We start from the raw sequence: 144,179 nt of genomic DNA on the forward strand, positions 1-144,179 counted from the left end.
CTCCAGTCCTCGAGGGCTGATATCCTGCATGTTTTTGAATCACATCATTCACTTAACATTAGGCCTAATGTCACAGATTCACATTATTCCAGTTCAACTTTTCTCAGTTTGTTAACTATGTAGGATTCATAATTTTTCACAGATTCAAATCATTCTACAGTTCAACTTTTTTTCAGTTTTTCATTCATCTTCAAATTCCACAGTTCAACTTTTTTTCAGTTTTTCAACTTGTATTCATATTTCTTCACAGATTCACACCATTCAATCGTTCCACATCATTCCACTTTTCAACTCCCAAACCTTCAACGGTTTCACCTTCACACGCAATTTCTTCAGAAATTGCACATTTTCTAGTTATTTTTTTTTTTATTCCGACCGTTTTTTAGGTACGTTTCAACTCATTCCCAGTTCATCCAATTCATGCCGTTCAAACTTCATATCATTCCACATATTCATGTTTAGTGCGGGTCTATTTTTCAAGTTTCAACTTTTCATCGTTTTCCTACAATTTAAGTTTTTGTACCGTAAAAATGGCCTAATGTTAAGTGAATGGGCTGGTCTTCGTGCTTTATTTTTAAACTTTAACGTTTTCGATATTTCCCATGTCTCCGTAGCTCATGGGATTTGTGTATCGCGTTCGCACTTCATGTTCGTGGGTTCAATCCCAGGCTGCGTCATTTTTTAGTTGTGTGAGTCTTTTTTAGTTAGTGCGGGTCTATTTTTCAAGTTTCAACTTTTCATCGTTTTCCTACAATTTAAGTTTTTGTACCGTAAAAACGGCCTAATGTTAAGTGATTGGAGCGTTCATCCTACTTCCTTTTAAAGCGTTCACGGTTTCGTCATTTCCCGTGGCTCAGACGTTCTGATGACGTATATCTACTACATGTTCGTGCGTTCGATCCCCGCTGTGTCTTTTCACACATGCAGTGTTTTTTTTCAGTTAATTCAGTATTTTTTTTTTGTTTCAATTCCTTCCCAGTTCATCCAATTCATGCCGTTCGAACTTCATATCATTCCACATATTCACGTGAAGTGCTTTTTTATTTTTCAAGGTTCAACTATTCATCGTTTTCCTACAATTTACGTTTTTTATACTATTCATATTTAAAGAATTTAGCCTTTTCAAACTGTTCTTACTTTCATTTCATCTTTTCATTCCACAGTTGAACTTTTTTCAGTTTTTTAACTTTGTATTATTCGTAGTTCTTCATAGATTCACGTTCAAAAATACTTCATTCCCTAGTGTGGTCTTACACTGCCCCCCAGTGGCCCAATGGTAGAGTGGTCATCTTCAACATGTCCGTGTCCCGGTTCGGGCAAATCGCGTTTCACGTTTACAGTTCAACTTTCAGCTACAATTCAAGTTTTTGTACCGTAAAAATTGTCTAATGTTAAGTGAATGGTGTTGTTAAGAAGTTTCTGATTATACTTAACGATTTCGTGTTTGAATCGTTCTGTTATTACTATTTACGTATGGACATGTTTCTCCTGTGGTCATGTGATCTTCCTAGCAACCGCCTAGCAACTAATCACAAGTTATGTTTCATTCCTCCACTACCAATCAGGACTCTGTTTACACTATCATAGGTTGTTTTGCTCTTTCACGGGTCAGTCGGCAGGTATCGTTGTAACGGACAGTCATTTTTTCTGCTTTCTATCATTCTGTGGATTATCTAATTCCTTTCATTATTATTCCGTGCGTCCATGAGAATGTAAGTACAGTTTGAATATGTTGTCCGTTCGTGGTTTTGGATACATGTTTACGTTTGCACTGCTTCACTTTGTCCATTAATGTCTAAGTTGTTATTGCACCTAAGTTTGGTATAATTGCTAAAGGCAGATATACTGTACTTTTCATACTTCACTTTTAGTATTCACGTTAAAGTTTCATCCACAAAATGTGCGTGTTTGTCGCAGGTTTGCCGTGTGTGCCAATGTGATCCTTAAGCCGTAAGGGAGTGACGTCACCGCCCACTCAAATCTATTCGGCTCCATTAACCCTTTCCTACCTAACGCACATTTTGGAACGATTGGGTTGAATTCATTCTTCCTATCATTGTACGGTATGTTTGCCTGTGTTGTTTATGTTATTCTAAGCTAATATAGAGTCATGTGAGCATATGATGTAACATATTGTACAATGTTAGTTATGTTAGTTATCAATGTTTAGTGAATGTTCTCTGCTCTCCTTTGCAGAGACCACACACCCACAATCAAACATAGAACACACACAGAACACACAAACACAGAAACACACACACACCAACCCAGATAAATAAATAGAACATTATATACAAATAAAGAGTGGCATGAGCGTGTGCATCGTCTTTATGTTCTGGCCGGACAACCTGATAAGATTGAGGATCCTCTGAATCAGTCAAGTACAGTCCTTTCAAGGAGGTCACAAGTTTGGACGCTACTCCGACACCTCCATTACAGGTGTGATTCAAAAACATGCAGGATACAAGCCCTCGAGGACTGGAGTTTGACACCTATAGTTTAGTTACACAAAGTAATCCATTTCCCATGTTGCCATCGGGCGGCCATCTTAGACCACTGAAGACTCCAACTCCGATCTGCCCTCATGGGCGGCCATCTTGGATATTTTATTAGACGTCTCATTACCTCTCACTACTGCTTCCACCTAGTACGGCATCTGGCTTGGTTAACTCAGCTTGATTCATACGTTTTAGTTTTTTTCAGTTTTTCAACTCTGTATTATTCACATTTCTTCACTGTTTCACATCAATCCACCTCATTCAATCCACCTCATTCAAATGATAAGCTCATTAGCAGGAGTTTAAAACTCCAGTCCTCGAGGGCTGATATCCTGCATGTTTTTGAATCACATCATTCACTTAACATTAGGCCTAATGTCACAGATTCACATTATTCCAGTTCAACTTTTCTCAGTTTGTTAACTATGTAGGATTCATAATTTTTCACAGATTCAAATCATTCTACAGTTCAACTTTTTTTCAGTTTTTCATTCATCTTCAAATTCCACGGTTCAACTTTTTTTCAGTTTTTCAACTTTGTATTCATATTTCTTCACAGATTCACACCATTCAATCGTTCCACATCATTCCACTTTTCAACTCCCAAACCTTCAACGGTTTCACCTTCACACGCAATTTCTTCAGAAATTGCACATTTTCTAGTTATTATTATTATTTTTTTTTTTATTCCGACCGTTTTTTAGGTACGTTTCAACTCATTCCCAGTTCATCCAATTCATGCCGTTCAAACTTCATATCATTCTACATATTCATGTTTAGTGCGGGTCTATTTTTCAAGTTTCAACTTTTCATCGTTTTCCTACAATTTAAGTTTTTGTACCGTAAAAATGGCCTAATGTTAAGTGAATGGGCTGGTCTTCGTGCTTTATTTTTAAACCTTAACGTTTTCGTTATTTCCTATGTCTCGGTGGCTCATGGGATTTGTGTACTGCATTCGCACTTCATGTTCGTGGGTTCAATCCCAGGCTGCGTCTTTTCGCACATTCAGTGTTTTTTTTTTTCATTTAATTCCGTATTTTCTTTTGCTTTCAACTCCTTCCCAGTTAATCCAATTCATGCCGTTCCAATTTCACATTATTCCAGTTAAGCGCCCGAAGGGCGTTTCCATTTTTGGAATTCCAAGTATTCACAGTTTTCCCAGAATTCCCGGTTTCCCACCCCAAAAAGTCCCATTGACTAACATTGGGTCATTTTTTGTTCCATTATTACAGCTTTCCCTTTTCATATTTTCAATATTTAACTCATTCATCTCGTTTTAGGGATCCTTCCCATCATTCCAGTAATTAATACATTCCAATATTTTCCCATAATTCCATATTTTTCATCCTTCAAATATTCATAATTCATTTCCAATGGGAGGGCTTCCCATTCATTCCCAATGGGAGATTAAACATTTTACATTTTGAGCTTTCCTATTTCATATTCATAACATTTATCTCATACATTTCGCCTTATGGCTCATTCCCACCATTGTAACAGTTAATAATTATTAATATTTTCCCATAATTCAATATTTTTCATTTATAACAATTCATAATTCATTCCCAGTGGTGGATTTAACATTTTTTACTTGAAGCTTCTCCACTTCACACTCACATTAATCAGTCAATACATTCCCCAATATCAATACTACTCATATTCACACCTTCCAGTAATTCATAACTATTTTCATATTTTTACCCATAATTCCTCATTCCCATTTTCCTCACCAAACTTTGTAACCTTCTATCTTGGCCATTCCTGCTCCGATTCCCACCGTTCCAACTTTAATCGATTCCCCCGATGCCCGCCATTTCATTCGTGTATCCATTTACCTCTTCCCAAAAATTAAAAATTTTCCCACAATTCCACACACTGTACCTTTAATGAACCAATTCATTTTCAATGAGGTCATTCATTGTGTGGGCGTTTGGCCTTCAGTGACTACTGTTTAGGTAGACAAAGTACTCCATTTACCATGGGGTCGTCAAGCGGCCATCTTGGACACTTGCCCACATACACTAAGACGCCATTTCCCATCAACCCTCAGGGGCGGCCATCTTGGATATCTGATCAGACAGCTCATGAGCGCTCAGCCCAACTTCCACCCAGTATGGCGGCCATCTTGGTTTACTCAGAACAATAAAAACAACACTCTCCTTATGTTGAACATCAAAACTATTAAATATAATCCCCCAAAATTCAAAATTTGAACTTTAAGTGTACTTTTTTCTTACTTTTTGAAATTTTGTGATACTTTACAAAATTTGAAAAATTATTGTTTTTTCACTTTAATGACTATAGGTGTTTGTCCGATTCAGGCCGATTCAGCGTTTAACCATTCATCTTGACCCTTCCTATGAACTCAAAGTGTCATTTACCCACAATGCATCTGTTTTGCTTAAGTTATAGCCCCCTAAAACTCGTGAAAAATCAGATTTTTTATGTTTCCTCTTGTGATATCTCCATTTGCGTCCGACCTATACTTATTGTTTCAATTTTAGGTGTTTCCCATCATGGGTTAGATTGCCAAGAACACCCCCGCACCAACAATTTATAGTTTTTCCCATTTTTTTACCCATAATTCCTCAGTTAATTGTTCTCGCCAAAACATTGTAACCTTCTGTCTTTGCCATTCTTCATCCGATTCCCACCGTTCCAACTTTATATGATTCCATTCATCCCCGCCAATTCATTGGTGTATTCGTTTACCTCTTACCAGAATTCAAAGTTGCACCACAATTCCACACACTGTACCTTTAATGAACCAATTCATTTTCAATGAGGTCATTCATTGTGTGGGCGTTTGGCCTTTGGTGACTACTGTTGAGGTAGTCAAAGTACTCCATTTCCCATGGGGTTGTCAAGCGGCCATCTTGGACACTTGCCCACATACACTGAGACTCCATTTCCCATCAACCCTCAAGGGCGGCCATCTTGGATATCTGATCAGACATCTCATGAGCGCTCAGCCCAACTTCCACCCAGGATGGCGGCCATCTTGGTTAACTCAGAACAATAAAAACAACACTCTCTTAATGTTGAACATCCAAACTATTAAATATAATCCCCCAAAATTCAGAATTTGAACTTTAAGTGTACTTTTTTCTCACTTTTTGAAATTTTGTGATGTTTCAAAAAATTCAAAAAACTTTTGTTTTTTTTACTTTAATGACTACAGGTGTTTGTCCGATTCAGTTTGACTCAGCGTTTACTGTTCATCTTGACCCTGCCTATGACCTCAGGGTGTCATTTACACACAATGCATCTGTTTTGCATAAGTAATAGCCCCCTAAATCTCGCGAAAAATGCAATTTTTTATGTTTCCTCTTGTGATATCTCCAATTGCGTCCGACCTATACTCATCGTTCCAACTTTAGGTGTTTCCCCTTATGGGTTAGATTGCCAAGAACACCTTGCACCAAACATTTCAGGTTTTTCCCATTTTTTTACCCATAATTCCTCAGTTAACTGTTCTCGCCAAAACATTGTAACCTTCTGTCTTCGCCATTCTTCATCCGATTCCCACCGTTCCAACTTTATATGATTCCATTCATCCCCGCCAATTCATTGGTGTAATTATTTACCTCTTACCAGAATTCAAAGTTTTAACACAATTCCACACACTGTACCTTTAATGAACCAATTCATTTTCAATGAGGTCATTCATTGTGTGGGCGTTTGGCCTTCGGTGACTAATGTTCAGGTCGACAAAGTACTCCATTTCCCATGGGGTCGTCAAGCGGCCATCTTGGACACTTGCCCACATACACTGAGACTCCATTTCCCATCAACCCTCAGGGGCGGCCATCTTGGATATCTGATCAGACATCTCATTCAGTTTTTCCCTTCTATCTTTGCCTGTCTTAGTCCATTTCCGACTGTTCCAATTTTAATCGATTCCCCAGATTCCCGCCATTCCATTTTTACCCACAAATCAAAAATTACCCACAATTCCACTTATTCAGTTTTTCCCTTATATCTTTGCCATTCTTCATCCGATTCCTACCGTTCCAACTTTAAACGATTCTCCTAAGTTTTGCCATTTCATGGTGATATCCATTTTCTTCTTCCCAGAATTAAAAAATTACTCACAATTCCACTTTTTCTGTTTTTCCTCTATATCTTTGCCATTCTTCATCCGATTCCTACCGTTCCCACTTTAAACGATTCCCTCAAGTCCTGCCATTTCTAGGTTATATCCATTTACTTCTTCCCAGTATTAAAGAATTACCCACAATTCCACTTTTTTAGTTTTTCCCTTATATCTTTTCCATTCTTCATCCGATTCCAACCGTTCCAACTTTAATCGATTCCCCCAAGTCCCGCCATTCCTTGGTGGTATCCGCTTTTTTCCCCAGAATTTAAAATTTACCCACAATTCCACTTTTTCAGTTTTTCCCTTATATCTTTGCCATTCTTCATCTGATTTCGACCGTTCCTACTTTAATCGATTCCCCCAATTCCTTCCATTCCACATCATTCAACACCTATCCTTTCAGGTGTTTCACCTTCACACGCAATTTCTTCAGGAATTGCACATATTCTAGTTTGGAATATTATTGAAAGGTTTGGAACTGTTTCGACCTGCATGCAACAATATACATAGACCTGGAATGATTTTTAATTTGTTAAAGTTGAAAAGGTAGGTCAAAGATTTGAAAAGTGCTATGTGAATTTTGGCCATTAAATTTAGATTAGAAATTAAGATTTTATGAATTGGAACAACATATAAGAGAATATTTGAATCTGTCATGCCACGCTCTCTACTAAAAAGTCATAATTTCAGCGTAGAGGTTCTCAACGAGCTTGGCGTAGACGTCGAAATGGTAAAAGTGGTTGTTTTTGTCGCCACTTGGTGTCGCTATTTGTATAACAGAACATTATCATATACAGTACTGTGAATGTATTAAGGCCGTGACTCTTAATACAGTATACGTATATGGGACGTTTAGCCCAAATCTGATGTCATTCAGATTAAACTAGGACAAGTGGTATGACCTCTTTAATCTTATAAAAAATTGTCAGAATTGAACATTCATTCATGAGTCATAGCTCACATTGTAAAGCCTAACATAGAGCTGTAATAAACGTTTTTTTTTTAGGTTTCGTTTTTTTTGTAGATCTAGGAGAAACATATAGACCTAATCTGAAGTCAATCGGATGAACCTTAGGGGTGTCAAACTCATTTTTATTGTGGGCCGCATTGTAGATATAGTTTCTAATAGAGATAAATTGTACGTGTGTTTGTCACACGCGAGCTTTGAAATCAGAGGCTGGTAAAAACTTGAAAAGAGAGTGGGATGAAAAGTTTTTTTTCTTTCCCCCAAAATGTTCAAACTTAAAATCAACTTGCAAGTTCAGAATTTTAGCCAGAAACCTGAAGTCGAATCGGCATTTTGTGGGCCACATAAAATGATGTAGTGGGCCAGATCTGGCCCCCAGGCCTTGAGTTTGACACATGTGGTCTAGGACGAAGGGTAATTACTTCTTTATATATCCAAAAATTTGCCCAAATTGGACTTTCAAAAATGCAGAGCTCACATTCAGTACTATATTCAGTACTATATTAGTGACCCCGACACCCTCGCTGAAGTTTCCGAGGCCGAACATTTTTCTGTCGATTCCGTGATGGCAAGCAACGGCGTCCTCAAGCTACCGGAGTTTTGAGAGTGCGCCGCGGTAACATGGTTCGTGCAGGCGAAGGCTCAGTTCGCGCTCCGTGAGATTACGGACGACGCCATGCGCTACTACCACATCGTGTCGGCGCTCTGCAGCTCCACGGCGACCAGGGCAGTGAGTTTCATCACATCACCTCCCGCGCAGGATTTATGTGAGGGGCTCAAAGCGTACCTCCTCAACATTTTAGAACTCTCCCGGACCGAAAGAGCGAGACGACTTCTGGCGATGCAAGGACTGGGGGACACTAAACCGTCCGAGCTTATGGAGAAGATGTTGAACTTGCTGGGCCCGGAGGAGCCCAACTTTCTCTTTATTGAGCTGTTCCTGCATCAGCTCCCTCCGCACGTGCACAGGTTATCTGCACATATCTTAGCACAAATTTAAAGACTTTTAAGACCTTTTCAAGTCCTCTGAAAGGAAAACTTAAGACCTAATGCCGACAGAAGGAAAAACAAAACATACATGCAGCGAGCACCACAGTGGTGTGGTGAGGCTGAACAGCTCATCAGGGAGCTTAAGACTCGTCAGATGGACACAAATCAGGAGCTGATTTTCCATCCTGACGTGGTTAAGTGGATGTATAAACTGTATATGTACATGTATTTCAGGTAGTTTCTAGATTTTGGGCCCACATCGAATAAAAAAAAAAAAAAGACATAGAATAGCCCTAAAACATGAATCTATCATCCTTTTTCTAAATGATGAATAAATGCAAATGTATTCTATAATCTATGTATAGAGGGTTTTCACTGACGTCACATTGTGGGGAGTCACCCGGATGCGCCGCCATTATGGAGGTACTCGACAAACGGAGTAAAATGCCATCATGTGTATCTTGGACAGTTTCAATAAAATGATCAATGTCGAAAAAAAACCTTAGCAAAGCCTGTCGCCGATCCAAAGGCATACATTGACTCAGAACCCAAGAGAAGGCCCGGTATGTGGAAAAATTACAGTTTATCGGGGGTGTCGATCCATTTGAGTTGGCTGACTCAACCTGGATAAACGACGATCTGGCTATTCTTCCCACAATTACATATCCAGATATAGTCAACTACAGTATTTGTTTTTTTTCACCGAGCCCATACACACAGCCGAAGATCTTAAATCCTACAAAGGTTTGAAGGCTTACAACCAGATAGCGTGTGAATGGGTGAGGGAGACGCAACATTTTCAGAAGAATCAGAGCTTAACTCATTTATGCAACATGTGGTAGCTTGATAATAAGAATTATGCCAATGTTTATTTATGTCATAGTGTCATATGTCAAGTCCCTTACATTAAAATAAGCAAACAGTCAGAAAAACACCACAAATAAACATTTTTACAAGTTACTGTTAAAACGTCATCATTGCATTACAGACTTTGTTATTAGTTGCTTGCAATCAATATTTTCTTAACTGAATAAAAAAAAAAATGAGCGGAACAAATTTGGATGTTGTCCGGATTTTCTCCTCTCAGATCCTGGTTGAGTTTTGCCAACCACAGGCGTCTCCTTTCCTCTGATAATTTCTGGCATTCCTCTCCCTGATTTTTGATCACTTTTGGAAGCCTGTAATAGTATAAATGTTTTTCTCGGTCTGCCCGATTTGTGCAACCCGAAACGCGGCAATAATTGACCATTTTTCCTAACGATATTGCAGATATATGTAGCGCCCATGCAGCGTTATGGTACAGAGTAACTCCAAGATGGCGGCTTCCGGGTTTATGACGCAGTTGATGTCGATCTTGATGTTGATGTTGCTCTATAGACCTACTGGATTAGGACCAAGACAGTTGTTAAAAATACATACTCTTTTATTATTCACCCTGCTTCATGAACGTTTTATACTTTCATCAGCCATTCCCGATACCTCTCATCCTCCAACCGTCACTAAACACACACTTTCCCATCGCGAATCGACTCTCACTCTCGCTGCTTGAAACTAGGCTACGCAAACGTAATGCATTGCATCCCTCTTCAGTCACTAAATGATGCAAGTTGCAAGCACGTAGCTCGAGGTGCTGCCTCCAGATGGTGCGGTGGTTAAAATGAAAATTAAGTATGAGACCAGACGGATCGGAAAGACATGAAATTTAAGACCTTATCTCTAAAATTCAAGACATTTTAAGACCTTGAAAGTCAAAATAAATATTTCAGACTTATTAAGACTTTTTGAGGACCCGCGGGGACCCTGGTGCAAACAGCCCTCGCCAGCACGTCGATTACAGACGCGCGCGCTGGCGGAGGAGGCGGATCGCTTCTTCATGGCCACCCAACGTCCAGCGTTACACTCCTGAGACCGGACATTTGCTCTCTCGGCTGCGACCGCGGCGCCTGGCACGGCTCGCGCAACTCCGGTCAACCGAGAAGCCGCGGGTTGGTGTTACTTTCACGCATGTTTCGGGCCCAAAGCTAAAAGGTGCCACCCCCCTTGCACGTATTCAGCGGTAGAAAACCCCACAGCCTGTGTTCAGTCACAGCCGTGAGTGCAGATAAGGAAGGTAGGCTGCTTTTCGTCAAGGACAAACTGTCAGGGCGCGATTTTCTTTGTGACACCGGCACCCATTGGAGTGTTTTGCCTGCCACGGGGGTAGATGCTGAGGGCGTCCGCCCTTGTCGGCTGCCAACAAAGCCCCCATCTGGACAGATGGCACTAAGACTGTAGATTTGTGCTTTGGGGATCGCCGATTCACATGGAACTTTGTCACGACGGATATCGCTTTCCCGTTGCTTGGTGCTGATTTTTTGTTCGCTCATGGATTGCTCGTGGACCTGAGGAATGGCCACCTGGTGGACGCTGTGACTTTTTTCTCAATCGCATGTATCCACGATACAGGGCGGTACGAGGGTCTTTCTAGCTTGCTCTCCGAGGACGTGTATTTGCAGCTTCTGAGTGAGTTTCCGTCCCTGACCGAACCCACCTTTTTGGCCACCGAGACCAGACACAGAGTCGAGCACCACATCGAGACCAACAGGCCTCCCCTCCACGCCCGAGCCCGTCGGTTTTACCCGGACAAGTTGTCTGCTGCCTAGTCCAAATTCTCCAACATGGAGCACCTTGGCATTATCCGCCGTTCGGACAGCCCCTGGGCCTCTCCTCTTCACATGGTCCCCAAGGCAGATGGTGGTTGGCGCCCATGTGGGGACTGTTGCCGCCTCAACGATGCCACCACCCCCAGCCGTTATCCGGTCCCACACATACAAGATTTTTCCGCCCACCTGGCGGGTAAATGCCTGTTATCCAAGGTGTACTTGGTGAGGGGCTACCACATGGTGCCGGTAAACCCCGCGGACATCCCAAAGACTGCTATGATCACGCCATTTGGATGATTTGAATTCCTCAGGATGCCGTTTGGACTGAAAAATGCAGCTCAATCTTTTCAACGATTGATGGACTCTGTGCTCAGGGACATGCCTTTTGTTTTTGTTTACTTGGATGATGTCCTCGTGGCCAGCTCCTCAGTTGAGGAGCACCTGGTTCACCTGCGGGACCTCTTCACCAGGCTCAGTCGGCATGGCCTGATCATTAATCCATCGAATGTGTTTTTGGCGTGACGGCCATCCAGTTCCTTGGACACCTGATTGATGAGGGTGGAGCTGTCCCTCTTCCGGCAAAGGTGGAAGTGGTTTCCGCCTTTCCTCGACCTCGAACAAACCAGCGTCTTCGCGAGTTCCTTGGGATGGTGACCTTATACCACAGGTTCATCCGCCGGGCTGCGCACGTCATGCACCCCCTGTACGAGGCACTATAAGGTAATTCTGCCAACCGCGACATTGACTGGACTGTGGAGAGGGTCAAGGCATTCGAGGACACGTTGTGCCAGGCCGCCATGCTGGCACATCCACGTCCAGGTGTTCCGATCGCCCTCACGACTGACGCATCCGACGTTGCGGTGGGCTCTGTCCTTGAGCAATTGGTCGATGGCGCTTGGCAACCGCTCGCGTTTTTCAGCTGTCAGCTTGTCCCCAGGAAACGTAAATACAGCACTTTCGACAGGGAACTACTTGCTGGTTGGCTGGCAATCCGTCATTTCCGTTATTTTCTGGAAGGCCATGAGTTCACAGTCTTTGTGGACCACAAGCCGTAACGTTCTCCATGTCTAAGGTGGCCGAGCCGTGGTCGGCCCGCCAGCAGCGCCACCTGTCGTCTGTATCCGAATGCACCACAGACACCGCCACATCTCTGGCAAGTCCAATGTGGTTGCCGACTGCCTTTCTAGGCCCTCCATCTGTACTGTGCATCTGAGTTTTGGACTATGATCAAGATGTGCGGCCGCATGTGCGACTTTCCCACCCCGGCAGGAAGGTGTTCATCTCAACCTTGTGGGCCCTCTTCCTCCTCCTCAGGGTTGCACACATCTCCTGATAATGGTGGACAGGATGACCCGCTGGCCAGAAGCCATGCTCCTCATCTCCACGTACATATCGGACGTGACTCGAGCATTCATAGGGACGTGGGTGGCCCGTTTTGGACCCCCCGATGGACCTCTCTTCGGACAGAGGTGCACAGTTCACCTCTGAGCTCTGGAATATGGTTGCAGAGAGCAATGGAGTCAAGCTGCATCGCACAACCGCGTACCACCCACAAGCTAATGTGTTGTGTGAGAGATTCCACCGCTCGTTGAAAGCCGCCTTGCGTGTGAGTTTAACGGACAATAACTGGGTCGACAGGCTTCCCTGGGTCATGCTGGGCCTCAGGACTGCCCCCAAGGAGGATCTTCAGTGCTCGTGTGCTGACCTTGTCTAGGGCCAGAAGTTGAGGGTTCTTGGCGATTTCATCCCAGCAGCTACACATCCCTGGTCCCCATCCGGACAGAGGTTTTCTCCGTCAGCAGGGTCAGTGTCTGCTGCATAAAGAAATACAAGAATTGATCACACTCCCCTCAGATTAATAAAAAACATTGGCTATAAATGCTGCACATTGACTTCCTCCGGTACATCGCGTTTGTCTCAGTACTTTCTTGCACCTCCGAACGCAGTGGCTCTCCTAGCTCTGTTCGTCCTCGTGCAGCTCTGCTAGCGTAAGTATTTCGCTCGGCTGTACTAAGGTAAGTATGGCTCCGTGCACCTCCACCTCATCTGTCGCTTGCGACACCTGCGTTATTCTCATGGAGAGGCTTTCTCTCCTAGAGGGCCGTGTCCGTCAGCTAGAGCAGAGTAGTCTGATAATCATAGATCAGACGGACACATCTGATAGTGACAATGCGGGCCGTAGCCCTCCCGCAATGCCGCTAGCGTCGGCTAGTGCCTAGCCTACCCGCTAGTCCAGCTAGCATTAGCCCTAAGAAGCCTGCTAGCCGCAGTGAGCCTATTCGGACGCATAATCGTTTTAGCCCCCTCGCTAGGCAAACTCCATCTCAGTCTACTGGCTCCTGCACATTAGTTATAGGGGACTCCACATTAGAGCATGTCGGGTCGCAGGCGAGTAGCGAGCCTGCTAGAATGGGTGTGGAGTCGTTAAGGCTAGAATTAACCGGCACTAGGCTGGACTGCTACAACACACATAGCATATTTAGTCTAGGTCACTGCAATCCACACACTGTTTCAATACCTAATGCTGAATGCCCTAATGATCAGATTTCTGCGGAAGTGGTGTTGATTAAGGAAAATAACCCTGCCTCTTTAATCAGTAAGTCTAGTGACAAAGTGCCTAGGCGGAATATTAATATCAATATGCGCGCTGTAGCCGTCAACAATCGAATTCCTACTTTACTAACATTGCGACGAGGTTTTAATTACTCAAAATACAGAGCAAGCCCCAGCCATAAAAAATCTTGTTGGTATTAGTACTACCAACACGAGGACTCAGAATAGTCCAGGAAAAATTTCCCAGTTTTAATTCGGCTTCATAAATATTAGGTCACTCCCTTCAAAAGCCCTTCTTGTAAATGATCTTATGACAGATCAAAATCTTAACGTGCTTGGTCTCTGCAAAACCTGGCTAAAACCAAATGAATTCTTACCATTAAATGAGGCCTCACCCGCAAACTTTGTGGGCTCACATGTTGCCCGTCCTTGTAAAAAAAGGGGGGGGGGGGGGTGTCGCCCTAATTTCAGAATCAGATTTTAGGCTTAGCACGAGCACGAGTCACACTTTCAAGACATTTGAGGCTCTCGTTATGCGATCGAGCTCCTCACCACCATTCTATGTGGTAGTTATTTACCGTCCTCCCGGTCCATACTCTGGATTCTTAGACGAATTCCCTGAACTTATGGCTGACTTAATAACTCACACAGATAATATATTAATTATGGGTGACTTCAATATTCATATGAACTCCCCATTGGAGCCACTTACTGTAGCTTTTCAAGCAATAATCGATGCATTTGGTTTTACACAAATAATAAAAGCAGCAACAAACCGGAATGGTAATATCTTAGACTTGGTGCTGACCCGTGGCCTAACTGCCTCAAACTTCACAATTCTGCCACATACTAACGTTATGTCTGATCATTATCTTATAACATTTGAAGTCCTAGCTCAGTGTGGTCTTGTTGTCCACAACCAAGGCTTTAAGAGCCGTGATATTAATTCTTCAACCACTGCTGCACTTTCTGAATTACTGCCTTCCGCAACAGCTACCTTTCCGTCTTTCACTGGTTCAGTCGATAAGCTCGCGAATGATTTTAATTCGATTCTTTTTAAATTCCCTAAACTATTGCGCCGCTGAAACTTAAAACTCGTCCGAAGCGGCACACTCCGTGGTTTACAGAGGAAACGCGTACGTGTAAATTGTTAAGTAGACAACTTGAGCGTAAATGGCGAACAACTAAACTTGAGGTTTTCCGTCAGGCCTGGTGCGATAGCTTGCTGAAATATAAAGAGGCTCTTAGGTTAGCAAAAACAAATTACTTTTCCAAAATGATTAGTCTTAATAAAAACAACCCAAAATATTTATTTGAGACGGTAGCGCAGCTAACACAGCAGCAGCAGGTTAATCATAGTTCCTTCCATTCAGCACACAATTTCATGCAATTCTTTACTCAGCGGACTCAGCTAACAAGGGACGAAATAAAAAAGGCAGCGCCGCTTACCCCCTCGACTGTGATTGTTGATGCTAGTTCGGACAATAAGGTTTAAGAAAGTCTGGTTACCCTGTCCCAGTTTGATTTAGTATCCCTGGAGTGTCTTACACACCTGGTCAATGCAGCAAAGCCGACGTCCTGCATGCTCGACCCGCTTCCAGGCAAACTCGTTAAAGATTTATTCCCGGTCTTAGGGTCATCTGTCTTGAATATTATCAACCTGTCACTCTCCTCTGGCATTGTACCTGAAGCTTTTAAGACGGCCGTCATTCAACCATTACTTAAGAAACCTCACCTAGATCCTGAAGATCTCCTTAACTATAAGCCAGTGTCACACCTTCCGCTTATCGCCAAAATTCTTGAGAAAGTTGTAACACAACAGCTTAGCGATTTTATGATAGACAACAATAGATTTGAACTCCTTCAGTCAGGTTTTAGGGCCAACCACTCAACTGAGACAGCCCTAGTAAAAGTGACGAATGATCTTCTCTTAGCCTTGGATTCCAACATCTCATCAATATTATTACTGCTTGATCTTAGTGCCGCATTTGACACTATTGATCATCATATTCTTATAGAACGTCTTAGATCATGTGTTGGTATCTCGGGATCAGCACTTTCTTGGTTCAGATCTTACATCCTGGGAAGGACGCATAGTGTCTCTTACGGCGATGCGATCTCTGAATCTTTCTCCGTCTCGTGTGGTGTCCCGCAGGGGTCAGTACTTGGTCCCTTACTGTTCAAGATCTACATGATTCCTCTTGGCGATATTGTACATAAACATGCTATTAGTTTTCATTGCTATGCTGATGATACCCAACTGTATATGCCTTTAGAAATAACAGATCCATACAAGTGCAGTAAACTGGAGGCCTGCCTTGCCGAGATTAAACAATGCATGTGTTCCAATTTTCTGCTTCTCAACCCTAGTAAAACAGAGATGTTAATTATTGGCCCTGCTCATCATCAGCACTTGATTAAGAATACCACGTTGAACCTGGACAACTGTACTATTTCCCAAAGTAGTTCAGCAAAAAATCTCGGCGTGATGTTTGACTCAACTCTCTCCTTTTGAATACATATTAATAACATGACAGGAACGGCGTTTTTTCACCTTCACAATTATTTGTTTTCCCATGTCCTACATTAAAAGCCAGCAATCTGTACAGAATGCAGCAGCAGGACTATTGACAAGGACGAGAAAGTTCGATCACATTACTGCATTTCCAATAGACATGAGATGTGATTTTAAGGTGCTGTTAATTACTTATAAAATTTTACACGGTTTAGCGCCTTCCTATCTCGTCGACTTAGTATCACCATATGTTCAGTCCCGACAACTTTGATCACAAAATGCCGGTTTGCTATCGACCCCACGGGCTAAAAAGAAGTCTGCGGGATCAAGGGCATTTTCCATTCGCGCGCCAGTACTATGGAATGCCCCACCTATGGAAGTTCACGCAGCCACCTCAGTAGAAATTTTTAAAGCCCGACTAAAAACACATTTATAGTCAAAAGCATTTAGTTGATTGAGCCTGTCTGCAGCTTTCTTCTTTTTTCCTTTTTCCTGCCCCCCTCCTCTCCTGCTCGGAGAGGGGACTAGCTAGATGGTGAGGGTTGACTTGACCGCCTCCATTTGGTCCTGCGCTGATCGACCATTGCGGGTTAGGAGATCAGCCGTCTGCAGTCCAATTGGTTGGAATGTGGGATGGTTCCTGCCCAATGGCTTTGCCTGCTGTCAAGACATCACTGCACTATATAGCACAATATGTTTTCTGTAATCTATATTATTTATGTGTATGTCTGTATTTGGTACATTGTTATGACCCGTGGGTCATATGTAGTTTTTGTTTGGGTTCTGCTGTGTTCTCCTTTGTTTGTGTGTGTGCGTGTGCATGAGTGCCTTTTGGTTGGAGTGTGTCAATTGTGTGCAGGTGGCGTCATCCCATTGGCTGGCTCTCCTGATTTGCCGCCCTATTTAAACAGCCCACGGACCAAACTCTGTCTCTCTCCGGTCATCCCACTGCCAGAAAACGCCGCATCAGGAACTGTTCAGAATAGTGTGATTTAGTGTTTGCTAGGTGTGTTTGTTAGGTGTGCTTGTTAGGTGTGTGTTTGTTAGACTCTGTAGATCGAGCAGTAGTAGGAGGGGGACGCCGTTTTTGTTTAACCCTTTTTCTCCTGTTTTTGCGTTTTGGTAGATAGTGAGCCAACTGTCATTTGTTTCCTTTTTGTTTGGCTAGTTAGTTAGGGATTCAGAAGATCTTTTGTTTATTATTTTGTGTGTTTGCTCTCCCTCCGAAGACAATAAAAGCTGCTGTTTTCTGTTCAACACGTTTAGTTTCACGGGCCTTTTCTGGTGGTGAGGGTACAGACGGGGGAGCACACACATGTTATATCCCAGTTCCCCTAGGCTAGGTGTAACATATTGGGGGCTTGTCCATTTTTTCGGTTTGTCTTTGGGTGAGTATCGTTTGTTTTTGTTATCTCTACTTGTTTGTTGGCAGTTTTTTCTTTTGTGGTGGTGCCGGGTATGGAGTTTAAGGTAGAAGATTTTGTTTCTAATTCAACAATTAGCAAACTTGAGAAATGCAATAAGAATCACTTGATTTTGATTGCTGCTGCTTTTGATGTGCCTGTGCCACCCAACAGCAAGAAGCGGGAGTTAAGAGCTTCTGCACCAGAACCCATATGAAAGGGGTTTGTTCATTGACCCAGCCCCTGAGGAGGGAGCTGAACTGGGTGCTGAGCCTGGTGTTCCTGCCCCACTCCGCACCTCCCCAGTCCAAACTGGCATGACGGCAGAGGAGCTCAGATTGACTCTGCGCATAAAGGAGGTTGAGGTGCGAAATCGGGAGTTGGAGGTGGAAGCCATTATGTTGAGGTTGAAGGCTCTGGAGCTAGAGCGGGGAGCTGCTGCGACGGCTCATCCCTCAACCGCACAGTCACCGTCCACTGGTACGCCCCAGGACAGTTTTGATGTTGGTCGGCACATCGCATTAGTTCCTCCCTTTAGAGAGTCCGAAGTGGACTCGTATTTTAACGCCTTCGAGCGTATTGCAGCTATGTTGAAGTGGCCTAAGAATGTATGGCCTCTTTTGTTGCAGTGTAAACTTGTTGTCAAAGCTCAAGAGGTTTGCAATTCTCTTTCGATTGAGGACAGCCTAAATTATGACACTGTGAAAGCCACCGTCCTCCGTGCATATGAATTAGTGCCGGAAGCATATCGGCAAAATTTTAGAAAATGTAAAAAAAACTGCCACACAAGCATATGTGGAGTTCGCTAGGGAGAAAAGTTTGTTGTTTGATAATTGTTGCCAGGCCAGTAAGGTTCAAACATTTGAGAATTTGCGTGAGCTTATTTTGATTGAGGAATTTAAGAATTGTCTTCCGGAAAGAATTGTAGTGTATTTGAACGAGCAGAAAACTGCTTGCCTCGCAGATGCCGCTGTGTTGGCGGATGAATTCGCTTTGACGCACAAGAACGTGTTCGCCTCTTTCGTTCGTCGTGATTTGGTCTCCACTGACCAGTCCTTAAAAGGAAAGAGCTGATCAAAAGTGGGAAAACCCCATCAATGATCGGCTTGATCCGAACCACAGCACCCTCCACGCAGCGCATGAATTTGGCAAAACCAAAAGCAGAGGTCGATACAGATTTTAGACTGTTCATCTATAATGGCTCTGTTGCGTTGGTGGGAAACAAAGAGCCGGTTCCGATTATTATCCTGCGGGATACAGGCGCAAAACAAACAGTTATCCGCGGGGATGTCCTCCCTTTCTCGGCTGAGTCATATTGTGGCTCAGACGCCTTAGCGTGGGGGGTAAAGCTGAGCGTAGTGCGCGCACCCTTGCATTTTGTTAATTTGAGTTCTCGTTTTGTGTCTGGCAAAGTTAAAGTTGCCGTGAGGTCACAGCTAACAATAGCTGTGGTGGATCTGATACTCGGAAACGATTTGGCGGGCGGAAAAGTTTTTCCTCCACCCGAGGTAATTGAAAATCCGTGCGCGACTGTTTGTAATTCTGACCTGGTTGGGCCAGACGCGTTGCCCCTATTTCCTGTGTGTGCTGCGACTCGTGCTCAGGTGCGAAAATTTGAAGATTTGGTTGATCTTAGCGACTCTTTTATATGTCCCTCAGATCCACCAAAAACACTCAAGGAGTGTAAGTGAAATGAGCCTATTTCTGTTGAGCTCGAGCCTGATGTAAACCTTACTCTGCCTGTAAACAAAGAACAGCTGATATCTGCTCAAAAATCTGATAGTTGCTTTTTCCATTGTTATGCCCTGATTGAAAAACTAAATTGCAAGAAGTCTGTGTTTTACCACCTTGATGATGGTGTCCTCATGCGCCAATGGTCTCCTGAAACTGGTCTTACACATGAGTCAGTGTGTCAAAATGTAGTTCCACAACCATTCCGTTCCCAAGTTCTGAGCTTGGCTCATGAGCATTGTATGTCCGGCCACTTGGGCATTAAGAAAACCTACAATCGTGTGCTCCGTTTTTTCTTCTGGCCAGGTCTCAAGTCCGACGTCGTAAAATACTGTCGCTCGTGCCCAACCTGTCAAATTTCCTGCAAACCCAAGCAAGTGATTCCTTCTGCTCCATTGAAGCCAATCCCTGTCCTAGGCAAACCATTTGAACATGTTCTTATAGATTGTGTTGGTCCGCTTCCAAAGACAAAATCTGGCAATCAGTACATCCTTACCATAATGTGTGCTGCCACACGTTTATGGCGTTATATTTGTGCCACAATTACGCACGCGCGGAAAAAAATTGAGCGTTCAAAATAAAACTGAGCGAGCGAAAACAGATTTTGAGCGCAGAAAAAAGTTCTTGGTTAAGGTTAAGTATCTGCTTGACCATGGTTTGGCTGTCTCAAGTTCCAGCGCTTGGAGTTCATCTTCGTTGCTTGTACCCATACCTGACCAGACACCACGCTTCTGTAATGACTACCGGAAGGTTAATGCGGTCACAAAACCAGACTCATTCCCGCTGCCCCGGATGGATGACTGTGTTGATCGTGTGGGAGCTGCGAAGTTTGTCACCAAATTAGACCTTCTTAAAGGCTATTGGCAGGTGCCTCTAACAAAACGCGCGTCCGAAATTAGTGCCTTCGTCACGCCCGATCAATTCTTACAATACACAGTCATGCCGTTTGGACTGCGTAACGCAGCAGCCACCTTCCAGCAGCTAATGAATATGGTTCTTGGTGATGTCAGTCACTGTGAGGTCTACCTCGATGACATTGTGGCATATTCGTCGGTCGTGGACTGAACATTTGAAAACGCTTCATGAGATCTTTGGCCGTTTGCGCGCAGCCTCGCTAACGCTTAACCTAGCCAAATGTGAATTTGGTAAGGCGGTTGTCACCTATTTGGGGAAGGAAGTCGGTCAGGGCCAAGTTTGCCCTGTAACAGCAAAAGTTCAGGCCATTGTTGATTTCCCGGCTCCCCAAACTCCTCGTGAGCTCCGCCGGTTTTTTGGAATGGCTGGATACTATCGGGCATTTTGTAGAATTTTTCCTGACGTTGTAGCTCCGCTTACAAGTTTCGCAAGCCCCAAATCGCCATACCTGTGGTCGGAACTCTGTCAAACGGCTTTTGAAGCTGCCAAAGCTCTCCTCTGCAACGCCCCTGTGCTCGCGGCTCCAAATTTTGCGCGCCCCTTCAAGCTGGAGGTGGACGCTAGTGCGCTCGGCACTGGTGCGATGCCACTACAGGAAGATGATCATGGCCTTGATCATCCCATCTGTTACTTCTCTAAGAAGTTCAAAAAGCACCAGTTACACTACAGCACCATCGAAAAAGAGGCATTGGCCTTGTTATTGGCTTTACAGCATTTCAAGGTGTACCTTGGTTCCAGCCCAATACCAACCATTGTATTCTCTGACCACAATCCGCTCGTGTTTTTGTCTCGGATGCAGAACAGCAACCAGCGCCTGACACGCTGGTCGCTGTTGCTCCAAAACTTTGATGTGGAGATTCGTTACAAGAAAGGACTTTAGAACGTCATTGCCGATACCTTGTCCCGATCCCATTAATCGCACATTTACTCTAGGGGGTAAATGTCCGATTTTTAGGTAGGGGGGTGTTATGACCCGTGGGTCATATGTAGTTTTTGTTTGGGTTCTGCTGTGTTCTCCTTTGTTTGTGTGTGTGCGTGTGCATGAGTGCCTTTTGGTTGGAGTGTGTCAATTGTGTGCAGGTGGCGTCATCCCATTGGCTGGCTCTCCTGATTTGCCGCCCTATTTAAACAGCCCACGGACCAAACTCTGTCTCTCTCCGGTCATCCCACTGCCAGAAAACGCCGCATCAGGAACTGTTCAGAATAGTGTGATTTAGTGTTTGCTAGGTGTGTTTGTTAGGTGTGCTTGTTAGGTGTGTGTTTGTTAGACTCTGTAGATCAGGGGTGGGCAATTCCAGGCCTCGGGGGCCGGTGTCCTGCATGTTTTCCTCTTTTCTCTCTCAAACACACCTGATTCAAATGATTAGGATTATTCTCAAGGTCCAGCAGAGCTTGTTGATGAGCTAATGGTTTAAATCAGGTGTGTTAGGGAGAGAAAACTGGAAAACACGCAGGACACCGGCCCTCGAGGCCTGGAGTTGCCCACCTCTGCTGTAGATCGAGCAGAAGTAGGAGGGGGATGCCGTTTTTGTTTAACCCTTTTCTCCTGTTTTTTCGTTAGTAGCGCCTCCATTGGGTCCTGCGCTGGTCGACCATCACGGGTTAGGAGTTCGGCCGTCTGCGGTCCACCTGGCTGGAATGTGGGATGGTTCCTGCCCAATGGCTTTGCCTGCTGTCAAGACATCACTGCACTATATAGCTCAATATGTTTTCTGTAATTTATATTGTTTCTGTGTCTGGTACATGCAGCCTCCACTTCGACCTGTGGGCCTGGAAGGGGGCTCCTCCCACCTGTGGTCCCTTCTGGAGGTTTCTGATTTTCCCCAAATTGGGTTTTTGAGTTTTTCCTTCCCCTTCTGGGAGCTTTGACAGGGGATGCTGTTGTGTACCTTATACTGAAAAGATGTCTCTGTACGATCTCTTTTCATCTGTGAAGCCCTTTGAGACTTCGGTGATTTAGGGCTATATAAATAAAATTTGATTGATTGATTGATTGATAAACTTCATACCTGTGGAGCAGATACTTACGTCACAGGAGAAATAGGAACACAGCCACTCATTCGGCTGTGTTGCCGACCCATCTATGTTGCAGACCACACTGGTTTTACTGCACAATGCCACTGAGAGCCTTACAATAAAAATTGTCTAAAATCTAATCCAATACATCAACTGGGCAACGAGATGTAACATACGACGCTGAAGTTGGCTTCACGGGCGCGCTCCCGAGAATCCAGCATTCCATTAGTTAGATCAGGCATGTCCAAAGTCCGGCCCGGGGGCCAAATGCGGCCCATGGTCAATTTCCATCCGGCCAGCAGCCTCCGTCATAAAATCAATAACGTCTGGCATGCATGGAGAATGAATACATTGGGCAGCAGCGCCGTTACGTGCGTGTGCTAATTGCTGCCTTCTATAGGCTCAATTAGGAACATTAAATTAGTATATGAGTAATTGACTTTCTAAACTTGGCTTTCTAAAATGGCGACAATCAACAAAAGGTGGAAAGTTGGCTGGGAGGGCCGACGGTTCAAGGATGAGTGGAAATTGGACTATTTCTTCACTGAAATACGGAACAACTGTGTCTGCTTATTTGTAAAGAGACAGTGGCTGTTTTTAAAGAGTTCAATGTGAAGCGACATTACCAAACAAAACATGACGTATATGGCAAGATCACAGGTAATGAAAGCAGCAAGAAACTGTAACATCTTGAAGCTAGTTTAATCTCACAGCAGCAATATTTTACAACTTTTACCAACAGCTGGATAAGGACAAGCCCGAGAGATTCGAGCATTTGGTAACAAAATGCTAAGCTTGTTCGGGTCGACGTATTTATGTGATAAGACATTCTCGGTTATGAACTTAAATAAGAGCCGTGTGAGGACACAGCTATAACGTACAAGACATCTTGCGCATCCATACTACTGCCATAGAGCCACACCTGGCCTTTGTCCTGCCCTCCAGATCTCAGTTTCACCCATCACACTCATGCGGACAAGTCATTTTTCATTTATGATCAGTCTGAAAACATTTTATTTTTTAAGTTTTCACTCCAGAATAATAACCATTTAAAAATCCAATCAACATGTATAGTTACTAATGTCATATTTTAAATGAGCCCTGCACTTGTTGATATGACTATTACTTGTTCATTTCTCTGTTACTGTGTTTACAATTTTTATAAATATTAAACTGCCATGGTGAGATTTTTTTATGTTTCAAATATAATTTGCACCCAAGAATACAATTACTTTTGTTCAACTGTTACAAAAAAGTTAATTAAAGTGTTAAAAATCAAGTAAAGTTAAGTGAATATTCAATTTCAATATTTAATGTCAATTCAATTTTGATATGCACGTTATGCAACATCAGCATCCACAATGCTAAAGTAAGCGAGAACCAAGCTATTTTAAAAGATCTCATTAATGCCACCTACTTCCTTGCCAAAGAGCAGCTAGTATTTCGTGGAAATGATTAAAGTGCAGACTCCACCAGTCATGGCAACTATATTGAACTTTTACATGCTTTTTCTGGGAAAGATGACAGGCTAGCTTGAAATTTGAAGACATCCAGTGTATTTTCTGGCTTGTCAAACAGAATGGTTTAATTGAAACAATCGCTGGCGTAATTAGAAATGACATTAAGAATGAGATCTGTGCAGCCCCATTTGTTGCTGTAGAAGTTAATGAGACCACAGATGTCACAAATCAAGCACAAATTTGTTATATTGGGCTATGTGGCCAAAATGGAAACAGATTGTGAGGTGAAGGAGGCGTTCTTGGGCTTTGATAATGTGAGCGAGGACAGACGAGCTGCTGCAATTGCTGAGTACATCCTGGGAGTGTTGGAGAAGTACAGTATGACTGTGATGAAAAGCTTGTAGCTCAAACCTATGATGGAGCAGCTGTAATGGCCTCAGACCTTAATGGAGTCCAAGCTAAAATTAAAGAGAAAGTACCCGAAGCCATTTTTACACACTGTTTTGCACACAAGGTGCTATTGCATTCGGCAAAATGCAAGCCCAAGTGTCGCGTGTTTTTTTAAAACAGCTGAAGGACCAGCTCATTTTTCAGCAAAGCGCACTCACTTACTGGATGATGTTGTCAAGCGCCGTTTACGACGAGCAGCTGCAAGTTGGAGCTCCAACTGGTGCATGGAGCTCCAACTCAGGACTGGTGCAGACAATAAGCATGCACTACATTGACCTGCGTGCTTTATTTGGAATCATTTTAGATCATCCAGTGCGTAATATTGACGCACAGATGATGACAGCTGGATACCAACTGTGGTTGTCAAAAGCGTCAACTTTCTCCTGATGGCATAATAAGGACATTTTCAATAAAACTGACGTGCTTTTTAAAGTGCTAGATAACAAAGTGATGGACTTAGAATATTGTCTTTCACACATTCATGACACTGTTGCATCTCTCGATTGCATGACGCATGAGTTTGACAATTTCAATGTCAAATTTGAGAATAAATGTAGCCAACTTGGACTGACAGAATGGAGCCAGAGAGTTGATTAAAACTGACAGAAAACAAGTGTTTTGAAACATTCTGGACAACATTAGCTGTCAAATGAAGGCTAGGTTTGATCATTTTGGTGAGCTACCATTCCTTGGTTTGGTGGGCTGCACAAAATTCTGGGAAATGTCACAATGCTTTGATGACAAAAAAAATGAAAAGCCTTGCTAAATTTGTTAAGTATTTTGACTTCGTGAAACTGAAGGCAGGTCAAGTTGGACTATATAGTTCACAAACAATAAAGGATGAATGCAACTCTCCGGGTCAGCTTCTCGGTTTTTTGGCCCAAAAAGATCTAATTGAAACTGTTTCTGAGGCAGCATAATTTCTCATGCTCGTGCTCACGGGTCCAGTGACTACAGCATATGTGGAGAGTTCATTTTCAGCCCTGAAAAGACAAAAGCGACCAAGGACGACTTTCTTCCCTAGCACTGATCTTCATCGAGACAGAGACAAAAAGGAAGACTTCTAAAGCAGGTCATTGATGCTGACAGGGGGGTTCACACTTTTTCAGCACGTGAGCTCCTTAAAAAATGACTTTGCTTGTCAATAGGGGGTGTCAACCCCCCGCGAAGTCTGAAATCCGCGAAGTAGGGTATCAGTCCCTAGATTTCTATGTACGCCCCAGTACAGCCGCAGTAACCATAAACAATCCTTTTTTTTTTGTATTTTTTTTTTAACTTCACATATATTTTGGCTCATGGATGGTGTATCATGTAGTATCTGTTGAATAATAAATCAACAACAATCTTAAAGTCAGTAAACTAACATAAACATTTGCCAAGCTTAAATCTATGAATTTACTGTATTTTTATACTTAGCCGACATTAGCGGGTTAGCAACAACTAACTACTCACTATAAAGTGCAACCTCTTCACAAACTAACACATAAACAGAATAAACACACATCGCTTACTAAACATAGGCAGTAGCGTGCGTTATCAACATAAACAATAACAAACTATAAACATATTACAAGGGATTGTTGTCATTCACTACGTCACCGTAACGAGCTGAATGACGCACAGAACGTAAAACAGGAAAGGGAAATGCAACGCGAACCGACAAAAGTCTACGTTTTAAAATAAGCTAACAAACGTCACGAACTCTAACGCTTGAAGAATTCTTATCATAGTTAACTAATATTACTTAGTTATTTAATGAACACAGTATTTTATAATGTACTTTTTCGCTTTTTTAATTTTTTTTTTCAATTTTTGCGCATTTTTTAAATTATTTTCTTTATTTCTAAATATTTTTAATTTTCCCTGGAAAACCCCGCGAAGTACTGAAACCGCGAAGTAGAATCACTGTACTAGCGTCTCTTTTCTTGGATTGTCTATGGTAGATAAAAAGACTGGAATAATTGAGGAGGTACAACCTTTGTTCTTTTGTCGCACTACTCTGATGTGACTTGTGATACCTTTTCTATCTCTTGTTCGTCTTTTGAAAGTTTTTCATTTGTCTTTACCATCTGTTTGTCTTTCTTCTCTCTATCCATTTCAACAGCAGAAGCATGTATGCAAACTTCAATAACATTAAGGTCTACTTAAGCATCTACTGATTGTGATAACATCGATATGAAAATTGTGAAAAGGGTCATTGAGGCGATTTCAAAACCATTAACTTTCATCTGTAACTGATCATTCCAAACCGGTAAATTTCCAAACAAAATGAAAATAGCTAAGTTTGTGCCGCTGTATAAAACTGGGGAGAGATACCACTTCACAAATTACAGGCCTGTTTCTTTACTACCACAATTCTCAAATATTCTAGAAAAAATATTCAACAATAGATTAGACAAATTCATAGATAAACATAAATTACTATCTGACAGTCAATATGGGTTCCGATCAAACAGTTCAACTTCACTGGCATTAATGGAACCAATTGAGGAAATCACTAACGCTATAGAACATAAACAGCATGTAATTGGAATTTTCATCAACCGCAAGAAAGCTTTCGACACAATCAATCATGATATAGGAATCAATAAACTGGAATGGTATGGGATCAGGTGGATAGTTTTGCACTGGGTGAAGAGTTATTTAAGGGACAGGAGACAATTTGTCAAGCTGGGAGACTGTTCTTTCTCATGCTTGGACATTGCTTGTGGCGTCCCCCAGGGGTCAGTACTGGGTCCAAAATTATTCATTTTGTACATAAACGACATCTGTAAAGTCTCTATGGTTTTAAAATTAGTTTCATTTGCAAACGACACAAATATTTTTTGTTCAGAGGGGGATTTCAAGATTTTGGGCATGATCACTACAGAAATGTGCAAATTATAGAAGTGGTTTGACAGAAACAAATTATCATTAAATCTAAACAAAACTAAATTTATGTTATTTGGGAATTCTAAGAGGGACATTCAAGCAGTAATACAGGTAGATGGGGTTGACATCTTGAGGCTTCACGAAATAAATTTCTTGGTGTAATTATGGACGATAAAATATCAAATGGAAATCTAACATAAAACGTGCAAAACAAATTATCATGGAGCATCTAAGTACTAAGTAAGGCATAACACTATCTGGACCACAAATCACTCCACATTCTCTACAATGCTCTAATATTGCCATTCCAAGCTTCTGTGCAGAGATCTGGGGCAATACTTATAAATGTACATGACAACCACTGTCTATACTGCAAAAAATAGCCATAAGGATAATTCATTACACTGGTTACAGAGAACAGACAAATAATCTATTCTTAAAATCAGAAACATTGAAATTTACTCATCTGGTTCATTTTCAAACAGCACAAATCATGTATAAAGCATCAAACAATCTACTTCCGGGAAATATTCACAAACTGTTTTTTCAAAGAGAAGGGGGGTATAATCTGAGGGGGGATCTGAATATTAAACATCTCTGTGCTCGTTCAACATTAAAAACATTCTGTATTTCAATATGTGGAGTGAAACTGTGGAACAGGCTGACGGGGGAGCTGAAGCAATGTCCAAGCATGAGCAAGTTCAAGCAGTGGTACAAACACATAATATTAAAAAGGAATAGGGAAGAAGAAGTGTGTCACAACCATTAGTGTTCTCATATATCGTCTGTCTACTTATTTATTTATTTCTTTATTATTTATTTTTTTGTTCCTTATTTTGGAAACATTCGTAATATGAGTATGTGATTAAGTGGGGAAGGGGTAGGATTAAATAAGTTGATGCTTCCTCCTACTCCTTTTCGAGCATGATAAGCCAATGTTGTTTCAACTGTTTTCATTTTTCGTTTGTTTGTTTTTTGTTGTGTTTTGTATAATCGCGTGTTCGAAATAAAGCATTCATTCATTCATTTAGACGTTAAGTGTGCTTTTTGGAATTTCTCACACACCCTCTAGATAAACAACTGTTGGAATTGTGGCCGGACTTAAGACAACCAAAACACAAATTCTCAGACCGTACAGACTTAAATCGTTCTTCTACTGCCTTCTCCATTAGCCTTTTGCATTTATGGAGTGTGTGCCCGGATTTATTCAATCAATCAAATTTTATTTGTATAGCCCTAAAAACTGAAGTCTCAAAGGGCTTCATAGATGAAAAGAGGTCATGTAGAGACCTCTTTCGAAAAAAGAAGTCGTACAGAGACATCTTTTCAGTGTAAGGTACACAATAGCATCCCCTGTCAAAAGCTCCCAGAAGGGGAAGGAAAAACTCAAAAACCCCAATTAGGGGAAAATCAGAAACCTCCTGGTTTCTGATTATCCGTTGACGCACTCTCGTTTGCCCTGTGTTCACCCGAAAAGGGCAAACGAGAGTGCCCTCAACACGGTCTTGGGCTGGAGAATTACTTTTAATATTATTACTGTATTGTATCATTTGACAGAAATACCTTGTTAGTTTTTGTACTTTAATAATATAAGCCCACCCCTCCCGCCCACGTCGATGTGACGCACTCTCGTTTGCTCGTTTCCGGGTGAACACAACAAGCAATCTCATTGGATACCAAGCTGTCAATCAATGTGCTTTTACAAGCTCTGATTGGCTGGTTTTGTGGCACAAACGTAACGCGTGAGCAGAACTGAGCGAGCGCAGAGGACGACTTGAGCAAGCGAGTGCGAGATGTTGAGCAAACGCGATGTTGAGCGAGGGAGGGAGGAGTATCGCGAACAAGAGCGAGATGTTGAGCGCGAGAATGCTATTACGAGCGAGCAAAAAGGAATTTTGAGCGAGAAACTTCTTTTCAAGAACTTTTTTCTGCGCTCAAAATCTGTTTTCGCTCGCTCAGTTTTATTTTGAACGCTCAATTTTTTTCCGCGCGTGCGTAATTGTGGCACAAATATAACGCCATAAACGTGTGGCAGCACACATTATGGTAAGGATGTACTGATTGCCAGATTTTGTCTTTGGAAGCGGACCAACACAATCTATAAGAACATGTTCAAATGGTTTGCCTAGGACAGGGATTGGCTTCAATGGAGCAGAAGGAATCACTTGCTTGGGTTTGCAGGAAATTTGACAGGTTGGGCACGAGCGACAGTATTTTACGACGTCGGACTTGAGACCTGGCCAGAAGAAAAAACGGAGCACACGATTGTAGGTTTTCTTAATGCCCAAGTGGCCGGACATACAATGCTCATGAGCCAAGCTCAGAACTTGGGAACGGAATGGTTGTGGAACTACATTTTGACACACTGACTCATGTGTAAGACCAGTTTCAGGAGACCATTGGCGCATGAGGACACCATCATCAAGGTGGTAAAACACAGACTTCTTGCAATTTAGTTTTTCAATCAGGGCATAACAATGGAAAAAGCAACTATCAGATTTTTGAGCAGATATCAGCTGTTCTTTGTTTACAGGCAGAGTAAGGTTTACATCAGGCTCGAGCTCAACAGAAATAGGCTCATTTCACTTACACTCCTTGAGTGTTTTTGGTGGATCTGAGGGACATATAAAAGAGTCGCTAAGATCAACCAAATCTTCAAATTTTCGCACCTGAGCACGAGTCGCAGCACACACAGGAAATAGGGGCAACGCGTCTGGCCCAACCAGGTCAGAATTACAAACAGTCGCGCACGGATTTTCAATTACCTCGGGTGGAGGAAAAACTTTTCCGCCCGCCAAATCGTTTCCGAGTATCAGATCCACCACAGCTATTGTTAGCTGTGACCTCACGGCAACTTTAACTTTGCCAGACACAAAACGAGAACTCAAATTAACAAAATGCAAGGGTGCGCGCACTACGCTCAGCTTTACCCCCCACGCTAAGGCGTCTGAGCCACAATATGACTCAGCCGAGAAAGGGAGGACATCCCCGCGGATAACTGTTTGTTTTGCGCCTGTATCCCGCAGGATAATAATCGGAACCGGCTCTTTGTTTCCCACCAACGCAACAGAGCCATTATAGATGAACAGTCTAAAATCTGTATCGACCTCTGCTTTTGGTTTTGCCAAATTCATGCGCTGCGTGGAGGGTGCTGTGGTTCGGATCAAGCCGATCATTGATGGGGTTTTCCCACTTTTGATCAGCTCTTTCCTTTTAAGGACTGGTCAGTGGAGACCAAATCACGACGAACGAAAGAGGCGAACACGTTCTTGTGCGTCAAAGCGAATTCATCCGCCAACACAGCGGCATCTGCGAGGCAAGCAGTTTTCTGCTCGTTCAAATACACTACAATTCTTTCCGGAAGACAATTCTTAAATTCCTCAATCAAAATAAGCTCACGCAAATTCTCAAATGTTTGAACCTTACTGGCCTGGCAACAATTATCAAACAACAAACTTTTCTCCCTAGCGAACTCCACATATGCTTGTGTGGCAGTTTTTTTTACATTTTCTAAAATTTTGCCGATATGCTTCCGGCACTAATTCATATGCACGGAGGACGGTGGCTTTCACAGTGTCATAATTTAGGCTGTCCTCAATCGAAAGAGAATTGCAAACCTCTTGAGCTTTGACAACAAGTTTACACTGCAACAAAAGAGGCCATACATTCTTAGGCCACTTCAACATAGCTGCAATACGCTCGAAGGCGTTAAAATACGAGTCCACTTCGGACTCTCTAAAGGGAGGAACTAATGCGATGTGCCGACCAACATCAAAACTGTCCTGGGGCGTACCAGTGGACGGTGACTGTGCGGTTGAGGGATGAGCCGTCGCAGCAGCTCCCCGCTCTAGCTCCAGAGCCTTCAACCTCAACATAATGGCTTCCACCTCCAACTCCCGATTTCGCACCTCAACCTCCTTTATGCGCAGAGTCAATCTGAGCTCCTCTGCCGTCATGCCAGTTTGGACTGGGGAGGTGCGGAGTGGGGCAGGAACACCAGGCTCAGCACCCAGTTCAGCTCCCTCCTCAGGGGCTGGGTCAATGAACAAACCCCTTTCATATGGGTTCTGGTGCAGAAGCTCTTAACTCCCGCTTCTTGCTGTTGGGTGGCACAGGCACATCAAAAGCAGCAGCAATCAAAATCAAGTGATTCTTATTGCATTTCTCAAGTTTGCTAATTGTTGAATTAGAAACAAAATCTTCTACCTTAAACTCCATACCCGGCACCACCACAAAAGAAAAAACTGCCAACAAACAAGTAGAGATAACAAAAACAAACGATACTCACCCAAAGACAAACCGAAAAAATGGACAAGCCCCCAATATGTTACACCTAGCCTAGGGGAACTGGGATATAACATGTGTGTGCTCCCCCGTCTGTACCCTCACCACCAGAAAAGGCCCGTGAAACTAAACGTGTTGAACAGAAAACAGCAGCTTTTATTGTCTTCGGAGGGAGAGCAAACACACAAAATAATAAACAAAAGATCTTCTGAATCCCTAACTAACTAGCCAAACAAAAAGGAAACAAATGACAGTTGGCTCACTATCTACCAAAACGCAAAAACAGGAGAAAAAGGGTTAAACAAAAACGGCGTCCCCCTCCTACTACTGCTCGATCTACAGAGTCTAACAAACACACACCTAACAAGCACACCTAACAAACACACCTAGCAAACACTAAATCACACTATTCTGAACAGTTCCTGATGCGGCGTTTTCTGGCAGTGGGATGACCGGAGAGAGACAGAGTTTGGTCCGTGGGCTGTTTAAATAGGGCGGCAAATCAGGAGAGCCAGCCAATGGGATGACGCCACCTGCACACAATTGACACACTCCAACCAAAAGGCACTCATGCACACGCACACACACAAACAAAGGAGAACACAGCAGAACCCAAACAAAAACTACATATGACCCACGGGTCATAACAATGTACCAAATACAGACATACACATAAATAATATAGATTACAGAAAACATATTGTGCTATATAGTGCAGTGATGTCTTGACAGCAGGCAAAGCCATTGGGCAGGAACCATCCCACATTCCAACCAATTGGACTGCAGACGGCTGATCTCCTAACCCGCAATGGTCGATCAGCGCAGGACCAAATGGAGGCGGTCAAGTCAACCCTCACCATCTAGCTAGTCCCCTCTCCGAGCAGGAGAGGAGGGGGGCAGGAAAAAGGAAAAAAGAAGAAAGCTGCAGACAGGCTCAATCAACTAAATGCTTTTGACTATAAATGTGTTTTTAGTCGGGCTTTAAAAATTTCTACTGAGGTGGCTGCGTGAACTTCCATAGGTGGGGCATTCCATAGTACTGGCGCGCGAATGGAAAATGCCCTTGATCCCGCAGACTTCTTTTTAGCCCGTGGGGTCGATAGCAAACCGGCATTTTGTGATCAAAGTTGTCGGGACTGAACATATGGTGATACTAAGTCGACGAGATAGGAAGGCGCTAAACCGTGTAAAATTTTATAAGTAATTAACAGCACCTTAAAATCACATCTCATGTCTATTGGAAATGCAGTAATGTGATCGAACTTTCTCGTCCTTGTCAATAGTCCTGCTGCTGCATTCTGTACAGATTGCTGGCTTTTAATGTAGGACATGGGAAAACAAATAATTGTGAAGGTGAAAAAACGCCGTTCCTGTCATGTTATTAATATGTATTCAAAAGGAGAGAGTTGAGTCAAACATCACGCCGAGATTTTTTGCTGAACTACTTTGGGAAATAGTACAGTTGTCCAGGTTCAACGTGGTATTCTTAATCAAGTGCTGATGATGAGCAGGGCCAATAATTAACATCTCTGTTTTACTAGGGTTGAGAAGCAGAAAATTGGAACACATGCATTGTTTAATCTCGGCAAGGCAGGCCTCCAGTTTACTGCACTTGTATGGATCTGTTATTTCTAAAGGCATATACAGTTGGGTATCATCAGCATAGCAATGAAAACTAATAGCATGTTTATGTACAATATCGCCAAGAGGAATCATGTAGATCTTGAACAGTAAGGGACCAAGTACTGACCCCTGCGGGACACCACACGAGACGGAGAAAGATTCAGAGATCGCATCGCCGTAAGAGACACTATGCGTCCTTCCCAGGATGTAAGATCTGAACCAAGAAAGTGCTGATCCCGAGATACCAACACATGATCTAAGACGTTCTATAAGAATATGATGATCAATAGTGTCAAATGCGGCACTAAGATCAAGCAGTAATAATATTGATGAGATGTTGGAATCCAAGGCTAAGAGAAGATCATTCGTCACTTTTACTAGGGCTGTCTCAGTTGAGTGGTTGGCCCTAAAACCTGACTGAAGGAGTTCAAATCTATTGTTCTCTATCATAAAATTGCTAAGCTGTTGTGCTACAACTTTCTCAAGAATTTTGACAATCAACGGAAGGTGTGAGACTGGCCTATAGTTAAAGAGATTCTCAGGATCTAGCTGAGGTTTCTTCAGTAAAGGTTGGATGACGGCCGTCTTATAAGCTTCAGGTACAATGCCAGAGGAGAGTGACAGATTGATAATATTCAAGACAGACCGGGAATAAGTCTTTAACTAGCTTGCCTGGAAGCGGGTCGAGCATGGAGGCCGTGAGCTTTGCTGCATTAACCAGCTGTGTAAGACACTCCAGGGATACTAAATCAAACTGGGACAGGGTAACCAGACTTTCTTGAACCTGATTGTCCGAACTAGCATCAACAATCACAGCCGAGGGAGTAAGTGGCGCTGCCTTTTTTTATTTCGTCCCTTATTAGCTGAATCCGCTGAGTAAAGAATTGCATGAAATCGTGTGCTGAATGGAGGGAACTATGATTAACCTGCTGCTGTTGTGTTAGCTGTGCTACCGTCTCAAATAAATATTTAGGGTTGTTTTTATTAAGGCTAATCACTTTGGAAAAGTAATTTGCGTTAGATAACCTAAGAGGCTCTTTATATTACAGCAAGCTATTGCACCAGGCCTGACGGAAAACCTTGAATTTAGTTGTTCGCCATTTACGCTCAAGTTGTCTACTTAACAATTTAAACGTACGCGTTTCATCCGGAAACCACGTATGTAAACCACCGAGTGGGCCACTTCGGACGAGTTTTAAGTTTCAACAGCGCAATAGAGTTTAGGGAATTTAAAAGGGGAGTTCATATGAATATTGAAGTTGCCTATTTTATCTATATGAGTTATTAAGTCAGCCATAAGTTCAGGGAATTCATCTAAGAATCCAGAGTATAGACCGGGGGACGGTAAATAACTACCACATAGAATGGGGTTGAGGAGATCGATCTCATAACAAGAGCCTCAAATGTCTTGGTGTGATTAGTGCTTGTGCTAAATTTAAGATCAGATTCTGAAATTAGGGTGACCCTCCCACTTTTTTACAAGGACGGGCGATGTGTGAGCCCACAAAAATTGAGGGTGAGGCCTCATTTAATGATGAAAATTAATTTGGTTTTAACCAGGTTTCGCAGAGACCAAGCACTTTAAGATTGTGATCTGTAATAAGATCATTTACAAGAAGGGCTTTTGAGGGGAGTGACCTAATATTTATGAAGCCAAATTTAAACCGGGAAATTTTTCCTGGACTATTCTGAGTCTTCATGTTGGTAGTACAAATACTAACAAGATTTTGATGGCTGGGGCTTGGTTTGTATTTTGAGTAATTAAAACCTTGTCGCAATGTTAGTAATGTAGGAATTTGACTGTTGACTGCTACAGCGCATGTATTAATATTAATATTCCACCTAGGTACTATGTCACTAGTCCGACCAGTTAAGGAGGCACGGCTACTTTCCTTAATCAACACCACCTCAGCAGAAATCTTATCACTAGGGGATTCAGCATTAGGTATTGAAACTGTGTGTGGATTGCAGTGACTTAGAGTAAGTATGCTATGTGTGTTGTAGCAATCCAGCCTAGTGCCGGTTAACTCTAGCCTTAACAACTCCACACCCGTTCTAGCAGGCTCGCTACTCGCCTGCGACCCGACATGCTCTAATGTGAGAAGTCATGGAAGGCTCAAACAGTAATCTATGTTACTAGAAAGAGTGATGGCGCCTTCCCATTTAGGGTGAAGGCAATCCATCTTTAGCAGGGCGGACCAGCCCCAGAAAGAGGGACAATTATCTACGAACTGGAAACCCTGCTCTCTACAGAAAGCGAGAATAATCTGCTAAACCTCTCATCATTGCCTCTCGCAGGCAGAGGGCCAGAGACAATAACTCGATGCCGACTCATCTTTCTAGCGAGATTACAAGTCCTAGCTATGTTCTTTTTCGGATCTCAGACTGCCTCATTCTAGTATCGTTGGAGTCGACATGTATCACTATGTCCGAGTAACTAATGTGTAACTAATGTGTAACTAATGTGACAAAAAATGATTTTTGTCACAGATAAGCCACACTGGACTATGAGCTGCAGGTAATAACATGAGATATTTACGCAAAAAGATGGTACATGGACGTTTATAATTTGTTTTTGTTTGGTTTTTAATTTTTTTTGTTATTGTCTGCCAACAACAACATCCTGTCTTTAACAAACTGAACTTGCCTGCATTTTTAGTCCCAACATATTTGTACACAATGGATGGGTATTTTCAACACTAACAGAATACTGTTCATTAAATAGCAGTTCAAAATCGAAATAAATACTTCAATATATTTTTTTTTATTTCCTCCTTTTGCTTGTTTTATGTTAGTGAACATAAAAAGACACTGCACATAAATCATATGTACAATCATAAATATGCAAATAAAATCATATATACTGAGTACTATATATAATATTTACATGACACATTTATCCAAAATTTTATACATTCGCTTATTCAATTTACAAATATGTTTTTTTTTTAATAACATATTCTTAAAACTCTTTGAGCACAGCCATTGATTAACATCTTTTCAGTTCTATTTCATAGTTGTTGCATAAATTGAAAACTCGAACAGATACACACATTTGCTTGCTGGTGGCTTGCAAAAAAATAAAATAAAAAAACAACAGATAAGACACACTGGACTATAAGCAGCAGGGCTCAAATCATGAGGAAAAAGTTGCGGCTTATAGTCCAAAAAATCCGGTACTTGCAGAGGAATTTGGTGATGTGTAGGAGCTATGACCTTTGAGGGTAACAAATGGTTTCGAGTTCACATTGGGAAATCTTGGAGGTAAAAAGGAACTTTGATTTTCTGCTTGTGAGACATGAATTGAAATCTTGTCTTCATCCTCACCTTTGATGCTTTCAGCATACACCTTTCACCTTTCTTGTGCTGTTAGGCTTTCGCATCTCCTTTAGCAATTCCACTTCCTTCCGCTTTTCCTCCCACTCTGTTTTTATTGTTGTGCTTTCCGTTAAGAATTGTGCTCTTTTCTTGGCATCCTCTCCTTCACACGCTCTTATTTCTTCCTCACACTGATGCTGTATTTTCATTATTTTAATTGCTTCTGAGGCTGCTGCCTCAGCTGCTGCCTCTTGTTTTTGTTGAAGTGTGTCTATAGATGCCCGATTGGACTCTTTGGAGTTGGCCTTTGAGTCGAAAGTGACACGAGTAAACACTGCATGCACCACTGTCAAACACGGACTCAGAATCTGGCCACGGAATCTCTTCTGGATCTCCTTTATTTTCCGAAATGAAATGTGCTTTAAACTTGAAAGCTTCAGTAATAGCGCAGCATACATTTCATTTTCTACTTATTTCAAAATCTGGACTTTCAATCGTTCTTATTCATTATATGCCTTGCAGATGTTTGTTCGAATTGTATCTAACATATCCACAGCTTCGAAGATCATTTCAACATATTTTGCCTGAAGGAATTCATTAAAACAGTTAATGTTGTATTCCCACTTTTTGTACAAACGTACAAAATCCTTTGTCAGGTTGCTTAACTTGAGCTCTCGTAGAAATTCTCCTTTTTCAGTGAGTGTGCACTTTCGCTGGCTTTGACAAACATTTTCAGGCTGTGTACTTGCAGGCAATACGTTGAGCTGTGAAGCTGCTCCTGTATTTTCCTCTTGTGAATTAAGCTTCGCATTGTTTTCTTTGGTAGGCTCAACTTGTTGCATATGTCTTCTTATGCACTTAATTTTACTTACCTTGACTTTTAGATGTAGTTCACAAGCGCCTATGCTATTTCCAAGGCATGAACTTGAGTGCTTGCTTGCTTAGCTTTCACTTGATCACATCCACTTGACTTGATTGTGCGTTGGTGCAGCACGTGATACTTTGCTTTGCTGGAAGCTTTGGTCCCGGGCGTCTTGATATCTTGTCCGGAGCGGTGAAGTGTTCTACTTTGCCAGCTTTGTCCACAAAAGGAAAGACACCAAGGTTCCTTGCACTGATGTTTACTGATTTTCACTTGCTTGCAACAGTTCGCACCATAGAATTTCTTTTACAGGGCTGGAGCCTCCCCTCAGTCGTCACTGGATGAGGGCTACTAATCTCAATGTTGGTGATTTTATTTCCTGTTGTGTTCAAAAGTGTGTGTGTGTATTTCACCAGGTGGTGATTTTAATTGATTGGAAATGCCTCCGCCTCTCCAGTGCCCTGGACAAGGACGTTCCAGCCTTATTTAAGTAAACACAAAGATTACAATAAAAAAAAAATTGCGATCTACATATACTATCTTTGCGATCGACGTAATGAACAGAAGGACCGGCGTATGAATTTTAGAAATAAAGGTATAATCGCAATGACACGTTATTCCTCTTTTTTATTCTGCCTGTTTTTTACGTGTTTCAACTCATCCCCAGTTCATCTAAATCACACCGTTCCAATTTCATATTATTACATCCAATTAATCATGCGATGACTGCTTCCATTTTTCTCATTCAAAAATATTTACAGATTTCCCATAATTCCCTGTTTCCCACGCCCCAAATACCATTGACTTAACATTGTGTGATTTTTTTTTTAAAATTTTTATTTTGTATTTACAGCTTTCACATTTCACATTTTCAATATTTAGCTCATTTATGTCGCCTTAGGGATCATTCCCATCATTCCAGGCATTCACACATTCCAATATTTTCCCCTAATTCCATATTTTCCACCTTTTAATATTTCACAATTCATTTTCAATGGGAGGATTCCTAATGGGAGATTTAACATTTCACATTTTGAGCTTTCCCATTTCACATTCATAATATTTAACTCTTTCATTTCACCTCATGGATTATTCCCACCATTCAAATAATTCATGAATATCGATATTTTCCCATAATTCCATATTTTTCACCTGTAATAATTCATAATTCAACCCCAACGGCATATTTTACATTTAACATTTGAAGCTTTCCCATTTCACATATACATCATTCAATTAATTCCTTTCACATTTTCATCATTACTAATAGTCACACATTCCAATAATTCATATCTATTTTAATACTATTAACTATAATTCCACATTCATTCCACTCTTCTCACCGTTGTCACCAAAATTTTTTAACCTTCTTTCTTCACCATTACACATCCGATTTACATCATTCCAACTTTAATTGATTCTTCCCATTCCCGCCATTCCAAGAATTGTATTTTCCTCTTCCCACAATTAAAATTTTTCCCACAATTGCACTTTTTTCAGTTTTTCTTTTGTATGTTCTACATTATTTTGCCTATTCAAACCATTTCAACTTTGTAATATTCAGAATACTTCACATTCAAGCCATTCAAACATTCTACATTATTCCACCATTCGCCTCTCCCTTCAGTGTTCTTGCCTTCACAGGCAATTTCTTCAGGAATTGCACATTTTGTAGTTAAATATGCTTTTTTGTGTGCTACATTTTGTATGCGGAAAAAAAAATGCAGATATGAGATTTCTGATTGACGTCAATGCTTCCCCAGCCATGAACCTCACTGCACATCACGGGAAAGGTCGCAATGTTCGGCACAATGTTTGTCTTGAGACTTTCTTGACATCGACACACCGGACATGATCTAATTTGGCCGGGTCGTTGAACACACCTCTCTATGGTGTCAAATTTACAGTTTATGATTTGCTTAACAGAAATTGCAAATCCAGTTGTTAAAAACATTTGTAGTGACTATTTGCATCACACACTGGGAAAAAAAAAAAAAAAAACATTTGTCACAGTACAATAGAGGTAAAAATTTTTAACCATGGTTCTGGTTGAATCACATAAACTAATAAGAAGAGACCTACAATACAATGAATGTATCTAGGCATTTGGGATGCTGATCACAATTACTCATGGGCATAGATTACAGATTTTTTATAATCAAACTTTCCTATATCAGCCAAACTGTTCGAGAAAACATGGAGTGTGTCCTGAGGCATGAGAGGAGTGCTAATTTTAGGAGTCACATTGAAAAGCAGCAAGGGTTGAACTCTCTGGAATTTCAGGGTATAAAATTCACCCCACCTCTACTCAGAAATTTGTCCCGAGACAGAAGGCTTTTAACTTTTACCAACAGTGATTGGTAAGATCTGCAGTGATCTCTGTACAGCTTCATGATGAACTTAGATGACTGCATGAATTGATCATCAACATGACATTTGTTGAACATTCATCTTGGCAGATAAGGCAGCAGCTGAAGGGAGGGCATTCCAACGGGGATCTTGACACTGTGTTTCTCTCCACCGGCACCAATCAACTGGATATTTAGCCAAGTGCATTCAAATGGAGATTTCACTCGCAGACGGTAGCAACTCATCACCCAACTTTGAGTACAAAGGAGCTCACCAAGCATTTAAGGATCGCTGGAAAGAGACAGATGAAACAATGTGTCGACACAGCATGTCCTTTCACTTGCACCATACAATGAGGAGCGACTTCTTTGCCAGCTACCTGTACTTGTTGGAGAAAATACCTCTTGGTAAGATGGTGCTCATTTAGAAATTAAATAACCGCAATGTCTATAGTTACCTTTTTATGACTATGGAAATTTTTTATCAAATATTTCACCACAACCGCTTTGCTAAGGGGAAATTTTTACTACTGTTACCCATTAATTGTGATTTATTAACACCCTAAGTGAAATTGGCATTACAGACGGCTCATGAAATATTTGTAATGATGCAAATAATTAAAGTTCAACTTGACATGAGAAACATTATTGGTGAGAAACAATAATGGCATGCAAAAAATGAAGAATGGCTGTAACTCATTCCTGAGGAAGAATTTCTCAGGAACAGAACAAAGGGGTACAATTAATGATTCATTATTATGAGGCTGCTGTGTAGCAAGCAAATGCCACAGTATTGTACTTAGTATTGTACTACCAGCAAAGCACAGCAGCCCTGCAGCCCTTCCTGTTTAATATTGGGCTGCTGTCTGGCAAGAAAGAACCTCAGAGTGGTAGTGCTTACGAAGTGTGGCAGCCCCATATTGTTCTACTACTCTTAAATAAACCTCAACTTATCAATACTGTATATCTTGCTGCTTAATCATTTTACATAGAAAACAAGGCCTGAACCGCTCAACGTATCCACACTAATGAGGTGTCAAAAGATGTCTCTTGGTCAGACTAGTTTCACAATTATTTTTCTTAGATTACATGTTAGCACTGTAACAGAAGACCCCAAAAGGTTTGATTGAAATTGAAGGAGACACACACAAAAATAACACACATAGAGGGAAAGCCACGCTATTCAAGATTCAATCCTATTCAAGAGTTGTCAACTCTGTAACGATGCCAAAAATTTCCCTCCTAACAAAAATTCAACATTTTCACCATTAATTTACTGTCAACAATTTCAGTAGTATAGTTCAAAAGGTTTTCGGGGTGTTTTTCTTCCTGCATTCCTGTTGCTGTTTGGATTATATCAGGGGTCACCAACGTGGTGCCCGTGGGCTCTCAGTAGCTCTCAGTTTCAAAAAGGTTGGTGATTGTATGAACCAATGCCAAAAACTCTCTTTTATGAAAAAAGTAAACATTTCCACGATTTAAATACTTAGAAAATTTTCAAATTAGTCTTTTTCAGTGTTTCAGAGTTTGACAAAAACTCACAAACTTAAATTTTATAGAAAGCATGGTATCGTTCTTCTGCAGCCAAATTTACATGGCTTTACAGAAAAACAAGCTGGGCCCCTTAAAATCATTGTTTGCGTGCTTTGAAGCTATCAAAGGACTGTTGGCTCTAAACATCTTAAAATTTGATTAATTATGTTACTTACCTACCCTGGTCATCAGGTTTTGTGTTACTGTTGGAAGTGTGTGAACAGGTGAGTGCCATTTTTTGGAAAATATTTTTATAGGGCCATTGAAAAGCATGGATTGGTGGATGCCGAAGCAACGGGACCTTACCTGATTGGCCAAGATTATCGCCAACAGTTTAAAATACATCCTAGAACTGACAATGTGGGTGACTTTGACAGCAGGCCCTGTTGTTTCAGCGCCCTGAGGTGTTGGGCAAATTAGGTTACGTCTATGGAGAGGTACACTAGTGGAGAAGGGAAAATCACTCTTGGTCTCCATGGAGTTTATTTACAGAACTAAAACATGCAGATAGATTTTTACAAAATGGAGTATTTACAAATAGAACACAATTACAACAAGTAGAAATTTGGGTAAAAAAATAATTGGCATCAGCAAAAGGCTGGCACGCAAACAACAAATTCACCCCCCTACAATGGCTTGCCTCTTTTGTCTGTCCTGTTCATTGTAGGATTCATTTTAAAATTTAATGTTTATTTTGAGGTGCCGGAATGGACATACACACACCTATATCTCTATAACCTGTTGGAACTCTATGTTCCCTCCAGGACCTTTGGGACTTCCAATGAGCTTCTCGTGGCTGTTCCTAAGGCTAGGATAATGCTCAGAGGAACGGTGCTTTTGCAGTAGCAGCTCCAAAGCTGTGGACCAAGCTGCATCTGCCTGTTAGGCAAGCACTCACTACTTAAAAGTATATTTTTACTCTTTGGCTTTTCAAACTTAGGAGTAACAGCCCCATGCTATTTTACACCATGTACATATTTTATTTGTTTTGTTTTTGTTTTTAATTATGCTTTACATTATTCATTTTTTGTTTTTCTGTTCTTAATTGTCAACGTCATCGTGACTGGACAACTAATCATGGCAGCCCTAATGTCATACCCTGTTTATAAATCCTTCAACCATTCAATTATATGTCATGTTTTTTCCCTGCATGATTGTCTTCAAAGCACGTCCCTCAGCATTCATACAATCAAATAAACATTGTTCTTCACTTAATGTTCTTTGCTTTGTGTGCCATTAAAATTACGGAATTCATTCATTCCCTGACAGTGAAACTGTTTCCATTCACATGTGAGTACATCCAAGGAGAAAAACAGTTCTACTACAGAGCTCAACAGTTTTATGAGGATGTACCAGCCTCAGAAGAGGGAATGATGGGAGACTTTGTGGATGTATCTAATGTGGATCTAGAGGGTTCCCGCCAGTTCCTAAAAAGATTTGTGGTAAGTGTGACTAAAAAATATCTCTTACCACTTAAGCAGATTTATGTTGATGATATATTTATGATTTGTGATGGAATAATATTTAGAATTGATTTTGCTTAAATGTTGGTGATTTAATTACAATCATTGAAAGTCAGTTTCAACCGTAAGAAGTCTGCTAAGCAAACACTCGGTTTTATTAGACTATTAAAGGGCAAAAATATTCTGTCTTCTTCCATCATTAAACTGAATTAAATTGCAAATTTTTTTGGATTATCCTATACAAAGTGTTACATACGCTGTGTTACAGCGTCCCTGACTTACGTTATTTTCATGTTGCGACGTGGAATATTGAGTTGTTTCATCCCCTCTTTATGGTATTTTCCCGGTTTTGCGACCTAAAAAATTGTCACGACCCTAGGGGCTTGGCTGTGTTTGTATGTTTTGTCACCATCTGCAGGCGTATTTAGGTAATTACACTTATTTTCAGTTACCATCCCTGCAACGCGTCACTACAATTCTGGTCTGCTGTTTCCTTACGGAGCTGTGGTCTGCTATTGGTCGGCCTCTCGTTTTAAAATGGCAGAATGGTAAAGCTTTGTTCGATTGTGAGTGGTTACAAAACCATATTTATCGTGTATTTTACTGCTTGATTCAAAATTGAAAGGGTTAGCCATGGGTTCCATGATTCCTAGTGATGTTAAAGAGAGAAGTAAGTGATTTATATGGAAACATGCTGTCAATAACTCTTATTAGGGAAAATGGGCATAACAAGCGGCACTCAAAGGTAAATAAATCCTATCTATATGTTTTATTTATGATGTTTTCTGATTGTATACTTGTATATTAGTGATGTGGCGTTCGCGAAGGAACTGGCTCTTAGAGCCGGCTCTTTGAAGTAAACGATGGGAATTGGCTGCTAATAGGGAACCGCTCCTAATTGGGGCCGACTTTTTTTATTTTTTCTCCTGTTGTTTTCCCACCTTCATGATTGATCAAGATCCGTGGTAGAAGAGGGAGGGGGAGGGTTACACACGCAGACACTGGAGTGAGGAGAAGGGGGAGGGGTTAGAGACACACACAGCAGCGCACTGTGAGCAGCATGCGAACAGGGAGACGAACAGGGAGACGAGACGAGAGAGCGCTCAATAGCCCTATCGAGAATGCCAATCTTCGCTAAAGACTAGCTAAAACTTTTACCTGGATACTGATTTTCTCTTTTTGTTTTACAAATTTTAATTAATAATTTGTTGTGTGGTAAGGAAGTAAAATTGCTATTTACTTAAGATGGCGCCGTTGTGTGTGGCCGGCCATCTGCCTTTGTTACCTTCTCTGTGTATTGTCCTGTTTATAGCCTTTTTTTGTTCATAATTTCTCACCACTGCTGATGTATGATTGCATGACCCTTTTAAACATTCGAGATTTTGTGGACAAACTCCCGATCCACGACTTAAGTGGACAAAAAGGGACACCGCTGCTGCTACTGGCGTCTATTCCACCCTGCCTATGGCGTCCAGCCAGCGGGTTTCTGCACGACCGACGCAGAAAATGAGAAAATGAGGTGGCGTAGTCTGCCGTCTGAGAGATTACTTGGCTTCTTCCAGAATCAACCCTCACCGTCCACCGTTTGTGCGCTACAAAATGAGCGCCAGTTACAGCATGCAAGGCTACAGGGACTACTGCTATCAATGGCTGCTACCGACTGCTCCAGAGGCCGGGTACCCGCTCCCCTGTCACCGGCCCATGAGGATCTACAGACGGGGATGTGTGCCGGAGAATCTCCGCCCAATCTGTCGTACTTCCCAACAAGCCGACCAACAAGCTGACCGGTTTAATTTGCATGGCACTGTTAAACACTAGGTCCGTGGCGAACAAGACCTTCATCTTGAATGACTTTTTTATTTTTCTTCCTTGGATTTTCTTTAATTGACAGAAACCTGGCTGAAACCAGGTGAAAACTGAAAACAGCGCCGTCACAGAGCTCCTCCCACCCGGCTGTTCCTCCTTCAGCTCCCCTCGTCTTGCCGGGCGGGGAGGCGGGGTCACTGCTGTATTCAAGGACAGTTTTAAATGTCGGCTTCTTCCCACAGACACCTATTCCTCTTTTGAGTTACAATTATCCGTGTTGGAGTTTTCAAGTCCTGTGTTATGCTCTGTTATTTATTGCCCTCCGAAACATAACAAGGACTTTATTCAGGGGTTTTCTGAGTTTTTGGCGAACTGCCTCCCAAAGTATGATAAACTCCTGATATGTGGAGATTTTATAGTTCACGTCTGTTGTCCTTCAGACCAGTTTGCCACGGATTTTAAAAGCCTTTTAGCATCTTTTAATTATTCCAATCGGTGGATAAACCTACACATCATCTTGAGCATACTTTGGACCTTATTATTTCTGCTGGGCTCTCAATCTCCATTTGTGAGATCTCTGAGACTGTCATCTCAGATCATTTCCCCATTATATTTGTATTTCAAGCCCCCTCATCAGTTAGCAAGTCCCTGGTTCCGTCTTGTCAGCGCCGCATCATTACTTCCTCCACAGTCGATGAATTCTCTGCTGCATTCAGAGGCTCTCCGTTTTATGCCTTAAATGGCCTGGTTCCCCCTCCCCATCCGGATAACATTCTGTCCGCCTTCCACACTACCTGTTCTGAGATTTTGGACTCCGTTGCCCCTTTTAAGCAAAAATCGGCCAAGCCAAGAGCAGATCCATGGGTAAATGACACTACCTGTGCTGCTAGGCAGCGCTACAGGCAAGCTGAACGGAGATGGAAAAAGGACAAACTACATGTTTCACTGGAAATGCTTGGAGACTCTTTTGCGGATTTTCAGAGGACTGTGAGGGAGGCAAAATCCCAGTTTTTCTCGAACATTATTTCCAGAAGCAACCATTGTCCCAGGGAGTTATTTAATGCAATTAATTCTTTTTTAACCCCACCTACCTCTACTGTAACTGATGTCTCATCTGCCACATGTGAGAACTTTCTTTGCTTTTTTTGTTGACAAAATGAACTTGAGCCGACAGGCTACCAACAGATATCCCATCAAGGATTTACCTGTTGCCCCAGCTCACTCTGCTGTATTCGAGCACTTTGAACTGGTTTCTCTCTTCTCACTTGCTGACATTGTACAATCATTGAAACCTACCAACTCTCCTCTGGATGTTTTTTCTGTTAAAATGCTAAAGAGTGCTTTCAATACCTTCGGTCCTGCACTTTTAGTATTAGTAAACACCTGTTTTAGTCTAGGATCTGTCCCAGCTGCTTTTAAATATGCTGTGCTTAAGACCCTTTTAAAAAAGCATGATTTGGACCCCTTGGTTTTAGCAAATTTGAGACCTGTCTCACATTTACCCTTTCTCTCTAAGGTGTTAGAGAAAGTTGTTTTTGTTAAGTCAAGGTCCTTTCTGGAAAACAACTCTATTTTTGGAAAATTTCAGTCAGGGTTTAGATCCCATCACAGTACTGAGTCCGCCCTGTTAAAAGTGCGTAATCATATTGCTCTGTCTGTTGATGCCAAGTGTCCTGTTGTCCTACTACTACTAGATCTGCCTTTGACACGGTGGACCACACAGTCCTCCTGTCTCGCCTCAACCATTATGTTGGCTTTTGCGGCTCAGTGCTTGAGTGGTTTAGATCCTATCTGTCTGATAGAACCTTCTCTGTTAGGATTGGTGACTTCTGCTCCTCCAGTGCTGCTCTCTCATGCGGGGTCCCACAAGGTTCTATTCTCGGCCCTATGCTGTTTTCTTTATACATGTTACCACTTGGGTCAATTATAGCAAGACAACCTTTCTTTTCATTGTTATGCAGATCACCTTCAAATCTACCTGCCACTGAAACCTGGTAGTGTTGATGCACAAAGTTCCCTGCTTGTATGTATTGCTGACATCAAGCAGTGGTTGGCTCAAAATTTCCTACTTTTAAATGACGACAAAACAGAGTGCATTATGTTTGGGGACACTGCAATGACTGGCTTTGGCCCCTTGTCTTTCACTTTTAATCCTTCTGTTAAAAATCTGGGTGTGATTTTTTTATAGTGCTTTTAAATTTGATAGCCAGTAACAATGTGGTTAAGACAAGTTTTTACAAATTACGCCTGTTAAGATCATAAATATTCCTAGCCGTCACGACCTGGAGAGAGCAATTCATGCTTTTATCACCTCCAGGTTGGACTACTGTAACGCTCTGTATGTTGGCATCTCCCAGTTTTCCTTTAACCGCCTTGAACTGGTCCAGAATGCCGCTGCCCGTCTGCTTACAAACACCAGAAGAAGAGAACACATCACCCCAGTCCTTTATTCCCTCCATTGGCTTCCTGTTCATTTTTGAGTTGAGTTTAAACTTTTATTGTTCGTTTTTAAAGCCCTTAATGGACTTGCCCCACGGTATTTATCTGAGCTTTTAACTGTGCGGGAACACGCTAGGGCTTTGAGGTCTTCCAAACAACTGGTGTTGGAAGTGCCCAGGTCCAAGTACAAGCACTGGGGTGATCGTGCCTTCTCAGTGGCTGCTTCCAGATTTTGAAATAAACTCCCTCTTAATTTGCGCACCTGGGCCTCTTCAGATCAAGACTGAAAACCCATTTATTTAGGGCGCCTTTCACTATTCAGTAGTGTGGTGAGTCTCTTTTTTAAAGCTTTTATTCTGTGTCTTAAATTGTATCTATGTTCTACTGTGAAGCACTTTGGTCCACCTCTATGTAGTTGTAAAGCACTATATAAATAAAGCACATTTACATTTACATTAATCAAAGCTTACTTAAGTTGTTTTACTATAAATAGTTAAAAGCTTATAAATATACACAATCAGAGATCTGAACTTTTTTGTTGACCTTGTTTTGAGATGGGTCTTTGTTTTTTTACTTTATAATTTATTTTTTGCAGCACTCCATGTTGTACTCCATGTTGAGTATGTTCAGAAGAATATAAATAAAGCCATATAAATAATAAATACTTGATAGACTGTATTTTTTTTACATTAGTAATTCGTTTTGCGCACAATTTTACATTATTTTTGGTAGTAAATTAATTTAAGCAAAACAAAAACTGAGGAGCCATTTGGGAGCTGAAAGAACCGGCTCCTTTTAGTGAGCTGAGCCAAAAGAACCGGCTCTTTTTAGAGGTATTCCCATCACTAATGTATATTATGTATACGCAGCACTTACTATACTATTTTGGGACCAATATTTAATACATATGTACAATTTTTATGTTTTTACCTAGGGTTCTAAACGCATTAGCTATTAAGCATAGTATAATGGGATTACCCGTTATACGATGAATTCACTTTACGAGCCCAACCGCGGAATGGATTTATTTCGTAACACTTTTGATTGAGAATAGTGTTGTTGATCACACTTTTTAGCCATTGCCTCAAAGTCTAGAGGTCAATCAATCAATCAATCAAATTTTATTTATATAGCCCTAAATCACCGAAGTCTCAAAGGGCTTCACAGAATGAAAAGAGGTCGTACAGAGACATCTTTTCAGTATAGGGTACACAACAGCATCCCCTGTCAAAGCTCCCAGAAGGGGAAGGAAAAACTCAAAAACCCCAAATTAGGGGAAAATCAGAAACCTCCAGAAGGGACCACAGGTGGGAGGAGCCCCCTTCCAGGCCCACAGGTTGAAGTGGATGCTGCATGTACCAGACACAGAAACAACATAAATTACAGAAAACATAATGTGCTATATAGTGCAGTGATGTCTTGACAGCAGGCAAGGCCATTGGGCAGGAACCATCCCACATTCCAGCCAGGTGGACTGCAGACGGCCGAACTCCTAACCCATGATGGTCGACCAACGCAGGACCCAATGGAGGCGGTCAAGTCAACCCTCACCATCTAGCTAGCCCCCTCCCCCAGCCGGAAGAGGGGGGCAGGAAAAAAGAAAAAGGAAGAAGGCTATAGACAGGCTAAATTAACTAAATGCTTTTGAATATAAATGTGTTTTTAGTCGGGATTTAAAGATTTCTACTGAGGTGGCTGCGCAAACTTCCATAGGTAGGGCATTCCATAGTACTGGCGCGCGAATGGAAAATGCCCTTGATCCCGCAGACTTCTTTTTAGCCCGTGGGGTCGATAGCAAACCGGCATTTTGCGATCGAAGTTGTCGGGGCGGAACATAAGGTGATACTAAGTCGACGAGATAGGAAGGAGCTAAACCGTGTAGAATTTTATAAGTAATTAACAGCACCTTAAAATCACATCTCACGTGTATTGGAGGTAATCCTTTTGTGGCAATTCTCAGAACAGATCTGAGGTGTTCATCACTCATAACACTCATAACACTCAAAGCTCTGGAAAATTGTCAGGATTTTCAAGGAGTTCAAAAAATGAAATAATCTCCTGTTTGAGGTCCCAGTCATATTGACATACTTTTCCTAAATTTAACCATCGGACATTAGAATGGTACAGTAACTTTTTGTGATCGGTGTTAGTTTCTATGAGGAAAAGAATACTGGTGATGGCGAAGTCCCCTCGCTCGATTAAAGTTTACAGGTTTTGCAACGTGGTCAACCAACAACACGGTTTTGCACAGTGCTTCCTAGTGAAGTATGGAGTGTAAGAACATTACCTCTTGAGCATCCCAACGTTTTTCCTGTCAGATGTGGTGGTCCATCAGTGGTAATGGTGATGAGCGTAATCCTAGGTAACTTGAGTCACTTTATGACCGTTGATATGGTGTTAAATAAATCTTCTCCTCGTGGTTTTCCTTTCCGGGATTCCATACTCAAAAGGACCTCCATTATCTCAAAATGAGTGGTGTTCTTTATACTGTATCAGTCACTGCTTTTGTCCAACGCCATAAAATATAATGAAAATGTTGCTACCTTATTGTTTAGCTTGTTAGTGAAGTGTTTTTCAAATACAGTCGGCCCCCGGTTTACAAACACCCTCTTTTACGAACATTTCGACTTACGAGCGTCCCCCACTTACGTGCAAACCTTTCGTCTTACGAACAATCTGACAAGCCAGCCATTGTATTAGTTCAGATATTTTCGCTCTGCTGCGTCAACAAAATTAATAGACGACGCTGGTCACGGCCACGGCAACGCTATTGTCACGGTGTCAGTCACGGAGTCAGTCACGGAGATGCCGATATGCTATTGGTCGATTAAGGTCACGTTCTCGGTCTCACTCACTGAGATGCTATTGGCCGGCGTCACGTCAATCACAGAAATGCCGATATGCTATTGGCCAAACGCCTTTATCTACCTTGATGGCACAGCTGGTCGGGACGGAAGGAAGGAGAGAAAATGAGTGAAAAATGGAAGGAAGGAATGTTGTGAAGACTTTGCTAACTTTATCTGGTAGACATGGCTTCTAAAATTGCAAGTGGCGGTAAAGGAAGAAGTAAGAGGATGATGACAATAGAAACCAAGCAGGAGATAATAAAAAAAATACGAAGGAGGCGCACGCATAGTTAACCTTGCTCGTGAGTATGGACGGAACCGCTCGGCAATCTTCTAAGGGCAAGACTTTCCTTGCCGGGGGACGAACCTTGCTCGACAACAAAATGGAGAGGCTTCTTCTATTATGGATTAAAGAGAAGGAAATCGCCGGTGATACCGTATGTTCTAGTTTGAGAAAAGTTCCCGTTTAAGAAAATAAATCAATAAATTCTGCGGGTTGGTCTCTGCTCCCCTCCGCCTCCACCCAGCTCAAGTCACGTCGCCCCAAAGGTAAATGTCATTTTTCCTTTGTATATGTTATTTAATTTAACTGTACAGTAGATTATGTTACTCATTTTTAATATGTGTATAAAGTCGTGATGTTTTTACCTAAGGTTTTTGCACACGTTGCACGCATTCACTTATTAACATAGGTTTGGATTGCCCGTCATACGAGCAGTTCAAGTTACGAGCGTAGCCGCTGAACGGATTAAGTTCGTAACACGGGGGCCCACTGTACTTCAATACGGCAAGTCACTTATTTTTTTTTTTCAAATTAGCTTTTGCGCTTGCTCATGAATAACCGCGGAACCTGAGTGGATTGAGGACCCCAGCCAACCACACGAGGAAGTGGATAGTCAATGATAGTTTTTTCACTGAAAGCGCACGCCAGGCGTGGAAACAAAAACATTCCCAAAAGGTAAAGTATCAAATCAAAGTCACAAAGTACAAACCCAAAATGTCTCAATGAAGAAGAATGTGGGATGAGAAAACAAGAGACATGGCGAGGATGCTTGGAGCGTGGCGAAGAAATAAGCAAACAACAAGCTCTCCTGTGCTGGCCGGTTATAAAGCCTTCGTGGTGGACTGTGAAGTCAGCCTAAAAGGCATCCTTTATGATATATATATATAATTTTAGAATGTTTTGCTCTTTCAGGTTTGTGTCGAATGGCTTTCACAGTATAAGTCATCATATCAAGGTGTCTAGCTTCTGTAGGCAAAATGATAATCAGACCAAACATCTCAAATAACGATGCAACAATTTAACTTCAATGTGATTCGAGGGTTTCTCTCTAAGTGCTCGATGTTCATCGTTGACTTTTTCATATCTCTTTCCAACTCTTTTGTCTTTATTTTACCCTGCTGTACCCAATGATAAGCCTTTGGAGCAGGTATCCCAAGATCGCAGGCAACCTGCCTCCAATTGCCATTTGCCTGAAGTACTGCAATCATTTGGGATTTTTTTCATTTCTCTTTCCCTTTTATTGAGACTGGTTGACATAAGGGTCATATTCAAACTGAGAATATAAATAGTTATGATTAAAATCAAAATCAATAAATATAAAGAAAATTTATCATTTAAAAAATATCAGATTATTATCATTTTGACTGTCACTGTTATCATTTCGAATGTAAAAAGGTATAAAGCCGGTCACCCTATTATACAGTGCATTCATTCATCGCTTTTACTACAAATCCCATATCAATCAATCAATCAAATTTTATTTGAATAGCCCTGAATCACCAAAGTCTCAAAGGGCTTCATAGATCAAAAGAGGTCATGTCGAGACTTCATACAGAGACATCTTTTCGGTGTAAGGTACACAACAGCATCCCCTGTCAAAGCTCCCAGAAGGAAAAGGAAAAACTCAAAAACCCCAATTTGGGGAACATCAGAAACCTTCAGAAGGAATCACAGGTGGGAGGAGCAACCTTCCAGGCCCACAGGTTGAAATGGATGCTGCATGTACCAAATACAGACAAATAGATACATATATATAGGCTATAATAATAATGGCTATATATATATATATATATATATATATATATATATATATATATATATATATATATATATATATATATATATATATATATGTATATATACATAGTGCCCAGCGTTAATGAGTCCACCCCCTCTGAAAAGTAACATTTTATATAATATTTAAATGAAAATAAAACAAATACTCTCAAAATATTCACAGATGAAGTTTATTATAACACCTGAACAGATAACTGAAACAAAAAAGTTTAATATAAGTTAGATGACTTAGATTTTTTAGCTTAACAGAAATTAGGGTGGCGCAGAAATGAGTACACCCCACAACAAAACCGCTAAATTCAGAACATTCAGTACTTTGTATGTCCTTCGTAATTTGCAATGACAGCTCCAAGTCTCCTGGGCATAGAATGGACAAGTTGGGAACATTTGGCAACATCAATCTTTTTCCATTCTTCTACTATGATCTCTTTCAGAGATTGGAGGTTGGATGGAGAGTGACACTCAACCTGTCTTCTTCAGAATTCCCCACAGATGCTCAATTGGGTTGAGATCAGGTGACATACTTGGCCATGGAATCAATGTCACCTTCTTGCTTTTCAGAAAGGCTGCACTGGCTTTAGATGTATGCTTGGGGTCATTGTCGTGTTGGAATAGGGGACGACGACCAAGGGCATGAAGGGATGGAAGCATCTTAGTGTTCAGTATGTGGCTGTACATTGCTGAATTCATGATGCCATCTATGAAATGCAGCTCCCCAACACCAGCAGCACTCATGCAGCCCACACAAGGACACTACCACCACCATGTTTCACTGTGGGCACCATGCACTTTTCTTTGTATTCTTCACACTTGCGACGCCAGACAGTTTTGAAGCCATCGGTTCCAAAGAGATTGATTTTGGTCTCATCACTCCACAGTATAGAGTCCCAGTAGCGCTCATCTTACATGAAATGGGCCATAGCAAACTCTAGACGGGCATTCTTGTGGCGGGGCTTTAGGAGAGGCTTCCTCCGAGGACGACATGCATGCATGCCTTTCCTCTGCACTGTCCGGCGTATTAGGTCACGAGACACAGGCACTCCAATTACACTTTGTACTTCCACAGATAAGTCCCTTGTACTTGCATGCCAGTTTTCTTCAACCTTTCTCATCACTAGACGTTCCTGCCGTGGTGTTAACTTTCGTGGTCGACCTGGATGTCTCTGTGCAATGGTTGGAGTTCCAGCTTTCTTAAACTTTTGAATTACTTTTGCAACTGTATTCTTACTAATAAGTAAGGCTTTACTTGTGGTCTTGTAGCCTCTCCCTTTCTGGTGTGCAGAAATTATTTTCTGGCGCAGATCTGGTGTCAGTTCTCTTCCATGTGGTGCCATTGTGGACAGCAGGGGTGGTTTGCTTCAGGTGACACCCTTTTGTAGCCAACTGCCTAATGAACACCTGTGTGATGACTAATTAGACTCACCTGTTGTTGAATGGTTAATCAATTACACATTAGGAGCCTAAATTGTAGCTTTGATCAGAGAACTACAGTGGGGTGTACTCCTTTTTGCACCACAGAAATTGAACTAAAACTGAGAAATATGTAATCTGAGTTATATTATTTAACTTTCTTATGAGTCAAATCTTCAACAGTTGCTGTATGAAACTTAACTTATGCACGTTTTATATTGTGATATATTGTTATATTGTGAAAAGTATAACTTTTTAAAGGGGGTGTACTCATTAACACTGGGCACTATATATATGCCAATGCAGGTCAGCTAGAATCGGAGTAATATGATCGAACTTTCTCATCTTGTCAATAGTCTCGCTGCTGGATTTTGTACAGACTGCAGGCTTTTGACACAGGACATGGGAAGCCCAGAAAACAGAACATGACAACAGTCTAGGCACAATGTAACAAATGCATGAATTGATGTTTCAGCATCGCTAAGAGAAAGAATGGGGCGAATTTTAGCTATATTTATTGCGAAGTTGAAAAAAACGCTGTTTTTGTCGTGTTATTAATATGTGTCCGGAAAGAGAGAGTTGAGTCAAATATCACGCCGAGGTTTTTTGCAAAACTACTTTGGGAAATAGTACGGTTATCCAGGTTCAATGTGGTATTCTTAATCAAGTGCTGATGATGAGCAGAGCCAATAATCTCTGTTTTACTAGGGTTAAGAAGCAGAAAATTGGAAGACATCCATTGTTTAATCTCAGCAAGGCTGGCCTCCAGTTTAAAGCACTTGCACGGATCTGTTATTTCTAAAGACATGTACAGTTGGGTATCATCAGCATAGCAATGAAAACTAATAGCATGTTTACGTATAATATCGCCAAGAGGAATCACGTAGATGTTGAACAGTAAGGGACCAAGTACCGACCCCTGCGGGACACCACACGAGACGGAGAAAGATTCAGAGATCGCATTGCCATAAGAGACACTATGCGTCCTTCCAAAGATGTAAAATCTGAACCAAGAAAGTGCTGATCCCAAGATACCAACACATGATTTAAGACATTCTATAAGAATATGATGATCAAGCAATAATAATATTGATGAGATGTTGGAATCCATGACTAAGAGAAGATCATTCATCAATTTTACAAGGGCTGTCTCAGTTGAGTGATTGGCCCTATAACTTGACTGAAGGACTTCAAATCTATTGTTATCCATCATAAAATCACTGAGCTGTTGGGCTACAACTTTCTCAAGAATTTTGGCAATAAACAAGATGTGAAACTGGTGAGGTTTCTTAAGTAATGGTTGAATAACGGCCGTCTTAAAAGCTTCAGGTACAATGCCAGAGGAGAGTGACAGATTGATAATATTCAAGACCGATGACCCTAAGACCGGGAATAAGTCTTTAACTAGTTTGCCTGGAAGCGGGTCGAGCATGCAGGCCGTCGGCTTTGCTGCATTAACCAGGTGTGTAAGACACTCTGGGGATACTAAATCAAACTGGGACAGGGTTACCAGACTTTCATGAACCTGATTGTCCGAACTAGCATCAGCAATCACAGCCGAGGGGGTGAGTGGCGCTGCGTTTTTTATTTCGTCCCTTGTTAGCTGAATCCGCTGAGTAAAGAATCCCATGAAATCGTGTGCTGAATGGAGGGAACTATGATTAATCTGCTGCTGTTGCTTTAGCTTTGCTACCGTATCAAATAAATATATTGAGGTGTTTTTTTGGGGGGGGGTTGAACTGTACAAGGCTATCAGTAAACAACAAACAGCACAACCAGACGGCTTCATCATCCTCACTTGGGATTTCAACCATGCTGATCTCAAAACTGTTCTCCCCATGTTTCATCAACAAATCCACTTTGCAACAAGAGGACATAACATTTTGGACTTTTACACTCAGCACAAAGGAGCGTACAAAGCCAACCCCCTCTCCCACATTGGTGCCTCTGACCACCTCACTATTATGCTAATGCCTGCATACAGACCAAGAGTGAAAGTCATCAAACCTGCACTGAAAGAAGTAAGGGTGTGGCCACAGGAGGCGACCTCAGCCCTACAGGACTGCTTTGAGTCAGCAGACTGGGACATTTTAAGGAAGCAGCCACCTACAACGGCATCACAGATATTGAGGAGTACGAAGACACAGTGACCTCCTACATCACCAAATGCAGGGACGACAATGCATCGTGAGGACAGCTGAGAGGATTATTGGTGCTCCACTCCCCTCGCTGCAAGAGCTGTACACCCCCCACCTCAGCTGCAAAGCCGTCACGATTGTCACCAATACAAGCCACCCTGCACACAGTCTGTTCAGCCTCCTGCCCTCCGGTAAGAGGTACAGAAGCCTCCGCTCCCGCACCACCCGACTCAGGAACAGCTTCATCCACCAGGCCGTGAGACTGTTGAACTCTCCCTCCTTCCCACCCGTGAAACTGCTGAACTCTCTCTCCTCCCCTCTCCCACATTCAGCCCCAGCCAGAAGAAACACCTAGCTGGCCCCCCACCTAAACTCAAACTTTGCTCGTGCACTTGCAAAATTTGCACAGACTTGCTGCTGCCATATTTATTTATAATTGTACTTCTATTGCACTAGTGATTACACTTAGAACTATAACAACTACCTCAAATGCACACAACTGGGACAACCACAGTCAGAGTTGTCTTGCTTTGTCTCATACTGTTGGACTGTCTTGTCATATCCTGCTACTTATGTCTTGTCTTGGGGTAATCTTGCCATACCTGGTTTTTCGTATTTAATTTTTAGTTTTAGTTATTAGTTTAGCAACGCTAGGCAAAGTAGATCAAATATACTGCACTTTACATTATTACTATAGATAAGAATCTAGTTTTTAGGATTGTCTCGTCTTGCGCACCTGCACTTTGTTATTGTACATGTAAAACGCAGAGGATAGTGAGAAACGCAATTTCGATTCCTTTGTATGTTAAGCACATGTGAAGAAATTGACAATAAACTTGACTTTGACTTTGACTTGACAATAATCATTGACATGCGCCGCTGAAAATGTTCTGGGGCTGACACTATGCAGAATGGCAATCTATTAAAGTGGAAACGGCCAAAGGGAGTTATGAACGTGGTGTATAGGGACGATTCAGGGGACAACGGGATTTGCCAGAATCCTCTATTGGCATCTAACTTGCTGAAGACCTTCACTCCTGCCAGAGAGTCAATAGTCTTTTCCACTGACGGCAGTATGTATTTCTCTCTGCCGACTGCTTCGTCAAGGCGGGTGAGGTCAACGTGCCCCGGAACCATGCCCGAACACCAGTCCGTTGGCTCCTCCACTCTGGATATGACACCGATGTCTTCCATTCGCTTGAGCTCCTCTTTTAATTTGCCTAGTAAAGGGATGGGAAACGGTCTTGGTGTGGCCAGGGAGTAGGGAATGGCTCTGTAGACTAGTTTTTAGCTTTACACTTGCGGGTCTGCTTAATATTAGGTCACTCCCTTCAAAAGCCCTTCTTGTAAATGATCTTATTACAGATCAAAATCTTAACGTGCTTGGTCTCTTTGAAACCTGGCTAAAATCAAATGAATTCTTACCATTAAATGAGGCCTTACCCGCAAACTTTGAGGGCTCACATGTTGCCTTGTAAAAAAGGGGGTGGTGTCGCCCTAATTTCAGAATCTGACCTTAGGCTTAGCACGAGCACGAGTCACACTTTCAAGACATTTGAGGCTCTCGTTATGCGATTGTGCTCCTCACCACCATTCTATGTGGTAGTTATTTACCGTCCTCCCGGTCCATACTCTGGATTCTTAGATGAATTCCCTGAACTTATGGCTGACTTAATAACTCACACAGATAATATATTAATTATGGGTGACTTCAATATTCATATGAACTCCCCATTGGAGCCACTTACTGTAGCTTTTCAAGCAATAATTGATGCATTTGGTTTTACACAAATAATAAAAGCAGCAACAAACCGGAATGGTAATATCTTAGACTTGGTGCTGACCCGTGGCCTAACTGCCTCAAACGTCACAATTCTGCCGCATACTAACGTCATGTCTGATCATTATCTTATAACATTTGAAGTCCTAGCTCAGTGTGGTCTTATTGTCCACAACCAAGGCTTTAAGAGCCGTGATATTAATTCTTCAACCACTGCTGCACTTTCTGAATTACTGCCTTCCGCAACAACTGCCTTTCCGTCTTTCACTGGTTCAGTCGATAAGCTCGTGAATGATTTTAATTCGGTTCTTTTAAATTCCCTAAATTCTATTGCGCCGCTGAAACTTAAAACTCGTCCGAAGCGGCACACTCCATGGTTTACGGAGGAAACACGTACGTGTAAATTGTTAGGTAGACAACTTGAGCGTAAATGGCGAACAACTAAACTCGAGGTTTTCCGTCAGGCCTGGTGCGATAGCTTGCTGAAATATAAAGAGGCTCTTAGGTTAGCAAAAACAAATAACAAATTACTTTTCCAAAATGATTAGTCTTAATAAAAACAACCCTAAATATTTATTTGAGACGGTAGCACAGCTAACACAACAGCAGCAGGTTAATCATAGTTCCCTCCATTCAGCACATGATTTCATGCAATTCTTTACTCAGCGGATTCAGCTAACAAGGGACGAAATAAAAAAGGCAGCGCCACTTACCCTCTCGACCGTGATTGTTGATGCTAGTTCGGACAATCAGGTTCAAGAAAGTCTGGTTACCCTGTCCCAGTTTGATTTAGTATCCCTGGAGTGTCTTACACACTTGGTTAATGCAGCAAAGCCGACGTCCTGCATGCTCGACCCGCTTCCAGGCAAACTCGTTAAAGATTTATTCGCGGTCTTAGGGTCATCTGTCTTGAATATTATCAACCTGTCACTCTCCTCTGGCATTGTACCTGAAGCTTTTAAGACGGCCGTCATTCAACCATTACTTAAGAAACCTCACCTAGATCCTGAAGATCTCTTTAACTATAGGCCAGTGTCACACCTTCCGTTTATCGCCAAAATTCTTGAGAAAGTTGTAACACAACAGCTTAGCGATTTTATGATAGACAAGAATAGATTTGAACTCCTTCAGTCAGGTTTTAGGGCCAACCACTCAACTGAGACAGCCCTAGTAAAAGTGACAAAAAAAAGTGATCTTCTTTTAGCCTTGGATTCCAACATCTCATCAATATTATTACTGCTTGATCTTAGTGCCGCATTTGACACTATTGATCATCATATTCTTATAGAACGTCTTAGATCATGTGTTGGTATCTCGGGATCAGCACTTTCTTGGTTCAGATCTTACATCCTGGGAAGGACGCATAGTGTCTCTTATGGCGATGCGATCTCTGAATCTTTCTCCGTCTCATGTGGTGCCCCGCAGGGGTCAGTACTTGGTCCCTTACTGTTCAACATCTACATGATTCCTCTCGGCGATATTATACGTAAACATGCTATTAATTTTCATTGCTATGCTGATGATACCCAACTCTATATGCCCTTAGAAATAACGGATCCGTGCAAGTGCAGAAAACTGGAGGCTTGCCTTGCCGAGATTAAACAATGGATGTCTTCCAATTTTCTGCTTCTCAACCCTAATAAAACTGAGATGTTATTTATTGGCCCAGCTCATCATAAGCACTTGCTTAAGAATACCACACTGAACCTAGAAAACTGTATTATTTCCCAAAGTAGTTCTGCAAAAAATCTCAGCATGATATTTGACTCAAATCTCTCCTTTCGAACACATTAATAACATGACAAGAACGGCGTTCTTTCACCTCCGAAATATAGCTAAAATTCACCCTATTCTTTCTCTTAGCGATGCAGATACAATAATTCATGCATTTGTTACATCGCGCCTAGACTATTGTAACATTTTGTTTTCTGGACTTCCCATGTCCTACATTAAAAGCCTGCAGTGTGTACAGAATGCAGCAGCGAGACTATTGACAAGGACGAGAAAGTTTGATCATATTACTTCGATTCTAGCTGACCTGCATTGGCTTCCAATACGCGTGAGATGTGATTTTAAGGTGCTGTTAATTACTTATAAAATTTTACACGGTTTAGCTCCTTCCTATCTTGTCGACTTAGTATCATCATATGTTCCGTCCCGACAACTTCGTTCACAAAATGCCGGTTTGCTATCGACCCCACGGGCTAAAAAGAAGTCTGCGGGATCAAGGGCATTTTCCATTCGCGCGCCAGTACTATGGAATGCCCCACCTATGGAAGTTCACGCAGCCACCTCAGTAGAAATTTTTAAATCCCGACTAAAAACACATTTATATTCAAAAGCATTTAGTTAATTGAGCCTGTCTGCAGCTTTCTTCTTTTTTCTTTTTCCTGCCCTCCTCTTCCGGCCTTCCGGGGGCTAGCTAGATGGTGAGGGTTGACCTGACCGCCTCCATTGGGTCCTGCGCTGGTCGACCATCACGGGTTAGGAGTTCGGCCGTCTGCGGTCCACCTGGCTGGAATGTAGGATGGTTCCTGCTCAATGGCTTTGCCTGCTGTCAAGACATCACTGCACTATATAGCACAATATTTTTTCTGTAATTAGGGCCCGAGCAGCTACCGCTGCGAGAGCCCTCTTGTTTTTCTCCGGATTATTATTATTAGGGCCCGAGCAGCTACCGCTGCGAGAGCCCAGCTACCGCTGCGAGAGCCCTCTTGTTTTTCTCCAGATTATTATTATTATTATTATTATTATTAGGGCCCGAGCAGCTACCGCTGCGAGAGCCCTCTTGTTTTTCTCCGGATTATTAGGGCCCGAGCAGCTACCGCTGCGAGAGCCCTCTTGTTTTTCTCCAGATTATTATTCTTATTATTAGGGCCCGAGCAGCTACCGCTGCGAGAGCCCTCTTGTTTTTCTCCGGATTATTATTATTATTAGGGCCCGAGCAGCTACCGCTGCGAGAGCCCTCTTGTTTTTCTCCGGATTATTATTATTATTATTATTATTATTATTAGGGCCCGAGCAGCTACCGCTGCGAGAGCCCTCTTGTTTTTCTCCAGATTATTATTATTATTATTATTAGGGCCCGAGCAGCTACCGCTGCGAGAGCCCTCTTGTTTTTCTCCAGATTATTATTATTAGGGCCCGAGCAGCTACCGCTGCGAGAGCCCTCTTGTTTTTCTCCAGATTATTATTCTTATTATTATTAGGGCCCGAGCAGCTACCGCTGCGAGAGCCCTCTTGTTTTTCTCCAGATTATTAGGGCCCGAGCAGCTACCGCTGCGAGAGCCCTCTTGTTTTTCTCCAGATTATTATTATTATTATTATTATTATTATTATTATTTACTGTGCAGCGCTTTTCCATTTTTGAGGGCCTAAACATGCACGAAAAGTCACCAAAATTTGCACATTTGTCGGGCCCGGTGAAAAATTTGATATTTTTGTGTTTCCCATAACAATGCAAAAAAAATGGCTCTGCAGCGCCACCTAAGGTTGAAAAAGTGCACCTGGTCCCGGCCCGTTTGACCTAGAGCTACGAAAATTTTTAGGCATATGTAGGACCTAGAGACCTACAAAAAAGTCAGCGCGAGCCATGTGCTCAGATGTACAGAAAAAGAGTTATGAATTTTTGAATGTGCATTTTTGGCCCATTTTTGCACGTTTGTAGGTCCCAAACTGCTCCTTGTTTCTCCTAAACGCTTTACTCAATCACCTTCAAATTTGCTGTGGTCCATATTCACACATAGGGGCACAAGTGGGCAAAATTTGGTGCAGATCCGCTGGCATATATGATAGGGGCGTGGCTTCAAATTATGTGTTGTATTTTTCCTTCGCCAAGAGGGACATAAACCTTAATAACTTTGATGTACTAGCTTAAAAAAATCTAAAACTTCATAGACACATGGAAACTTATGTCTTTAACACCTTTGAAAAAAGTTTTTTCAAATACCTACTAGCGCCGCCTAGTGGTTGATTAAAATGTCATTTTTTACACTTTCATGTATTGTGCTCAGTCTGTTTGAGTAAAACAAATGAAAATTGGTCAGAATATCATTAAGACATGGAATATTAAGGCTTTAAAATTTTACGACTTTTCGATAATGGGCGTAGTCTGCACGCCACCTCAAAGTCAGATGACTCGCCAAAACGAAAAAAGTGGCTGTAATTGGCCCCAAAATGGCCTTATGAGTGGAAAATAGCCTCTCACTCCCGGCCCGTTTGACCTAGAGCTCCAAAAATTTGTAGACTTATGTAGGACCTCGAGCCCTACAAAAAAGTCAGCGCGAGCCATATGCTCAGATGTACAGAAAGAGAGTTATGAATTTTTGAATGTGCACCTTTGGCCCGTTTTTGCTCATTTGCAGGTCCCGAACTGCTCCTTTTTTCTCCCAAACCCTTGACCTGATCGACTTCAAATTTGCTGTGATGTTTTATCTGACTGTGAGGCACAATTGTTCACATTTTTGTGATGATCCGCCATCAAATATGTTGGGGGCGGGGCTTTATATTATGCCTTTGATGATTACTTTGCCACATGTGAAACAAACCTTTATAACTCAGCTTTACAAGCTTGGAAAAATCTGAAAATTCACAGACACATGAAGACTCAAGCCCTTAACACAAGTGTTTAAAAAAATCTTCAATTGCTTATAAAGCCATCTAGTGGCAAACAAAAATGTCAGTCTGATGTCTCGCCAAAACGAACAAAGTTGCTGTGTTTGGTCCCAGATGGGCTTATCTTTTCTAAACTTCATATATTTGATGGGTTTCCAATGCGGAATACACCTATTAACGTATTTTTTGTTATAGTGCGAGCGCCACCTAGTGGCAGCCAAAAATATAGCATTTTTTAAACATTTTTATGTGTTTAGCTGAGCCCTTTGAAGTAATATCGCTGAAATTAAGTCTGAAAAGCCTCTAGACAGCCCTGCTGACCTCCACCAAATTTTACGAAGTTTCCATAATGGGTGTGGCCTCTACGGCCATTTTCATTCCGAAGCTTTATCTGTCCAGTAAAAGTTGCTGTAATTTTACCCAGATGATCTGATCTTCTCACAATTTCACACATTGGATGAAAATATTCTCCTGAACATATCGACAAAAATATATTCCAGTTTAAAGCTAGCGCCACCTAGTGGCTGCAAAAAATGTCATTAGTCGAACGATTACAGTCAATCCTGTTTGGTTTGACCTACAGCTATGAAACTTTGTAGGCAAATGAAGGACTGCATGCCCTACAAAAAAGTCAATACAAGTGATGTGCTAGGATGTACAGAAAAATTGTTATGAATTTTTTTAATGTGCAGTTTTGTCCCATTCTTAGACATTAGCTGGTCTCAAACTAGTGCCTTTTTCTCTTAAATGATTCACCCCATTACCTTCAACTTTGGCATGAATCATTATCCAACTGAGGGGCACACATAGTCCAAATATCGTGAAGATCTCTTGACATAAAAGATGGGGGCGGAGCTTCAAATTATGTTTAATACTTCCTTTGCCAAGAGTAACAAAAATAAGGTTGAAAAAGTGCACCTGGTCCCGGCCCGTTTGACCTAGAGCTACGAAAATTTTTAGACATATGTAGGACCTAGAGACCTACAAAAAAGTCAGCGCGAGCCATGTGCTCAGATGTACAGAAAAAGAGTTATGAATTTTTGAATGTGCATTTTTGGCCCATTTTTGCACGTTTGCAGGTCCCAAACTGCTCCTTGTTTCTCCTAAACGCTTTACTCAATCACCTTCAAATTTGCTGTGGTCCATATTCACACATAGGGGCACAAGTGGGCAAAATTTGGTGCAGATCCGCTGACATATATGATAGGGGCGTGGCTTCAAATTATGTGTTCAATTTTTCCTTCGCCAAGAGTGACATAAACCTTAATAACTTTGTTTTACTAGCTTAAAAAAATCTAAAACTTCATAGATACATGGAAACTTATGTCTTTAACACCTTTGAAAAAAGTTTTTTTAAATACCTACTAGCGCCACCTAGTGGTTGATTAAAATGTTATTTTTTACACTTTCATGTATTGTGCTCAGTCTGTTTGAGTAAAACAAATGAAAATTGGTCAGAATATCATTAAGACATGGAATATTAAGGTTTTAAAATTTTACGACATTTCGATAATGGGCGTAGTCTGCACGCCACCTCAAAGTCAGATGACTCGCCAAAATGAAAAAAGTGGCTGTAATTGGCCCCAAAATGGCCTTATGAGTGGAAAATAGCCTCTCACTCCCGGCCCGTTTGACCTAGAGCTCCAAAAATTTGTAGCCTTATGTAGGACCTCGACCTCTACAAAAAAGTCAGCGCGAGCCATGTGCTCAGATGTACAGAAAGAGAGTTATGAATTTTTGAAGGTGCACCTTTAGCCCGTTTTTGCTCATTTGCAGGTCCCGAACTGCTCCTTTTTTCTCCCAAACGCTTGACCCGATCGACTTCAAATTTGCTGTGATGTTTTATCTGACTCTGAGGCACAATTGTTCAAATTTTCGTGACGATCCGCAATCAAATATGGTGGGGGCGGGCCTTCATATTATGCCTTTGATGATTACTTTTCCACATGTGAAACAATTCTTTATAACTCAGCTTTCCAAGCTTGGAAAAAACTGAAACTTCACAGACACATGGAGACTCAAGCCCTTAACACAAGTGTTTAAAAAAATCTTCAATTGCTTATAAGGCCATCTAGTGGCAAACAAAAATGTCAGTCTGATGTCTCGCCAAAACGAACAAAGTTGCTGTGTTTGGTCCCAGATGGTCTTACCTTTTCTAAACTTCATATATTTGATGGGTTTCCAATGCGGAATACACCTATCAACGTATTTTTTGTTATAGTGCGAGCACCACCTAGTGGCAGCCAAAAATATAGCATTTTTTAAACGTTTTTATGTGTTTAGCATAGCCCTTTGAAGTAATATCGCTGAAATTAAGTCTGAAAAGCCTCTAGACAGCCTTGCTGACCTCCACCAAATTTTTCAAAGTTTCGATAATGGGCGTGGCCTCTACGACCATTTTCATTCCGAAACTTTATCTGTCCAGTAAAAGTTGCTGTAATTTGACCCAGATGATCTGATCTTCTCACAATTTCACACATTGGATGAAAATATTTTCCTGAACATATCGACAAAAATATATTCCAGTTTAAAGCTAGCGCCACCTAGTGGCTGCAAAAAATGTCATTGGTCGAAAGATTACAGTCAATTCTGTTTGGTTTGACCTACAGCTATGTAGGCAAATGAAGGACTGCAAGACCTACAAAAAAGTCAATAGAAGTGATGTGCTAGGATGTACAGAAAAATTGTTATGAATTTTTTTAATGTGCAGTTTTGTCCCATTCTTACACATGAGCTGGTCTCAAACTAGTGCCTTTTTCTCTTAAACAATTCACCCCATTACCTTCAACTTTGGCATGAATCATTACCCAACTAAGGGGCACACATAGTCCAAATATCGTGAAGATCTCTTGACATAAAAGATGGGGGCGGAGCTTCAAATTATGTTTAATATTTCCTTCGCCAAGAGTGACAAAAATCTTAATAACTCAGCTATGACAGCTTCAAACCATCTGAAACTTTCCTGGGACTTTAAAACTTTCAAATCATTTACAGTGCCACCCAGTGGCGGACAAAAATCTCATTTTTTATACTTTTATGTACTGTGAAATGCCTGTTTGACTAATTGAACTCAAAAATGGTCAGAAAAGCTATAACACATTGGAACATTAAGGTTCTCAACTTTTAAGTCTTTTCAATAAAGGGCGTGGCCTCTATGCAAACTCAAAATCCGATGTCTCACGAAAACGGTAAAAGTTGCTGTAATTGGACCTAGAAGATCTGATATTTTTAAAACTTCATATATGGGATGGGAGTCCAATGTGAAACACACCTACAAGCCTATTTTTTATCATAGTACGAGCGCCACCTAGTGGCAGCAAAATATATAGCAAATCCTTAATGTTTTTATGTACTCTGCTGAGCCCCTTGAAGTGATATCCCTTAAATGTTTTCTGAAAAGCCAGTGGCCATGCCTTATGCCCTCCTCAAATCAGTACGATGTTTCGACAGTGGGTGTGGCCTATATGGCATTGTAAATCACAAAATTGGAATAATAAAAGCTGCAGTAACTCCACCCACATTGTCCCACCTTATCTAAATTTTACATATTTGGTAAGAGTCCTGCACTGAAGTCATCTACAACTACTTTTTCATCGTTCATAGTCCTTGTTCATACCCCGACCTGTTCATACCCCAACGTGCACAGGTCTGCGAGGGCCCTTTATAGCTGCTTGCAGCTCTAGTTATTATTATTATTATTATTATTATTATTTACTGTGCAGCGCTTTTCCATTTTTGAGGGCCTAAACATGCACGAAAAGTCACCAAAATTTGCACATTTGTCGGGCCTGGTGAAAAATTGGATATTTTTGTGTTTCCCAAAACAATGCAAAAAAAATGGCTCTGCAGCGCCACCTAAGGTCGAAAAAGTGCACCTGGTCCCGGCCCGTTTGACCTAGAGCTACGAAAATTTTTAGGCATATGTAGGACCTAGAGACCTACAAAAAAGTCAGGGCGAGCCATGTGCTCAGATGTACAGAAAAAGAGTTATGAATTTTTGAATGTGCATTTTTGGCCCATTTTTGCACGTTTGTAGGTCCCAAACTGCTCCTTGTTTCTCCTAAACGCTTTACTCAATCGCCTTCAAATTTGCTGTGGTCCATATTCACACGTAGGGGCACAAGTGGGCAAAATTTGGTGCAGATCCGCTGGCATATATGATAGGGGCGTGGCTTCAAATTATGTGTTCAATTTTTCCTTCGCCAAGAGGGACAAAAACCTTAATAACTTTGATGTACTAGCTTAAAAAAATCTAAAACTTTATAGACACATGGAAACTTATGTCTTTAACACCTTTGAAAAAAGGTTTTTTAAATACCTACTAGCGCCGCCTAGTGGTTGATTAAAATGTCATTTTTTACACTTTCATGTATTGTGCTCAGTCTGTTTGAGTAAAACAAATGAAAATTGGTCAGAATATCATTAAGACATGGAATATTAAGGTTTTAAAATTTTTCGACATTTCGATAATGGGCGTAGTCTGCACGCCACCTCAAAGTCAGATGACTCGCCAAAACGAAAAAAATGGCTGTAATTGGCCCCAAAATGGCCTTATGAGTGGAAAATAGCCTCTCACTCCCGGCCCGTCTGACCTAGAGCTCCAAAAATTTGTAGCCTTATGTAGGACCTCGAGCCCTACAAAAAAGTCAGCGCGAGCCATATGCTCAGATGTACAGAAAGAGAGTTATGAATTTTTGAATGTGCACTTTTGGCCCGTTTTAGCTCATTTGCAGGTCCCGAACTGCTCCTTTTTTCTCCCAAACGCTTGACCTGATCGACTTCAAATTTGCTGTGATGTTTTATCTGACTGTGAGGCACAATTGTTCAAATTTTTGTGACGATCCGCCAACAAATATGTTGGGGGCGGGGCTTTATATTATGCCTTTGATGATTACTTTGCCACATGTGAAACAAACCTTTATAACTCAGCTTTACAAGCTTAGAAAAATCTGAAACTTCACAGACACATGGAGACTCAAGCCCTTAACACAAGTGTTAAAAAAAATCTTCAATTGCTTATAAGGCCATCTAGTGGCAAACAAAAATGTCAGTCTGATGTCTCGCCAAAACGAACAAAGTTGCTGTGTTTGGTCCCAGATGGTCTTATCTTTTCTAAACTTCATATATTTGATGGGTTTCCAATGCGGAATACACCTATTAACGTATTTTTTGTTATAGTGCGAGCGCCACCTAGTGGCAGCCAAAAATATAGCATTTTTTAAACGTTTTCATGTGTTTAGCTGAGCCCTTTGAAGTACTATCGCTGAAATTAGGTCTGAAAAGCCTCTAGACAGCCTTGATGACCTCCACCAAATTTTACGAAGTTTCGATAATGGGCGTGGCCTCTACGACCATTTTCATTCCGAAGCTTTATCTGTCCAGTAAAAGTTGCTGTAATTTGACCCAGATGATATGATCTTCTCACAATTTCACACATTGGATGAAAATATTCTCCTGAACATATCGACAAAAATATATTCCAGTTTAAAGCTAGCGCCACCTAGTGGCTGCAAAAAATGTCATTAGTCGAAAGATTACAGTCAATTCTGTTTGGTTTGACTGACAGCTATGAAACTTTGTAGGCAAATGAAGGACTGCAAGACCTACAAAAAAGTCAATAGAAGTGATGTGCTAGGATGTACAGAAAAATTGTTATGAATTTTTTCAATGTGCAGTTTTGTCCCATTCTTAGACGTTAGCTGGTCTCAAACTAGTGTCTTTTTCTCTTAAACGATTCACCCCATTACCTTCAACTTTGGCATGAATCATTATCCAACTGAGGGGCACACATAGTCCAAATATCGTGAAGATCTCTTGACATAAAAGATGCGGGCCGAGCTTCAAATTATGTTTAATACTTCCTTTGCCGAGAGTGACAAAAAGTCTTAATAACTCAGCTATGACAGCTTCAAACCATCTGAAACTTTCCTGGCCCTTTAAAAGTAATGCAATAATTTAGCTATGTGATAAACTTTCAAATCATTTACAGCGCCACCCAGTGGCGGACAAAAATCTCATTTTTTATACTTTTATGTACTGTGAAATGCCTGTTTGACTAAATGAACTAAAAAATGGTCAGAAAAGCTATGACACATTGGAACATTAAGGTTCTCAACTTTTATGACTTTTCAATAAAGGGCGTTGCCTCTATGCCAACTCAAAATCCCATGTCTCGCGAAAACGGTAAAAGTTGCTGTAATTGGACCTAGACGATCTGGTATTTTTTAAACTTCGTATATGGGATGGGAGTCCAATGTGAAACACACCTACAAGTCTGATTTTTATCATAGTACGCGCGCCACCTAGTGGCAGCAAAAAATATAGCAAATCCTTAATGTTTTTATGTACTCTGCTGAGCCCCTTGAAGTGACATCCCTTAAATGTTTTTTGAAAAGCCAGTGGCCATGCCTTATGCCCTCCACAAATCAGTACGATGTTTCGACAGTGAATGTGGCCTATATCGCATTGAAAGTCACAAAATTGGAACAATAAAAGCTGCAGTAACTCCACCCACATTGTCCCACCTTGTCTAAATTTTACATATTTGGTAAGAGTCCTGCACTGAAGTCATCTACAACTACTTTTTCATCCTTCATAGTCCTTGTTCATACCCCGACCTGTTAATACCCCAACGTGCACAGGTCTGCGAGGGCCCTTTATAGCTGCTTGCAGCTCTAGTTATTATTATTAGGGCCCGAGCAGCTACCGCTGCGAGAGCCCTCTTGTTTTTCTCCAGATTATTATTATTATTATTATTATTATTATTATTATTATTAGGGCCCGAGCAGCTACCGCTGCGAGAGCCCTCTTGTTTTTCTCCAGATTATTATTATTATTATTATTATTATTATTATTATTATTATTATTATTATTTACTGTGCAGCGCTTTTCCATTTTTGAGGGCCTAAACATGCACGAAAAGTCACCAAAATTTGCACATTTGTCGGGCCCGGTGAAAAATTGGATATTTTTGTGTTTCCCAAAACAATGCAAAAAAAATAGCTCTGCAGCGCCACCTAAGGTCGAAAAAGTGCACCTAGTCCCGGCCCGTTTGACCTAAAGCTACGAAAATTTTTAGGCATATGTAGGACCTAGAGAGCTACAAAAAAGTCAGCGCGAGCCATGTGCTCAGATGTACAGAAAAAGAGTTATGAATTTTTGAATGTGCATTTTTGGCCCATTTTTGCACGTTTGCAGGTCCCAAACTGCTCCTTCTTTCTCCTAAACGCTTTACTCAATCGCCTTCAAATTTGCTGTGGTCCTTATTCACACATAGAGGCACAAGTGGGCAAAATTTGGTGCAGATCCGCTGACATATATGATAGGGGCGTGGCTTCAAATTATGTGTTCAATTTTTCCTTCGCCAAGAGGGACAAAAACCTTAATAACTTTGATGTACTAGCTTAAAAAAATCTAAAACTTCATAGACACATGGAAACTTATGTCTCTAACACCTTTAAAAAAAGTTTTTTTAAATACCTATTAGCGCCGCCTAGTGGTTGATTAAAATGTCATTTTTTACACTTTCATGTATTGTGCTCAGTCTGTTTGAGTACAACAAATGAAAATTGGTCTGAATATCAATAAGACATGGAATATTAAGGTTTCAAAATTTTATGACTTTTCGATAATGGGCGTAGTCTGCACGCCACCTCAACGTCAGATGACTCGCCAAAACGAAAAAAGTGGCTGTAATTGGCCCCAAAATGGCCTTATGAGTGGAAAATAGCCTCTCACTCCCGGCCCGTCTGACCTAGAGCTCCAAAAATTTGTAGCCTTATGTAGGACCTCGAGCCCTACAAAAAAGTCAGTGCAAGCCATGTGCTCAGATGTACAGAAAGAGAGTTATGACTTTTTGAATGTGCACTTTTGGCCCGTTTTTGCTCATTTGCAGGTCCCGAACTGCTCCTTTTTTCTCCCAAACGCTTGACCTGATCGACTTCAAATTTGCTGTGATGTTTTATCTGACTGTGAGGCACAATTGTTCAAATTTTTGTGATGATCCGCCATCAAATATGTTGGAGGCGGGGCTTCATATTTTGCCTTTGATGATTACTTTGCCACATGTGAAACAAATCTTTATAACTCAGCTTTACCAGCTTAGAAAAATCTGACACTTCACATACACATGAAGACTTAAGCCCTTAACACAAGTGTTAAAAAAAATCTTCAATTGCTTATAAGGCCATCTAGTGGCAAACAAAAATGTCAGTCTGATGTCTCGCCAAAACGAACAAAGTTGCTGTGTTTGGTCCCAGATGGTCTTATCTTTTCTAAACTTCATATATTTGATGGGTTTCCAATGCGGAATACACCTATTAACGTATTTTTTGTTATAGTGCGAGCGCCACCTAGTGGCAGCCAAAAATATAGCATTTTTTAAACGTTTTCATGTGTTTAGCTGAGCCCTTTGAAGTACTATCGCTGAAATTAGGTCTGAAAAGCCTCTAGACAGCCTTGATGACCTCCACCAAATTTTACGAAGTTTCGATAATGGGCGTGGCCTCTACGACCATTTTCATTCCGAAGCTTTATCTGTCCAGTAAAAGTTGCTGTAATTTGACCCAGATGATATGATCTTCTCACAATTTCACACATTGGATGAAAATATTCTCCTGAACATATCGACAAAAATATATTCCAGTTTAAAGCTAGCGCCACCTAGTGGCTGCAAAAAATGTCATTAGTCGAAAGATTACAGTCAATTCTGTTTGGTTTGACTGACAGCTATGAAACTTTGTAGGCAAATGAAGGACTGCAAGACCTACAAAAAAGTCAATAGAAGTGATGTGCTAGGATGTACAGAAAATTTGTTATGAATTTTTTCAATGTGCAGTTTTGTCCCATTCTTAGACGTTAGCTGGTCTCAAACTAGTGTCTTTTTCTCTTAAACGATTCACCCCATTACCTTCAACTTTGGCATGAATCATGAATCATTATCCAACTGAGGGGCACACATAGGCCAAATATCGTGAAGATCTCTTGATATAAAAGATGGGGGCGGAGCTTCAAATTATGTTTAATAATTCCTTCGCCAAGAGTGACAAAAATCTTAATAACTCAGCTATGACAGCTTCAAACCATCTGAAACTTTCCTGGGACTTTAAAAGTCATGGAATAATGCAGCTATGTGATACACTTTCAAATCATATACAGCGCCACCCAGTGGCGGACAAAAATCTAATTTTTTATACTTTTATGTACTGTGAAATGCCTGTTTGACTAAATGAACTCAAAAATGGTCAGAAAAGCTATGACACATTGGAACATTAAGGTTCTCAACTTTTATGACTTTTCATTAAACGGCGTGGCCTCTATGCTAACTCAAAATCCAATGTCTCGCGAAAACGGTAAAAGTTGCTGTAATTGGACCTAGACGATCTTATATTTTTAAAACTTCATATATGGGATGGGAGTCCAATGTGAAACACACCTACAAGCCTCTTTTTTAATCATAGTACGAGCGCCACCCAGTGGCAGCAAAAAATATAGCAAAGCCTTAATGTTTTTATGTACTCTGCTGAGCCCCTTGAAGTGACATCCCTTAAATGTTTTTTGAAAAGCCAGTGGCCATGCCTTATGCCCTCCACAAATCCGTACGATGTTTCGACAGTGAATGTGGCCTATATCGCATTGAAAGTCACTAAATTGGAACAATAAAAGCTGCAGTAACTCCACCCACATTGTCCCACCTTGTCTAAATTTTACATATTTGGTAAGAGTCCTGCACTGAAGTCATCTACAACTACTTTTTCATCCTTCATAGTCCTTGTTCATACCCCGACCTGTTAATACCCCAACGTGCACAGGTCTGCGAGGGCCCTTTATAGCTGCTTGCAGCTCTAGTTATTATTATTAGGGCCCGAGCAGCTACCGCTGCGAGAGCCCTCTTGTTTTTCTCCAGATTATTATTATTATTATTATTATTATTATTATTATTAGGGCCCGAGCAGCTACCGCTGCGAGAGCCCTCTTGTTTTTCTCCAGATTATTATTATTATTATTATTATTATTATTATTATTTACTGTGCAGCGCTTTTCCATTTTTGAGGGCCTAAACATGCACGAAAAGTCACCAAAATTTGCACATTTGTCGGGCCTGGTGAAAAATTTGATTTTTTTGTGTTTCCCAAAACAATGCAAAAAAAATGGCTCTGCAGCGCCACCTAAGGTCGAAAAAGTGCACCTAGTCCCGGCCCGTTTGACCTAGAGCTACGAAAATTTTTGGGCATATGTAGGACCTAGAGACCTACAAAAAAGTCAGCAAGAGCCATGTGCTCAGATGTACAGAAAAAGAGTTATGAATTTTTGAATGTGCATTTTTGGCCCATTTTTGCACGTTTGCAGGTCCCAAACTGCTCCTTCTTTCTCCTAAACGCTTTACTCAATCGCCTTCAAATTTGCTGTGGTCCATATTCACACATAGAGGCACAAGTGGGCAAAATTTGGTGCAGATCCGCTGACATATATGATAGGGGCATGGCTTCAAATTATGTGTTCAATTTTTCCTTCGCCAAGAGTGACATAAACCTTAATAACTTTGATGTACTAGCTTAAAAAAATCTAAAACTTCATAGACACATGGAAACTTATGTCTTTAACACATTTGAAAAAAGTTTTTTTCAATACCTACTAGCGCCGCCTAGTGGTTGATCAAAATGTCATTTTTTACAGTTTCATGTATTGTGCTCAGTCTGTTTAAGTAAAAAAAGTGAAAATTGGTCAGAATATCCTTAAGACATGGAATATTAAGATTTTAAAATTTTATGACTTTTCGATAATGGGCGTGGTCTGCACGCCACTTCAAAGTCAGATGACTCGCCAAAACGAAAAAAGTGGCTGTAATTGGCCCCAAAATGGCCTTATGAGTGGAAAATAGCCTCTTACTGCCGGCCCATTTGACCTAGAGCTACAAAAGTTTGTAGCCTTATGTAGGACCTCGAGCCCTACAAAAAAGTCAGCGCGAGCCATATGCTCAGATGTACAGAAAGAGAGTTATGAATTTTTGAATGTGCACTTTTGGCCCGTTTTTGCTCATTTGCAGGTCCCGAACTGCTCCTTTTTTCTCCCAAACGCTTGACCCGATCGACTTCAAATTTGCTGTGATGTTTTATCTGACTGTGAGGCACAATTGTTCAAATTTTCGTGATGATCCGCCATCAAATATGTTGGGGGCGGGGCTTCATATTATGCCTTTGATGATTACTTTGCCACATGTGAAACAAACCTTTATAACTCAGCTTTACAAGCTTAGAAAAATCTGAAACTTCACATACACATGAAGACTTAAGCCCTTAACACAAGTGTTTAAAAAAATCTTCAATTGCTTATAAGGCCATCTAGTGGCAAACAAAAATGTCAGTCTGATGTCTCGCCAAAACGAACAAAGTTGCTGTGTTTGGTCCCAGATGGTCTTATCTCTTCTAAACATTACATATTTGATGGGTTTCGAATGCGGAATACACCTATCAACGTATATTTTGCTATAGTGCGAGCGCCACCTAGTGGCAGCCAAAAATATAGCATTTTTGAAACATTTTTACGTGTTTAGCTGAGCCCTTTGAAGTAATATCGCTGAAATTACGTGTGACAAGCCTCTAGACAGCCTTGCTGACCTCCACCAAATTTTACGAAATTTCGATAATGGGCGTGGCCTTTACGTCCATTTTCATTCCGAAAATTTAACGGACCAGTAAAAACTGCTGTAATTTGACCCAGATGATCTGATCTTCTCACAATTTCACACATTGGATGAAAATCTATTCCTGAAGACATCGACAAACATATATTCCAGTTTAAAGCTAGCGCCACCTAGTGGCTGCAAAAAATGTCATTAGTCGAAAGATTGGAGTCATCCCTGTTTGGTTTGACCTAACACTATAAAAGTTTTTAGGCATATGTAGGATTGTAAGACCTACAAAAAAGTCAATAAGAGTGATGTGCTAAGATGTACAGAATAATTTTTATGATTTTTTTTTTATGTGCAATTTTGCCCCATTCTTAGACATTAGCCGGTCTAAATCTAGTGCCTTTTTCTCTTAAACGGTTCACCCGATTAACTTCTACGTTGGCATGGACTATTAGCAGATATAGCGGCACAAATCTCCCAAAAATTGTGAAGATCCCATGACTTGTAAGATGTGGGCGGAGCTTCAAATTGTTTTGAATATTTCCTTCGCCAAGAGTGACAAAAACCTTAATAACTCAGCTGTTTCAGCTTCAAATCATGTGAAACACTTGCAAGGAGTTTAAAAGTCATGCCCTAATACAGCTATGTGATAAACATCCAAATCATTTACAGCGCCACCTAGTGGCGGACAAAAATCTAATTTTTTACACTCTCATGTACTGTGCAATGTCTGTTTGACTACATGAACTAAAAAATGGTCAGAAAAGCTATGACACAGTGGAGAATGAAGGTTCTCATTTTTTATGATTTTTTAATAAAAGGCGTGGCCTGTATGCCAGCTCAAAGTCCGATTTCTCAACAAAACAGTAAAAGTTGCTGTAATTGGACCTAGATGATTTGATGTTTGCAAAACTTCATATATGGGATGAGTGTCCAATGTGAAACACACCTACAAGCCTATTTTTTATCATAGTATGAGCGCCACCTAGTGGCAGCAAAAAATATAGCAAATCCTTAATGTTTTTATGTACTCTGCTGAGCCCCTTGAAGCGATATCCCTTAAATGTTTTCTGAAAAGCCAGTGGCCATGCCTTATGCCCCCCACAAATCAGTACAATGTTTCGACAGTGAATGTGGCCTATATGGCATTGAAAGTCACAAAATTGGAACAATAAAAGCTGCAGTACCTCCACACAACATTGTCCCATCTTGTCTAAATTTTACATATTTGGTAATAGTCCTGCACTGAAGTGATCAACAACAAATTTTTCATCATTCGTAGTCCTTGTTCATACCCCGACCTGTTCATACCTCAACGTGCACAGGTCTGCGAGGGCCCTTTATAGCTGCTTGCAGCTCTAGTTATTATTAGGGCCCGAGCAGCTACCGCTGCGAGAGCCCTCTTGTTTTTCTCCAGATTATTATTATTATTATTATTATTATTATTATTATTATTATTATTATTATTATTTACTGTGCAGCGCTTTTCCATTTTTGAGGGTCTAAACATGCACGAAAAGTCACCAAAATTTGCGCATTTGTCGGGCCCGGTGAAAAATTGGATATTTTTGTGTTTCTCAAAAGAATGCAAAAAAAATTGCTCTGCAGCGCCACCTAAGGTCGAAAAAGTGCACCTGGTCCCGGCCCGTTTGACCTAGAGCTACGAAAATTTTTAGGCATATGAAGGGCCTAGAGACCTACAAAAAAGTCAGCGCGAGCCATGTGCTCAGATGTACAGAAAAAGAGTTATGAATTTTTGAATGTGCATTTTTGGCCCATTTTTGCACGTTTGCAGGTCCCAAACTGCTCCTTGTTTCTCCTAAACGCTTTACTCAATCGCCTTCAAATTTGCTGTGGTCCATATTCACACATAGGGGCACAACTGGGCAAATTTTGGTGCAGATCCGCTGACATATATGATAGGGGCGTGGCCTCTAATTATGTGTTCAATTTTTCCTTCGCCAAGAGGGACAAAAACCTTAATAACTTTGATGTACTAGCTTAAAAAAATCTAAAACTTCATAGACACATGGAAACTTATGTCTTTAACACCTTTAAAAAAAGTTTTTTTAAATACCTACTAGCGCCGCCTAGTGGTTGATTAAAATGTCATTTTTTACACTTTCATGTATTGTGCTCAGTCTGTTTGAGTAAAACAAATGAAAATTGGTCAGAATATCATTAAGACATGGAATATTAAGGTTTTAAAATTTTACGACTTTTCGACAATGGGCGTGGTCTGCACGCCACTTCAAAGTCAGATGACTCGCCAAAACGAAAAAAGTGGCTGTAATTGGCCCCAAAATGGCCTTATGAGTGGAAAATAGCCTCTCACTCCCGGCCCGTTTGACCTAGAGCTCCAAAAATTTGTAGCCTTATGTAGGACCTTGAGCCCTACAAAAAAGTCAGCGCGAGCCATGTGCTCAGATGTACAGAAAGAGAGTTATGAATTTTTGAATGTGCACTTTTGGCCCGTTTTTGCTCATTTGCAGGTCCCGAACTGCTCCTTTTTTCTCCCAAACGCTTGACCCGATCGACTTCAAATTTGCTGTGATGTTTTATCTGACTCTGAGGCACAATTGTTCAAATTTTTGTGATGATCCGCCATCAAATATGTTGGGGGCGGGGCTTTATATTATGCCTTTGATGATTATTTTGCCACATGTGAAACAAACCTTTATAACTCAGCTTTACAAGCTTGGAAAAATCTGAAACTTCACAGACACATGAAGACTTAAACCCTTAACAAATGTGTTTAAAAAAATCTTAAATTGCTTATAAGGCCACCGAGTGGCAAACAAAAGTGTCCGTCTGATTTCTCGCGAAAACGAACAAAGTTGCTGTATTTGGACCCAGATGGTCTCATCTTTTCTAAACATTACATATTTGATGGGGTACCAATGCGGAAAACACCTATCAACGTATTTTTTGTTATAGTGCGAGCCCCACCTAGTGGCAGCCAAAAATATAGCATTTTTTAAACGTTTTTATGTGTTTAGCTGAGCCCTTTGAAGTAATATCGCTGAAATTAAGTCTGAAAAGCCTCTAGATAGCCCTGCTGACCTCCACCAAATTTTACGAAGTTTCGATAACGGGCGTGGCCTCTATGACCATTTTCATTCCGAAGCTTTATCTGTCCAGTAAAAGTTGCTGTAATTTGACCCAGATGATCTGATCTTCTCACAATTTCACACATTGGATAAAAATATTCTCCTGAACATATTGACAAAATATATTCCAGTTTAAAGCTAGCGCCACCTAGTGGCTGCAAAAAATGTCATTAGTCGAAAGATTACAGTCAATCCTGTTTGGTTTGACCTACAGCTATGAAACTTTGTAGGCAAATGAAGAACTGTAAGACCTACAAAAAAGTCAATAGAAGTGATGTGCTAAGATGTACAGAAAAATTGTTATGAATTTTTTTAATGTGCAGTTTTGTCCCATTCTTAGACATTAGCTGGTCTCAAACTAGTGCCTTTTTCTCTTAAAATCTTCACCCCATTACCTTAAACTTTGGCATTAATCATTATCCAACTGAGGGGCACACATAGTCCAAATATCGTGAAGATCTCTTGACATAAAAGATGGGGGCGGAGCTTCAAATTATGTTTAATATTTCCTTCGCCAAGAGTGACAAAAATCTTAATAACTCAGCTATGACAGCTTCAAACCATCTGAAACTTTCCTGGGACTTTAAACGTCATGCAATAATACAGCTATGTGATAAAATTTCAAATCATTTACAGCGCCACCCAGTGGCGGACAAAAATCTCATTTATTATACTTTTATGTACTGTGAAATGCCTGTTTGACTAAATGAACTCAAAAATGGTCAGAAAAGCTATGACACATTGGAACATTAAGGTTCCCAACTTTTATGACTTTTCAATAAAGGGCGTGGCCTCTATGCCAACTCAAAATCCGATGTCTCGTGAAAACGGTAGAAGTTGCTGAAAATGGACCTAGACGATCTGATATTTTTAAAACTTCATATATGGGATGGGAGTCCAATGTGAAACACACCTACATGCCAATTTTTTATCATAGTACAAGCGCCACCTAGTTGCAGCAAAAAAAAAGCCAATCCTTAATGTTTTTATGTACTCTGCTGAGCCCCTTGAAGTGATATCCCTTAAATGTTTTCTGAAAAGCCAGTGGCCATGCCTTATGCCCTCCACAAATCAGTACGATGTTTCGACAGTGGGTGTGGCCTATATGGCATTGAAAGTCACAACATTGGAACAATAAAAGCTGCAGTAACTCCACCCACAATGTCCCACCTTGACTAAATTTTACATATTTGGTAAGAGTCCTGCACTGAAGTCATCTACAACTACTTTTTCATCGTTCATAGTCCTTGTTCATACCCCGACCTGTTCATAGCCCAACGTGCACAGGTCTGCGAGGGCCCTTTATAGCTGCTTGCAGCTCTAGTTATTATTATTATTTACTGTGCAGCGCTTTTCCATTTTTGAGGGCCTAAACATGCACGAAAAGTCACCAAAATTTGCACATTTGTCGGGCCCGGTGAAAAATTGGATATTTTTGTGTTTCCCAAAACAATGCAAAAAAAATGGCTCTGCAGCGCCACCTAAGGTTGAAAAAGTGCACCTGGTCCCGGCCCGTTTGACCTAGAGCTACGAAAATTTTTAGGCATATGTAGGACCTAGGGAACTACAAAAAAGTCAGCGCGAGCCATGTGCTCAGATGTACAGAAAAAGAGTTATGAATTTTTGAATGTGCATTTTTGGCCCTTTTTTGCACGTTTGTAGGTCCCAAACTGCTCCTTGTTTCTCCTAAACGCTTTACTCAATCACCTTCAAATTTGCTGTGGTGCATATTCACACATAGGGGCACAAGTGGGCAAAATTTGGTGCAGATCCGCTGGCATATATGATAGGGGCGTGGCTTCAAATTATGTGTTCAATTTTTCCTTCGCCAAGAGGGACATAAACCTTAATAACTTTGATGTACTAGCTTAAAAAAATCTAAAACTTCATAGACACATGGAAACTTATGTCTTTAACACCTTTGAAAAAAAATTTTTTAATACCTACTAGCGCCGCCTAGTGGTTGATTAAAATGTCATTTTTTACACTTTCATGTATTGTGCTCAGTCTGTTTGAGTAAAACAAATGAAAATTGGTCAGAATATCATTAACCCATGGAATATTCAGGTTTTAAAATTTTACGACTTTTCGATAATGGGCGTAGTTTGCACGCCACCTCAAAGTCAGATGACTCGCCAAAACGAAAAAAGTGGCTGTAATTGGCCCCAAAATGGCCTTATGAGTGGAAAATAGCCTCTCACTCCCGGCCCGTTTGACCTAGAGCTCCAAAAATTTGTAGCCTTATGTAGGACCTCGAGCCCTACAAAAAAGTCAGTGCAAGCCATGTGCTCAGATGTACAGAAAGAGAGTTATGACTTTTTGAATGTGCACTTTTGGCCCGTTTTTGCTCATTTGCAGGTCCCGAACTGCTCCTTTTTTCTCCCAAACCCTTGACCTGATCGACTTCAAATTTGCTGTGATGTTTTATCTGACTGTGAGGCACAATTGTTCAAATTTTTGTGATGATCCGCCATCAAATATGTTGGGGGCGGGGCTTTATATTATGCCTTTGATGATTACTTTGCCACATGTGAAACAAACCTTTATAACTCAGCTTTACAAGCTTGGAAAAATCTGAAAATTCACAGACACATGAAGACTCAAGCCCTTAACACAAGTGTTTAAAAAAATCTTCAATTGCTTATAAAGCCATCTAGTGGAAAACAAAAATGTCAGTCTGATGTCTCGCCAAAACGAACAAAGTTGCTGTGTTTGGTCCCAGATGGGCTTATCTTTTCTAAACTTCATATATTTGATGGGTTTCCAATGCGGAATACACCTATTAACGTATTTTTTGTTATAGTGCGAGCGCCACCTAGTGGCAGCCAAAAATATAGCATTTTTTAAACATTTTTATGTGTTAATTTGAGCCCTTTGAAGTAATATCGCTGAAATTAAGTCTGAAAAGCTTCTAGACAGCCCTGCTGACCTCCACCAAATTTTACGAAGTTTCGATAATGGGTGTGGCCTCTACGGCCATTTACATTCCGAAGCTTTATCTGTCCAGTAAAAGTTGCTGTAATTTGACCCAGATGATCTGATCTTCTCACAATTTCACACATTGGATGAAAATATTCTCCTGAACATATCGACAAAAATATATTCCAGTTTAAAGCTAGCGCCACCTAGTGGCTGCAAAAAATGTCATTAGTCGAACGCTTACAGTCAATCCTGTTTGGTTTGACCTACAGCTATGAAACTTTGTAGGCAAATGAAGGACTGCATGTCCTACAAAAAAGTCAATACAAGTGATGTGCTAGGATGTACAGAAAAATTGTTATGAATTTTTTTAATGTGCAGTTTTGTCCCATTCTTAGACATTAGCTGGTCTCAAACTAGTGCCTTTTTCTCTTAAATGATTCACCCCATTACCTTCAACTTTGGCATGAATCATTATCCAACTGAGGGGCACACATAGTCCAAATATCGTGAAGATCTCTTGACAGAAAAGATGGGGGCGGAGCTTCAAACTATGTTTAATAATTCCTTCGCCAAGAGTGACAAAAATGTTAATAACTCAGCTATGACAGCTTCAAACCATCTGAAACTTTCCTGGGACTTTAAAAGTCATGGAATAATACAGCTATGTGATAAACTTTCTAATCATTTACAGCGCCACCCAGTGGCGGACAAAAATCTCATTTTTTATACTTTTATGTACTGTGAAATGCCTGTTTGACTAAATGAACTAAAAAATGGTCAGAAAAGCTATGACACATTGGAAGATTAAGGGTCTCAAATTTTATGACTTTTCATTAAAGGGCGTGGCCTCTATGCAAACTCAAAGTCTGATGTCTCCCCAAAACGGTAAAAGTTGCTGTAATTGGACCTAGATGATCTGATGTTTGCAAAACTTCATATATGGGATGGGAGTCCAATGTGAAACACACCTACAAGCCTATTTTTTTATCATAGTACGAGCGCCACCTAGTGGCAGCAAAAAATATAGCAAATCCTTAATGTTTTTATGTACTCTGCTGAGCCCCTTGAAGTGATATCCCTTAAATGTTTTCTGAAAAGCCAGTGGCCATGCCTTATGCCCTCCACAAATCAGTACGATGTTTCGACAGTGGGTGTGGCCTATATGGCATTGAAAGTCACAAAATTGGAACAATAAAAGCTGCAGTAACTCCACCCACATTGTCCCACCTTGTCTAAATTTTACATATTTGGTAAGAGTCCTGCACTGAAGTCATCTACAACTACTATTTCATTGTTCATAGTCCTTGTTCATACCCCGACCTGTTCATACCCCAACGTGCACAGGTCTGCGAGGGCCCTTTATAGCTGCTTGCAGCTCTAGTTAGGGCCCGAGCAGCTACCGCTGCGAGAGCCCTCTTGTTTTTCACCGGATTATTATTATTATTATTATTATTATTATTATTATTTACTGTGCAGCGCTTTTCCATTTTTGAGGGCCTAAACATGCACGAAAAGTCACCAAAATTTGCACATTTGTCGGGCCCGGTGAAAAATTGGATATTTTTGTGTTTCTCAAAAGAATGCAAAAAAAATTGCTCTGCAGCGCCACCTAAGGTTGAAAAAGTGCACCTGGTCCCGGCCCGTTTGACCTAGAGCTACGAAAATTTTTAGGCATATGTAGGACCTAGAGACCTACAAAAAACTCAGCGCGAGCCATGTGCTCAGATGTACAGAAAAAGAGTTATGAATTTTTGAATGTGCATTTTTGGCCCATTTTTGCACGTTTGCAGGTCCCAAACTGCTCCTTGTTACTCCTAAACGCTTTACTCAATCGCCTTCAAATTTGCTGTGGTTCATATTCACACATAGGGGCACAAGTGGGCTAAATTTGGTGCAGATCCGCTGACATATATGATAGGGGCGTGGCTTCAAATTATGTGTTCAATTTTTCCTTCGCCAAGAGGGACAAAAAGCTTAATAACTTTGATGTACTAGCTTAAAAAAATCTAAAACTTCATAGACACATGGAAACTTATGTCTTTAACACCTTTAAAAAAAGTTTTTTTAAATACCTACTAGCGCCGCCTAGTGGTTGATTAAAATGTCATTTTTTACACTTTCATGTATTGTGCTCAGTCTGTTTGAGTAAAACAAGTGAAAATTGGTCAGAATATCATTAAGACATGGAATATCAAGATTTTAAAATTTTATGACTTTTCGATAATGGGCGTGGTCTGCACGCCACTTCAAAGTCAGATGACTCGCCAAAACGAAAAAAGTGGCTGTAATTGGCCCCAAAATGGCCTTATGAGTGGAAAATAGCCTCTCACTCCCGGCCCGTTTGACCTAGAGCTCCAAAAATTTGTAGCCTTATGTAGGACCTCGAGCCCTACAAAAAAGTCAGCGCGAGCCATATGCTCAGATGTACAGAAAGAGAGTTATGAATTTTTGAATGTGCACTTTTGGCCCGTTTTTGCTCATTTGCAGGTCCCGAACTGCTCCTTTTTTCTCCCAAACGCTTGACCCGATCGACTTCAAATTTGCTGTGATGTTTTATCTGACTGTGAGGAAAAATTGTTCAAATTTTCGTGACAATCCGCAATCAAATATGTTAAGGGCGGGGCTTCATATTATGCCCTTGATGTTTACTTTGCCACATGTGAAACAAACCTTTATAACTCAGCTTTCTAAGCTTGGAAAAATCTGAAACTTCACAGACACATGAATACTCAAGCCCTTAACACATGTTTTAAAAAAAATCTTCAATTGCTTATAAAGCCACCTAGTGGCAAACAAAAATGTCAGTCTGATGTCTCGCCAAAACGAAAAAAGTTGCTGTGTTTGGTCCCAGAATGTCTTATCTTTTCTAAACTTCATATATTTAATGAGTTTCCAATGCGGAATACACCTATCAACGTATTTTTTGTTATAGTGCGAGTGCCACCTAGTGGCAGCCAAAAATATAGCATTTTTTAAACGTTTTTATGTGTTTAGCTGAGCCCTTTGAAGTAATATCGCTGAAATTAAGTCTGAAAAGCCTCTAGACAGCCTTGCTGACCTCCACCAAATTTTACAAAGTTTCCATAATGGGCGTGGCCTCTACGACCATTTTCATTCCGAAGCTTTATCTGTCCAGTAAAAGTTGCTGTAATTTGACCCAGATGATCTGATCTTCTCACAATTTCACACATTGGATGAAAATATTCTCCTGAACATATCGACAAAAATACATTCCAGTTTAAAGCTAGCGCCACCTAGTGGCTGCAAAAAATGTCATTAGTCGAAAGATTACAGTCAATCCTGTTTGGTTTGACCTACAGCTATGAAACTTTGTAGGCAAATGAAGGACTGCAAGACCTACAAAAAAGTCAATAGAAGTGATGTGCTAGGATGTAGAGAAAAATTGTTATGAATTTTTTCAATGTGCAGTTTTGTCCCATTGTTAGACGTTAGCTGGTCTCAAACTAGTGTCTTTTTCTCTTAAACGATTCACCCCATTACCTTCAACTTTGGCATGAATCATTATCCAACTGAGGGGCACACATAGGCCAAATATCGTCAAGATCTCTTGCCATAAAAGATGCGGGCCGAGCTTCAAATTATGTTTAATACTTCCTTTGCCGAGAGTGACAAAAATCTTAATAACTCAGCTATGACAGCTTCAAACCATCTGAAACTTTCCTAGCCCTTTAAAAGTAATGCAATAATTTAGCTATGTGATAAACTTTCAAATCATTTACAGCGCCACCCAGTGGCGGACAAAAATCTCATTTTTTATACTTTTATGTACTGTGAAATGCCTGTTTGACTAAATGAACTACAAAATGGTCAGAAAAGCTATGACACATTGGAACATTAAGGTTCTCAACTTTTATGACTTTTCAATAAAGGGCGTTGCCTCTATGCCAACTCAAAATCCCATGTCTCGCGAAAACGGTAAAAGTTGCGGTAATTGCACCTAGACGATCTGGTATTTTTTAAACTTCGTATATAGGATGGGAGTCCAATGTGAAACACACCTACAAGTCTGATTTTTATCATAGTACGAGCGCCACCTAGTGGCAGCAAAAAATATAGCAAATCCTTAATATTTTTATGTACTCTGCTGAGCCCCTTGAAGTGATATCCCTTAAATGTTTTCTGAAAAGCCAGTGGCCATGCCTTATGCCCTCCACAAATCACTACGATGTTTCGACAGTGGGTGTGGCCTATATGGCATTGAAAGTCACAAAATTGGAACAATAAAAGCTGCAGTTACTCCACCCACATTGTCCCACCTTGTCTAAATTTTACATATTTGGTAAGAGTCCTGCACTGAAGGGATCTACAACTAATTTTTCATCATTCATAGTCCTTGTTCATACCCCGACCTGTTCATACCCCAACGTGCACAGGTCTGCGAGGGCCCTTTATAGCTGCTTGCAGCTCTAGTTATTATTATTATTTACTGTGCAGCGCTTTTCCATTTTTGAGGGCCTAAACATGCACGAAAAGTCACCAAAATTTGCACATTTGTCGGGCCTGGTGAAAAATTGGATATTTTTGTGTTTCCCAAAACAATGCAAAAAAATTGGCTCTGCAGCGCCACCTAAGGTCGAAAAAGTGCACCTGGTCCCGGCCCGTTTGACCTAGAGCTACGAAAAATTTTTGGCATATGTAGGACCTAGAGACCTACAAAAAAGTCAGCGCGAGCCATGTGCTCAGATGTACAGAAAAAGAGTTATGAATTTTTGAATGTGCATTTTTGGCCCATTTTTGCACGTTTGTAGGTCACAAACTGCTCCTTCTTTCTCCTAAACGCTTTACTCAATCACCTTCAAATTTGCTGTGGTCCATATTCACACATAGGGGCACAAGTGTGCGAAATTTAGTGCAGATCCGCTGACATATATGATAGGGGCGTGGCTTCAAATAATGTGTTCAATTTTTCCTTCGCCAAGAGGGACAAAAATCTTAATAACTTTGATGTACTAGCTTAAAAAAATCTAAAACTTCATAGACACATGGAAACTTATGTCTTTAACACCTTTAAAAAAAGTTTTTTTAAATACCTACTAGCGCCGCCTAGTGGTTGATTAAAATGTCATTTTTTACACTCTTATGTATTGTGCTCAGTCTGTTTGAGTAAAACAAATGAAAATTGGTCAGAATATCAATAAGACATGGAATATTAAGGTTTTAAAATTTTACGACTTTTCGATAATGGGCGTAGTCTGCACGCCACCTCAAAGTCAGATGACTCGCCAAAACGAAAAAAGTGGCTGTAATTGGCCCCAAAATGGCCTTATGAGTGGAAAATAGCCTCTTACTCCCGGCCCATTTGACCTAGAGCTCCAAAAATTTGTAGCCTTATGTAGGACCTCAAGCCCTACAAAAAAGTCAGTGTGAGCCATATGCTCAGATGTACAGAAAGAGAGTTATGAATTTTTGAATGTGCACCTTTGGCCCGTTTTTGCTCATTTGCAGGTCCCGAACTGCTCCTTTTTTCTCCCAAACGCTTGACCCGATCGACTTCAAATTTGCTGTGATGTTTTATCTGACTGTGAGGCACAATTGTTCAAATTTTTGTGATGACAAAAATATATTCCAGTTTAAAGCTAGCGCCACCTAGTGGCTGCAAAAAATGTCATTAGTCGAAAGATTACAGTCAATCCTGTTTGGTTTGACCTACAGCTATGAAACTTTGTAGGCTAATGAAGGACAGTAAGACCTACAACAATGTCAATAGAAGTGATGTGCTAGGATGTACAGAAAAATTGTTATGAATTTTTTTAATGTGCAGTTTTGTCCCATTCTTAGACATTAGCTGGTCTCAAACTAGTGCCTTTTTCTCTTAAACGATTAACCCCATTACCTTCAACTTTGGCATGAATCATTATCCAACTGAGGGGCACACATAGTCCAAATATCGTGAAGATCTCTTGACAGAAAAGATGGGGGCGGAGCTTCAAATTATGTTTAATACTTCCTTCGCCAAGAGTGACAAAAATGTTAATAACTCAGCTATGACAGCTTCAAACCATCTTAAACTTTCCTGGGACTTTAAAAGTCATGCAATAATACAGCTATGTGATAAACTTTCAAATCATTTACAGCGCCACCCAGTGGCGGACAAAAATCTCATTTTTTATACTTTTATGTACTGTGAAATGCCTGTTTGACTAAATGAACTAAAAAATGGTCAGAAAAGCTATGACACATTGGAACATTAAGGTTCTCAACTTTAATGACTTTTCATTAAAGGGCGTGGCCTCTATGCCAACTCAAAATTCGATGTCTCGCGAAAACGGTAAAAGTTGCTGTAATTGGACCTAGACGATCTGATATTTTTAAAACTTCGTATATGGGATGGGAGTCCAATGTGAAACACAACTACAAGCCTATTTTTTCTCATAGTACGAGCGCCACCTAGTGGCAGAAAAAAATATAGCAAATCCTTAACGTTTTTATGTACTCTGCTGAGCCCCTTGAAGTGATATCCCTTAAATGTTTTCTGAAAAGCCAGGGGCCATGCCTTATGCCCTCCACAAATGAGTACGATGTTTCCACAGTGGGTGTGGCCCATACGGCATTGAGAGTCACAAAACTGTAACAATAATAGCTGCAGTAACTCAACCCAAATTGTCCCACCTTGTCTAAATTTTACATATTTGGTAAGAGTCCTGCACTGAAGTCATCTACAACTAAGTTTTCATCGTTCATACTCCTTGTTCATACCCCGGCCTGTTCATACCCCAACGTGCACAGGTCTGCGAGGGCCCTTTATAGCTGCTTGCAGCTCTAGTTATTATTATTATTAGGGCCCGAGCAGCTACCGCTGCGAGAGCCCTCTTGTTTTTCTCCAGATTATTATTCTTATTATTATTATTATTATTATTATTATTATTTACTGTGCAGCGCTTTTCCATTTTTGAGGGCCTAAACATGCACGAAAAGTCACCAAAATTTGCACATTTGTCGGGCCCGGTGAAAAATTGGATATTTTTGTGTTTCCCAAAACAATGCTAAAAAAATGGCTCTGCAGCGCCACCTAAGGTTGAAAAAGTGCACCTGGTCCCGGCCCGTTTGACCTAGAGCTACGAAAATTTTTAGGCATATGTAGGACCTAGAGACCTACAAAAAAGTCAGCGTGAGCCATGTGCTCAGATGTACAGAAAAAGAGTTATGAATTTTTGAATGTGCATTTTTGGCCCATTTTTGCACGTTTGCAGGTCCCAAACTGCTCCTTGTTTCTCCTAAACGCTTTACTCAATCACCTTCAAATTTGCTGTGGTCCATATTCACACAGAGGGGCACAAGTGGGCAAAATTTGGTGCAGATCCGCTGACATATATGATAGGGGCGTGGCTTCAAATTATGTGTTCAATTTTTCCTTCGCCAAGAGTGACATAAACCTTAATAACTTTGTTGTACTAGCTTAAAAATATCTAAAACTTCATAGATACATGGAAACTTATGTCTTTAACACCTTTGAAAAAAGTTTTTTTAAATACCTACTAGCGCCGCCTAGTGGTTGATTAAAATCTCATTTTTTACACTTTGATGTATTGTGCACAGTCTGTTTGAGTAAAACAAATGAAAATTGGTCAGAATATCATTAAGACATAGAATATTAAGGTTTTAAAATTTTACGACATTTCGATAATGGGCGTAGTCTGCACGCCACCTCAAAGTCAGATGACTTGCCAAAACGAAAAAAGTGGCTGTAATTGGCCCCAAAATGGCCTTATGAGTGGAAAATAGCCTCTCACTCCCGGCCCGTTTGACCTAGAGCTCCAAAAATTTGTAGCCTTATGTAGGACCTCGAGCCCTACAAAAAAGTCAGCGCAAGCCATATGCTCAGATGTACAGAAAGAGAGTTATGAATTTTTGAATGTTCACTATTGGCCCGTTTTTGCTCATTTGCAGGTCCCGAACTGCTCCTTTTTTCTCCCAAACGCTTGACTCGATCGCCTTCAAATTTGCTGTGATGTTTTATCTGACTGTCAGGCACAATTGTTCAAATTTTTGTGACGATCCGCCAAACAAATATGTTGGGGGCGGGGCTTTATATTATGCCTTTGATGATTACTTTGCCACATGTGAAACAAACCTTTATAACTCAGCTTTACAAGCTTGGAAAAATCTGAAACTTTACAGACACATGGAAACTTAAGCCCTTAACACAAGTGTTTAAAAAAATCTTCAATTGCTTATAAAGCCATCTAGTGGCAAACAAAAATGTCAGTCTGATGTCTCGCCAAAACGAACAAAGTTGCTGTGTTTGGTCCCAGATAGTCTTATCTTTTCTAAACTTCATATATTTAATGAGTTTCCAATGCGGAATACACCTATCAATGTAGTTTTTGTTATAGTGCGAGTGCCACCTAGTGGGAGCCAAAAATATAGCATTTTTTAAACGTTTTTATGTGTTTAGCTGAGCCCTTTGAAGTAATATCGCTGAAATTAAGTCTGAAAAGCCTCTAGACAGCCTTGCTGGCCTCCACCAAATTTTACGAAGTTTCGATAATGGGCGTGGCCTCTACGACCATTTTCATTCCAAAGCTTTATCTGTCCAGTAAAATTTGCTGTAATTTGACCCAGATGATCTGATCTTCTCACAATTTCACACATTGCATGAAAATATTCTCCTGAACATATCGACAAAAATATATTCCAGTTTAAAGCTAGCGCCACCTAGTGGCTGCAAAAAATGTCATTAGTCGAAAGATTACAAACAATCCTGTTTGGTTTGACCTACAGCTATGAAACTTTGTAGGCAAATGAAGGCCTGTAAGACCTACAAAAAAGTCAATAGAAAAGATGTGCTAGGATGTACAGAAAAATTGTTATGAATTTTTTAATGTGCAGTTTTGTCCCATTCTTAGACGTTAGCTGGTCTCAAACTAGTGTCTTTTTCTCTTAAAGGATTCACCCCATTACCTTCTACTTTGGCATGAATCATTATCCAACTGAGGGGCACACATAGTCCAAATATCGTGAAGATCTCTTGACATAAAAGATGCGGGCGGAGCTTCAAATTATGTTTAATACTTCCTTCGCCAAGAGTGACAAAAATCTTAATAACTCAGCTATGACAGCTTCAAACCATCTGAAACTTTCCTGGGACTTTAAACGTAATGCAATAATACAGCTATGTGATAAACTTTCAAATCATTTACAGCGCCACCCAGTGGCGGACAAAAATCTCATTTTTTATACTTTTATGTACTGTGAAATGCCTGTTTGACCAAATGAACTCAAAAATGGTCAGAAAAGCTATGACACATTGGAACATTAAGGTTCTCAGCTTTTATGACTTTTCATTAAAGGGCGTGGCCTCTATGCAAACTCAAAGTCTTATGTCTCGCCAAAACGGTAAAAGTTGCTGTAATTGGACCTAGACGATCTGATATTTTTAAAACTTCGTATATGGGATGGGAGTCCAATGTGAAACACACCTACAAGCCTATTTTTTATCATAGTACGAGCGCCACCTAGTGGCAGCAAAAAATATAGCAAATCCTTAACGTTTTTATGTACTCTGCTGAGCCCCTTGAAGTGATATCCCTTAAATGTTTTCTGAAAAGCCAGAGGCCATGCCTTATGCCCTCCACAAATCAGTACAATGTTTCGACAGTGGGTGTGGCCTATATGGCATTGAAAGTCACAAAATTGGAACAATAAAAGCTGCAGTAACTCCACCCACATTGTCCCACCTTGTCTAAATTTTACATATTTGGTAATAGTCCTGCACTGAAGTGATCTACAACTAATTTTTCATCATTCATAGTCCTTGTTCATACCCCGACCTGTTCATACCCCAACGTGCACAGGTCTGCGAGGGCCCTTTATAGCTGCTTGCAGCTCTAGTTATTATTATTATTTACTGTGCAGCGCTTTTCCATTTTTGAGGGCCTAAACATGCACGAAGAGTCACCAAAATTTGCACATTTGTCGGGCCCGGTGAAAAATTTCAGATTTTTGTGTTTCCTAAAACAATGCAAAAAAAATGGCTCTGCAGCGCCACCTAAGGTCGAAAAAGTGCACTTGGTCCCGGCCCGTTTGACCTAGAGCTATGAAAATTTTTAGGCAAATGTAGGACCTAGAGACCTACAAAAAAGTCAGCGTGAGCCATGTGCTCAGATGTACAGAAAAAGAGTTATGAATTTTTGAATGTGCATTTTTGGCCCATTTTTGCACGTTTGCAGGTCCCAAACTGCTCCTTGTTTCTCCTAAACGCTTTACTCAATCGCCATCAAATTTGCTGTGGTCCATATTCACACATAGGGGCACAACTGGGCAAAATTTCGTGCAGATCCGCTGACATATATGATAGGGGCGTGGCTTCAAATTATGTGTTCAATTTTTCCTTCGCCAAGAGGGACAAAAACCTTAATAACTTTGATGTACTAGCTTAAAAAAATCTAAAACTTCATAGACACATGGAAACTTATGCCTTTAACACCTTTGAAAAAAGTTTTTTTTAATACCTACTAGCGCCGCCTAGTGGTTGATTAAAATGTCATTTTTTACACTTTCATGTATTGTGCTCAGTCTGTTTGAGTAAAACAAATGAAAATTGGTCAGAATATCATTAAGACATGGAATATTAAGGTTTTAAAATTTTACGGCATTTCGATAATGGCCGTAGTCTGCACGCCACCTCAAAGTCAGATGACTCGCCAAAACGATAAAAGTGGCTGTAATTGGCCCCAAAATGGCCTTATGAGTGGAAAATAGCCTCTTACTCCCGGCCCATTTGACCTAGAGCTACAAAAGTTTGTAGCCTTATGTAGGACCTCGAGCCCTACAAAAAAGTCAGCGCAAGCCATATGCTCAGATGTACAGAAAGAGAGTTATGAATTTTTGAATGTGCACTTTTGGCCCGTTTTTGCTCATTTGCAGGTCCCGAACTGCTCCTTTTTTCTCCCAAATGCTTGACCCGATCGACTTCAAATTTGCTGTGATGTTTTATCTGACTGTGAGGAACAATTGATCAAATTTTTGTGAAGATCCGCCATCAAATATGTTGGGGGCGGGGCTTCATATTATGCCTTTGATGTTTACTTTGCCACATGTGAAACAAACCTTTATAACTCAGCTTTACAAGCTTGGAAAAATCTGAAACTTCACACACAAATGAAGACTTAAGCCCTTAACACATGTGTTTCAAAAGATCTTCAATTGCTTATAAGGCCATCTAGTGGCAAACAAAAATGTCAGTCTGATGTCTCGCCAAAACGAACAAAGTTGCTGTGTTTGGTCCCAGATGGTCTTATCTTGTCTAAACTTAATATATTTGATGGGTTTCCAATGCGGAATACACCTAACAACGTATTTTTTGTTATACTGCGAGCGCCACCTAGTGGCAGCCAAAAATATAGCATTTTTTAAACGTTTTTATGTGTTTAGCTGAGCCCTTTAATGTAATATCACTGAAATTAGGTCTGCTAAGCCTCTAGACAGCCCTGCTGACCTCCACCAAATTTTACGAAGTTTCGATAATGGCCGTGGCCTCTACGACCATTTTCATTCCGAAGCTTTATCTGTCCAGTAAAAGTTGCTGTAATTTGACCCAGATGATCTGATCTTCTCACAATTTCACACATTTTTTCTCCCAAACCCTTGACCTGATCGACTTCAAATTTGCTGTGATGTTTTATCTGACTGTGAGGCACAATTGTTCAAATTTTTGTGATGATCCGCCATCAAATATGTTGGGGGCGGGGCTTTATATTATGCCTTTGATGATTACTTTGCCACATGTGAAACAAACCTTTATAACTCAGCTTTACAAGCTTGGAAAAATCTGAAAATTCACAGACACATGAAGACTCAAGCCCTTAACACAAGTGTTTAAAAAAATCTTCAATTGCTTATAAAGCCATCTAGTGGCAAACAAAAATGTCAGTCTGATGTCTCGCCAAAACGAACAAAGTTGCTGTGTTTGGTCCCAGATGGGCTTATCTTTTCTAAACTTCATATATTTGATGGGTTTCCAATGCGGAATACACCTATTAACGTATTTTTTGTTATAGTGCGAGCGCCACCTAGTGGCAGCCAAAAATATAGCATTTTTTAAACATTTTTATGTGTTTAGCTGAGCCCTTTGAAGTAATATCGCTGAAATTAAGTCTGAAAAGCCTCTAGACAGCCCTGCTGACCTCCACCAAATTTTACGAAGTTTCGATAATGGGTGTGGCCTCTACGGCCATTTTCATTCCGAAGCTTTATCTGTCCAGTAAAAGTTGCTGTAATTTTACCCAGATGATCTGATCTTCTCACAATTTCACACATTGGATGAAAATATTCTCCTGAACATATCGACAAAAATATATTCCAGTTTAAAGCTAGCGCCACCTAGTGGCTGCAAAAAATGTCATTAGTCGAACGATTACAGTCAATCCTGTTTGGTTTGACCTACAGCTATGAAACTTTGTAGGCAAATGAATGACTAAATGCCCTACAAAAAAGTCAATACAAGTGATGTGCTAGGATGTACAGAAAAATTGTTATGAATTTTTTTAATGTGCAGTTTTGTCCCATTCTTAGACATTAGCTGGTCTCAAACTAGTGCCTTTTTCTCTTAAACGATTCACCCCATTACCTTCAACTTTGGCATGAATCATTATCCAACTGAGGGGCACACATAGTCCAAATATCGTGAAGATCTCTTGACATAAAAGATGGGGGCGGAGCTTCAAATTATGTTTAATACTTCCTTTGCCAAGAGTGACAAAAATCTTAATAACTCAGCTATGACAGCTTCAAACCATCTGAAACTTTCCTGGGCCTTTAAAAGTAATGCAATAATACAGCTATGTGATAAACTTTCAAATCATTTACAGCGCCACTAAGTGGCAGACAAAAATCTCATGTTTTATACTTTTATGTACTGTGAAATGCCTGTTTGACTAAATGAACTCAAAAATGGTCAGAAAAGCTATGACACATTGGAACATTAAGGCTCTCAACTTTTATGACTTTTCAATAAAGTGCGTGGCCTCTATGACAACTCAAAATCCGATGTCTCGCGAAAACGGTAAAAGTTGCTGTAATTGGACCTAGACGATCTGATATTTTTAAAACTTCATATATGGGATGGGAGTCCAATGTGAAACACACCTACGAGCCTATTTTTTACTATAGTACGAGCGCCACCTAGTGGCAGCAAAAAATATAGCTAATCCTTAATGTTTTAATGTACTCTGCTGAGCCCCTTGAAGTGATATCCCTTAAATGTTTTCTGAAAAGACAGCGGCCATGCCTTATGCCCCCCACAAATCAGTACGATGTTTCGACAGTGGGTGTGGCCTATATGGCATTGAAAGTCACAAAATTGGAACAAAAAAAGCTGCAGTAACTCCACCCACATTGTCCCGCCTTGTCTAAATTTTACATATTTGGTAAGAGTTCTGCACTGAAGTCATCTACAACTACTTTTTCATCGTTCATAGTCCTTGTTCCAATGTGCACAGGTCTGCGAGGGCCCTTTATAGCTGCTTGCAGCTCTAGTTATTATTATTATTTACTGTGCAGCGCTTTTCCAATTTTGAGGGCCTAAACATGCACGAAAAGTCACCAAAATTTGCACATTTGTCGGGCCCGGTGAAAAATTGCATAATTTTGTGTTTCCCAAAACAATGCAAAAAAAATGGCTCTGCAGCGCCACCTAAGGTTGAAAAAGTGCACCTGGTCCCGGCCCGTTTGACCTAGAGCTACGAAAATTTTTAGGCATATGTAGGACCTAGAGACCTACAAAAAAGTCAGCGCGAGCCATGTGCTCAGATGTACAGAAAAAGAGTTATGATTTTTTGAATGTGCATTTTTGGCCCATTTTTGCACGTTTGCAGGTCCCAAACTGCTCTTTGTTTCTCCTAAACGCTTTACTCAATCGCCTTCAAATTTGCTGTGGTCAATATTCACACATAGGGGCACAACTGGGCAAAATTTGGTGCAGATCCGCTGACATATATGATAGGGGCGTGGCTTCAAATTATGTATTCAATTTTTCCTTCGCCAAGAGTGACATAAACCTTAATAACTTTGTTGTACTAGCTTAAAAAAATCTAAAACTTCATAGACACATGGAAACTTATGTCTTTAACACCTTTAAAAAAATTTTTTTTAAATACCTACTAGCGCCGCCTAGTGGTTGATTAAAATGTCATTTTTTACACTTTCATGCATTGTGCTCAGTCTGTTTGAGTAAAACAAATGAAAATTGGTCAGAATATCATTAAGACATGGAATATTAAGGTTTTAAAATTTTACGGCATTTCAATAATGGGCGTAGTCTGCACGCCACCTCAAAGTCAGATGACTCGCCAAAACGAAAAAAGTGGCTGTAATTGGCCCCAAAATGGCCTTATGAGTGGAAAATAGCCTCTCACTCCCGGCCCGTTTGACCTAGAGCTCCAAAAATTTGTAGCCTTATGTAGGACCTCGAGCCCTACAAAAAAGTCAGCGCGAGCCATGTGCTCAGATGTACAGAAAAAGAGTTATGATTTTTTGAATGTGCATTTTTGGCCCATTTTTGCACGTTTGCAGGTCCCAAACTGCTCTTTGTTTCTCCTAAACGCTTTACTCAATCGCCTTCAAATTTGCTGTGGTCAATATTCACACATAGGGGCACAACTGGGCAAAATTTGGTGCAGATCCGCTGACATATATGATAGGGGCGTGGCTTCAAATTATGTATTCAATTTTTCCTTCGCCAAGAGTGACATAAACCTTAATAACTTTGTTGTACTAGCTTAAAAAAATCTAAAACTTCATAGACACATGGAAACTTATGTCTTTAACACCTTTAAAAAAAATTTTTTTAAATACCTACTAGCGCCGCCTAGTGGTTGATTAAAATGTCATTTTTTACACTTTCATGCATTGTGCTCAGTCTGTTTGAGTAAAACAAATGAAAATTGGTCAGAATATCATTAAGACATGGAATATTAAGGTTTTAAAATTTTACGGCATTTCAATAATGGGCGTAGTCTGCACGCCACCTCAAAATCAGATGACTCGCCAAAACGAAAAAAGTGGCTGTAATTGGCCCCAAAATGGCCTTATGAGTGGAAAATAGCCTCTCACTCCCGGCCCGTTTGACCTAGAGCTCCAAAAATTTGTAGCCTTATGTAGGACCTCGAGCCCTACAAAAAAGTCAGCGCGAGCCATGTGCTCAGATGTACAGAAAGAGAGTTATGAATTTTTGAATGTGCACTTTTGGCCCGTTTTTGCTCATTTGCAGGTTCCAAACTGCTCCTTTTTTCTCCCAAACGCTTGACCTGATCGACTTCAAATTTGCTGTGATGTTTTATCTGACTGTGAGGCACAATTGTTAAAATTTTTGTGATGATCCCTCATCAAATATGTTGGGGGCGGGGCTTTATATTATGCCTTTGATGATTACTTTGCCACATGTGAAACAAACCTTTATAACTCAGCTTTACAAGCTTGGAAAAATCTGAAAATTCACAGACACATGAAGACTCAAGCCCTTAACACAAGTGTTTAAAAAAATCTTCAATTGCTTATAAGGCCATCTAGTGGCAAACAAAAATGTCAGTCTGATGTCTCGCCAAAACGAACAAAGTTGCTGTGTTTGGTCCCAGATGGTCTTATGTTTTCTAAACTTCATATATTTGATGGGTTTCCAATGCGGAATACACCTATCAACGTATTTTTTGTTATAGTGCGAGCGCCACCTAGTGGCAGCCAAAAATATAACATTTTTTAAACGTTTTTATGTGTTTAGCTGAGCCCTTTGAAGTAATATCGCTGAAATTAAGTCTGCAAAGCCTCTAGACAGCCCTGCTGACCTCCACCAAATTTTGCGAAGTTTCGATAATGGGCGTGGTCTCTACGACCATTTTCATTCCGAAGCTGTATCTGTCCAGTAAAAGTTTCTGTAATTTTACCCAGATGATCTGATCTTCTCACAATTTCACACATTGGATGAAAATATTCTCCTGAACATATCGACAAAAATATATTCTAGTTTAAAGCTGGCGCCACCTAGTGGCTGCAAAAAATGTCATTAGTCGAAAGATTACAGTCAATCCTGTTTGGTTTGACCTACAGCTATGAAACTTTGTAGGCAAATGAAGGACTGCAAGACCTTCAAAAAAGTCAGTAGAAGTGATGTGCTAGGATGTACAGAAAAATTTTTATGAATTTTTTTATTGTGCAGTTTTGTCCCATTCTTAGACATTAGCTGGTCTCAAACTAGTGCCTTTTTCTCTTAAACGATTCACCCCATTACCTTCAACTTTGGCATGAATCATTACCCAACTGAGGGGCACACATAGTCCAAATATCGTGAAGATCTCTTGACATAAAAGATGGGGGCGGAGCTTCAAATTATGTTTAATATTTCCTTCGCCAAGAGTGACAAAAATCTTAATAACTCAGCTATGACAGCTTCAAACCATCTGAAACTTTCCTGGGCCTTTAAAAGTAATGCAATAATACAGCTATGTGATAAACTTTCAAATCATTTACAGCGCCACCCAGTGGCGGACAAAAATCTCATTTTTTATACTTTCATGTACTGTGAAATGCCTGTTGGACTAAATGAACTAAAAAATGGTCAGAAAAGCTATGACACATTGGAACATTAAGGTTCTCAAATTTTATGACTTTTCATTAAAGGGCGTGGCCTCTATGCAAACTCAAAGTTTGATGTCTCCCCAAAACGGTAAAAGTTGCTGTAATTGGACCTAGATGATCTGATGTTTGCAAAACTTCATATATGGGATGGGAGTCCAATGTGAAACACACCTACAAGCCTATTTTTTATCACAGTACGAGCGCCACCTAGTGGCAGCAAAAAATATAGCAAATCCTTAATGTTTTTATGTCCTCTGCTGAGCCCCTTGAAGTGATATCCCTTAAATGTTTTCTGAAAAGCCAGTGGCCATGCCTTATGCCCCCCACAAAACAGTACAATGTTTCGATAGTGGGTGTGGCCTATATGGCATTGAAAGTCACAAAATTGGAACAATAAAAGCTGCAGTAACTCCACACACATTGTCCCACCTTGTCTAAATTTTACATAATTGGTAATAGTCCTGCACTGAAGTGATCTACAACAAATTTTTCATCATTCATAGTCCTTGTTCATACCCCGACCTGTTCATACCCCAACGTGCACAGGTCTGCGAGGGCCCTTTATAGCTGCTTGCAGCTCTAGTTAGGGCCCGAGCAGCTACCGCTGCGAGAGCCCTCTTGTTTTTCTCCGGATTATTATTATTATTAGGGCCCGAGCAGCTACCGCTGCGAGAGCCCTCTTGTTTTTCTCCAGATTATTATTATTATTATTATTATTATTATTATTATTTACTGTGCAGCGCTTTTCCATTTTTGACGGCCTAAACATGCACGAAAAGTCACCAAAATTTGCACATTTGTCGGGCCCGGTGAAAAATTGGATATTTTTGTGTTTCCCAAAACAATGCAAAAAAAATGGCTCTGCAGCGCCACCTAAGGTTGAAAAAGTGCACCTGGTCCCGGCCCGTTTCACCTAGAGCTACGAAAATTTTTAGGCATATATAGGACCTAGAGACCTACAAAAAAGTCAGCGCGAGCTATGTGCTCAGATGTACAGAAAAAGAGTTATGAATTTTTGAATGTGCATTTTTGGCCCATTTTTGCACGTTTGCAGGTCCCAAACTGCTCCTTGTTTCTCCTAAACGCTTTACTCAATCACCTTCAAATTTGCTGTGGTCCATATTCACACATAGAGGCACAAGTGGGCAAAATTTGGTGCAGATCCGCTGACATATATGATAGGGGCGTGGCTTCAAATTATGTGTTCAATTTTTCCTTCGCCAAGAGTGACATAAACCTTAATAACTTTGATGTACTAGCTTAAAAAAATCTAAAACTTCATAGACACATGAAAACTTATGTCTTTAACACATTTGAAAAAAGTTTTTTTCAATACCTACTAGCGCCGCCTAGTGGTTGATTAAAATGTCATTTTTTACAGTTTCATGTATTGTGCTCAGTCTGTTTGAGTAAAACAAGTGAAAATTGGTCAGAATATCATTAAGACATGGAATATTAAGATTTTAAAATTTTATGACTTTTCGATAATGGGCGTGGTCTGCACGCCACTTCAAAGTCAGATGACTCGCCAAAACGAAAAAAGTGGCTGTAATTGGCCCCAAAATGGCCTTATGAGTGGAAAATAGCCTCTCACTCCCGGCCCGTTTGACCTAGAGCTACAAAAGTTTGTAGCCTTATGTAGGACCTCGAGCCCTACAAAAAAGTCAGCGCGAGCCATATGCTCAGATGTACAGAAAGAGAGTTATGAATTTTTGAATGTGCACTTTTGGCCCGTTTTTGCTCATTTGCAGGTCCCGAACTGCTCCTTTTTTCTCCCAAACGCTTGACCCGATCGACTTCAAATTTGCTGTGATGTTTTATCTGACTGTGAGGCACAATTGTTCAAATTTTCGTGATGATCCGCCATCAAATATGTTGGGGGCGGGGCTTCATATTATGCCTTTGATGTTTACTTTGCCACATGTGAAACAAACCTTTATAACTCAGCTTTCTAAGCTTGGAAAAATCTGAAACTTCACAGACACATGAATACTCAAGCCCTTAACACATGTTTAAAAAAAATTCTTCAATTGCTTATAAAGCCACCTAGTGGCAAACAAAAATGTCAGTCTGATGTCTCGCGAAAACGAACAAAGTTGCTGTATTTGCACCCAGATGGTCTTATCTTTTCTAAACTTCATATATTTAATGGGTTTCTAGTGCGGAATACACCTATCAACGTATTTTTTGTTATAGTGCGAGCGCCACCTAGTGGCAACCAAAAATATAGCATTTTTTTAACGTTTTTAAGTGTTTAGCTGAGCCCTTTGAAGTAATATCGCTGAAATTAAGTCTGAAAAGCCTCTAGACAGCCTTGCTGACCTCCACCAAATTTTACTAAGTTTCGATAATGGGCGTGGCCTCTATGACCATTTTCATTCCGAAGCTTTATCTGTCCAGTAAAAGTTGCTGTAATTTTACCCAGATGCTCTGATCTTCTCACAATTTCACACATTGGATGAAAATATTCTCCTGAACATATCGACAAAAATATATTCCAGTTTAAAGCTAGCGCCACCTAGTGGCTGCAAAAAATGTCATTAGTCGAAAGATTACAGTCAATCCTGTTTGGTTTGACCTACAGCTATGAAAATTTGTAGGCAAATGAAGGACTGCAAGGCCTACAAAAAAGTCAATAGAAGTGATGTGCTAGGATGTACAGAAAAATTGTTTTGAATTTTTTTAATGTGCAGTTTTGTCCCATTCTTAGACGTTAGCTGGTCTCAAACTAGTGCCTTTTTCTCTTAAACGATTCACCCCATTACCTTCAACTTTGGCATGAATCATTATCCAACTGAGGGGCACACATAGTCCAAATATCGTGAAGATCTCTTGACATAAAAGATGGGGGCGGAGCTTCAAATTATGTTTAATACTTCCTTTGCCAAGAGTGACAAAAATCTTAATAACTCAGCTATGACAGCTTCAAACCATCTGAAACTTTCCTGGGCCTTTAAAAGTAATGCAATAATACAGCTATGTGATAAACTTTCAAATCATTTACAGCGCCACCCAGTGGCGGACAAAAATCTCATTTTTTATACTTTTATGTACTGTGAAATGCCTGTTTGACTAAATGAGCTAAAAAATGGTCAGAAAAGCTATGACACATTGGAACATTAAGGTTCTCAACTTTTATGACTTTTCATTAAAGGGCGTGGCCTCTATGCAAACTCAAAGTCTGATGTCTCCCCAAAACGGTAAAAGTTGCTGTAATTGGACCTAGATGATCTGATGTTTGCAAAACTTCATATATGGGATGGGAGTCCAATGTGAAACACACCTACAAGCCTATTTTTTAATCACAGTACGAGCGCCACCTAGTGGCAGCAAAAATATAGCAAATCCTTAATGTTTTTATGTCCTCTGCTGAGCCCCTTGAAGTGATATCCCTTAAATGTTTTCTGAAAAGCCAGTGGCCATGCCTTATGCCCCCCACAAAACAGTACAATGTTTCGACAGTGGGTGTGGCCTATATGGCATTGAAAGTCACACAATTGGAACAATAAAAGCTGCAGTAACTCCACACACATTGTCCCACCTTGTCTAAATTTTACATATTTGGTAATAGTCCTGCACTGAAGTGATCTACAACAAATTTTTCATCATTCATAGTCCTTGTTCATACCCCGACCTGTTCATACCCCAACGTGCACAGGTCTGCGAGGGCCCTTTATAGCTGCTTGCAGCTCTAGTTATTATTATTATTATTATTATTATTTACTGTGCAGCGCTTTTCCATTTTTGAGGGCCTAAACATGCACGAAAAGTCACCAAAATTTGCACATTTGTCGGGCCCGGTGAAAAATTGGATATTTTTGTGTTTCCCAAAACAATGCAACAAAAATGGCTCTGCAGCGCCACCTAAGGTTGAAAAAGTGCACCTGGTCCCGGCCCGTTTGACCTAGAGCTACGAAAATTTTTAGGCATATGTAGGACCTAGAGACCTACAAAAAAGTCAGCGTGAGCCATGTGCTCAGATGTACAGAAAAAGAGTTATGAATTTTTGAATGTGCATTTTTGGCCCATTTTTGCACGTTTGCAGGTCCCAAACTGCTCCTTGTTTCTCCTAAACGCTTTACTCAATCGCCTTCAAATTTCCTGTGGTCCATATTCACACATAGGGGCACAAGTGGGCAAAATTTGGTGCAGATCCGCTGAGATATATGATAGGGGCGTGGCTTCAAATTATGTGTTCAAATTTTCCTTCGCCAAGAGGGACAAAAACCTTAATAACTTTGATGTACTAGCTTAAAAAAATCTAAAACTTCATAGACACATGGAAACTTATGTCTTTAACACCTTTAAAAAAACTTTTTTTAAATACCTACTAGCGCCGCCTAGTGGTTGATTAAAATGTCATTTTTTACAATTTCATGTATTGTGCTCAGTCTGTTTGAGTAAAACAAATGAAAATTGGTCAGAATATCATTAAGACATGGAATATTAAGGTTTTAAAATTTTACGACTTTTCGATAATGGGCGTAGTCTGCACGCCACCTCAAAGTCAGATGACTCGCCAAAACGAAAAAAGTGGCTGTAATTGGCCCCAAAATGGCCTTATGAGTGGAAAATAGCCTCTCACTCCCGGCCCGTTTGACCTAGAGATCCAAAAATTTGTAGCCTTATGTAGGACCTTGAGCCCTACAAAAAAGTCAGCGCGAGCCATGTGCTCAGATGTACAGAAAGAGAGTTATGAATTTTTGAATGTGCACTTTTGGCCCGTTTTTGCTCATTTGCAGGTCCCGAACTGCTCCTTTTTTCTCCCAAACGCTTGACCCGATCGACTTCAAATTTGCTGTGATGTTTTATCTGACTGTGAGGCACAATTGTTCAAATTTTTGTGATGATCCGCCATCAAATATGTTGGGGGCGGGGCTTTATATTATGCCTTTGATGATTACTTTGCCACATGTGAAACAAACCTTTATAACTCAGCTTTACAAGCTTGGAAAAATCTGAAACTTCACAGACACATGGAGACTCAAGCCCTTAACACAAGTGTTTCAAAAACATCTTCAATTGCTTATAAGGCCATCTAGTGGCAAACAAAAATGTCAGTCTGATGTCTCGCCAAAACGAACAAAGTTGCTGTGTTTGGTCCCAGATAGTCTTATCTTTTCTAAACTTCGTATATTTGATGGGTTTCCAATGCGGAATACACCTATCAACGTATTTTTTGTTATAGTGCGAGCGCCACCTAGTGGCAGCCAAAAATATAGCATTTTTTAAACGTTTTTATGTGCTTAGCTGAGCCCTTTGAAGTAATATCGCTGAAATTAAGTCTGAAAAGCCTCTAGACAGCCTTGCTGACCTCCACCAAATTTTACGAAGTTTCGATAATGGGCGTGGCCTCTACGACCATTTTCATTCCGAAACTTTATCTGTCCAGTAAAAGTTGCTGTAATTTGACCCAGATGATCTGATCTGCTCACAATTTCACACATTGGATGAAAATATTCTCCTGAACATATCGACAAAAATATATTCCAGTTTAAAGCTAGCGCCACCTAGTGGCTGCAAAAAATGTCATTAGTCGAAAGATTATAGTCAATCCTGTTTGGTTTGACCTACAGCTATGAAAATTTGTAGGCAAATGAAGGACTGCAAGGCCTACAAAAAAGTCAATAGAAGTGATGTGCTAGGATGTACAGAAAAATTGTTATGATTTTTTTTAATGTGCAGTTTTGTCCCATTCTTAGACATTAGCTGGTCTCAAACTAGTGCCTTTTTCTCTTAAACGATTCACCCCATTACCTTCAACTTTGGCATGAATAATTATCCAACTGAGGGGCACACATAGTCCCAATATCGTGAAGATCTCTTGACATAAAAGATGGGGGCGGAGGTTCAAATTATGTTTAATACTTCCTTTGCCAAGAGTGACAAAAATCTTAATAACTCAGCTATGACAGCTTCAAACCATCTGAAACTTTCCTGGCCCTTTAAAAGTAATGCAATAATTTAGCTATGTGATAAACTTTCAAATCATTTACAGCGCCACGCAGTGGCGGACAAAAATCTCATTTTTTATACTTTTATGTACTGTGAAATGCCTGTTTGACTAAATGAACTAAAAAATGGTCAGAAAAGCTATGACACATTGGAACATTAAGGTTCTCAACTTTTATGACTTTTCAATAAAGGCCGTTGCCTCTATGCCAACTCAAAATCCCATGTCTCGCGAAAACGGTAAAAGTTGCTGTAATTGGACCTAGACGATCTGGTATTTTTTAAACTTCGTATATGGGATGGGAGTCCAATGTGAAACACACCTACAAGTCTGATTTTTATCATAGTACGAGCGCCACCTAGTGGCAGCAAAAAATATAGCAAATCCTTAATGTTTTTATGTACTCTGCTGAGCCCCTTGAAGTGATATCCCTTAAATGTTTTCTGAAAAGCCAGTGGCCATGCCTTATGCCCTCCACAAATCAGTACGATGTTTCGACAGTGGGTGTGGCCTATATGGCATTGAAAGTCACAAAATTGGAACAATAAAAGCTGCAGTTACTCCACCCACATTGTCCCACCTTGTCTAAATTTTACATATTTGGTAAGAGTCCTGCACTGAAGGGATCTACAACTAATTTTTCATCATTCATAGTCCTTGTTCATACCCCGACCTGTTCATACCCCAACGTGCACAGGTCTGCGAGGGCCCTTTATAGCTGCTTGCAGCTCTAGTTATTATTATTATTTACTGTGCAGCGCTTTTCCAATTTTGAGGGCCTAAACATGCACGAAAAGTCACCAAAATTTGCACATTTGTCGGGCCCGGTGAAAAATTGGATAATTTTGTGTTTCCCAAAACAATGCAAAAAAAATGGCTCTGCAGCGCCACCTAAGGTTGAAAAAGTGCACCTGGTCCCGGCCCGTTTGACCTAGAGCTACGAAAATTTTTAGGCATATGTAGGACCTAGAGACCTACAAAAAAGTCAGCGCGAGCCATGTGCTCAGATGTACAGAAAAAGAGTTATGATTTTTTGAATGTGCATTTTTGGCCCATTTTTGCACGTTTGCAGGTCCCAAACTGCTCTTTGTTTCTCCTAAACGCTTTACTCAATCACCTTCAAATTTGCTGTGGTCAATATTCACACATAGGGGCACAAGTGGGCAAAATTTGGTGCAGATCCGCTGACATATATGATAGGGGCGTGGCTTCAAATTATGTGTTCAATTTTTCCTTCGCCAAGAGTGACATAAACCTTAATAACTTTGATGTACTAGCTTAAAAATATCTAAAACTTCATAGACACATGGAAACTTATGTCTTTAACACCTTTGAAAAAAGTTTTTTTAAATACCTACTAGCGCCGCCTAGTGGTTGATTAAAATGTCATTTTTTACACTTTCATGTATTGTGCTCAGTCTGTTTGAGTAAAACAAATGAAAATTGGTCAGAATATCATTAAGACATGGAATATTAAGGTTTTAAAATTTTACGACTTTTCGATAATGGGCGTAGTCTGCACGCCACCTCAAAGTCAGATGACTCGCCAAAACGAAAAAAGTGGCTGAAATTGGCCCCAAAATGGCCTTATGAGTGGAAAATAGCCTCTCACTCCCGGCCCGTTTGACCTAAAGCTACAAAAATTTGTAGCCTTATGTAGGACCTCGAGCCCTACAAAAAAGTCAGCGCGAGCCATATGCTCAGATGTACAGAAAGAGAGTTATGAATTTTTGAATGTGCACTTTTGGCCCGTTTTTGCTCATTTGCAGGTCCCGAACTGCTCCTTTTTTCTCCCAAACGCTTGACCCGATCGACTTCAAATTTGCTGTGATTTTTTATCTGACTGTGAGGCACAATTGTTCAAATTTTTGTGACGATCCGCCAACAAATATGTTGGGGGCGGGGCTTTATATTATGCCTTTGATGATTACTTTGCCACATGTGAAACAAACCTTTATAACTCAGCTTTCCAAGCTTGGAAAAATCTGAAACTTCACAGACACATGAAGACTCAAGCCCTTAATACATGTGTTTAAAAAAATCTTAAATTGCTTATAAGGCCACCTAGTGGCAAACAAAAATGTCAGTCTGATTTCTCGCGAAAACGAAAAAAATTGCTGTATTTGGACCCAGATGGTCTTATCTTTTCTAAACATTACATATTTGATGGATTTCCAATGCGGAATACACCTATCAACTTATTTTTTGCTATAGTGTGAGCGCCACCTAGTGGCAGCCAAAAATATAGCATTTTTTAAACGTTTTTATGTGTTTAGCTGAGCCCTTTGAAGTAATATTGCTGAAATTAAGTCTGACAAGCCTCTAGAGAGCCTTGCTGACCTCCATTAAATTTTACGAAGTTTCGATAATGGGCGTGGCCTCTGTGACCATTTTCATTCCGAAGCTTTATCTGTCCAGTAAAAGTTGCTGTAATTTGACCCAGATGATCTGATCTTCTCACAATTTCACACATTGGATAAAAATATTCTCCTGAACATAGCGACAAAAATATATTCCAGTTTAAAGCTAGCGCCACCTAGTGGCTGCAAAAAAAGTAATTAGTCGAAAGATTACAGTCAATCCTGTTTGGTTTGACCTACAGCTATGAAACTTTGTAGGCTAATGAAGGACTGTAAGACCTACAAAAATGTCAATAGAAGTGATGTGCTAGGATGTACAGAAAAATTGTTATGAATTTTTTTAATGTGCAGTTTTGTCCCATTCTTAGACATTAGATGGTCTCAAACTAGTGCCGTTTTCTCTTAAACGATTCACCCCATTACCTTCAACTTTGGCATGAATCATTATCCAACTGAGGGGCACACATAGTCCAAATATCGTGAGGATCTCTTGACATAAAAGATGGGGGCGGAGCTTCAAATTATGTTTAATACTTCCTTCGCCATGAGTGACAAAAATCTTAATAACTCAGCTATGACAGCTTCAAAACATCTGAAACTTTCCTGGGACTTTAAAAGTCATGCAATAATACAGCTATGTGATAAACTTTCAAATCATTTACAGCGCCACCCAGTGGCGGACAAAAATCTCATTTTTTATACTTTTATGTACTGTGAAATGCCTGTTTGACTAATTGAACTCAAAAATGGTCAGAAAAGCTATGACACATTGGAACATTAAGGTTCTCAACTTTTATTACTTTTCATCAAAGGGCGTGGCCTCTATGCCAACTCTAAATCAGATGTCTCGCAAAAACGGTAAAAGTTGCTGCTAGAAGATCTGATACTTTTAAAACTTCATATATGGGATGGGAGTCCAATGTGAAACACACCTACAAGCCTATTTTTTATCATAGTACGAGCGCCACCTAGTGGCAGCAAAAAATATAGCAAACCCTTAATGTTTTTATGTACTCTGCTGAGCCCCTTGAAGTGATATCCCTTAAATGTTTTCTGAAAAGCCAGTGGCCATGCCTTATGCCCTCCAGTAACTCTCCAGTAAAGCTGCAGTAACTCCACCCACATTGTCCCACCTTGTCTAAATTTTACATATTTGGTAAGAGTCCTGCACTGAAGTCATCTACAACTACTTTTTCATCGTTCATAGTCCTTGTTCATACCCCGACCTGTTCATACCCCAACGTGCACAGGTCTGCGAGGGCCCTTTATAGCTGCTTGCAGCTCTAGTTTATATTGTTTCTGTGTCTGGTACATGCAGCATCCACTTCAACCTGTGGGCCTGGAAGGGGGCTCCTCCCACCTGTGGTCCCTTCTGGAGGTTTCTGATTTTCCCCAAAATGGGTTTTTTGAGTTTTTCCTTCCCCTTCTGGGAGCTATGACAGGGAATGCTGTTGTCTACCTTATACTGAAAAGATGTCTCTGTACGACCTCTTTTCATCTGTGAAGCCCTTTGAGACTTCGGTGATTTAGTGCTATATAAATAAAATTTGATTGATTGATTGAACAAGGCTACATTTAAGTCATTGACTTCTGTATCACCTGCTTTCCCTTGCATAGTGGCTCATAGTGTATCTCCCTAAAACAGATAGAGACATGCGACCTGGGCCAAATAGTGGTCTGTCAGGTTTGACTAACTGAGTGTCACCCCCTGTAATGGCATGGAAGAGCTGGGCTGGGATAACTGAGACTTGTATCGATCTTAAACCTGACTTTGTGGCTCCTAATAGTCAAGTCAGCAAACCATGGGTCTAAGCCTGCATCTACTGAGCCTAGGAATAAGGGAGCTCCATCATTACTGTCTGTCTCTACAACATGTACTCAGTACAAAACAGTATATTGTACTGTTTTGGTGGACTTACAAACTTTGCTATAATGGCCCCATTTACCACATTGTGCTTTGACATGGCCAGGTGACTTTCTACATCTGTAGCATGTCTGGCGATCCGATGATGATGGCTGTGGCTTTGCTGATGAGTGCTTTTGGTGCTGAGTGTTCTTGGGTGTGAATGGTTTTTGTCTCCTGCTTTTTGTTACTGCGTCAATGTCCACCCTGCCCTCTCTGAGGTCGGATTGCTGCCTTTTTATCACTTCGGACTGTCTTGCCATGTTGACTGCTTATTGCAGCATGAGATCAGTGTCTAACTGCATCCTCTAAGATAAACTGGGGTCTCTAAGCCCCACCACATTGCGGTCTTATTAACTCGTCGTGGAGTGCCCCGTATTTGCAGTTTTCAGCTAGGGCATACAGTGTAGTAATAAAACCATCAACAGCTTCGCCTGGTTGCTGCCCCCTCTGATTGAATTTTGCTCTCTTATATATCACATTCTTGCTAGGCACAAAGTACGTTTCAAAAGTGATCTTTACCAAGATGTAATGCTGTGCGTCGGTTAATTCTTGACCCCGCAGGATGTCATCTGCTTCATCCCCCATGCAGTAGATCAGCGTGTTCACCTGATTATTCTCCGTGCTGAGATGGAGGTTGCTGGCTAGTCTGAATCTCTTGAACCTGCGTATCCACCGTTCCCAGTCCTGAGGCTTTGAAAAGTCGAATGCCTCAGGTGGTCGTATGGAGAATGTAGCTCTCGGACAAACGTTGGCATTCGCCATTAGCTGAGGAGGTTGTTGCTGCGCTGCAGGAGCAGCCATGCTGTTGCCGCCTTCGGACATCTTGTCTCTTGCTGACTTTAAAACTCTCCTTTCTGCTCCCAAAGTTGCTCTTCGTGCCCTTCTTACTGCTGCTCAACTTCTGACACCATGTCGTAGCATGGGTAGATGAAATGCAGTTGGTTTAAAGCAAGCTACATTTTATTTCGTTTCATTTAGTTAATTTAGCCTGTCTGTAGCCTTCTTCCTTTTTCTTTTTTCCTGCCCCCCTCTTCCGGCTGGGGGAGGGGGCTAGCTAGATGGTGAGGGTTGACTCGACCGCCTCCATTGGGTCCTGCGTTGTTCGACCATCATGGGTTAGGAGTTCGGCCGTCTGCAGTCCACCTGGCTGGAATGTGGAATGGTTCCTGCCCAATGGCCTTGCCTGCTGTCAAGACATCACTGCACTATATAGCACATTATGTTTTCTGTAATTTATGTTGTTTCTGTGTCTGGTACATGCAGCATTCACTTCAACCTGTGGGCCTGGAAGGGGGCTCCTCCCACCTATGGTCCCTTCTGGAGGTTTCTGATTTTCCCCTAATTTGGGGTTTTTGAGTTTTTCCTTCCCCTTCTGGGAGCTTTGACAGGGGATGCTGTTGTGTACCCTATCTGTACAACCTCTTTTCATTCTGTGAAGCCCTTTGAGACTTCGGTGATTTAGGGCTATATAAATAAAATTTGATTGATTGATTGATTTCGAACAATTTACGTGTAGTAATAGTGTACTTATTCAACACTGTCTAGTTTGCCAACATAAGCATTACAAAATCCGGTCGGGCGCTCATCCTGTTACGTCTTTCAAAGTAAAAGCATAACAGCTACTACCACAATAGCGATCTCAAGCTACAATTGTCACTAAGGAACCCCTTTTCAAGAACGGCGAAAAAAAAGGCAGACCACGATAGCGATCTCAAGCTACAATTGTCAATCGAACTTCTGGACAGTTGGTAGACCAATTACCTGTTTACATATGTAAAAGACAGACCTGTTTGTCTGATTTATGGAGTCAACTTGGCTTTAACTAAGGAGTACAACATTCGACAACACTTTGAAACAAAACACCTTCAAGTCCTGTCTTCAAGAGTCACAATCCAGTCTGTTTTCGATCTTTTCCTACAACCGATACACCTGATGCCGTAAAGGCTAGTTATATTGTGGCAGCAGAGATCACAAAATCAGCCCTTTAACGAGGGAGAGTTTGTGAAAAAATGCATGTTGAAAGTTTGTGGCGACATGTGCCCAGAAAAAAAGCAAGCCTTTTCAAACGTGAGCCTGAGCAGAAACACAGTAGCTGATTCCACATGTGAACTTGCCACCATTCTGTATGACCAGCCTTTGGAAAAGGGAAAAGATTTTGTTGCATTCTCCCTTGCTGTGGATGAGAGCAGCAACGCATCTGATACTGCTCAGCTGTCAGTCTGCATCCATGGAGTGCACTCCAATATGTGTGCTATGGAGGAGCTATTGGAATTCAAATCAATGCCTCAGCTCCACACCCAAAATTGCTCAGATGCGCTCCGTATTCGGCAGTACTTATCTATGTGAGCAACTTCTCCTCGATGAAGATGACAAAAACATCTCACAGGAAGGTTAAGGCGAAGCAGTGTGGTTTTCATCCCAGTCGGGGAAATGTGAAACAGCTCTACACCCTCGGTAGGATCCTTCAGGGTTCATGAGAGTCTGCCCAACCTGTCCACATGTGGTTTGTGGACTTGGAGAAGGTTTTCAAGTGTGACCCTTGAGGAGCTCTGTGGGGGGTGCTTCTGCAGTACGGCATACCTGACGCCTTGACACAGCTGTTCGTTCTCTGTACTTTTGATTTGATGATATATTGTGGTCTTGTTCATGAGTGACAGCAGGATGGAACGAAGATTGAGAAGCCGATCGGCGCAGTGTCTGCTCTACAAACCGGACTATATACCGGTCTGTTGTGGTAAAGAAAGAGCTGAACCGAGAGGCAAAGCTCTCAATTTACCAGTCTATCTACATTCCCACCCTCACGTATGGGTGAGTGTCATGACTGAATGAATGAGATCTCTAATGGAACGGGCTCAGTGTTAAGCCGCTGCTCCTCTGCGTTGAGGATAGCCAGATGAGGTGGCTCGGGCAACTGCTTTGGATGCCTCCTGGGCACCTCCCTGGTGAGGTATTTCGGGCATGTCACAGGGAGGAGGCCCCAGGGTAAACCCAGGACATGCTGGGGGGGGGACTATGTCTCTCGGCTTGCCCATGACCGCCTGAGCATCCTCCCGGAGGACCTGGACGAAGTGGCTGAGGAGAGGGAAGTCTGGACTTCCCTGGTCAAGCTGCTGCCCCCGCACATTACTCAAGACTACAGTGTTAGATGAATATACATAGAGCAATGTTTACTGAATCAAACATTTGCACTGCCAACATAGACATTATCAGTGAGAATAAGTGGATGTAGAAAATGGATGGATGGACCTTTACTATGAGTTACTCAAAGAGCTATTTCTAACCAAATTCATCATGTTAACGGTTGAGAACTTCACGAATTTGCCATAATGATCAAATGCAGCAATTCAAGCGTGATACGAGACAACATTGGTTTAGCTAAACGTGTGCCTCTTTTGTGTCGAAAAAAAAGACAAGCACAAAGCTGAATTTGTAGGTCAAGCAAGGAAAATTAACCAAAGCAGTCTATGCCGCCTTGCACTGTATGTGTTTGAATATGAATGTGTGCTCCAGCTGTGTATGCTATTTTTAAATATTATCTAGTGACAGATCTGCCCTTACCACAGATCTATTAGTCATTTAAGGACAATTAACAGTCCTGACCGACATTCCCATTTAAAGGGTTAAGACTTCTTGTGGGTCTCACGCTGCTCTAACGCAGTAAGGTTGAGTCAATGAAAGTCTGCTTAAGTCGGTGTTGAGGAGAATTTAATCTTGGTACTCACTGTCTACATTCTAAGGTGCCTGCCCGGTTTAAGTTAAATCTTAAACTCATTTAGTAACCACACACAAAAAAGTAAACCTCCAAGCAGTACAATGGATCTTTGCACTTGGAATGACCAGGATAGAATTTACTAGTCTCATACGACCGCTCTGACCCATTTTTATTTCCCTATAACCAACTTTGAGTAACTGTTTTATATCAAAAATGGCAGTTCCGCTGTGATTGGTTTAGTTGTTTATTCACTTTAGAAGACTAGGTGGATTATATATCAAGAATGACAAAATGCAGAATAAGATGCATTTTAGAGGGTTTAATTTGCAATAGCAAAGCCAGAAAAATATTTACATTTCAAAAAACACTGCAGTTGTACGTTCCTGTGTATATTTTATGAGAGTGAGGAATTAATACAATGGACACAAAATTCTTCTTTCACAGTCAACGTGAATACCTGATTATGTTCGCATAAAATTCAATGATCAGATGTAATCTTGTTCACCATATTCAACTATCAAAAGAAATCATTAATTGTTATTAAGCAGTTCTTATACAGACCTCATATATACAGGTAGCTTTACAACCAATAATCAGAAAAAGCATTCGTAATTTGATCATTTGAGTATTGGTTAATCAGTGGTGGGCCATCAGGGCCATCAAGGCCTTCTCTGCTGGCCTAATGTCAGAGAAATCTCTAAAGATGAGGACAAGCCGAGCTGCTAAGCAGCATAAAAAGTAACTCAGACCAGCCGAGATTGACTTTTCTTTGCCATGGCACAGGGAAAAAGCTTGGCCAACAAACTCATGCGTTGCCGGCACTAATTCATCGCTCAAGCGTCCCTGCCTGCTTTTTATTCATTTAGCAAAGCATTGCACATTACAAGACATAACAAAAAGAGCCAGTCGGGTGCCACCAACAGCTGGGCCAAGGTCCCAGCTCACACTTTCCTGCGCCAACAGCTTTCTTTAAGGACTGGGGCGAGATGAACTAGGATTGCATAGATGGATAGCAATGCACACCTTCTAGACAAGAAATAAGCACATAATGATGACAACCTAATATATGATTCCCTTCACACCTAACATAACCTGACATCATTGTCATTATGAACTATGATAATTGTAATAACTATAATGAAAGTCAATTTCATTTCAAATTGATTTTTACTATATATATATATATATATATATATATATATATATATATATATATATATATATATATATATATATATACTTTTTTAATTCATAAAAATATTCTCCATAATCTGTTCCTTTCGTGTCATGTTATATCCATTTGGTTACGCTCCTCTAGTGTTGTAGTTTTAAATTGGAATTTTTAGCCAATTAGAATTCAGCTAACTTGTGTCGTCTGTATGGCTGTATGTAATCTGGTTTAGGCAGAAGCCAGGGCATTCGCATCAACACGGCGCGGGCTTCTGCGCAAGCGCAGCTAGATATGTGAGTGGTCTGTATAACTTAATAGACAGCTGTAATATGCACTAAGAATTGAAAGAGATTGCTTCAATTTATGCAACCTAAAGCTTAGAGACTTTGCATCCCACTTATTATTCTACTTTTTCAGTATTTATACATACTAATAATTTTAATTTATTCATTTTTTTCATTTTTCTGCATTAACCACAGTGGCGGGGCGTGACTTTCACACGCATGCCTTCTGTGGTTCCAGACTCTCAAATAAATAGCCCCCATGCACATACGTACGCATTACTGGGCTACACAGGCTATTTTCCAGAGCTTTTAAATGTCAATAAACCCACATCAGCCATTAAAATGTGTCATTATACGTGATACTGTCAAAACTTAAAATATTGAAGAATAATTGAAAAAAAATATCCACTAAATTTTATGAAGTCCAAAATGCAAATCGTAGTTTAATATAAGAAGAATATATTTATATTCTTTATATTCATTCATTCTTTATATTCATTGAATATGAACGAAAGAAAATAACACAAATATATTGAAAATTAAACAATAAATAAAGAAAAGGCTTGCACTCACCAAACCAATCAGCAGTCACAATCGATCAATCTTTTCTCTCTCCTTATTTTTCTTCACCTTTCATTTCGTTAATCATTTGTTCTCTGTTAGGAGCAGAATTTCCCATTAATCATTTGTTCTCTGTTAGCAGAATTTTCCCTCTAACAACTCATGACCATTCGACATTTGTTCAAACAGGCAATTTTTCCTTTATTGACAATTGTTCGTATGTGATTTAGCAGGGAAGCAGGGAGGTTCCCTGCTTACTTCTGCATTTCTAAAGGGAGACCATCACCAGATGTTTCCTGCTTCGCGCTGACAATCTAATTTTACCGATCATCTCAAAAAGTGTGAGGAAATGTGTAGGACTATTGCCAAAAAGCAAGCATTGTTTTTTTTGTTTATCATCGAGTTTGTGAACTGTATTGTGAGCTTTGCATGTCTTCAAGTTAAAAGGTTACCTTCAGGGCTGGTGAATTTGTTACATGTCAGTTAACACGTTTTTGTTTAAAGCCGGTCAAAGCCTATTCTAGCTGATATCTTAAACAAACTTTAGGATCATTACATCACTTAGACATCTTGGACAGGGGTCTTTTTACCATCCTAGCGAGAATCATCTGGGCCACCTGTCTTTCACTTGCAGATGCCTAGTAACCCACCAAACACTAGGTATATGTATTGGTGTGATGTAGATAGATGTATTTGTGTGATTACCCACCATGGGACCAATGAAAGTTGCAGTGTCCTTCAGCTGATGCTCCAAGTATATCATTTAAATGTAACCCCAGTTGCTTAAGCCAGCAAGTTCATCAACACTTCAAAAATTACTCGACAATAACAGCATTTTTTAAAAAAATGTATTGCACACACAAACATTGAAAATAACAATGCTACTGCACCACATGGTGCGATGGATGTGGAATTGCACTTCACAGTGTCAAAACAAAGCCTGTTTCCCCAGTAGTGCACAGCCAAATATATGGAATTAAAAAAAAGTCTAAAAATCTGATGCCGTGCCCCATCAAATAGTATTTTTAAAAGTCACAACTGTTTTCCTTATTGTTGTCCCAGGTTTTGAGGTGCTACAGGCCAAATCTGAAGTCAATCAGATGGTTGAGGACAGGGGTGCCCAAACATATTTGCTCCAAGATTGACTTTTCCAGCAGCCAACCTCATGCAATGTACCCGTTGGGAAGGAAGGGGAATCCCACATTTTTGTAAGGAGCTGTTATTGGTATCCCAATAACCAGTGGAATATACAGCTCAGCACCGATATACTAAATGAATAGCTCCTCTTTTGCTGTAATATCACCAAACAACGTTTAAGTTATAGCAATTGACACGTTACGAATGAAAATACACATCTACTGATGAATGAACATCTGTGTCACTCATGCACAGATTCACGCAACTGCAGTGAGAGACAGAGTCTGACTTGCTCAGCTTACTTGTGCTTGCAGTACTTATCGCTTCTCCTTTCAGACAGGGAAGAGTAAAATGACACAGGCAGGACAGACCCATTTATTGGGCGGTAACTATGGGACGAGTTTTGTGTTTTATTTTTTTATTTGCTTGTTAGCCAAGACGATGCATCTTATCAAGCCACTGTATTATACTAAAACAGCCAAATTTTGTAAGAAAGCCAACCAACACGTTCAGCCTTGGCATGCTTTTATCTGAAATTCCACATGGAACTGAGATCGCAACAACGGTCTACTATTTTACCATCCCAGAGTGAGCATCATCCAATATTAATAACAAGTGTCCTATTTTTCTTCTTTGAGTTTTTGTTTTTGGCTTGTTAGCTGTGCGGTCCAGCGGGATACTGCAATCGACTCATTGACCACCCCTCATCTAGGACAAGGTCCAAAAATAGAACCCCAGAGAATGTGCAAAACATGGATAAAAATTGATATACATTAAATTATAGTGTCACAGTTCACCAGTTCAGCCACCTCACTTCCAGCTTCACCACACCCGCTCAGCCCTCCTGCTAATCAGCCTCAAACACTAACACCTGCAACCACTTACCCGCTCAGTATAAAGCCCGGTCACTTCCCTCCACAACCCGCCAGATCGTCTCTATGCGCTACGCCGAGCTTTCCAGCAATTCCTCCTGCCAGCCTGCCTGTTGTCCGACCCTGTTTGCCCTTGACCACCCGATTGCCTGCCGAATTGACTGGATCCTTGGTATTTCGACCCTGCCTGCCTCTGCCTCTGCCTCTGAACAAAGCGAACAGTTTGTTAGGAACGCCTCGCAAGTTTCGGGGTCACCTTCGTAGCGTTCTGGGACGCCAATTTGGGGCTCGGGCCGGTCATGAGGCAGAAAATTGGGCAGATGATTGGGAGCGGATAACGGCTGGGTGATGGATCGGCGCGCTGGGTCTATTTGGATTGTCCAGATCGTACTGTTACGGCGGGAGGAGAGAGGACCCAAGAGCACGCACGCACTAGTAAGGGCAATGGCAGAGCGTTCATTGAACAGAAGGTGCAGGTAGTCGTGGGGGCTGACGGGAGCGTGGCACAGAGGTCTGGGGGGTTCCGGAGTCAGGAGAGCCGGGGTTTGGCTGGGGGTCGGGCAAAGGGAGAGAGACAGGAGGGGGGCTCGGGCAGACAGGTTAAGACGGCAGGCTAGCGGGTGGTCAGAGGCAGGCAGAGTCGAAATACCAAGGATCCAGTCAATTCGGCAGGCAATCGGGTGGTCAAGGGCAAACAGGGTCGGACAACAGGCAGGTTGGCAGGAGGAATTGCTGGAAAGCTCAGCGTAGCACATAGAGACGATCTGGCGGGTTGTGGAGGGAAGTGACCGGGCTTTATACTGAGCGGGTAAGTGGTTGCAGGTGTTAGTGTTCGAGGCTGGAGCGAGAGATGGTACAGCCCATATTTAATGCCAATCAGTTCTATTATCCAGGGCAAGAGTTCTGCTTACCAAAAGTGGCCCACTGGGCACTCACATTCCAAAAGTACAGGCCAAAAATGGGATATGAATACAGCTCATACTGTATTCTGTACCTCTTAAAACATGACTGCAACTGCCTTTTTTGTACTCTTGTTCAAGTGTGTACCAATTTTCATAGGTCTAGTACCGGGACTCTTTTTGTTTTGTTTTATAAATAATAATTGCACGTATTTACTGTCCTGTTCCCTTACTGCCTCCCTGCAACGCGTCACTACAATTCTGGTCAGCTATTGGTCGCGTCTACTTACGGAGATGGTGGTCTGCTATTGGTCGGCCTCACTCGTTTCAAAATGGTGGAATGGTAAAGCTTTGTTCGATTGTGAGTGGTTACAAAACCATATTTATAGTGCATTTTACTGCTTAATTCAAAGTTGAAAGGGTTAGCCATGGGTCCCAAGATTGCTAGTGATGTTAAAGAGAGAAGTAAGAAGATGATTTATATGGACACGATGCCGGAGATAACCCTTATTAGGGAACATTGGTATTACAAGCGCCACTCAAAGGTAAATAAATCCTTTCTATGTTTTTTATTTAATATGTTTTCTGATTGTATATATGTATATTATATATACATAGCACATACTATACTATTTTGGTACCAATTTTTAATATGTACAGTATGTACAATTTTGATGTTTCTGCCTGGGGTTCTAAACACATTAGCTATTTAACATAGAGTTGGACTGCCCGTCATACGGTGAATTCGGCATAAGAGCCCAACCGCGGAACGGAATGATGTTGTAACAAGGGGGCCCACTGTATATTAAAAGTATTTTATATCTTAACAGTATGTTTTTTCTTTCTTTATTTATTTTCTTTCAAGGGTCCTGGGAAGGCTGGCACTCACTGTGCCCTGGACTGTGGCTCAGGTATTGGTCGAGTAACCAAAGGAGTTCTCCTTCCAGTGTTTGAGAAAATGGAGATGGTGGACATGATGGAGCACTTCCTCCTCCATGCCCATGAAGATTACTTGGGTGATGATGCAGACCGTATTGAAACCTACTACTGCTATAAGCTACAAGAATTTACACCTCCAAAGAACAAGTATGATGTCATCTGGATGCAGTGGGTGGCATGTAGGTAGCACAAATATGAGCATATGTTTCAATCCCTTGAATAATCAACACAATTTCTTGCATGTTCATCTGTTAGGCACACTCCACAGTATTTTTGTCCACACAACCAGAGGGATCAATAGTAACACTTGGTGTCTCAGGCTTCCACCTTCTAGCCTCAATGATTCACTGAGTTTGGCTCCAACCCTAACCCCAATATAACAGTATTGTTAGAGTCTAACTGTGACAAGTGGTGTTCCAGGTGTGCTCCCCATAGTTTTTATCCCACGAGCCATAGCCAACCTCATTGGACATCAGGGACAATACTCACCCACAACACAATCTGTTTGAACTGCTGCCATCAAGTAGACGCAGCAGGAGCCTGAGGGCCAGGAGAGCCAGGCTGGCAAACAGCTTCTACCCACAGGCCATCTGGATTCTTAACAAATCCCTATTTAGAAACGTTATTGGATGGCTGAATTGTTAAAGACATAAATAGATTTAGACTGCAAAAACCACCTTAAAGACAGCTTTATAGCAGGGACATAATTTAATTAGCGGCATTTAAAAGAGATGGTTTGCTTCAAGGCATGGGTATAAACATGGAAATAAACTACAAATTAGACTGATTACAAAATTTATCATCTGCGACTCGTCCAAAATGAACATTCTTGAACTTGTGCAAGACCATAACATTATATGTGTGAAGTTTCCAGAAGAGTGGTATCTTCAGTAATGCCTGTTGTTATTCTTTCTTTTTAGGCCACCTGACAGACAAAGACCTGATGAACTTCCTTATTCGTTGCAAGAAGAGTTTGGGTTTGAATGGTGTCATTATTATAAAAGATAATATGGCACGACAGGGTTGCAAGTTGGACACCATTGACAGCAGCATTAGTCGACACGTGGACATCATGAAGAGCATTATTTACAAGGCTGGCCTAGAGATCTTGGCTGTTGAGAGACAGGACGGCTTACCAGAAGTCATCATGCCTGTATGGATGATTGCAATGAAATAAAAAGTCTTGCGAACATACCTTTAATGCTCTTTTGTAGAAATGCACTTTTAATTCATTTAGCAACCTGAATCACCAGTTAAAAATAGGTTTTACTGAAACAGGTTCTAGTACATAATTTGTCTTTCCCTTTTAAATTGGTGGTAAAGTGTCAGTAATTTTTGGACAAGATCCAAATTCTTAGTGAGAGTTCATATGAACTAAAGTAGCATTTTAATCTTCTTCAAACCATTTTACATTGCATTTATACGGTACCAGCATCTCCACTTCAAATAAAAAATTGCTTTGATTTGCTTTCATGTGTGGTATGTCATTTTTTGCACTATTTGCAACCTGTCAGAATAATTGTAAAACTAGCGATACATTTGCCACAATAAATATAAGTGCTTGCAAAGAAGAAATGCTTTGCCATGAGAATGGATGCACTGCTTGCAAGGAAACAATGTTTGCTATGAGAAGGTTGCCATGAGAAGGTAGCTGACTGGAACTTCACCATGGGAAGGACGACCCTGCCAGCCTTCTGTCAGTTTTGTTTGGTTGTGGGTTTATTTTGTTGTTGGTGAGTTCTATTCAGTTGTAGGTTCATGTTTATATTTCCCTTATGTCTGCCTTTTCTCTCTGTCTCGTTTGTTTCTGTCTCGTTTGTTTGATATCATCCACCTGTTGTCCGCATGTTCCTGCTCCTTGTGTGTCAGCCAATTAGGGTTCCCCCTCTCGTTCCCTCCCAGATGAATTGGTTAGCTATTAATACTAATAAAAGAGAAATAGAGAAATAAAAGAGACAAAGTTAGATAAAGATGCAGCAGCTGCCTTTAAATGACTGGTAGAAGTAAATATAAAAAGGTCAAGTAGATGCCAAACAAAGGGGTGGGGGGTGCAATCTGTGACCTCTGCCTCCCTTTTTACCGCATTTGCGAGAAGAGATGCCTCTGGCTTATTTTGTAATTCCTCCTCGACTTTCTGGAAACAAAAATGTGGCCTTTCTCTGCTGATCACACCCATATAAAAATTTCGTAAAACATTTGGCTGTCAGGACACAAATTAGATTCAGAATCAAGAGTTTAGTGTCATATGTATAGTATTATTATACCACACAATGAGATTCTTATTTTGTTCACTTACCTAAGCAGCAGACTACATTCCATAATCTTGCAATAAATAAATAGCAATAAAAGAACAGAAACAATGCTGCTAATAATGTAGTGCAAAATATTATTTTGGCATGCAGTAAGAGACAGATTAGAGCGTGAGGGATGTGAGGGATTTGTTGAGAATCCGAATGGCTTCTGGGTAGAAGCTGTTTGCCAGCCGGCAGTCCTCACTCCTGTAGCATCTGCCTGATGGCAGGAGTTCGAACCGATTGCTTTGTGGGTGTGTCTTTTCTATGAAGAGGTTGTGTCTCCTCCACAGAACTCTGGTGTGGTAAATGTAAGGGTAATGCTGGGTTCACACCGAATACGATCGGGGCGACAAAGTGGACAGTTTTGTATTGTAGTCAATGAAGTTTGCGCGATGGCATGTTGAGTATTTAGCACGGTGCTAAATACTGAGCTGTGACGTTTAAACTTTTTTTTTTGGCAGATGAGTATTGCCGCAAAGCAAGGGACATGTGGCGTAAAAAAGAATAAAGTTCCTCTCTGAGAAAATATTGTCTCTTCTACATCCCAGAAAAGTGAAAGTTCTCCGCAATGCTCTTCTTTCTGGATCCACTGTAATTTCCACTCCCCTCCCCTCATGCGACAAAAAAGTAAACTTAAACCACCAGACGTTTACAACAGCGACAGGAAGCCCCACTAATGAGCGTAGCGATGCAAATTTTCGCGTTCGGTGTGCATGTAGCTTAAGGCTGCATTCACATGGAATGCAATCGAGGCGTAAAATTGGACAGTTTTGTATTGTAGTCAATGGAGTTCGCACGACAGGGCGACGCGATGGACGTGTATGGAGCGACTCGAGATGCCGCGCAATTTTGCCTGTCAAGTGAAGTTAAAAATTTCTAGTTAAAAACTTCTGTCACGTGTCGCGTCGTGACAGTCAATCAACTTCGGGAAGGTTCAACGTCTCACACAGGGGCAGGAATGAATTATGGCGGCCGGTTTCACTGGTCGCGATCCAACACGGCCAGCTGAGCTTTCAGTACAAAAACGGAGCCAAGCATGAGAACTCACCTGGCTTGAGAGAGAGAGAGAGAGAGAGAGAGAGAGAGAGAGAGAGAGAGAGAGAGAGAGAGAGAGAGAGAGAGAAACAATATAATAAATGAAAATAACACATGATAGAAATACTAATTGTCCAAGAAATAATGGTTAGTTAAGACACTATGAGAAAACCAGTGATTTCTCATTCAGAAATGGGATGCAATTTTTGTAGTGACTCCACTGTGTAAATTGAGGTTTAGTTAGAAACTAAACACTAAATCTTGCAATTGTTCAAGTAAGATGCAATGGAAAAATAATAATAATAATAATAATAATAATAATAATAATAATAATAATAATAATAATAATAATAATAATAATAATAATAATAATTGAATGTGAAACAAGGGGCGGCCTAGTCCTGATGACTAATAAGAGCTTAAGGTGGTGAAAATATGCTCACAAACAATGAATTCAATTACATATTTATAAAACATATACAACATTGTCATGTTCTGTTGGGTTTTGGTTGTGGGTTTATTTTGGGGGATGCTGTTCTTTTCTGCTTTTATAGTTTGTGCTTCAGTTTCCCTCGTGCCACCCCGCTTTAGTGTTGATTCGGTCCACCTGTCTGCATTACCTGCCCCTCGTGTGTCCACCAATCGGTTCCCTCTGTCGTGCGTCTGTCTTATTAGTGTGTATGTGTATTTAAGACAGTCTTTAGTTACAGCTAACTGTCACGTTTCATCACTCGTACGTCATTCTCGTGTCGTCCCTAGTCTCCATGCCAGCCTGCTCGTTCGTGTTTGATTTCCGTCTTGCAAGCCTGCCTGTACCTTTTGTTAGACTTGTTGCATCCTGTTTTCACCGTTTTTGTTCCTGCCTGCCCCTTGTTTTAATAAACATGGATCGTTACATGAATTCCCTGCCTCGAAGCCTCCCTGACCTGGGGTCCGCTACCCACGCAATCACGCCAGCGTTTTTCCCCGTCTCGCCGCCCGACCGTGACAGAACATATTGTGTTCAAAATAATAGCAGTCTATTTTTTAAAAATTGAGTAAAGCCCAAAATCCTTCACCGCATGGCAGGCAATCCAATCCTATGATAAATAGCTAATGTGTTTAGAACCACAGGTAAAACCAGCAAAATTGTACATAGATATTAAAAATTGGTACCAAAATAGTATAGTAAGTGCTATGTATATATAATATACAAGAATACAATCAGAAAACATCATAAATAAAAAATACAGAACGGATGAATTTACTTTTGAGTGGTGCTTATTATTAGTGATGGGAATTCCGACTCTTTTTAAATAGCCGGTTCTTTTGGCTCGACTCAGTAAAAAGAGCTAACCCTAACCCTCGAGGGGGGGGGGGGTTACTGTCGCTGAACTAAGCACATGTTTTTTTTGTGGCCTCCTGGCGATACTCTTGTAAAATCCTGTACATTTTCCTTTAACTGCACAAGCAGGGATCACTAACTTGCGGTGATTTCTTACTGCATACCCGCAACAATATGCCGCTGAAGAAAGCATAAAACAAATCTAAAACGCTCTTGTCACCGAATGAAGAAGACGTCACCCCAGATGCTAACGCAACAAGTGGTGCTAGCCCCATGCTAGACTTGGACATGGATGGTGGAGTGGCCCACAACATGGACATTATTCAAATACTGGATGGGATCAGAAATGACTTTTCCACCAAGATTGATGTAGTCCTAGCAGCGATTCAAGACGTTAAGAAAGATATGCGAGTTTTTCGACGCGCATGGATCGTATCGATTAATCCATATTGATTTTATTGAATTCAAAAAATGTGAAGGAAATGTCTTATCATTGTTACGTTTTTAAAATTGGTAAAAGTCAACAACCAGATGCATTAATAGTAGTAAAAGCATTGTGTAGGGACAACAAAATGTTGTTTACAGTAAGTATTCTATGGTAAGGAATCCTATTTCCGTTGACCAATCTTTCCCTATAAGGGAATTTCCTCATGTGGGAAACAACGGTACATGTCCTGCATGAACGTTCACGTATGTTAACAAAATACAAAACACGAGTAACAACACAAGCATAAAATGCAATAATGTATTGTCCAAATCCTGTTTATTAAACAAAAATCTACATTATTTAGAACATGTACTGTATATGAACTGTCCATCCATCCATCTTCTACCGCTGTGTTCCGGGGTCGGCTCGCGGGGGCAGCAGCTTGAGCAAGGAAGCCCAGACTTCCCTCTCCCCGGCCACTTAGTGTAGCTCCTCCAGAAGGATCCCCAGGCGCTCCCAGGCCACCCAAGAGACATAGACCCTCCAGCATGTCCTGGGTCTTCCCCGGGGCCTCCTTCCTGTGGGACATGCCTGAAACACCACACTGGGGAGGCATCAGGGGGCATCCTAACTAGATGCCCGAACCACCTCAACTGGCTCCTCTCAACACGGAGCAGCAGAGGCTCAACGCTGAGCCCCTCCTGGATGACCGAGATTCTCTATCTCTAAGAGAGAGCCTGGACACCCTGTGGAGGAAGCTCATTTCGGCTGCTTGTATTCGGGATCTTTTGTTCACGACCCACAGCTCTTGACCATAGGTGAGGGCAGGAACGTAGATCGACTGGTAAATAGAGAGCCTCGCCTTTTGGCTCAGCTCTTTCTTCACCACCACAGACCAGTGGAGAGTCTACATTTCCGCATTTGCCTGTCAATATCCCATTCCATCCTACCCCAAGATGAACTCCTCCACTTGGGGCAGGACCTCATCCCCGACCTAGAGAGGGCATTCCACCCTTTTCCAACCATGGTCTCAGATTTGGAGGTGCTGATCTTCATCCAAGCCGCTTCACACTCGGCTGCGAACTGCTCCAGTGAGAGTTAGAGGTCACTGCCTGAAGAAGCCAACAGTACCATATCATCCACAAAAAGCAAAGATGCAATGCTGAGGCTCCCCAACCGAACCCCCTCAACGCTTCGGCTGCGTCTAGAAATTATGTCCATAAAGGTAATGACCAGAATCGGTGACAAAGGGCTTCCTTAGGTCACCAAAAATTATTTTGACTTATTGTTGGAAACGCGGACCAAGCGCTGACATCGGTCGTACAGGGACTGAACAGCCTGTATCAGGGCGTCCGGTACCACATACTCCCCGAGCAGCTGCCACAGAGATCCCCAAGGGACATGGTCGAACGCCTTCTCCAAGTCCACAAACCACATGTAGGCTGGGCGAACTTCCATGCACCCTTGAGGACCCTGCCGAGGGTGTAGAGCTGGTTCACTGTTCCATAATCAGGACAAAAACCACACTGATCCTCCTGAATCTGACATTCGACCTCCCGCCGGACCCTCCTCTCCAGCATCCCTGAATAGACCTTACCGGGGAGGCTGAGGAGTGTAATTACTGGATTGGAACACACCCCCCGGTCCCCCTTCTTAAAAAAGGGGACCACCATCCCAGTCTGCCAATCCAGAGGCACTTCCCCGATGTTCACGCGATGTTGCAGAGGTGTGTCAGCCAGGACAGCCTTACAACATACAGATCCTTCAGGCCTCCGAGTAGATCTCATCCACCCCCGGGGCCCTGCCACTAAGGAGTTTTTTTGACCACCTCAGTGACTTCAGCCCCAGAGATGGGAGTGGACACCTTGGTGCACACCTTGGAGCCCGAAGACTCTGCTCCCTCAAAGGAAGACATGTTGGTGGAAATGAGGAGGCCTTTGATGTAATCACCTTATGGCCACAACTCTGATCAGCCGCCTTGACAATGGATGCTCAAAACATGGTCCACTCAGACTCAATGTTACCCGCCTCCCCCTACAGTAAATTAGATTTAGGTTCCTTAGTCAAAATAACTCAAAATAAATGCAAAATTGGCCTTACTTAGTTAGGTTCTCTAAATTGTAGATGGGTATTATGAAAGGTTGCAATGAGATTTTGATACATGCTAATGTGTTGTTTAGTTATTTCTTGTTTTGGTCGAGACAAAGAGATTTGTCCCAAAAGGGGGCTATGAAGAGTATTTTCGGACGGTCATTTACTTTTATTAATTTTTTCAGTATTTTGCTAAAGCATCATTGCAGTAACATAGACAAAGGCATTCCGTGGGTCTGCCTTGGGGGTTGCTGGACCCCTGACCATCTGACCTCTTGACCAATGAACATTTGCCTGAACATGTAATCTGAGAAGAAAAGGAGGAGATAGAAGGGTTTTAAAGGAAGAACAAAAAGCCATGTGGGTATTCGCCATCTTGACTGAGCTAGCAGTAACATCGGCAGTATGAAACTATAGAATAAATCTTTTCCAACCAAGATGCCTGAGTCCAAGAGGACTTCATTTTCATCACCAATCACCATTGCTTGGCGGCTGTCATGGTTTGTAGGATTGAGTCGCCTGACTCGCCCCGCCGGGCTCATCTGCTCTGGAGCCCGGGTCGCCCGCCTGACTCACCCCGCCAGTCTCATCTGCTCTGGCGACCGGGTTCGCCCTCTGGACTTTCACCCTCAGGTGCATTTCGTTTGGCACCAGGGATGCCTTTGAACTATTTTTATTTGTTTTCTCCTGTTCTCCTTTGTTTGCTTGCGGTTCATTCATTCATTCATTCATTGTTTTGCTTTAGGATGTCTGGAATCCGTCCCTTGGGGGGGTGTTCTGTCATGGTTTGTTGGATTTTGTGTTGTGGGTTTATTTTGAGGGGTTCTGTTCTTTTCTGCTTATGCAGTTCCTGCTTCTGCTCCTCTCGTATCTCCCTGCCTTAATTTGGATTTGGTCCACCTGTCCACGTTACCTGCCCCTCGTGTGTCCTCCAATCCGCTCCCCCTGCCTATTGTTCCCTGCCCAGCTGATTAGTGTGTGTGTATTTAAGACCAGTTTTCGATACAGCCCGGGTTGGATAGTTTGTCTTATAGTCGCGTCTCAACCGTCCTTTGTCAGTCTTGTCTCTACTCTCCCTGTTTGTTTTCTGTTTTGCCTGCGCCTTTCGTTGGAGTTTTTTGCCGTCCTGTTTTTCCCTGCTTTTGTTCCTGCCAGCCCTTTGTTGTAATAAACATGGATCGTTTCATCCATTCCTTGTCCCGCCGCCGCCCTGCATTTGGGTCCTCCACCACCTCCATCACGCGTGTCTACTCCACTGCCTCGCCCGATCGTTACAGCGGCAGATTCCGGAAACGCAACTAGGCCAGAACCACTACAACCTTCAATGAAATACACAACAAGTCTATTTTGCTTTATGAAAATGTTTGCCTGCATATCATACAGCTGTGTTGCTAATTGCAAGTAATTGTCCCATTGATCATCGATGATGTCTGGTGATTTTTGTGCGTCGAGCCACAAGCTAGCTCTGGAAAGTAAATTGCCAGAATACAAAGCAAGAATGAATTCCTTGTTTTTCAAAATCTTGTAGATTTGAATCTTTTCCACTCCAACCGTCTGTTCATATTTAAAGAATTTAGCCTTTTCAAACTGTTCTTACTTTCATTTCATCTTACTTTTCATTCGACAGTTGAACTTTTCTCAGTTTTTTTAACTTTGTATTATTCGTAATACTTCACAGATTCACGTTCAAACATACTTCATTCCCTTTATTTAAAGCTTTCACAGTGTGGTCTGACACCGCCCCCCAGTGGCCCAGTGTTAGAGTTGTCATCTTCAACATGTCCGTGTCCCGGTTCGGGCAAATCGCGTTTCACGTTTACAGTTGTTTTTTCTCTTCTGGTTTTAGTTCGGATCATCTACACTTTTTTTTTATAATTCAAACATTCGTTTTTTTTTTAGTTTCCAACTTTGTGTTATTCATATTTTTCACACATTCACATCATTCCACAGTTCAACTTTTTTAAAATTTTCAACTTTGTATTATTCATATTTCTTCACATTAACATTATACCACAGTTCATCTTTCAGCTACAATTCAAGTTTTTCTACCGTAAAAAATGGCCTAATGTTAAGTGAATGGTGTGATTCAAAAACATGCAGGATACAAGCCCTCGAGGACTGGAGTTTGACACCTACAGTTTAGTTACACAAAGTACACCATTTCCCATGATGCCATCGGCCGGCCATCTTAGACCACTGAAGACTCCAACTCCCATCTGCCCTCATGGGCGGCCATCTTGGATATTTTCTTAGACGTCTCATGACCTCTCACTTCTGCTTCCACCTCGTACAGCATCTGGCTTGGTGAACTCAGCTTGATTCATACATTTAGTTTTTTTCAGTTTTTCAACTTTGTATTATTCATATTTCAAGCAGTAAAAAAACTGAAAAAGTTTGATTAGGGATCATTTTAAAACTCCTGATAATGAGCTAATCATTTGAATGAGGTGGATTGAATGAGGTGGATTGTGGATTGATGTCAAACAGTGAAGAATTGTGAATAATACAAAGTTGAAAAACTTTGTATTTTCTCTTCTGCTTTTACTTCGGATCATCCACACTTTTTATGATTCAAACATTCGTTTTTTTTTCAGTTTCTCAGTTTTTCAACTTTGTAGGATTCATAATTTTTCACAGATTCACATCATTCTGCAGTTTAACTTTTTTCAGTTTTTCATTCATGTTAAAATTCCACAGTTCAACTTGTTTTCAGTTTTTCAACTTTGTATTCAAATTTCTTCACAGATTCGCACCATTCAATCGTTCCACATCATTCCACTTTTCAACTACCAAATCTTCAACGGTTTCACCTTCACGCGCAATTTCTTCAGAAATTGCACATTTTCTAGTTATTGTGTGAAGGTGAAACCTTCACACATATGTTATTCCTTGACTTTATTGTGTGAAGGTGAAACCTTCACACATATGTTATTCCTTGACTTTATTATTGTGTGAAGGTGAAACCTTCACACATATGTTATTCTACCGCTTTATTATTATTATTATTATTATTATTATTGTGTGAAGGTGATACCTTCACACATATGTTATTCCTTGACTTTATTATTATTGTGTGAAGGTGAAACCTTCACTTATGTTTTTCTCCACCTTTATTGTGTGAAGGTGAAACCTTCACACTTATGTTTTTCTCCACCTTTATTATTATTGTGTGAAGGTGAAACCTTCACACTTATGTTTTTCTCCACCTTTATTATTATTATTTTTTTTTTATTCCGACCGTTTTTTAGGCTCGTTTCAACTTCTTCCCAGTTCATCCAATTCATGCCGTTCAAACTTCATATCATTCCACATATTCATGTTTAGTGCGGGTCTATTTTTCAAGTTTCAACTTTTCATCGTTTTCCTACAATTTAAGTTTTTGTACCGTAAAAATGGCCTAATGTTAAGTGAATGGGGTGGTCTTCGTACTTTATTTTTAAACTTTAACGGTTTCCGCGTTTCCTATGTCCCAGTGGCTCATGGGATTTGTGTACGGCATTCGCACTTCATGTTCGTGGGTTCAATCCCAGGCTGCGTCTTTTCGCACTTTCAGTGTTTTTTTTTTTCATTTAATTCCGTATTTTCTTTTGCTTTCAACTCCTTCCCAGTTAATCCAATTCATGCCGTTCATGACGTGCTTTTGTATTTTTCAAGGTTCAACTATTCATCGTTTTCCTACAATTTACGTTTTTTATACTATTCATATTTAAAGAATTTAGCCTTTTCAAACTGTTCTTACTTTCATTTCATCTTACTTTTCATTCGACAGTTGAACTTTTCTCAGTTTTTTTAACTTTGTATTATTCGTAATACTTCACAGATTCACCTTCAAACATACTTCATTCCCTTTATATAAAGCTTTTTTACTGGGGGGGTCTGACACCGCCCCCCAGTGGCCCAGTGGTAGAGTTGTCATCTTCAACGTGTCCGTGTCCCGGTTCGGGCAAATCGCGTTTCACGTTTACAGTTGTTTTTTTCTCTTCTGCTTTTAATTCGGATCATCCACACTTATTTAAGATTAAAACATTCGGATTTTTTTCAGTTCTCAACTTTGTGTTATTCATATTTTTTCACACATTCACATCATTCCACAGTTCAACTTTGTTCAATTTTTCAACTTTGTATTATTCATATTTCTTCACATTACCATTATACCACAGTTCAACTTTCAGCTAAAATTCAAGTTTTTCTACCGTAAAAAATGGCCTAATGTTAAGTGAATGGTGTTGTTAAGAAGTTTCTGATTATACTTAACGATTTCGTGTTTGAATCGTTCTGTTATTACTATTTACGTCTCGACATGTTTCTCCTGTGGTCATGTGATCTTCCTAGCAACCGCCTAGCAACTAATCACAAGTTGTGTTTCATTCCTCCACTACCAATCAGGATTCTGTTTACACTATCATAGGTTGTTTTGCTCTTTCATCGGTCAGTCGGCAGGTATCGTTGTAACGGACAGTCATTTTTTTCTGCTTTCAATCATTCTGTGGATTATCTCATTCCTTTCATTATTATTCCGTGCGTCCATGAGAATGTAAGTACAGTTTGAATATGTTGTCCGTTCGTGGTTTTAGATACATGTTTACGTTTGCACTGCTTCACTTTGTCCATTAATGTCTTAAGTTGTTATTGCACCTAAGTTTGGTATAATTGCTAAAGGCAAATATACCGTACTTTTCATACTTCACTTTTAGTATTCACGTTAAAGTTTCATCCACAAAATGTGCGTGACGTCACCGCCCACTCAAATCTATTCGGCTCCATTAACCCTTTCCTACCTAACATGTTAACATGATACATGTTTACGTTTGCACTGCTTCACTTTGTCCATTAATGTCTAAGTTGTTATATTACCTAAGTTTGGTATATTTGCTAAAGGCAGATATACCGTACTTTTCATACTTCACTTTTAGTATTCACGTTAAAGTTTCATCCACAAAATGTGCATATTTTTTCGCATGTTTGCCGTGTGTGCCAATGTGATCCTTACGCCGTAAGGGAGTGACGTCACCGCCCACTCAAATCTATTCGGCTCCATTAACCCTTTCCTACCTAACGCACATTTTGGAACGATTGGGTTGAATTCATTCTTCCTATCATTGTACGGTATGTTTGCCTGTGTTGTTTATGTTATTCTAAGCTAATATAGAGTCATATGAGCATATGATGTAACATATTGTACAATGTTAGTTATGTTAGTTATCAATGTTTAGTGAATGTTCTCTGCTCTCCTTTGCAGAGACCACACACCCACAATCAAACATAGAACACACACAGAACACACAAACACAGAAACACAGATAAATAAATAGAACATTATATACAAATAAAGAGTGGCATGAGAGTGTGCATCGTCTTTATGTTCTGCCGGACAACCTGATAAGATTGAGGATCCTCTGAATCAGTCAAGTACAGTCCTTTCAAGGAGGTCACAAGTTTGGACGCTACTCCGACACCTCCATTACAGGTGTGATTCAAAAACATGCAGGATACAAGCCCTCGAGGACTGGAGTTTGACACCTATAGTTTAGTTACACAAAGTAATCCATTTCCCATGTTGCCATCGGGCGGCCATCTTAGACCACTGAAGACTCCAACTCCAATCTGCCCTCATGGGCGGCCATCTTGGATATTTTATTAGACGTCTCATTACCTCTCACTACTGCTTCCACCTAGTACGGCATCTGGCTTGGTTAACTCAGCTTGATTCATACGTTTTAGTTTTTTTCAGTTTTTCAACTCTGTATTATTCACATTTCTTCACTGTTTCACATCAATCCACAATCCACCTCATTCAATCCACCTCATTCAAATGATAAGCTCATTAACAGGAGTTTAAAACTCCAGTCCTCGAGGGCTGATATCCTGCATGTTTTTGAATCACGTCATTCACTTAACATTAGGCCTAATGTCACAGATTCACATTATTCCAGTTCAACTGTTCTCAGTTTGTTAACTATGTAGGATTCATAATTTTTCACAGATTCAAATCATTCTACAGTTCAACTTTTTTTCAGTTTTTCATTCATCTTCAAATTCCACAGTTCAACTTTTTTCAGTTTTTCAACTTTGTATTCATATTTCTTCACAGATACACACCATTCAATTGTTCCACATCATTCCACTTTTCAACTCCCAAACCTTCGACAGTTTCACCTTCACACGCAATTTCTTCAGAAATTGCACATTTTCTAGTTATTGTGTGAAGGTGAAACCTTCACACATATGTTATTCCTTGACTTTATTGTGTGAAGGTGAAACCTTCACACATATGTTATTCCTTGACTTTATTATTATTATTATTATTGTGTGAAGGTGGAACCTTCACACATATGTTATTCTACCGCTTTATTATTATTGTGTGAAGGTGGAACCTTCACACATATGTTATTCTACCGCTTTATTATTATTATTATTATTGTGTGAAGGTGGAACCTTCACACATATGTTATTCTACCGCTTTATTATTATTATTATTGTGTGAAGGTGGAACCTTCACACATATGTTATTGTGTTCGGCCATTTTCTTTATTGTGTGAAGGTGGAACCTTCACACATATGTTATTCTACCGCTTTATTATTATTGTGTGAAGGTGGAACCTTCACACATATGTTATTCTACCGCTTTATTATTATTGTGTGAAGGTGGAACCTTCACACATATGTTATTGTGCTCGGCCATTTTCTTTATTGTGTGAAGGTGGAACCTTCACACATATGTTATTGTGCTCGGCCATTTTCTTTATTATTATTATTGTGTGAAGGTGGAACCTTCACACATATGTTATTGTGCTCGGCCATTTTCTTTATTGTGTGAAGGTGGAACCTTCACACATATGTTATTGTGTTCGGCCATTTTCTTTATTATTATTATTATTGTGTGAAGGTGGAACCTTCACACATATGTTATTGTGCTCGGCCATTTTCTTTATTATTGTGTGAAGGTGGAACCTTCACACATATGTTATTGTGCTCGGCCATTTTCTTTATTATTATTATTATTATTATTCTTATTCTGCCTGTTTTTCGACGGATTTCAGCTCATTCCCAGTTTATCCGATTCACACCGTTCCAATTTGACACTATTCCAGTTAAGCGCCCGAAGGGCGTTTCCATTTTTGGAATTCCAAGTATTCACAGTTTTCCCAGAATTCCAGGTTTTCCACCCCAAAAAGGCCCATTGACTTACATTGGGTCATTTTTTGTTTCATTATTACAGCTTTCCCTTTTCATATTTTCAATATTTAACTCATTCATCTCGTTTTAGGGATCCTTCCCATCATTCCAGTAATTAATACATTCCAATATTTTCCCATAATTCCATATTTTTCATCCTTCAAATATTCATAATTCATTTCCAATGGGAGGGCTTCCCATTCATTCCCAATGGGAGATTAAACATTTTACATTTTGAGCTTTCCTATTTCATATTCATAACATTTATCTCATACATTTCGCCTTATGGCTCATTCCCACCATTGTAACAGTTAATATTTATTAATATTTTCCCATAATTCAATATTTTTCATGTATAACAATTCATAATTCATTTCCAGTGGTGGATTTAACATTATTTACTTGAAGCTTCTCTACTTCACACTCACATTAATCAGTTAATACATTCCCCAATATCAATACTACTCATATTCACACCTTCCAGTAATTCATAACTATTTTCATATTTTTACCCATAATTCCTCATTCCCATTTTCCTCACCAAACTTTGTAACCTTCTATCTTGGCCATTCCTGCTCCGATTCCCACCGTTCCAACTTTAATGGATTCCCCCAATTCCCACCATTTCATTTGTGTATCCCCTTTCCTCTTCCCATGATTCAAAAATTACCCACAATTCCACTTTTTCAGTTTTTCCCCTCTATCTTTGCCATTCTTCATCCGATTCTGACCATTCCAACTTTAATCAATTCCCCCAATGCCCGCCACTCCATTTTTACCCACAATTCAAAAATTACCCATAATTCCACTTTTTCAGTTTTTCTCTTCTATCTTTGCCATTCTTCATCCGATTCTGACCGTTCCAACTTTCATCAAATCCCCCGATGCCCGCCACTCCATTTTTACCCACAATTTAAAAATTACCCATAATTCCACTTTTTCAGTTTTTCCCTTCTATCTTTGCCATTCTTCATCCAATTGCGACCGTTCCAACTTTAATCAATTCCCCCAATTCCCGCCATTACATGGTGGTAACTATTTTCTTCTTACCTGAATTAAAAAATTACCCACAATTCCACTTTTTCAGTTTTTCCCTTCTATCTTTTCCATTCTTCATCTGATTGCGACCGTTCCAACATTAATCAATTCCCCCACTTCCCGCCTTTACAGGGTGGTATCTATTTTCCTCTTCCCTGAGTTCAAAAATTACCCACAATTCCACTTTTTTAGTTTTTCCCTTCTATCTTTGCCATTCTTCATCCAATTCTGACCGTTCCAACTTTAATCAATTCCCCTGATGCCCGCCACTCCATTTTTACCCACAATTCAAAAATTACCCATAAATCCACTTTTTCAGTTTTTCCCTTCTATCTTTGCCATTCTTCATCCGATTCTGACCGTTCCAACTTTCATCAATTCCCCCGATGCCCGCCACTCCATTTTTACCCACAATTCAAAAATTACCCATAATTCCACTTTTTCAGTTTTTCCCTTCTATCTTTGCCGTTCTTCATCCGATTGCGACCGTTCCAACTTTAAACAATTCCCCCAATTCCCGCCATTCCATGATGTATCTATTTTCTTCTTACGTAATTTCAAAAATTACCCATAATTCCACTTTTTCAGTTTTTCCCTTCTATCTTTGCCATTCTTCATCCGATTCTGACCCTTCCAACTTTCATGAATTCCCCCGATGCCCGCCACTCCATTTTTACCCACAATTCAAAAATTACCCATAATTCCACTTTTTCAGTTTTTCCCTTCTATCTTTGCCGTTCTTCATCCGATTGCGACCGTTCCAACTTTAAACAATTCCCCCAATTCCCGCCATTCCATGATGTATCTATTTTCTTCTTACGTAATTTCAAAAATTACCCATAATTCCACTTTTTCAGTTTTTCCCTTCTATCTTTGCCATTCTTCATCCGATTCTGACCGTTCCAACTTTCATCAATTCCCCCGAGGCCCGCCACTCCATTTTTACCCACAATTCAAAAATTACCCATAATTCCACTTTTTCAGTTTTTCCCTTCTATCTTTGCCGTTCTTCATCCGATTGCGACCGTTCCAACTTTAAACAATTCCCCCAATTCCCGCCATTCCATGATGTATCTATTTTCTTCTTACGTAATTTCAAAAATTACGCACAATTCCACTTTTTCAGTTTTTCCCTTCTATCTTCACCATTCTTCATCCGATTTTTACCGTTCCAACTTTAATCCATTCTCCCAATGCCCGCCACTCCATTTTTACTCACAATTCAAAAATTTCCCACAATTCCACTTTTTCAGTTTTTCCCTTCTACCTTTGCCATTCTTCATCCGATTGCGACCGTTCCAAGTTTAATCGATTCATCCAATTCCCCCCATTCAATGGTAGTTTGAATTTTCTTATTTCCAGACTTCAAAAATTACCCACAATTCCACTTTTTCAGTTTATCACTTCTATGTTTGTGATTCTTCATCCGATTCGGACCGTTCCAACTTTAATCAATTCCCCCAATTCCCACCATTCCACATCATTCAACACCTTTGCCTTCAGAGGTTACACCTTCACACGCAATTTCTTCAGAAATTGCAAATATTCTAGTTATTATTATTATTATTATTCTTATTCTGCCTGTTTTTCGACGGATTTCAGCTCATTCCCAGTTCATCCGATTCACACCGTTCCAATTTCACATTATTCCAGTAAAGCGCCCGAAGGGCGTTTCCATTTTTGGAATTCCAAGTATTCACAGTTTTCCCAGAATTCCCGGTTTTCCACCCCAAAAAGTCCCATTGACTAACATTGGGTCATATTTTGTTTCATTATTACAGCTCTCCCTTTTCATATTTTCAATATTTAACTTATTCATCTCGTTATAGGGATCCTTCCTATCATTCCAGTAATTAATACATTCCAATATTTTCCCATAATTCCATATTTTTCATCCTTCAAATATTCATAATTCATTTCCAATGGGAGGGCTTCCCATTCATTCCCAATGGGAGATTAAACATTTCACATTTTGAGCTTTCCTATTTCATATTCATAACATTTAACTCATACATTTCGCCTGTTGGCTCATTCCCACTATTGTAACAATTAATAATTTTCAATATTTTCCCATAATTACATATTTTTCATGTATAACAATTCATAATTCATTCCCAGTGGCGGACTTAACATTTTTTATTTAAAGCTTCTCCACTTCACACTCACATTAATCAGTTAATACATTCCCCAATTTGAATACTACTCATATTCACACCTTCCAGTAATTCATAACTATTTTCATATTTTTACCCATAATTCCTCATTCCCATTTTCCTCATCCAAAACTTTGTAACCTTCTATCTTGGCCATTCCTGCTCCGATTCCCACCGTTCCAACTTTAATGGATTCCCCCAATTCCCACCATTTCATTTGTGTATCCCCTTTCCTCTTCCCATGATTCAAAAATTACCCACAATTCCACTTTATCAGTTTTTCCCCTCTATCTTTTCCATTCTTTATCCGATTCTGACCATTCCAACTTTAATCAATTCCCCCAATGCCCGCCACTCCATTTTTACCCACAATTCAAAAATTACCCATAATTCCACTTTTTCAGTTTTTCCCTTCTATCTTTGCCATTCTTCATCCGATTCTGACCGTTCCAACTTTCATCAATTCCCCCGATGCCCGCCACTCCATTTTTACCCACAATTCAAAAATTACCCATAATTCCACTTTTTCAGTTTTTCCCTTCTATCTTTGCCATTCTTCATCCAATTGCGACTGTTCCAACTTGAATCAATTCCCCCAATTCCCGCCATTACATGGTGGTATCTATTTTCTTCTTACCTGAATTAAAAAATTACCCACAATTCCACTTTTTCAGTTTTTCCCTTCTATCTTTTCCATTCTTCATCCGATTGTGACCGTTCCAACATTAATCAATTCCCCTGATGCCCGCCACTCCATTTTTACCCACAATTCAAAAATTACCCATAATTCCACTTTTTCAGTTTTTCCCTTCTATCTTTGCCATTCTTCATCCGATTCTGACCGTTCCAACTTTCATCAATTCCCCCGATGCCCGCCACTCCATTTTTACCCACAATTCAAAAATTACCCATAATTCCACTTTTTCAGTTTTTCCCTTCTATCTTTGCCATTCTTCATCCGATTCTGACCGTTCCAACTTTAATCAATTCCCCCAATGCCCGCCACTCCATTTTTACCCACAATTCAAAAATTACCCATAATTCCACTTTTTCAGTTTTTCCCTTCTATCTTTGCCATTCTTCATCCGATTCTGACCGTTCCAACTTTAATCAATTCCCCCAATGCCCGCCACTCCATTTTTACCCACAATTCAAAAATTACCCATAATTCCACTTTTTCAGTTTTTCCCTTCTATCTTCACCATTCTTCATCCGATTTTTACCGTTCTAACTTTAATCCATTCTCCCAATGCCCGCCACTCCATTTTTACTCACAATTCAAAAATTTCCCACAATTCCACTTTTTCAGTTTTTCCCTTCTACCTTTGCCATTCTTCATCCGATTGCGACCGTTCCAAGTTTAATCGATTCATCCAATTCCCCCCATTCAATGGTAGTTTGAATTTTCTTCTTTCCAGAGTTCAAAAATTACCCACAATTCCACTTTTTTAGTTTATCACTTCTATCTTTGTCATTCTTCATCCGATTCGGACCGTTCCAACTTTAATCAATTCCCCCAATTCCCACCATTCCACATCATTCAACACCTTTGCCTTCAGAGGTTACACCTTCACACGCAATTTCTTCAGAAATTGCAAATATTCTAGTTATTATTATTATTCTACTTCTGCCTGTTTTTCGACGGGTTTCAGCTCATTCCCAGTTTATCCGATTCACACCGTTCCAATTTCACATTATTCCAGTAAAGCGCCCGAAGGGCGTTTCCATTTTTGGAATTCCAAGTATTCACAGTTTTCCCAGAATTCCCGGTTTTCCACCCCAAAAAGTCCCATTGACTAACATTGGGTCATATTTTGTTTCATTATTACAGCTCTCCCTTTTCATATTTTCAATATTTAACTTATTCATCTCGTTATAGGGATCCTTCCTATCATTCCAGTAATTAATACATTCCAATATTTTCCCATAATTCCATATTTTTCATCCTTCAAATATTCATAATTCATTTCCAATGGGAGGGCTTCCCATTCATTCCCAATGGGAGATTAAACATTTCACATTTTGAGCTTTCCTATTTCATATTCATAACATTTAACTCATACATTTCGCCTGTTGGCTCATTCCCACTATTGTAACAATTAATAATTTTCAATATTTTCCCATAATTACATATTTTTCATGTATAACAACTCATAATTCATTCCCAGTGGCGGACTTAACATTTTTTATTTAAAGCTTCTCCACTTCACACTCACATTAATCAGTTAATACATTCCCCAATTTGAATACTACTCATATTCACACCTTCCAGTAATTCATAACTATTTTCATATTTTTACCCATAATTCCTCATTCCCATTTTCCTCATCCAAAACTTTGTAACCTTCTATCTTGGCCATTCCTGCTCCGATTCCCACCGTTCCAACTTTAATGGATTCCCCCAATTCCCACCATTTCATTTGTGTATCCCCTTTCCTCTTCCCATGATTCAAAAATTACCCACAATTCCACTTTATCAGTTTTTCCCCTCTATCTTTTCCATTCTTTATCCGATTCTGACCATTCCAACTTTAATCAATTCCCCCAATGCCCGCCACTCCATTTTTACCCACAATTCAAAAATTACCCATAATTCCACTTTTTCAGTTTTTCCCTTCTATCTTTGCCATTCTTCATCCGATTCTGACCGTTCCAACTTTCATCAATTCCCCCGATGCCCGCCACTCCATTTTTACCCACAATTCAAAAATTACCCATAATTCCACTTTTTCAGTTTTTCCCTTCTATCTTCGCCATTCTTCATCCGATTTTTACCGTTCTAACTTTAATCCATTCTCCCAATGCCCGCCACTCCATTTTTACTCACAATTCAAAAATTTCCCACAATTCCACTTTTTCAGTTTTTCCCTTCTACCTTTGCCATTCTTCATCCGATTGCGACCGTTCCAAGTTTAATCGATTCATCCAATTCCCCCCATTCAATGGTAGTTTGAATTTTCTTCTTTCCAGAGTTCAAAAATTACCCACAATTCCACTTTTTCAGTTTATCACTTCTATCTTTGTCATTCTTCATCCGATTCGGACCGTTCTAACTTTAATCAATTCCCCCAATTCCCACCATTCCACATCATTCAACACCTTTGCCTTCAGAGGTTACACCTTCACACGCAATTTCTTCAGAAATTGCAAATATTCTAGTTATTATTATTATTCTTATTCTGCCTGTTTTTCGACGGATTTCAGCTCATTCCCAGTTTATCCGATTCACACCGTTCCAATTTCACATTATTCCAGTTAAGCGCCCGAAGGGCGTTTCCATTTTTGGAATTCCAAGTATTCACAGTTTTCCCAGAATTCCCGGTTTTCCACCCCAAAAAGTCCCATTGACTTACATTGGGTCATTTTTTGTTTCATTATTACAGCTCTCCCTTTTCATATTTTCAATATTTAACTTATTCATCTCGTTATAGGGATCCTTCCTATCATTCCAGTAATTAATACATTCCAATATTTTCCCATAATTCCATATTTTTCATCCTTCAAATATTCATAATTCATTTCCAATGGGAGGGCTTCCCATTCATTCCCAATGGGAGATTAAACATTTTACATTTTGAGCTTTCCTATTTCATATTCATAACATTTATCTCATACATTTCGCCTTATGGCTCATTCCCACCATTGTAACAGTTAATAATTATTAATATTTTCCCATAATTCAATATTTTTCATTTATAACAATTCATAATTCATTCCCAGTGGTGGATTTAACATTTTTTACTTGAAGCTTCTCCACTTCACACTCACATTAATCAGTTAATACATTCCCCAATATCAATACTACTCATATTCACACCTTCCAGTAATTCATAACTATTTTCATATTTTTACCCATAATTCCTCATTCCCATTTTCCTCATCCAAAACTTTGTAACCTTCTATCTTGGCCATTCCTGCTCCGATTCCCACCGTTCCAACTTTAATGGATTCCCCCAATTCCCACCATTTCATTTGTGTATCCCCTTTCCTCTTCCCATGATTCAAAAATTACCCACAATTCCACTTTATCAGTTTTTCCCCTCTATCTTTTCCATTCTTTATCCGATTCTGACCATTCCAACTTTAATCAATTCCCCCAATGCCCGCCACTCCATTTTTTACCCACAATTCAAAAATTACCCATAATTCCACTTTTTCAGTTTTTCCCTTCTATCTTTGCCATTCTTCATCTGATTCTGACCGTTCCAACTTTCATCAATTCCCCCGATGCCCGCCACTCCATTTTTACCCACAATTTAAAAATTACCCATAATTCCACTTTTTCAGTTTTTCCCTTCTATCTTTGCCATTCTTCATCCAATTGCGACCGTTCCAACTTGAATCAATTCCCCCAATTCCCGCCATTACATGGTGGTATCTATTTTCTTCTTACCTGAATTAAAAAATTACCCACAATTCCACTTTTTCAGTTTTTCCCTTCTATCTTTTCCATTCTTCATCCGATTGTGACCGTTCCAACATTAATCAATTCCCCTGATGCCCGCCACTCCATTTTTACCCACAATTCAAAAATTACCCATAATTCCACTTTTTCAGTTTTTCCCTTCTATCTTTGCCATTCTTCATCCGATTCTGACCGTTCCAACTTTAATCAATTCCCCCAATGCCCGCCACTCCATTTTTACCCACAATTCAAAAATTACCCATAATTCCACTTTTTCAGTTTTTCCCTTCTATCTTCACCATTCTTCATCCGATTTTTACCGTTCTAACTTTAATCCATTCTCCCAATGCCCGCCACTCCATTTTTACTCACAATTCAAAAATTTCCCACAATTCCACTTTTTCAGTTTTTCCCTTCTACCTTTGCCATTCTTCATCCGATTGCGACCGTTCCAAGTTTAATCGATTCATCCAATTCCCCCCATTCAATGGTAGTTTGAATTTTCTTCTTTCCAGAGTTCAAAAATTACCCACAATTCCACTTTTTCAGTTTATCACTTCTATCTTTGTCATTCTTCATCCGATTCGGACCGTTCCAACTTTAATCAATTCCCCCAATTCCCACCATTCCACATCATTCAACACCTTTGCCTTCAGAGGTTACACCTTCACACGCAATTTCTTCAGAAATTGCAAATATTCTAGTTATTATTATTATTCTTATTCTGCCTGTTTTTCGACGGATTTCAGCTCATTCCCAGTTTATCCGATTCACACCGTTCCAATTTCACATTATTCCAGTAAAGCGCCCGAAGGGCGTTTCCATTTTTGGAATTCCAAGTATTCACAGTTTTCCCAGAATTCCCGGTTTTCCACCCCAAAAAGTCCCATTGACTAACATTGGGTCATATTTTGTTTCATTATTACAGCTCTCCCTTTTCATATTTTCAATATTTAACTTATTCATCTCGTTATAGGGATCCTTCCTATCATTCCAGTAATTAATACATTCCAATATTTTCCCATAATTCCATATTTTTCATCCTTCAAATATTCATAATTCATTTCCAATGGGAGGGCTTCCCATTCATTCCCAATGGGAGATTAAACATTTCACATTTTGAGCTTTCCTATTTCATATTCATAACATTTAACTCATACATTTCGCCTGTTGGCTCATTCCCACTATTGTAACAATTAATAATTTTCAATATTTTCCCATAATTACATATTTTTCATGTATAAAGATTCATAATTCATTCCCAGTGGCGGACTTAACATTTTTTATTTAAAGCTTCTCCACTTCACACTCACATTAATCAGTTAATACATTCCCCAATTTGAATACTACTCATATTCACACCTTCCAGTAATTCATAACTATTTTCATATTTTTACCCATAATTCCTCATTCCCATTTTCCTCATCCAAAACTTTGTAACCTTCTATCTTGGCCATTCCTGCTCCGATTCCCACCGTTCCAACTTTAATGGATTCCCCCAATTCCCACCATTTCATTTGTGTATCCCCTTTCCTCTTCCCATGATTCAAAAATTACCCACAATTCCACTTTATCAGTTTTTCCCCTCTATCTTTTCCATTCTTTATCCGATTCTGACCATTCCAACTTTAATCAATTCCCCCAATGCCCGCCACTCCATTTTTACCCACAATTCAAAAATTACCCATAATTCCACTTTTTCAGTTTTTCCCTTCTATCTTTGCCATTCTTCATCCGATTCTGACCGTTCCAACTTTCATCAATTCCCCCGATGCCCGCCACTCCATTTTTACCCACAATTCAAAAATTACCCATAATTCCACTTTTTCAGTTTTTCCCTTCTATCTTTGCCATTCTTCATCCAATTGCGACCGTTCCAACTTGAATCAATTCCCCCAATTCCCGCCATTACATGGTGGTATCTATTTTCTTCTTACCTGAATTAAAAAATTACCCACAATTCCACTTTTTCAGTTTTTCCCTTCTATCTTTTCCATTCTTCATCCGATTGTGACCGTTCCAACATTAATCAATTCCCCTGATGCCCGCCACTCCATTTTTACCCACAATTCAAAAATTACCCATAATTCCACTTTTTCAGTTTTTCCCTTCTATCTTTGCCATTCTTCATCCGATTCTGACCGTTCCAACTTTCATCAATTCCCCCGATGCCCGCCACTCCATTTTTACCCACAATTCAAAAATTACCCATAATTCCACTTTTTCAGTTTTTCCCTTCTATCTTTGCCATTCTTCATCCGATTCTGACCGTTCCAACTTTAATCAATTCCCCCAATGCCCGCCACTCCATTTTTACCCACAATTCAAAAATTACCCATAATTCCACTTTTTCAGTTTTTCCCTTCTATCTTCACCATTCTTCATCCGATTTTTACCGTTCTAACTTTAATCCATTCTCCCAATGCCCGCCACTCCATTTTTACTCACAATTCAAAAATTTCCCACAATTCCACTTTTTCAGTTTTTCCCTTCTACCTTTGCCATTCTTCATCCGATTGCGACCGTTCCAAGTTTAATCGATTCATCCAATTCCCCCCATTCAATGGTAGTTTGAATTTTCTTCTTTCCAGAGTTCAAAAATTACCCACAATTCCACTTTTTTAGTTTATCACTTCTATCTTTGTCATTCTTCATCCGATTCGGACCGTTCCAACTTTAATCAATTCCCCCAATTCCCACCATTCCACATCATTCAACACCTTTGCCTTCAGAGGTTACACCTTCACACGCAATTTCTTCAGAAATTGCAAATATTCTAGTTATTATTGTGTGAAGGTGAAACCTTCACACTTATGTTTTTCTCCACCTTTATTATTATTATTATTTTTTTTATTCCGACCGTTTTTTAGGTACGTTTCAACTCATTCCCAGTTCATCCAATTCATGCCGTTCAAACTTCATATCATTCTACATATTCATGTTTAGTGCGGGTCTATTTTTCAAGTTTCAACTTTTCATCGTTTTCCTACAATTTAAGTTTTTGTACCGTAAAAACGGCCTAATGTTAAGTGAATGGGCTGGTCTTCGTGCTTTATTTTTAAACCTTAACGTTTTCGATAGTTCCTATGTCTCGGTGGCTCATGGGATTTGTGTACGGCATTCGCACTTCATGTTCGTGGGTTCAATCCCAGGCTGCGTCATTTTTTAGTTGTGTGAGTCTTTTTTAGTTAGTGCGGGTCTATTTTTCAAGTTTCAACTTTTCATCGTTTTCCTACAATTTAAGTTTTTGTACCGTAAAAACGGCCTAATGTTACGTGATTGGAGCGTACTTCCTACTTCCTTTTAAAGCGTTCACGGTTTCGTCATTTCCCGTGGCTCAGACGTTCTGTTGACGTATATCTACTACATGTTCGTGCGTTCGATCCCCGCTGTGCCTTTTCACACATTCAGTGTTGTTTTTTCAGTTAATTCAGTATTTTTTTTTGGTTTCAATTCCTTCCCAGTTCATCCAATTCATGCCGTTCGAACTTCATATCATTCCACATATTCACGTGAAGTGCTTTTTTTATTTTTCAAGGTTCAACTATTCATCGTTTTCCTACAATTTACGTTTTTTATACTATTCATATTTAAAGAATTTAGCCTTTTCAAACTGTTCTTACTTTCATTTCATCTTTTCATTCCACAGTTGAACTTTTTTCAGTTTTTGAACTTTGTATTATTCGTAGTTCTTCATAGATTCACGTTCAAAAATACTTCATTCCCTATATTTCAAGCTTTCACAATGTGGTCTTACACTGCCCCCCAGTGGCCCAGTGGTAGAGTTGTCATCTTCAACATGTCCGTGTCCCGGTTCGGGCAAATCGCGTTTCACGTTTACAGTTCAACTTTCAGCTACAATTCAAGTTTTTGTACCGTAAAAAATTGTCTAGTGTTAAGTGAATGGTGTTGTTAAGAAGTTTCTGATTATACTTAACGATTTCGTGTTTGAATCGTTCTGTTATTACTATTTACGTCTGGACATGTTTCTCCTGTGGTCATGTGATCTTCCTAGCAACCGCCTAGCAACTAATCACAAGTTGTGTTTCATTCCTGCACTACCAATCAGGACTCTGTTCACACTATCATAGGTTGTTTTGCTCTTTCACCGGTAGTCGGCAGGTATCGTTGTAACGGACAGTCATTTTTTCTGCTTTCAATCATTCTGTGGATTATCTCATTCCTTTCATTATTATTCCGTGCGTCCATGAGAATGTAAGTACAGTTTGAATATGTTGTCCGTTCGTGGTTTTGGATACATGTTTACGTTTGCACTGCTTCACTTTGTCCATTAATGTCTTAAGTTGTTATTGCACCTAAGTTTGGTATAATTGCTAAAGGCAAATATACCGTACTTTTCATACTTCACTTTTAGTATTCACGTTAAAGTTTCATCCACAAAATGTGCATATTTTTTCGCATGTTTGCCGTGTGTGCCAATGTGATCCTTACGCCGTAAGGGAGTGACGTCACCGCCCACTCAAATCTATTCGGCTCCATTAACCCTTTCCTACCTAACGCACATTTTGGAACGATTGGGTTGAATTCATTCTTCCTATCATTGTACGGTATGTTTGCCTGTGTTGTTTATGTTATTCTAAGCTAATATAGAGTCATATGAGCATATGATGTAACATATTGTACAATGTTAGTTATGTTAGTTATCAATGTTTAGTGAATGTTCTCTGCTCTCCTTTGCAGAGACCACACACCCACAATCAAACATAGAACACACATAGAACACACAAACACAGAAACACACACACACCAACCCAGATAAATAAATAGAACATTATATACAAATAAAGAGTGGCATGAGAGTGTGCATCGTCTTTATGTTCTGCCGGACAACCTGATAAGATTGAGGATCCTCTGAATCAGTCAAGTACAGTCCTTTCAAGGAGGTCACAAGTTTGGACGCTACTCCGACACCTCCATTACAGGTGTGATTCAAAAACATGCAGGATACAAGCCCTCGAGGACTGGAGTTTGACACCTATAGTTTAGTTACACAAAGTAATCCATTTCCCATGTTGCCATCGGGCGGCCATCTTAGACCACTGAAGACTCCAACTCCAATCTGCCCTCATGGGCGGCCATCTTGGATATTTTATTAGACGTCTCATTACCTCTCACTACTGCTTCCACCTAGTACGGCATCTGGCTTGGTTAACTCAGCTTGATTCATACGTTTTAGTTTTTTTCAGTTTTTCAACTCTGTATTATTCACATTTCTTCACTGTTTCACATCAATCCACAATCCACCTCATTCAATCCACCTCATTCAAATGATAAGCTCATTAACAGGAGTTTAAAACTCCAGTCCTCGAGGGCTGATATCCTGCATGTTTTTGAATCACGTCATTCACTTAACATTAGGCCTAATGTCACAGATTCACATTATTCCAGTTCAACTGTTCTCAGTTTGTTAACTATGTAGGATTCATAATTTTTCACAGATTCAAATCATTCTACAGTTCAACTTTTTTTCAGTTTTTCATTCATCTTCAAATTCCACAGTTCAACTTTTTTCAGTTTTTCAACTTTGTATTCATATTTCTTCACAGATACACACCATTCAATTGTTCCACATCATTCCACTTTTCAACTCCCAAACCTTCGACAGTTTCACCTTCACACGCAATTTCTTCAGAAATTGCACATTTTCTAGTTATTGTGTGAAGGTGAAACCTTCACACATATGTTATTCCTTGACTTTATTGTGTGAAGGTGAAACCTTCACACATATGTTATTCCTTGACTTTATTATTATTATTATTATTGTGTGAAGGTGGAACCTTCACACATATGTTATTCTACCGCTTTATTATTATTGTGTGAAGGTGGAACCTTCACACATATGTTATTCTACCGCTTTATTATTATTATTATTATTGTGTGAAGGTGGAACCTTCACACATATGTTATTCTACCGCTTTATTATTATTATTATTGTGTGAAGGTGGAACCTTCACACATATGTTATTGTGTTCGGCCATTTTCTTTATTGTGTGAAGGTGGAACCTTCACACATATGTTATTCTACCGCTTTATTATTATTGTGTGAAGGTGGAACCTTCACACATATGTTATTCTACCGCTTTATTATTATTGTGTGAAGGTGGAACCTTCACACATATGTTATTGTGCTCGGCCATTTTCTTTATTGTGTGAAGGTGGAACCTTCACACATATGTTATTGTGCTCGGCCATTTTCTTTATTATTATTATTGTGTGAAGGTGGAACCTTCACACATATGTTATTGTGCTCGGCCATTTTCTTTATTGTGTGAAGGTGGAACCTTCACACATATGTTATTGTGTTCGGCCATTTTCTTTATTATTATTATTATTGTGTGAAGGTGGAACCTTCACACATATGTTATTGTGCTCGGCCATTTTCTTTATTATTGTGTGAAGGTGGAACCTTCACACATATGTTATTGTGCTCGGCCATTTTCTTTATTATTATTATTATTATTATTCTTATTCTGCCTGTTTTTCGACGGATTTCAGCTCATTCCCAGTTTATCCGAT

The 144,179-nt window shown here is 40.5% G+C and overlaps 1 protein-coding gene and 1 long non-coding RNA gene across 5 annotated transcripts; both read left to right on the forward strand.

The window, feature by feature from the left end:
- The first annotated feature begins 14,240 nt into the window (after positions 1-14,240).
- On the forward strand, positions 14,241-22,302 carry LOC148417536 (uncharacterized). 4 transcript variants are annotated; one of them, XR_015866889.1, is made up of 4 exons: positions 14,241-17,270; positions 17,531-17,652; positions 21,394-21,540; positions 21,878-22,302. It is a non-coding gene; the product is annotated as an uncharacterized LOC148417536 (long non-coding RNA). The 4 variants fall into 4 exon arrangements; XR_015866887.1 differs by having other exon boundaries at positions 14,241-17,652; XR_015866888.1 differs by lacking the exons at positions 14,241-17,270; positions 17,531-17,652 and having other exon boundaries at positions 21,278-21,540; positions 21,875-22,302.
- A 17,455-nt stretch (positions 22,303-39,757) lies between these two features.
- ntmt2 (N-terminal Xaa-Pro-Lys N-methyltransferase) lies at positions 39,758-116,876 on the forward strand. The gene is made up of 4 exons (XM_088426340.1): positions 39,758-39,953; positions 42,348-42,520; positions 115,626-115,878; positions 116,620-116,876. Exons 1-4 carry the CDS (start codon positions 39,758-39,760, stop codon positions 116,874-116,876), a joined length of 879 nt encoding a protein of 292 aa, XP_088282466.1.
- The last annotated feature ends 27,303 nt before the right edge of the window (positions 116,877-144,179 follow it).

This window comes from Hippichthys cyanospilos, chromosome 10 (genome assembly GCF_059441005.1).
Source record: "Hippichthys cyanospilos isolate Australia breed blue-spotted pipefish chromosome 10, RoL_Hcya_1.0, whole genome shotgun sequence".
In the NCBI taxonomy this organism is placed as follows: domain Eukaryota; kingdom Metazoa; phylum Chordata; class Actinopteri; order Syngnathiformes; family Syngnathidae; genus Hippichthys; species Hippichthys cyanospilos.

Bases quoted from the DNA above. Each gene is read 5' to 3' on its own strand.
- ntmt2 (XM_088426340.1), top strand. From the start codon at position 39,758: ATGGAGATTTCACTCGCAGACGGTAGCAACTCATCACCCAACTTTGAG. The intron at 39,954-42,347 runs GTAAGATGGTGC...ATTCCCTGACAG, and splicing joins GTTGGAGAAAATACCTCTTG to TGAAACTGTTTCCATTCACA. The intron at 42,521-115,625 runs GTAAGTGTGACT...TTTTCTTTCAAG, and splicing joins AGTTCCTAAAAAGATTTGTG to GGTCCTGGGAAGGCTGGCAC.